Genomic DNA, 144,179 nt, shown 5'->3' with positions numbered 1-144,179 from the left:
AGGGACAAATATATTTGGTTTATATAGTTACAATAGCCCAAGAAACAAAGTAATAATGAAATCTACCATGTACTATGGAAACTTCATTCATTCTTCTGAAACTCATCTGTACAGATATGCTACAGGTGTGCAATATATATACAGAAGAATGTTACTTGAAATGTCTTTAGGTAACTTGCCTCTGCCCTATATATCAGTCATTAGGCTACTGTAGATAAGGGCACTTTCTACTGACTCCACTGAAGATACTCCAGTGTGCAACACAAAAAATCTGCTTTGTAAGACTTCTGAGAGAAAGCAAATGAATGAGAGAATATATGACCCAGTGGCTGCACCATGCATCAGGAATGATACGATGCAGGTGCCTTGCAAACCTACCAGCAGGGCTCTTTAAGTTTGATCTAACAACTGACTGACTTTGTGAATTTCCATGTCATGTTATCATTGCAATTTAATTAGGAATGTGCTGTGAAACCATTTATTGTACTGTACCTCCTAAAGAGCACAAGAACACATTGTTCACTTAAGAAGTGAAACATCCTTCTTTCCATCTCTGTATGTGAAGTGCTACATGGTTGGAGGTGGAACTGTATGTCTCAGTAACTACAGGAATCCTATATATGTACCATCCAATCAGAGCTAGAATATAACCATACTAGAGATGTTATCCTATAAATCATTACTTGAGATTAAAGTACAGCCTTTTGCTTTGCAGGCATGTCAGAATTCCTTCCAATAAAAGAAAGAAAGAAAGAAAAAAAAACCTAAGATGAGAAAAGCTGCAGACGTAGCCGAACTCCATCTCTCTCACCACCAGGGGACACTATCACGTCATTTCAAAAGTATGAGGGAAGAAATTTTTCCTTTAAAGACAGTCAGTCAAATTTAGACGGATAGAAAACCTCCTAATGTATTAGTTATATGCTTCCTTACCATGGTGCCAATAAATATGACAAACATATGCCCAAAACAACATAGCATCTGAGAGCTGTCTTTGAGTCTTTACATCATGCACACACATTTATCTCTCAACAAGAACATTAACAACACAGATAACATAAAACCTCTCTCTTCCTCAGAACATCATTACCATAGCAAATTCAATTCTGCCTGCATAAGCTCTTAGTGCTCCAGCACTGCTGCTGACAAAGTACTAAACTGCTGAAAGTCTCAACCACAGCATTTACAGAAGAAGAAGTTCTGCCAAAGGTCCTCTCAACCTGAGCAACAGCTTTTATCTTGAGTCTCCACTGCATTCAGTAGATAACTGAGAAGGTGACAGCAGTGAACTTAATCACAGGTAGCAAAATCAAGCTGATTCTGCATAAGGAGTATTCTCAAGAGCCTCCACATTTTATCCATTTCTGCATGTGACATAACAGCCAGCAAACCTATAATAGACCCCTGAAAAATGAATGCAAAAAGTAGTTATCACATAAGCAGAGATAGCTGTCACCTGACACTGGAGGATGAAGAACCTCTTGAACCTCTTATAGTCAAAATAGCCAAAGAATTAAACCTTTTTAAGATGACTTAAGATGTTATTGCTGTAAATTTTTTAAAACATGTAGAGAGAAATCTAGTAAATCTTTATTTGATATACATTTACATTTCGATTAATTTATACATGATCTCTAATTGCCAAAAAATGAGAGAAATGCATATCCACAACTGCTATAACTTGATAGCACCTTGTGTAAAGCAGGATGGATGTTCTCCAACATTAACAATGTGGAACCAGAAGAACATGAGATAAGAGGCTGAATGCATTTGCACAGAAAACAGGAACAGGTTTATGAGTTTTTCTGCTTCAACCAAATAGCTTAGTTTCTCAAATTACCACTTTGTGCTGTTTCTGTGTATGCTAAAATAGGCAAACAGATGTCTGTAAACACTGCAATTGTGCCTTGAAGGCTGTATACTAGCACTATGCTGAAAAAAGTTAGCATCTATGCTTACAGTGTAATCAAAGTCCCTCTGACAGGAAATCTATTTTTTTAAGGTTTTTATCAGTGATTTAGAATAATGTAATCTTTTTTTTTTTTTTTAAGGTTTAGGCTTCATTATTCTTTTTCAGTTCTGATGTACAGTGCTTACCTCAATAAACAGTGCATACAATTAAATGATCCAGGTTCTGTGAAATCATGGAGCTAATATTCTAAGCAGTATTTTACTCATCATTTTGGGTGGTTCAAGACAGAAAATTGTCATCCCCTGACACCTCTCAGCATTTGTCATCTATGAGGCTACAGTATCACAATTCTGCAGTAAGAAGAATGAACACTCCTGGATTTGCTTCAAGACTGAGGAGGTTTAACACAACCTTACTCTGCTGTTCCTGACTCAAGTCCCTGGCAACCTGATCTAATTAGATCCGCTCCAGGCAGAGACTGGGCTCAGTCCCCTCCAGAGGTCCCTTTCAAACAAACATGCTTTAGAGTTCTCTGATCTTTCACTGTTGAAACTAACCCAATTGACTAAAAAAAACTGGGGCATGGGCTTGTGAAGATGGCACCCCCAGGAGTCACATGGAAGTGTCTTATCTGGAGTAACAGTTGGAAAAGAGAAAATCTGGGCACAGCCCTGGCTACTGTTTTCCTATGTATTGACAATCTCATATAAAAACAGTGTTATGATTTGATCATATCATTGACAGCAGATTTCAATGAAAACTCTCCACTTAATGTGATCATGTAGAAAACCAAATATACATTGATGAGAACATTAATGTTATCGTAGGTGTGTCATATGCTTTAGGAATTCTGAATATTCAGGTGAATAGTATTATTTTCATTGCAGCTATACTTTTAATAATCTATACTGTTAATAGGTGGTGATGTTAACTTTGGTAAGAATATGTTCTTAGTTATAGTTAAGATCTAGGAATCAGGAAATAATTTCTCATAAATTTGGAAAGGAATGTTTCTTCACTATTTTGGTATTAGAGGATGTAAGGGGCTAGTCCCCAGGGAATGGTGTCTCAACATCATTTTAATCCCTGGAACAAATCCTTGCATTCCAAAAGTACTACCTAATAGGATGGAGACAACCATAATGGCCTGAATGCAGCCTGAGACCTGCGGATGGAGACAACAGTAGAGACAATGATTAAGAGCGGAGTGGGCAAAGTTTCACTCCAGTTGTTCGATCTGATGTATCTCAACCACTCTTCCTCATTGTTTTGAAATGGCTATTTAAGTGAAAAAGGCCTATAAAAGGAAGAACTTTGATGGTGGACTTTGGGAGCTTCAAGTACACCAACCCTCCCCCATTGGCTGGCCTGAACTGGACCTTGGATTAATGATTTTCTGTTATCTACCTCTTTAACTTTTCTTCTAGTCTCTCTCTTTCTCTTTTCCTTCCTAAAATCATTAAGTAACACAAGGTCTACCATGATTTCTTGCCCCAGGTTATGCAGCTTGAATATACATGTATATATATACATGTGCCTTTTGTGATCAAAATAATCAGGCTTAATAACTGCACAGCCTGAACACGTGTAACAACTGAAGCATCAGCTTTTGTGACCTATTTCTTCCATAGTTTTAATTAAATCTTATGTTCAGATACAGACCTTGAGTGCCATTTACCTCAATCCAGTCAAAGGTATCTGATGGTCAAGCACTTCTTCAGGCTGTAACATTTCAGTCACTCTCCCTGGAAGGGTCAGAAATGACACTAAGGTTGAATGCATCTGCACCAAGGTCCTCTGAAAAGAAGTTCAGAAAGCAAGGGAATCCAATCTGTGTCTCTCTGGGTGTCCTGTCCAGGTCATGACAGAGGATTATTGTCTTCTCAGGAAGAGTAAGGCGAGATCAGACAGGAGGGGCCTTGTAATATTTTTAGAGTCTTAAGGCTAAAGAAAACTGATTGATTTCTGATCCACACCTTTTCTTTCCACAGGCAATAAGTACTAAAAATTGAATCTCTTGCTGTGCAGCCCTGATGCTAGCAAACATTATCAGTTCTGACATTTCTGTGACACTTCCCACAACTCTCAGTGGGTCTTATTCATCTATCAGATACCCAAGCAAGCTTGTCTCTGGTAAATGACTGAACCATACCAAATGTCTTTCATACAAGTCAGCAAAAGTGCCTTTTTCTAGCACCTTTTTACCATACATTTCACAGAGGGGGGTTGACTAAGTGTTCAAGACTGCTAAGTCTGTTTTGCAATTACAAGGGATTGCATCTGAGAAGACAAGACAGTATGCTAATCTCAGAGCTACACAGTATTTGTAAGCTGAAAGCATTCCACAAAAATTATTTGAAAATCATTGAAATCAACAATTTAGTTAAAACATGAGGAAAAGAAGCTAAAATTCAGGGTGATACCAAAAATTAATTGCTTGACGAGCTAACACATTTTACCTAGGTGGGTAAGGGCCCAATATCCTTCAGTCTTCTCAGAACTATTCCTTAAATGCTCATAGTACAGGTACATTCAGTCATTATATTATTACTCTTCTCTGTGATATGGGGACCTAAGCCAGGATTATATAGACCCGTTGAACTGGCAATCTGCCTCAACTTCAAGTGAGAATGCCTAATGCCATCACAGAAAAATCAGATATAAACATTCCATAATGCATCCATGTCATTGTGAAAAGCATTCACCAAGGAAAAAATTTGCTCCTTGCACTTACAGTTCCTCAGCTGTGCTCAAATGCACACACAGAGGTTACAGCACCCACCTCAAGCATAACTGCACATATAGAAAGAAAATGGTTTAAAAGTAGAAATTCTCCTTGTATTTTTTATTTCCTTTGTCATTTATGAAATTAATGCCTCTGTCACTTTCTTAAAATACTGTTTATAGAGCTGAATACATTTGAAAAGCAGGCTGGGAAGCAGAGCACCACAGAAAGAACAAAACCTGTGCTCTTAGAACCTGCCATCTGAAGCCACTAATGGACTCAGTTGATTAAAAAGTCTAATGGAACCTTTTGATTACAAGCAGCACAATGTTAGACACAACCTGGCCTCCCTACTCTTTGAAATACTTTAGATTCGAGTGTTTTGTAGAAAAAAAGCTTTAAAAAAATCCCAACCCCAAATAAATCTTATTAAAATAAAATCACTTTTTACAGCATCATTACTAGGAATTTCAGAGTTGAACTGCTTTACCTCTTAAACACATGCTATGTGGCTGTTCCCACGTGACTTTAAGATGATGATTATTGTCATTAAGGAGAAGAGATAAGGGGCATGTATTAAAATACAAGCAAGCACAATCAAACAAACAAATACAATTTTTTCCTGTAAGGATGCCCGAACACTGGAACAGGTTGCCCAGACTGTGAAGTCTCTGCCTTGATCTCTTGGCAGAGACAAAAACCAACTGGACATGATGATGAGCAACCAGCTCTTGGTGACCTTCATTGAGCAAGGGGTTGCACTGGACTTCTCTAGAGGTCTGTGCCAACCTCAGTGACCCTGTACTTTGCTAAGTAGATCTATTGCCTTAAACATTTGGGTGAAAATAGTTGAATTCTTTCATAAAGTTACCCTGCACAAAGGTACCCTCATCTAAAAGCAGGCCAAGATCAAACATCAAAATGTTTTTATTAATTTCAATATGTAGATAGTCCTGAGAGGACCACTAAAATCCTTAAAATTTAAACACAGTTAAGTTTTTTTTTGTTGAGTGAGGGCTATAAAAACTACCCTGCTGAAAGCTTTCCTCAGAATGTTTCAGGATATCATATATTGTGATATCTAATAAATCAGCAGAAAAGTATTAATTATTCATATGGCAATTTCTAGGTTTGTTAGCATGTCTCTAAAATCCACAATTTTTTTTTGAATGGCCAGTACATCCCAGACCTATTCCTTTGCATTCACCAATTTCTGAATACACCAAATCAAAATGAAAACTTTTAAAAAGTAAAATCTCTCAGCTAAAGCCAGAAGCTATACCAGAGATGGACTTGGCTTCTTACATGACCCTATGTAAGGCCAATAAAATCCTGTAGATACTATCACCCATATGAAAGCCTGACGTCTTCACATATTAAGTTACTAAAAAAACAACTGGCAGAACACACTTGTCAGCTTCATTTAACCAGATACTACCTGACAATTTCCACATGGAATTGGGGAAATGCATTTCAAAGGGGATGTAAAACCACAAAAAAATTACAAAGAACTTGTCAAGTCAAATAATACAGGCACAGACCTCATAAGGGAAAAAGTATACATTTATTAAATCAACTTTCACTTCCATGATAACTGAGGCAATCACTGCAGCCACTGCCCCTGACAGTTTGACAGCCATGCCATGTGCACATGGGAAAATATGCTTCAATACTTTTAAAATACCTAGAAAGGTTGGGGAATGTAAAAAACCATTAACCCTTTCCTTTAAAAACCTTCCCTTTCTGGTTAGTTAGAGCTTTATCAAAAAGAAATGCCTGTTAAAAGCATGAAAGAAGAAATTAATATTTTCAGTTGAGGCACATCCTCCTGCCATCTCCTGAACTTACATAAACTTTAAAAATGGTGGGGAACATCAGTAATTTCTCAGTAGTTTGTCAGAGAAAAAACAACAGCTTCTAAATGAGTTATTTTAATTACTCGTTTCTTTACACAGGAGTTATTGGCTGGATAACTTTAATTCCTCTTTAAAGACTGAATACTGAAGAGAGTGAGCACTTTTCACTTTATTGTGAAAAAACTGACAGAATTTTTAGTTTCAGAGATGCAAATATTCCCACCAGTGCCACAGCGATCCATACAATATAGGTTCAAATTGCTCAGGTTGTACAGGACAGTACTTCGAGATTGATTTTTAGGTTTTTTTGCCTGCTGGCTTTCCACTTCCTTCCTATGCCCAGGAAGTTTACTATGATTTAATCTGACACAGATCAGCATTTTAAATTCACTTAATTAACACCTCTCTCTATCAGCACAACCCAGCTAATGTGACCGCTGCAACCCCAGGCACACAAACTGGACTGGTTTCAGATGAATCTGAACTGAAAGGTTCCCTTCAGTACTAAAGAAATGAAATATTTCTATCACTACAGGCCATCTGCCCACAAAGTACCCCAAAAAACACATTTAGTATGAAAATGCACCAAGTTGACTGATCCTCTTCTAGCACCCAAGCGGCCAGCTCTCAGTCTAAGGAGATTTAAGTCTCACTGCTTACAGTACTATGAATGCTTAAAGCTGTGGTTTACTGTGTAGCTTTGTAACAATACTAAAGCAGGTATTTCTCCATCTCTTGCACAGCTATTAGAGGAATAATCAAATATGTCAGAGAAAAAGGCCTAAAAAGGGACTATTTCTGAGTCACCAGCAAAAAAACAAATATCCCAAAGATCAACATTTTTGAGCCTGGCAAGAAGAAGCCCTAGCTATGCACCAGCTGTTCATGAAAATCAAGAAACTGAATATTTTCACCTCCAGGCAGGATGATTTAATACCAAAAAACATAGAAATGCCTTGAGCACTTCTAGGGATGGGGCAGCCTGGGCAACCAGCTCCAGTGTCTCACAACCCTCAAAGCAAAAGATTTCGTCCTAGTATATCAACTCAAGATTGCCTCTTTCAGCTTAAGGTCATTACCCTTTTTCCCATCACTCCCTGCCCTTGTAAAAAGTCCCTCCTCGGTTTTCCTGTAGTCCCCCTTCAGATGCTGAAAGGTGCTCTAAGATCTTCCCAGAGCCTGCTCAATCCCAGCTCTCCCAGCCTTCCTCCCGCCTATGGCAGGAGGGCAGCTCTCAGCCCCAGCTCCTCTGCACCTGAGAGCTGCCAAAGAGCTGAGACTCCCCTGGGGATCCCAGTGTGAAGGGAAGCCAAATGAAGCTGAGCAGGGCCAGGCTGCCAAAGATGCCAGATGCAGGCACCCTCACAGGTACCTGTGCCATGGGGCCCAGAAAAGTGAGGCTCATGCTGAACACACCAACACCTGACAATCTATGTATAAATCAGTGTGATCCTAGGGGCAGAAGCTGGATCAGGCAGGCAGCCACATTAGCTCAAGGGTGCTTATTTCATGAAACACCAGCTGCAGGGCTTACAGTTTGTTTTCCACCTAGCCATTCCTGCTGCAGGGACTTAAAGTAACTCTGAATACTTGGTGACATTACAAAATCCACAACCTTTTTCTGTGATGTTTGATATAAAGAAAAGATGCCAAGAACTCTGGGGGAGGAGATGCCACCAGCTGGGAAAACAGGGAGTGAGGGATCTTTCTGCAGACTATGAACCTACAGCAAAGGCAGATCCAGCAAAACCTCTCCAAAGGACTTTCTTGCTTAATGACCAGAGTGGAAATAAAATCAGAATTGGAGCCAACATTGAGTGGAGAACTGTTCCCATTTTTCTAATTGTGAATGACAACCACAAAATCTCTAATGAGTAATGAGAAGGGAATTCCCCTGATAGGAACAGGACATACAATTAATCAACAGCTCTTTGAGCTCTGCTCTGAACTCCAAGATTATTTCCAAGAGAGAAACCGAATGCATTAGTCTTGTTAGAGTACATCACTACCTGTAGCCAGTAAATTCTCTGACACTTGATTGAAGCTTGAATCTGTGCAAGCATGGCCATGCATCTGGAGTGTTTACATCAATGCCTCTCCACTGCACTCCTTAGAAGTCTGTTAATCCTGTCCTAGCAAAACAGTCCTACCAGGCAGCATCTGTATTCAGTGGAAAACTGAAGGCAGCTCAACTGCAACGCTGTGCCTCAGCAGAAGACATCAGTTCTCATGTCAAGAGGCTTCTGCATTTATATTCAGAATCCCTGGTCATATCTTCACAATGTTTTCTATAGTGGGATCATATATAAGGTTATTGAATTTCTCTACAAAAAATCAAGTTAGTGAGAAATGTAAAAGAAAAAGAATTTCTGTATCTTATCAGCCCTTTTCAGGCACTAACTCATTGCCCAGCCACAAATTCATCATACAAAGATACACCTTTTAACCACAGACTGAAGGAACCCCAGCAGACAATGTAGTACATTTTCCAAGTTTCACTTAGCTTTCATGAAGAAGGAATAATTGAACCTATTCTTACAGGCAGAGACTCCCAAATGATGCAAGAGAATCCACTCTAATGTTTTCCAGTCTTCACTGTTTGAATTTTTTTCAAGCCATCCAACATAAAACTTTTTTCCTGAGGTTCAACTTCTTGTCCTATCTACCATGAATAGAGGGCAAAAAATTCTATTTGTAGTAATATGTCTTGCATTTTAGACCATTACATTCCCCCCACTATCCAGTCCTCTCTGATTGTTACCTGTATTAAAAGTTACAATAGCTTAGGTACAAATACCTAAAAAATCTGCAGTTGGCATTGCCAATACATTTCTTTAAGAGTACTCTGAAGAGCTACTACACAATTAGTGCACCAGACCCAGTGGCATAGATAGTGACACCTGTGGTATCTTGCCAAGAATCATCTGAGATTCCTACCCAGCTGATGAATTAAAAGGCTTTCTCTGGCTCCTCTTAACATGACCTTTCTCTCCTAAGCTTCATTTGGCTTCACACAGAGCCAGCAAACAGACAACCCAGGGAAAGGTTCCTATTAATGCAAACTTTCCCCATATGTTCCAAGCCTGCTGCTGAGGACACCCAGTGGTTTTGGACTTTGTGGACAAATTTCTACAGTTCCTCACTCCAGATAGACTCACGCAGGCTGCTTTTCTCAATTTCAAACTTATAAATCAACATAAAAAACTTACTGCAATACTAACATATGCATTAGATAGAATACTACTCTTGCCAATTAAAGTAACCCATGTGTTAGCCAGCTTCTTAAATTTTCTCTGCACATCTGGCATTTCACTGCAGCTGTATTGAATCACTGCTGCTTTCAAGTGCTTCAATGAGAGATCCTATTCTGCTTTCCAAAGGGCCTCCCAAAGAAGCAGTCCAAAAACTTATGCCCTTCATGCTCAGGGGAGCCTTCCACATGTTTGAAGCATATGTACAGATCTGGTTACAGCTGCACAAAAAACTAGCAAAGGAAAGGTATTCTCTAATTCAGATAACTAAGGAACCATAATAGGACTGGGAGGTGAAAAGTTACAGCTCAGTCTTCCTTTTGGTACATTTCAGCATCCTTCAAATGGTAAGCCTCAGATATGTTTATCCAACATTGCTTGCTTACCCATTGCTACCTTGGCACCACTTCTTCTAAAGATAAAATACCACAGACTGTAATCAGATACAAATACTTCAAACTCTACAGTCCTACCAATTCCTACTCATGTGCAGTAGGTCCACAATACCAAGACTTTAACAGTAATAAGCCTCTCAGAACTACAGATTCCATCCATTGTAAGGAAGTTCAGTAATAATCAGACCTTTTTCTCATTAGAAATGAAGGCACAAACCTAAAGTCAGAGGAAACATTTTAAACTAACTACCACTGGGAAGAAGTCATCACTCAGTCATTTAAAAAGTGTAGTTTCACAGCACTCCAGATATTTATTAAAATTAACAGGTGAAATTGTCTCCTTTGAGTGGTATCTCACAGTTCTATATCACCTTGCTGCCCAGGAGCTAGTGCTTTCAGCTAATTCAGAATATAAATAATTATCAAAATGTTAGTGTAGGCCATATTTGCTGTTTCAGAAAAGATAATAAATTCTTATCTCTTAGTTGTTTTACAGTACTGTTCTCAGATATATGCACATCTATGGCCCTGAAACTGACCAGTTCCTTTATATGAATTTTTAGTGATTTTCCGTAATAAAAATAAGTACAATGCAAATATGGACACTTGGCTTTTTACTGGGTAACTGCATAAGCTCTGTGATGCTGTAATAACATTTGCTAACTATTTTCATGTCCTTCATAACTCATTTAGAATTCAGCTTCTCACAACTGGATCCTAATAAACTGGTTTTTTTTTAATACTCCTCTTCTTAAAATAGCAAATCCTTATCAATTGTGTTTACAGCCAAAAGCTTTTGAGAGCAATCAGATAAAATGAAGCTATCTTAGCCTAGCATCAATCTCAAAATCTTGTTAGCTTTGCTTTCTGGTTTGTGTTGACACCTTAAATATTATATGCACACATTAAGCAATTATCAGCCTTCTGATATTCAAAGGCTTCTGGGTGCAGGGGTCTCCAGGCAGCAAAGTCAGAGTAGCAGCTGCCCCTGGATTTCTTTCAGTATTGTCGTGGTATCTTCTGCATTTAATACATCTGGAATTTTTACCAAATCGTCAATGGGAAGAAAGAGTAAAGCTTGTTTTTCTCTTCAGTGGGGTTATAAATATTCCACAGATTGCATAATGTTTTAAATAATTGGAACTGTTCAGCAGTCTAAAATAATGCAAATTGATACAAAGGTCCAATAGTCAATAAATACTGATTTTCCCAAATAAAGGTCCCCCCCTGCCAGGCTCACTCATTCTTCACTTAGGTGAGATTTGTTGAAGGTTGAAGGGCTGCATATTTCAGGTGGCAAAATGGGAGGGTTTTTGTCTCCAAAGTTGAACCATTCATCTGAAAACAGAATTTTTCTTTGTTTTATACTGAAACCATCACACATTTATCTCACATATGATTGTGGAGAATTTAGAACACTGTAAGTGGGATTTAAAACAGAATTAAAACACACTCTATTACACTGCACATAGTCAACAAATCACTTAATTTTTTATGTGTTGTAATAATATTCCTTTATTGTTTAAAAATTATCGAATTGCCTTGTTACCAACTCCTTCTTCATAAGTGGTTTGAATCCAACATCGATGGATCAAATAGCCCTACACAGTACAACTGTGTAGTACACAGTTTAGTACAACTAAACTAATTTAGTACAACTACTAAATTAAAGTGAAATGTATATTAAATATATGAAAGCCTTTTATAGCTGTAAGATATATGTTGGGTCTGGAAAATACAAATGAGAGTAGAGCAACTGTGGTTTATAATATCATTGCTCCTATATCATGCAAAGCACAATCTGTTGGCTCCATTAAAAATTATGACTCTGAATGAACCTACAATACAATTAAAAATAGATTTTTAATCATCAGAAGAATGTGTTCCTGGAACATTCTCTCAAAAACAACAGTTGGTTAAACATCCTAACCACAACTCAGATGGAGCTTGCTTTTCTGCCACAAAATCCATGGTGTGACTGTTTATAGTGAAGACAGATGGAAATTCATGGTTCTGGAGATTCCTGAGGTCCTCAAAGAGGTTTCAAAGAAAAAAAATGCAAACCCAGTAATAATTATTCAGATACTTCTGAATACCACAAGTACATCATGAGCCCTGCCCTTGAAATGAAAATATCCATAGCATAATGAACACTTCAGGTCAGGAGGAGATAAAAAAGACATTGGGAATAATGAATTCTGTGCAAGATGTAGAATAGTGCAATAGAACAGGCTGCCTAGTGAGGTTGGGGAATCTCCATCTTTGGGGACATTCAAAACCCACCTGGACATAGAATCATAGAATCATAGAATTGGCTGGGTTGGAAGGGACCTCAGAGATCATCGAGTCCAACCCTTGAACCACCGTTGCGGTTGCTAGACCATGGCACTGAGTGCCACATCCAGTCTCTTTTTAAATATCTCCAGGGAAATCTCCACACATGTTCCTGTGTGACCTACATTAGGTGATCCTGCTCTAGCAGAGGGGTTGGACTCAATGATCTTTCAAGGTCCCTTCCAGCCCCTAACATTCTGTGATTCTGTGATCAAAAATAGAAGTGTAATGCAGCATTAATATAATTAAAAAGCAAAACAGATAATTTTGTATAGCTTTAAAAACTCCCAGTTATTCACAAACAGATGAAAAATACAAGTAGTACAGACAACTATTAGGTGATTACCCAATTGTGCTGCTTCACTGCTGCTTCCCTGGTTCTTGTATTACTGTTTCAAGTTTCACTAAATCCTTGCCTCATAAACCAGTTATATGCTTCCAATATATTAAAGCCAACATAATCTGCTTATGGACTTTTATGATTCATGTTCATTGAAAAACAGTTTTCCCACCTTGTTATACTGACAAGACAGAAACTTACTGCAGTGCCTTTTACCACAGGCTTGTTTAGCACTTGGTCTCAATGGGGAGCTCTAGATACCACCCTACTAGATAAAATTATTAAAAAGGAATGTTTGACACTGAAGACTGATTCATTTAAATCTGTAAGTCACATGTATTGCCTTTCTGTACATACAGTACTAAAACTGTAGAAGTTTGTAGGCAAAACAGACTTAAGAGAACAGACAAAAAGGTTACTCACTCTTGTCTTATTACCAAAAAAATTCTCTCAACTGAGAATTTACTAACAAATCATCATCAACAATTTTTTCCTGCTGCCAGTATGAACAACCATGCTCCCTTACTTTTCCTTCCACATATAATCACCAATCACCAACATGTGCAGACATTGCAACTGCAAAGAAACATTTACAGATACCATCTTCCTGCACCTGTGCAAAGCATTTGACACTTCCCTGCAAAGCATTCTGATCTCTAAACTGGAATGATACAGATTTGATGGGTGGCCCACTCATTGGATAAGGAACTGGTTGGATGGTCACACCCAAAGAGTTGTGACCAATGGCTCAGTTTCCAATGGAGTACTCAGACCAGTGTTTGACATCTTTGTTGGTGACTTGGACACTGGAACTGAACATACCCTCAGCCAACTTTGCTGACAACACCAAGCTGTGTGGTGTGGTTGACATGCTGGAGGAAATAAGATTTTATGTATGATTACTTAAGGTTTTAAAATCAGTAATTACAGCAGATTTATTGGAGGGAATAAGTTATTAAACAGTCCTGAGTTATTTTTTATTCTTCCAATACTAACAAGAAACAAAAGAATTAATCCGAAAGTAGAAATGACAAATTTTAAAACTCAATTTTTCTTTAATTTTGCTTTAATTACAGGAAACCTATGCAATTTCCATGGGATTTCCTACTTCTCACTTGACCACTGCAGCATGCATCTGCTTGCAATTCTGCTCCCATGGCAGCAAAAATTCCAACAACACAACTTGTCTCTTTGGAAGGACTGGTCTACAAATTTATCTGCCTTGGGTCTGTAAAGTGGTCCCAAGTTACTTTGTGTTAATATTGTAACATAAATGTAAAGAGCCACGGATATGGCTCAAGTGATGCAGCTAATAACAATACAAGGGGGCAGGGAATAGATACTTGATACAGAACAAGGAAAATGGAAAAATAAAACTTATACAAATCAACAGAAAGAGACACATACTCAGAAACAAATGGAGAAAAAATCCATCTGGTTTTGAGAGGCAGAAAAGAAACGTTAACATGGGAAGAGAGAAAACCAGGGATGATTACATAAACCTTGCATCTGTCTTTACAGAAGGACTTGTACTGTTGTTTTGTTTTGATTACGAAATGGATGCAAATACTCCCCAAGAAAAGAAAATAATCTTTTCAGTTCACTGAAATACATCAGATGAGATAAATAAGTGAGAAGTGTTTCCACAATATTGTTTTTCATTCACCACATCAGTTTCTTCTACTGTTACACTCAGAAACATGCAACTACACACAGGCTAAGATTCTACCCTTGGCAGAAAACTGCTATGATGTTATCATTGAACTGGAACAGTCAGAAAGACCAGAACTGGAGATGCTCAGAGACACTGTCACCCATCTTTTTGGCCACTGCTAAAAAACAAATCATAACCAGCATACTGAGCTCAGTCTTTGAAATGCTGGCTTAAGACACTAAATATTGCAGCTTCATTTTTCAAGAAATCACCCTGAGGAACACACACAGACAGGATAATTCATATTTCAGGGGTGTGTGGGACATCTAGTGTGAAGGATTCAGAAGTGCTCTATGTGCTTGACAAGTGTAACAACTCGACTCTGCTGGTTAGGAAATGACAAGTATGTGGCAGGGAATGATGGCAGGAAGCAGTGGTACATCCAGTTATATGAATTCATGTTACCTTGAAGAAATGCAATTTCATGTTTACTTTTATTCAACCTACTTCATTAGAAAGCAGAATTAAAAAACACTGTATAATTTCAAAGTTCTTATTCTGGCATGATGTGATCACACATCCCTAAGAAACTAAGAGGAGCCAACTGGACTTCTTACTAGAATGGGATCTCCTTGCTATTCTTAAACACCTGCAGAAGTCACTTTCACATGGGAAAAGGCAACAGCATTTGAAATATTGAAGATGGTGACTACAAAATTCACAGCTAAAATCTAGTTCCACAGCAGAGTGAAAAGCATGTTAGAACACTGTTAAATATTTCTGTATGAGTATTATATTGCACTCCTGTAGTTGAAAAGTTGCTCTTCTTTCTTTGCTTGAGGGTAATTATTTTGAAGAAGGAAATATGGTGCTGGGAAGGCACACTGGTAACTAAAACACCAGATCACAAATTGGATAGCAGTCTCTGCAGTCAAGTGGTGTTCTTACCCTTCTAGTATAGGGGGTGATAGCAGCAAGAAATCTGGCTCCTAGACAATACTATCTAAGGATCAGGAACCCTAAGCATCAGAAATCCAGTCACTGATATGGGCTTTCTTGAGAAAGCATTACAATATATTTTGCCCCTAGTCTCTTCAGGATGATAATGATCCCAGCAGGCTGGAAGGGACCTCAAGGAATCTCTGATCCACAATCCTACACAGCCCTAAAAAGCAAGACTAACTTCAGGATTAAATTGGGGCTACTTAGAGTATTCAGATGAGTTTTAAATTCCAACTTGGCTATTTCCCAATGACTCTGAGCACTTGGTGTCACAGTGCTTCAATGCCTCCTTTTCAAGTTTTTGTCCACCATCTAACCAGAATTTCCCTTGATACAATTTGCAATTTCCACTACTCACCTAAAAAACCGTAAGGTTTTAGACTCTTAATCCTTAATTTCAGCCAGTAAGGAAAACCAAAAAAGTTTTCCACCTGTATTTCTGGCTCCATCAATCAATCTTTAAAGTAATTTCAAACTTGAACATCTCCATAGTAGCCTTTAATACAAAGAATACTCTGCAGTCAGACTGAATACATCACTGGCTATGTCTGGAGGCATGTCAAAGTACTATGAGTTCAAATTCTATATGTCTAGGTGTGCATCTGCATTACACACTTCACAATGTTTGTTAAAAGAAAGAAATAATAAAAAAAGAAAAGCTCAAATCCAAAAGTAAAGTAGTGTTCCTAGGAGAAAAATAGAATGGTTCATAAACTCTCTTTTTTTTTCCCCCTTCCACAAACAGTCCATGATAGAAAAGCTTGCCAAGGAGTCTGTGGAGGCAACAATGAAACCATAGGAAAGAAGTTCACAGAATAAGGCTTCTGCATGTGTGTTTGACACAAGGAAGCTTGAAAAACCAAGATTCCTTCTTTACAGATGACTTCTCAAAGGTTCCATCATGACTGGCAGGAGGGGCCATATGATAAAAAAAATAGTTAGGTGGTAATAACCAGAATGAGATAATATACATTATTTCTAAAAGTGACCACTGAAACAGTTAATTACCATTTGTACAATCTCTTGTAAAAATGCCTCTGTGTCAAAGAAGTGAAATGTAACAAATAGGATATTAATTCCCTTTTAAAGGCCTTGGAGAGACCACAAGAGCTAGAGAACATTATGTCTACCATCTGCACCAGGTAAATTGGTAAGAATAACAGTGAACAACAGAATGAACAAATGGGCAGAGACTCAAGGAAGGATGGCAGATGCTGATCAAAAGAACAAAGCAGCTCCCAAAGAAAGGACAGGGGCATGGACCAGCACTCATCAAGCTGGGAAAGGAATAACAGAGGAAATACAGATGTCTACGTACACGGAAGTCACCACAAAAAAGACAAGGGCACAACAGTTCCCTACCTTCCCTGACTGACACTGACTATTATACAACAGTAACCTTTTGTTTGGCAGACATATTCACAAGGGGTTTTGTGCTATTCCAGGATTTCCTGCTATTAAAAAAAATAATTCAAAGCAGCATCAAATGAAATTACATGGTGACAGGTTCAAAAGAAATAAAAATGTATACTTCCTCACTTATCACAACATTAAGCTAGAGAGTTTTTTGATGTAGGATATTGTGCATACTAGAAGTTTATACAGGCTCAAAAAGCAAACTTCTGGACAAACTTCTGGGCAGACTTCTGGGCAGAAAGTCTCCTAATAACTAAACACTGCCTCTGGCTGAAATCTCTCTTGAGTCAAAAGTCCCTGAAAGCCTGAAGAATATTCTGGAGAAGGATGGCACTACATGTGCCTGGTACTGCTCCTCTTCTCAAGGCAACTGGTTCTGGCTGCTGCTGCTGAGGGGATTCTGGTTTTATCTGGAATCTCATAATTCCAGATTGAGAATTCTCATAATTCTCATAATCTCATTTATTTGATCTCATAGTGTTTGTGTTCTAGGTTGTTGATGATTTGCATTTCCTGATAACTTCAGTTACAGCAGATGATGTCAAAGAAGTTCAGGACCAGCTTTTTTTAATAAAATGATTTCTCTTTACATTATAGCAGCATTAAATGAGTTGATTTCAAAAGTTTAGATGTATAATAAAATGACATGAAATGCCAAAGCCTGCATAACTCCATGTGTTTTAAGTCTGACTGAAATCCATAGGGGCCTTTTGCTTTGAATAAAAAATTAATTTTTCTGAAAGTTTTTTTAACCTTGATTTGTAACCACGAGCAACAAAATAAACTGAACCACAGGAAAAGGTCTTTTAATAGTATTAAAAAGACCAATGTCCAGATGTATAAATAAAATTTACTTACTTATAACTCTAATTTCTAGTTCAAAATTTCAGCTGGATATATTGCACAATAAGGTGCTGTTCTGGGTTTGCATTAAGATTTTTTTTCTAACAATTCTTTTGGAAACACTGAGAAAGAAGTTTTTTTGAAGAAAATCAGGATTTCATTTACACAAATCCAAGGAATTAATAACAGCTGAAAACAAACAAATATAGAAAGAGAAGAATTGAGAGTTAAGATTTCTAATTTACTTTTGAGCTGGTTATTTGAAAGTGTCTTTTGTAAATTATAATACACAGGGAGGAGGTGGAAGGGGGCAAGACACAGCATGTAATGGTGACTGAGTGGAACAGAATCAAAAGACCTTTTAGTACAAACAAAAGATCATGAGGAAAAAAGTGAGAAGTGACAGAAGAAAACAAAGACAGAGGAGTCATAGCAGTAAAAGGCTAAGTGTGCATCTTCTCCTTGCAGCATTGGAAAAGGAAAGTAAAGAGTTCTTAAGAATAATAAAAAACAGGCCATGAGCCCAGGAATTCACTGCTGCTACAGGTCATGAATGTTATCCCTAAGGATACAGGCAATCACAGCAGGAATTACAGATGCCAGAGGATGACCACTTATAACTCCAAACAGAAAACAGCCACTAGGAAAGTCAAAAATATCTGCAACACCACCACAGACGAAATTCATGCTCAGCAGGACCCTAGCACATTAAGTGTGCATGAAGAGGTTCTCCCCAGCTGTTTTTCAGATGGTTGAAAGAGAAGATAAAAAGTGGGAAATGGTTGGCTGGCAGCACAGAGAGCACAACAGCTATGTGAATCCAGTGTCCATCTGATTATTTTTTTCTCCAAGATTTAACTGAGTTTGTACTGAGTTTATATATTTATGGGGTATCAAAAGAGCATGCCAAAATTTCAGCTACCTTTAATTAAAAAATAACAATATCATCATTCCCTGATCCTAATTGAAAGGAGGGTTCTAGATAGATATGCATTATAAATCACTGTCATATAAAAGAATCCTGGATTTAGGTATATATCAGATGGGTTTGCATTTCAGTTTGCCATCCAGCACCTATAAATGAAAATGTCATAAGGAAAATCAGCCCCAGTTTTGACATAAGCATATGTCTTTAATCTAGTACACAGGGCAGGCATGATGAGCTGCACAGCAATAGGTTCTATTCTATGCAAGGCTGAGCTACAAAGTTACTGTAAACAGAGAGCAGGGAATGGGAGAGCAAAGGAAAAGATAACATGCAAAGGCAAAACAGTACACAACCTTTCAATCAAGAACAAAGAAATTGAAATTGGTATGCAGAACCACAGCAAATTAAGATATTCCTCAAAACTGCCAAGTTTCTGGGCTGTCCATTTGAAGAGAATGAAAGAAATGAAGGAATTCTTAAAGCAAATAATCATTAAAAAGTCTGAGGAAAGAAAAAAAACAACCCTGGGTGTAAGGCATAATCAATACCTGGGAAGAAGTATCCATTAGGAGAGTTGGGATAGATAGCTCTAGTCATACAGCTTTTAAGAGTAAATGAAATCCTCTCTATTTTAAGTGGATGGAGCAGGACTTGTGTGCCAGAGCACGTGCATATTACAGCATTGAAAAATGGAAACCATCACACCTTTCAAAGAGGTGTTGTATATATAAATTCCAACACCATGAGGAAAAAAGCCACCTGCAAAATCTTCTCTTGGCACCATGAAGGCTTTAAGCTCTTATAGTCAGGCCAGCACTGGATAGACCAGTGTTGCACGGTTATTTGCATAATGGTCTTTCACTGTGCACTGCCCATCACAGAATCATAGAATCATAGAACTGGCTGGGTTGGAAGGGACCTCAGAGATCACCAAGTCCAACCCTTGTTCCACTACTGCTGCAGTTACTAGACCATGGCACTGAGTGCCACATCCAGTCTCTTTTTAAATATCTCCAGGGATGGAGAATTGACTACTTCCCTGGGCAGCCCATTCCAATGCCTGATCACCTTCTCCATAAAGAAATTCTTTCTAATATCCAACCTAAACTTTCCCTGGCACAACTTAAGACCATGCCCTCTTGTCTTGCTGAGAGTTGCCTGGGAAAAGAGACCAACCCCCACCTGCCTCCAACCTCCTTTCAGGTAGTTGTAGAGAGTGATGAGGTCTCCTCTGAGCCTCCTCTTCTCCAGGCTGAACACCCTCAGCTCCCTCAGCCTCTCCTCATAGGGTCTGTGCTCGAGTCCCTTCACCAGCCTGGTTGCTCTCCTTTGGACCCGCTCCAGGACTTCGATATCCTTCCTAAACTGAAGGGCCCAGAACTGGACACAGTACTTGAGGTGTGGCCTCACCAGCACTGAGTACAGGGGCAGAATCACTTCCTTGGACCTGCTGGCCATGCTGTTCCTGATACAGACCAGGACGCCGTTGGCCTTCTTGGCCACCTGGGCACACTGCTGGCTCATGTTCAGTTTCTTGTCGATGCAGACTCCCAGGTCCCTTTCTGCCTGGCTGCTCTCCAGCCACTCTGTGCCCAGCCTGTAGCGCTGCATGGGGTTGTTGTGGCCAAAGTGCAGGACCCGGCACTTGGCCTTGTTGAACCTCATCCCATTGGAATCAGCCCAACTCTCCAGTCTGTCCAGGTCCCTCTGCAGAGCCCTCCTGCCTTCCAGCTGATCCACACTCCCCCCCAGCTTAGTGTCATCTGCAAATTTGCTGATGATGGACTCAATCCCCTCATCTAAATCATCAATGAAGATACTGAACAGAACTGGACCCAACGCTGATCCCTGGGGGACACCACTAGTGACCGGCTGCCAACTGGATGCAGCACCGTTCAGCACCACTCTCTGGGCCCGGCCCTCCAGCCAGTTCCTAACCCAGCGCAGAGTGTCCCTGTTCAAGCTGTGGGCTGACAGCTTTGTCAGAGTAAAAATGACTGCCTTTGGGCTGAGGAGCTACCCACCCCTTAGATGAAGGCCAATGTCATGATTCAATTATTTTTTGTTTGAACATTTGCTTTAATTAGAGCAGTTTAACTGCTATGATAAACTAATTCATGAGCAATCTCATTCAAGGAATTCCTCCAACATTAAGTTGCAGGAAAACAAGGCTGCATGCCAAGGCCGAATGTATCAGAATAAGACTGATTCCCTCTGAGAACATCTGTTTCTTGGAGCCTCCTGTTCTCAATCACTATGACTTTTATAATTTCCATAGAAGCCAAATGGATGAGGATTAGGCTCTATTTGGAAGCTGTCCTGTTTGCTGATCCCTCCTGGTAATGGCTCACTGTATGAGTCCTGCTATGGCTAAATCACTATTGACAGCTGAAAAATGGCTTGGTGGGACTCATCCATCATTCATGCACTCAGCAAGCTTGAGTTTGGGCATGGAGAGCAGGCTCACCTCAAGCCTTAGTGACCAGAGAGCTTCTAGATCAAATTTAGGGAATGATGCAGTCTGGGCCTAAATATTTAAAATGGAGAAGTAAGGAGCAGAAAGGCACAGACTCAGCACAAAATCTAATATACAATGTAGACAGAATGGCAGACAAGGTTGTAGTTCCATATATCAAAACAAGATATTCTAGGTAGAGATTGCTTTTTTACATTTATCTGGGGGGGTGCATTAAATTAATTTCCAAATAACTTTCTGATAAATTACAAAATATTTTAAAGCATGGGCATATATAAAAATCTCATCTTCAGTACTATACGTCATCACATTGCTTTGATTTATTCTGTTGCCTGCCTTGCCTGTAACAAAGAAGGAAAACACTGTACAAGTAGCAAACTATTTTCTTTACCTAAGACTTCCTAACACAAGGCAAACAAATCTAGCGGTGTATTTAATTCTCTTTGAAACAAAAATGCTTTCAAAGATTGTTTACTCTGCTTTCTGAATTTTTGCTGGGATTAAGGATTAATTTGTGTGGCTTCTCGTGGTTTGCACATTCTTATCAGGCATGTGAATAAGCAGTGAGCTCACAATCTTGACCTCTTGCTTTGGATTTTATTAACTACATAATGGTTCTCAGCAATAGCAGAAATCTTTACAGGGATTCTCCAACCCATCTTTTTGCTGTGTGAATGGCAGATGTGTCTAAACATTCCTTACCTCACCTTATGAAATTATAACAGTTTTATGACAGTAATCTCTCAGAATTACCATTCATGTGCAATTTGAAAAGTGCTTTGTGCTATCAAATTTTAATGACTTTGTAGAAGCAAGAAATTGATTATGAAGAAAGAATCCCTTAAGCACTGGAGGTGGTTACCTGGAGGCTGAACACTGGAGGTGTTACACACTGACCTACCCAATCTAATTGAAATTTAGGTACCATACACTTGACTGTATTCGTTGAAAGTAAGATAGTTATAGACTGTTACATCAGCTCCAGGGAATAGTGAACAGACAAGAGGTTAGAACATGATATATTTGAACTATAGTCTCAAATTTCTACCATTAAAATAATAAAGTGATAGAAGACAACAAATATTTATGGCTCTCATGTATTCTCTGTCTCTGAGCAGCTCTGTGCATTTTTGTTGTTAGCAATTAAAATGTAGTATTGGAAAAATTAAATAAATGAAGCCAACTGATAGATCAGTCACTGCTTTGCAATTATTTAAAGAAAAAAAAATCCTAAAATTACTCAAATCCTAAAAGTTCTCAACAGATCAAGTTTTTAACACTAGCTTCTAAATTTCTTTTAAATTAGTGAAATTTCACAAATAATATCCTAAAACATTATACTGATGAAATCTTTCATGCACTGATAGCAGGTGAGTGGACTTGACCAGGCTTTGCTATGGTCTTGTATTTTAAAAAGGGACAACAAAGCATGAATTCTCAGTTCCCCTAGATAAGTAATTCCTGTTTCCACACCTGCCACTTACTAAGGATAACATCTTACAAACACTCCAGCCTTGTGTAGCTACCAAAGATAACACAGCTGAGCAACACTGAAGTGTTGGTCTCTATTCTGAAACACTACAGACATAAACCAGCCCTTTGAAACTATCCTACTTGATTTTGCCAAAAACCCTAGCTGATGATCCCAACAAATACATAAAAACATAATACTTATCAGTTAGTTCACCAGAGGAAATTATGCCCCACACCATTCTTTCCTGCCACCATCTTACTGTGAAGTCACCAGGAAACAGCACTAGTGAATCCTGAAGTGACCCTTCTCGCAGAGATCATATTAGCAGTGTGCTGACTGCTGCAAGAAGGAAAGCTCAGAGTCCCGTCAAAGCTGCTGACAATTCCATGGAGTTTTAGAGCACCATGCTGTTGTGTGTTCAGAAAAGAGTATTTCTCTTCTTAGAGCACAGAACATTTGCACAGAACATTTAACACAGAAGACTGCACAAGCAAATTCTGCAGAAAGACAAAATGACAAATTCATTCACTGCCGGGAGGGGGAGGGAACGACACTATAAAACAGTTTCATTTTTCATTTGAGAAGTGAAGATTTCTTTTCCCTCTTTCTCACACAATGACAACACCAAGAAGAAATGAGATTTAGAAATGAGTGGGTTTTGTTTGTCTGGATTGGGATCAACTCACTGGGAGTTTCCTGGTGGGAGGAGATGGGTTCAAACTTGAGATGAGCAGAAAGAGACCCAGCCCCTTGGACATCTCCTTCTGTGCTCACACATTCAGTGCACCAACACCCATTTCATCAGGACACCTTGCAGCATGCTGCAACAAGCCTTGTGATCAAACAGCTTTTATCTTCATATTCAGAACACAGCTTAAACTTTGGGCTAATAGGCTTTGGGTGAGTACTCTAGTCTGTATGTTAATGAATAAAAAAGAAACAGGGAGAAAAGAGGAAGAGAAATAAAAAACTATTTGAGTTGACAAACAAGTAAATGACTTTTTGGACTGTATCTGCAAACTGTTGCAATTCATTCACATGCAGCAATAACTCATGCAAAGAAAATATAACCAAATTGTAAAATTTTCCAGCTGTATCATGACAATTTATCATAACATTTAAACAGATTTTCCCAAAATCAGAGTCCTTTATCCTTTTATTCCTAAAAACTACTGAATTACACATTTCTCACACTTTGCTTTTCTAGATCCCACCGAGTTTTACAGAATATAAATAGAACTAGATATTTCTAGTTATATTCCTATGTAAAGTTCTGAGTTGTTGTGATGTTTTAAAGGTATTAACCTATCAGAATATTAAAAGTTTTGTAAAAGCAATGAAGTGAAACTATTTATAAAGCTGAAAACACCATACTAATCTGTATTTGAGAGAATATATGTTGCAGTCAGCATGCCCACTGATGTCCCCACAACCATCAGTAAACCTTCACAGTGTGTGACCCAGTAATCTCATCTCCAGCAAACACCAAGTAACACTGAGACATCAACAAAGCCATAATATAAATTCAGTTCCTTACACATTGCAGTAACACAGTCTCTGAGATTTTTAGAGTTTAAACTGGTGTGCTTACACAGGGATTTCCCTGAGAAATCAAATCTTTCATATAACACATGATGGCAAGAAATTACAAGGCTGTGACATGACTCAAAAAAAGAAAAAGATTTTTACTACGATTTATATAATGACTCATCCTCAGTAAATCACCAAAGCTTCAAGATAACTACCTGAATTTACATCAGCTGGAAATGCTGTCCCTTGAGCCTTCAACCCAGTGTGCAAACTAAGAGAACTAGCTTGAGAACAAAGTCAATTTTAACGCTGAATTTCCTGTCTTCTCCACAGGCCAAATTCTTAAAATCATTTCAACTACTCTTCTTTACATAATTTCCTAGAATCCTTTTGAGTGGTAAGCAGCATACAGAGACAGCCCACCTCTGAAGTGGAAAAGTCCAATTCAGAGTGCTTTTATATGTGAGAGAAATGGTTCACTTCAGAGTGCCCCTCACAGCAAGAAGCAGTTTGCTGCTGCTGCTTCTGCAGCCTCGGTGCTGCTTGCTTCTCCTAGGGAAGCACTGCTCTACTATTAAAAAACTTCTGTCTGATCTAGTTTTGATTTCTATCACCACTTCTATCTAACAGTTCAAGAGAGCTTCACCAAATCAAGCACTGACTTTAAAACGTTCTCATTCAAAAGTACACACCTTTTCTTCTCATGCATTCATTCATCACACAGGAACTGTCTGGGCATTCATACCCTTGAATTTTGTGTTCTCACCATCACAGCAGCACACACCAATGCTTCCATGTACTGGCTGCACATCCACTGAAACCAATAAACAGGGTTATCTGTTTCTAACACCTCAGATGGAGCAGGGAAGCAGCAGGAGAATCTGTCCAGCAAGTTCCACAGATCCTTTTGTACAAAAGCCAAATTCCACCACTGTTTAGTGGCATCAATAGTACATTGGTTTTTTGTCTTGCAGCAGAGAGCCCCCAAACATCACACTAGCTTTCTGGAGTGAAAAGACTGTTTTCCTTTATCAGTATTTGATGACTCAAAGGGCTCCCAAATGAAAGGGACTTCACACTGTATTCCAAAAACTGCTCGATAGAGAACTCCAGTCCCAGCAGTGCTTCCCAAAGCAGTCAAGAAGTCTGTCAGGAGTTAAAACTTTTTTAACAGTTTTCACTCTTTTAAAAGTCACCTGCCTTATGCACCAGTGCTCTACAAAGCCATTCACCTGCCTTCAGATGGTTGCTCTTTCTACACTGCTCTTCATAACAAACTGAACTGGGGGGTTAGAAACCTGATGCTATTTCTTTACTACTTTTTCTTTGTACTTTACACTGTGGAGCTGCCCTTAAACTCCCAGACTGATACGTGCAGCCAAGTTCTTCCATACTGAATCAAGTTTCATTTTAAATCAAACAAGGGAAAGCTTTTTTTCAAGTCAATAAATGTAATGGTGGAAAAAAAATAATTACATCATTGGTTCTGTAGTGTGGCTGGGATTTACAGTGACATTTTAGAAATTTCATTTTTAAAGGGAAATACATTACTGGGCACAGATAAAAGAGGTGTCCCTGGAGTTCCTACATCTGGATTTCTCACCTTGGGTCTTCAGCTACTACTGTCCTTGCCTGAGTGAAAATCTTCCCATTTCTGAATTTGACAAAAAGGTGCATTTTGTTGTTACAGCCATGGCTACTACAGCCACTTTCAACACATAGGAATCCACACCAGCCACACTCCACATTTTACTGCTTTGTGTCTCTTTTAGAGTACGATGACACTTTCAAACTGGCAAAGCAATTCAACAAACACATTTGATGCTACACTGATTGTCAGAGAAGTATACAAAGCATACAAAAACAAACCCCAAAAAAGCTCATGGGTAAATGTAAATGAGTCCAACACTGCTTCCATTGCTTCCAACTTCCATGATTATATTTTTTAACAATTTTTTCTATTTTTCTTTCATAATCCTAGATAATTTCCCATTATATCTATATAAAACACAAGCCAGCTAAGTCCTCTGTTTGTTTTGAATCTGCAAGCCCCAGTTTGCCTCGTAAGACACATGCACTGATCGCTCCCTGCACTTCCACTTGTGCTGCCTGCAACTATCAACCATTGCATATGCACTGGAAAGAAATATTTTAGGACTTTCTACAATACAATTTAATAGACATTAAAATTGTATTCACAGAATTTATAATGTGTACTTCAAGACTAAAGGACAAAAATCAGTACACTATAGGTTTTGTTTGTTATCTGGTGCACTTCAATTCATGGTCCCTGTGATGGTTGGGCTTTTCTCTGGACGAGACTCAGTATCAAGGAAGGAGGACAATTTTCAACTCCTTCATGAAGCTCTATTTACATTGCAGCAAAGTGTGAGAGCCTGACAGTCTCCAGTGCCTGTTTAAGTATATGAGAGAACCTTGAGAAAAGTAGAGGCTACTCCTAAAGCTCCTCCAGAAGTAAGCAATACTTCCTTATTCATCAGGTGATTACTGTGTAACATTTATTTTTAAAAAGCCTGAAACAATCTTTTTCTTCTAGTCACCTATGCCATCCTCCCAGCCAGCCTGCCAGCTGTTTTTCATGGCTGGTGATTCCCAAAATGACTTTCAACATGCATACACTAACATTAATGCATAGTTTGCTATACAGTATTGTGATTCAGTGCATCCCAGGCCTTGTCAATGTTACTGAATTCCTGTGTTTTTCTTCAGAACTTTTTTTCCATTGGTAAGTTACAGTTCATACATAAAAGGTCACTCTCTGCAGGACTGAGGACTCTGGAAGACAGAAAACCTCACACAAGGGTCTATTCAAGGTCACAAGATAATCAGGTCTGGAGATCACTTAGAAAGAACTAGAATCCCAGAGATAAATAAAAAAGTATTATAAGGTTAGAATTAGAGAATAGATTTTAAACATGACAAATTGTAGGTATAGAGAACAGAAAGTGAGGTTAAGTAGTCAGATTTATTAAAAAAGTAAATAAAGAATGCAATTTTTTTTCATGGTGCAGGTGTGTACTAAGGAAGCTCCCTTCCTGATGCTGTAATCTGAATATATTCAGATATAGAGTAATGTCACCCAAATCCTAAACCCCAGCAAATGCAGTCATTTTAGTAGGTTTCTGACTTAACACTGTCTTGAGTAATTCTTCAGCTTTTTCAGAAAAGACTAAATACTTGTCATTTCCATTTCTTTGTATCCTCAGAGACTCCTGTATTAATTTTTTTCCTTCAAAATTGAGCAAAATACCCCAAGATATCTACAAAATTTTAAGTTAATAACACTGAGCTGCACTAATATCTACACCCACATGTAATTTGGTAAGTGTCATGAGATGATAAAGGGAAATGTAGCACAGATTTTATGCAATACATTTTCCAGAAATAAATCATTTCTTAAAAAAAACCACATTACAGGAGAAAAAAAAGAGGGGGAAAACCAGAATGCATGCATGAGCAGCCACTGGAACTAGTAGATCAGCACATTTTGTATTTCTATGCAAACATTTTTCAATGCCTATTTCAATAACTAAGATTTACATGCTTTTACATCCCTGTTTTACTACATTTAAATAGATTCATAACATGCATTGGCAGAACTGAAACACAATGTACAGTCAAAATACAAAACTGGGCATTTGGTCACATTTGACACTTAAAAGAAAAATAAGGAGAAATAATCTTCTTGCATGCAGCTTTTCTATTAAAATGAGGTACGTGTGTGTGCAGGTCGGAACTGCAGAGGAACATGACCTGGTGATGACACAGGGCTGCCAAGTGAGAGGCAGTGGCACAGCCACAGCTTCCCAAGGGAACAAAGGGGCAGGGCCTCACTTCCAGCTTGCTCCACAACACCTCCTACAAGCCACCAGGCTGACCCTGGGCTTGGGCTTTGCCAGTTAAATTCCTAGAGGGGGAATGTTATCTAGCTCCTGACTAAATGACTGAAGAAGTCATTCACTAAGATGTTTCAGAATTAAATTATTCAGTAAAGATCCCACAGATACTCCTCCCCTCCCTTCTCTACACTCCCCTCGCCCACTATTTTTTTTTTTTCCTGCTCCGTGCAGCTTCCAATAACAAAAGTCAGAGCCAAGTTTACAACATATGCAGAACAGACCGATATAAGCAATTCAATTGTTCTTTGTTATCAAGTATTAAACTTACTTAACCTCCTGGGGTTTTTTAAGCTATTTCATTCCTTAAGTTTTTTTGTGGTGCAAAATTTCTGATCCATCTGTTTCAAACTGTCACTACAAGTTCAGTAGTATCACCAAAACCAAAACATACTTCATGACATTAGTTGCTTCTACCTAAATTCAGCGTTTCTGTCTAAAGAAGGCATTACATTTTCTCTTTAAAAAGATTTATGTATATAATCCTTAATCTAGGTACAGTTCCTTTAGAAACCTCATGTAATGAAGCATATGCAAATTATTATTATATGATATGCATGCATGCATAATTTACATTGACACAAATGTAAAACACTGAATGATGTAACTGAATACACAGATGTGTGTCAAATACAGCATCACAGAATTGTCACAGTTGAAAAAGACCTCTAAGATCACTGCATCCGACTGTCAACGTTTCCCTCTCCACCCCCCATGAAAAAGATATAACTTCTTATTGTACCAATATCTGTATCACCCACTAGATATTTTTAAATATCACCCACTAGGTATTTCTTAAGTTTTCAAATTTTTAGCTAGACAATTCTGTATTTGAAACACATTATAGCATCCGAATTGCATAGAATTGGCAACAGTTGACATGAGAGCATGGGAACAGCTATGAACTGGAATTAAAAATATCTTGATGTTGTATCACTTCCTGAACAAAATAACTTGGAAGAATCATATAAAACTATCATATGACATTCCTTTTATCATTGATCTCTGCATGATCACAGGCTGCTGAAGCCCTTCAGGAAAACTGCATGATGAGGGAGCTACTTAATTTTAATGCCTTCATTTTGCCAAGAACTATTATATGTAAGCTATGGCTGTGCCTCGTTCTACACACTACACTTGATGACACTTTCATGTGTCTTGACTTTGTTTCTTGCATACCTTGAGTAAAGAGTTGACATATAGACATATTTTTGCTTTTTTATGGAAACTACCTGTGCTTTTTCAGGTGTTCTCACTACCTTTAAGTTGATTCTTTCATAGTATATCCAAAACCAGAATACAACCATATTTTTATTTAAAATAAAATAATTTTTTAAAAAGTTCACTAGTTATCCATAAGGTATTTCTTCTTGTTTTCAGTTTTAGGCATTTCAGTATTTGATTTGAAGGTTTTGCCCATGTATAACTCTATGGACCAAGGCAATGTTCTTACCAAACAAATTATCGGTTGCTCTTTTTAGAATGGGTTTTGTCTGGTTTTAGTATTTTCATTATTTCATAATAGCTTCAGTCTCTGTGTTCACACATGAAGACATATGCCTGCTCTTCTATTCCCTGACATCACATTTTTAATATAATAAGGAAAAACAATAATACTTTCTGATTTTTTTTCTTGCTCTTGGAAAGTGTCATCTTTCCATTTTCTGTAATTCTAGTTGTTATCAGATTTAACCTGATGAGATTCAAGATTTATTGGGATTTGAACTGCAGCCTCTTCTTAAACACAAATGTGAACTGTTGCTGAAGAGTTTGCTTTTTTGAAGTGAATCTTCTTTCCAATCTCTATCTTATCATGCTTACACTTAAAGAATAATGCATAGTTTGATTAAAGACAAATCTTTTTCCTACACAGAAAAAATAGATAATACACTTGGAAAATAGTTTAAAATTTCTTCATTCCTACTCGTGCACGTTCACACACAAGGGTGGCTGCAGCTGGTGCTCTGCTGAATGAAGCTCTCCACAAGTATAACTCAGTTTCTACAGATAAGGTTTGTGTCCCACCATACTTTGTGAAAAGCAGACAATTGATTAATGATGCTGTGTATGTAAATTCTATACATGTTGGGAGAATAACTGTAATGCCCACATAGTTTGGGGTTTTTTTTAAGTATTAAGTATTATATAAGCAATGAAAATTAGTATTTAAATATGAAATATTTCAGTGCAAAAAGAAGCAGCAATTTCAAAAGAAAGGAAGTTATTATTGCAGCAAGTCTATTGCACTCTTTATGGCTTTGTTGAAGAGTGAGAGAGTGATGTATTTATGGCTTAGTTTAGATTTGTGTCAGTGATAGAAGTAAAATGCAGGCAGGAGAGATGAAAAAATGTAAAATCACAAAGTGGTTTTATCCTCATGTGATGTTTAAATTTAGATCTGAAGCAAATTGCTCAAATGAAAAAAAAATTAAATTTCAGATTTAATGAAAAAAAATGCAGTAGTGTTATAACTGCTCAAGGAACCACTGAATGTATTAGCACTCAGCTCTCTTAAAGTATGAATTTTAAATAGGTAACATTAATTTATAAATAAGTGGTTTAGCATTACATCTAATATTCCTCTTGCTCACCATAAAGCACACAATAATTAGATGCCTTGTGAAAGTATGCTTCTAAAAACATCATTCTACTAGGCACAATTAGTTGATTGCATCAGAAACCCAAGTAAATGCTTGTTCAGAAGAGCAGCATTTCCAGCAGCCTGATCAATAGGAACCTGTTAAGGTTTAGCCTGCTATTTATAACTTTTGATTCTTAGGCTATGGAAATTGGTCTATATTGAAAAAATTCAGAGAGAGGGTTGACTACCTGCCTGCAGACACTGTGTACAGCAGTTTCACACACAGTCATGCAGCAGATCACCAATAAGACAAAGAAATCAAAACAAATGCTGATGAGTTATGTCAGGAAATACAATGCAACAAGAATATCAAGGCTGAGGTGCATTTCTCCAGCTTAGACATCACATATGTGAAAATTAGTAAAACCCCAAGCTAACACTGAGGAGATGTAGGAAATTTTACATCACAGGCATTGAGAAAGTTGGTCTACCTGCTTGTCCTTCATACGATCCTGAAGGCTAAAATAATTTTCAATCTTTCTCTAAGGGCCTCAGTGAGTAAATGATATTATAAAAAAAAAACTGTTAAGAAGATTTTTATATAGAGTGTCAGTCTCTATCTATTATAAAATAAATCCCCCAAGGTTAACTGATTGCACAGTTTCTTTTCATCAGTCGTCCCCCCCCCCCCCCCGATCTTTGAACTGCCTAACATACAAATATCCATCTAATTATAAAACTAGAGACAGAGTGACTTGTACTTCTATGTTATGTCCTTGTAATTCTGAGGGAGTCAGAAACACTTATTAGAGGCATTATATACAGGGGTTTTTAAAAATACATTTGATTATGCAAGTGTGTTGGGTTAAAACCTGGAAAAGTATGTGTACTACGCCATGCAACTGGTCTATAATTACACTGGCAGTACTGTGTATGCAGCATATGGAGGAATGCATCCAGCAAAAACAAGCAAACTACATAGCTTGCTAACACACTGACACAAATGGGGACATGTTAAAAAAAGAAGGAAACAAGTGACAGAGATGTAGCTGTGAAGAATTTAAAACAAGAAAAAAAAAACAAAAACAAAAACAAGGAAATATTTATCTACGGGCTTGGTTTAAGTGTGAATTATTGCAGTGTGTCATACTCAGTACTTATGAATGTGTAAATCTTCTACTCACCTGGCATTCCCTGGAAAGACTCAACCATAGTTTAAAGAAAATTCAAGCATAATTAAGAGGTTATCAAAATGGAAATAATCCAAAAGGTGGGTGTGCCCTTACTTTAAAAGAACAGGAACAACAACAACAACAAAAAATAGAAATAGGATTTTGCTACCCATTTCTGAAACTGTTTATTTTATTTCTAGAAAAATACTAGTTGTTGTCAGTTCTGAACACTAAACAACAGTACCACTGAAGTACTGCCATAGATGTAAACAGTTTCCACAACCTACTACCACAGTAAAATTTTCACCACGAATGGGCTGATAGCAAAGTGAAGCTTTGGGTTGTTCGCAATGATCCATCGTTTCGGCTCTGAAACATCACTGGGGGAAATGGAATACACTCTCCTCCTTGCTAGTATTTTGGTTTGGAAACATAAGCAGCTACAAAACCACTTCCTGAACACAAATATAAGAGCATTAAGATGATATTGTTGCAGAAACAAAGCAAATAAAGGAAAGCTACCACAGGCTGGCAGCAGCTGGGGGGAACACTCACTGCACCCTCTCTGCAGCAGACACCAAATGCCCTCGCAGAGCAGAGCAGCGAGGGGACCTTGGTGGCCCACCCCCCCCCCCCATGGTGGCATTCTCCTACCTGAACTTCAAGGATAACACAGTGTCACCCCTCAATAAACAACTGCCCTATGCTAATGACTGCTGCCTGCAAATCTATGTCAGCACAGGATGTGAAAGCAGCCTCTATTTGCAGTGCTCACAGCAGGAATACACTGAGAATGACTGCAGAACGCCTCTGCTGTTTAAACCTCTGTTTCCAAAGAGCTGCTATGATGACACAAATATCACAGGATCATGTATTTCAGTTTCTCATAATATGCTTTGTAAGAACATGAAGAGAATTGATTCTCTTTCACTAGCAAAGTGAATATATGAATATAAGCAATTAATTCAATTTTCTCAAAGATGAAAGTGGCTGGAGCCTTAAGAAGCAATTGAAGGAACATCTGGGAGGGGGCATTATTTGGGAGAGAAAAGTTGCACAGATAATGATTTAAGTGTATATCCTGCACCTCACAAATGTGAGAGAGAAACTAGAAAGAAGCAAAGACACATTGATGGCATTCAAACTGGAGGCCTGTTTTAACTGGTACAACCAACTCAATTAAGTGAGGTAAGTGCTACTCTAACCAAGAAGTCGATTTAAGACCCATACTTTGTTATTTCCACAAGGAAGAAACCTTACAATAAAATCTTTCTGACACCAGCCTGCTTAAAGTCCACGGAGACAGAAATGTTGCTCCACTGAACAAGAAGGAAATAAAAGAATGGTCATCTGCTTCCTTACAAATTGTGAGGCCTTGAAGAGGTACTTGATAACTCAGGGAGTTCTGCCATCCTCACCATCTCTCTCTTCTGGAGTCTTTCTTATTTCTTCTTTCTGATTATCCTTTTAAATCAACAACCTAACAATATCCCAGATCCTAGGATCAACTCTGGCTATCGACTCTAAAAGGAAAGCTGTGCTACTATTAACTATTTGCCTGTCTCAAAATATCATCTTAGAGGCTTCTATTCCTCTGTCAGCTCTCTGCTAAACAATTTGTTCTCCTGCTGGAGAAACTGACTCATTATGGCCTTGACAAATGATCTGTGCAGTGGATGGGGAACTGGCTGGCAGACCATACCCAGAAGATGATAGTAAATAGTTCCTCCTCCAACTGGCAGATGGTTACAAGTGGAGTACCCCAGGGATTGTACTGCTCCCAATGTTGTTTAACACCTTCATAAGTGTTGTTGGGATCAAGAGCACCCTGATGAAGTTTCCTGATGATACCAAGATGAGTGGAGAGGTTGAGACTCCAGAAAGGAGAGCCACCCTCCAGGATGACCTTGACAGATTGGAGGAGTGGCTTAGAGGGAACGTTATGAAGTTCAGTGCAGAGAAGTGCAAGGTCTTGCACTTGGGAACACATAACCCAGGAGTGCAGTTCAGACTGAGATCCACTTAGCTTGAGAGCAGCCTTGTGGAAGGGGACCAGGGGGTCTTGGTGGACAACAGGCTCAGCATGAGCATGCAGTGTGCTACAGTGGCAAAGGAAGCCAATAGGACGCAGGGCTGCATCAACAAGGGCATCAGCACAGAGATAAAGAAATCATCATCCTGCACTACTTGGCCCTTGTCAGACCACACCTGGAGTACTGCTTTCAGTTTTGGTCCCCACCATACAAAAAAGATGCAGACAGGCTGGAGAGGGTCCAGAGATGGTCCACAAAATGAGCAGAGGACTGGAGCACCTGCCATATGAGAAGAGGCTGAGAAAACTGGTCTTGTTCAGCCTTGAGAGAAAAAGGTTTAGGGGAAACCTTATTATTATGTTCCAGTACTTAAAGGGTGGCTACAAGGAAGATGGAGACTCCTTACTTACAAGGAGTCACATGGGTAAGACAAGGGGTAATGGGCACAAGTTGCTCCTGGGAAGACTCCAATTCGACACAAGGAGTTTATTTTTCACAGTCAGATATTGGAATGGTCTCCCAGGTGGATTTCCCCACTTTGAACAGTTTTAAGTCTCAGCTCAATGGGGTGCTGAGACATCTCATAAAAACTAAAGTATAAGACGGGTTGGACCAGATGGATCCTTGATGCCCCTTCCAACCTGCCATCATACGATTCTATGATTCTCTCATTTCACTGTGAATATGTGGCACACTTCATTCCAGTTGGCATAAAACTCTGTTCTGACATCAGAGTGCTCTCAGTTATTTGTATCTTCCAACTTAAATAACTATACTTGATTAGTTAAAGAAACACATGGGATAAGGATGGCAGTAACATTTTGTACTCACTAGAATAAAGTCAAATAACTAACACTGAAATAATGAAAATATCTGCCTAGTTAAACAATGCAAAATCAAGCCAAACAGATAAAACAACTGCCTATACCATGCTCTCTTTTCTCATCCCAGATAAGGGTCTGGGTAGCCCAGGTTCAGCACACAGACAAAAGTATCCATGACTGAGAATCTATCCAATCCAGCCACTGCTGGTGTCTGGTTTGTCACCGTCATCTTGTTTTCAGTGTCTGCCACACAGACACACTGGATAAAAGAGCTCTGATCACAATGGCAAAGCAAACATAAAGTTCCACATCACACAATTTATCTCTCAAATAAACCATAACGTTCAAAGGAAATTTCAGAAGACATTAAAATGAGCTGAATTCAGAATAGTCCAAGAAATTTATTAATATAAGAGCTGAAATGAATTTTCAGCATGATTAGTTCTGGTATCAGAATGGAGATAGAAAAGATGGGGAAAAGGTTTGTGCATTTATTTATCCATATGCTCATCACATAATGGTAGCCTATTTTCAACTAGCTAACTATGATGCAGCAATTCTGACTACAGGTTTATGGCACAGACTGCAGCAGGGACCTGTATAGTTTTTCTATGACTCTACAAAAAGCCAAAACACTCACTGGACTTGAGTGGAATGAAAATAAAATTTAAAAACAAACAAACAAACAAACAAAAAAACAACAAAACAAAACAAAAACGGGAAAAAAATTCCACTCTTTTCCTAAAATGTATTTCCCTTTTAACGTACACTTACATTGCAGTGTTCCCTGACGTTAATGGTGTGTCAAAGGGGCTTTGCTCAGGACCAACAACTGCTCTTAAAGGCAGTAGGTCTTCATGCTTTCATCTGGAGAAAAGCTCTAATAGGTTTTTGGACGCATCAAGAGATTTTTCTAGAACTAAGGGTAAAATGTTTACACTGTGGTGTGAGGAGGAACTATTGCCCTAGACTACGAACATCTGAATACCAATTCTGCACTCAGTTCTACCACTTGCTCTTTAAAGACATGGCATTTAAAATGTGACGTGTCTCATTCATTCTTAGCTTTTAACTCTTATATTCATCTGTGATAAGCTGTCCCTGGATTTATTTTTTGTTTTTCTTCTTCATCAAGAAAAGCTAAGCATTCAAGTCTTTACTCTAGAAAAAACCTGGTGGTATTTAGTCTTCAAAAGCATTTCAGTCATCTGTGAGAAACTCACTCTAATGAGAAGAGCTAGGCAGATCCTTTCCAAGCCCAGGCTTTGGGGTCTCAAGTGCATTATGTACACAGGCAGCCAGAGCACCTGTGCTCACCTCCTTCGGTGTCAGGAAATAATGAAACATCACATAACACACAAGATATGTGATATTAATAGCTCTGATGTTTCTCTTGCAACATGTGAAAGCTGACCCTGCAAAATGATCCTAACACCTGCCAAACTACAGGATTTCCTCAGGCGGTATTTTGGCTCAAATCATGGTTCTGTGGGTGCAACAGGTAGCAGTCATCTCCTAAGTTTGACAGACTATTTCATGCCTTATTATAAAGTCAATTTGTGCGTTGAAGGTGACTCCTTCTCTCAGCCTGACAATGGGCTGGACCTGCAGGTGACCCTGCAGAGTAGTAGAAGATTCCCTCCAAAGCCTGGAAGCTCATAGAAAGCCTCTCTCATGTTACCAATATGCAGATCTCACTTGAAAATGTCAGAATCATAGCAATTAGACAACCATAAAGAAATGAAACTTCATTTGATTTCATAAAGAAAGTCTTCATAAAGACTTCATAAAAAAATGTCATTGTTTTCGTCCAGACTTTATGCTGTCACTGATGTATGTGATACATGCACTAGGTTTAAATTATTTGTGAGACCAAAGTAAGATAAGTTTACAACTGATAAGATTACAGGAGAGAAAAAAGGCAGTTCTAAAATATACATAACAATGACACGCTTCGGTTTGAAAAACTCGGTAACAAATTAATATTAAGTTTCTGAGCTAAGATGTTTCTTGTCAAGAGCAACCATCATATAGTCACGTAAGCAAATGAGAGTTATGTTCATATTCTAAGTAATTATGGGTGTGGGTATCAGTTTTACTATAGAAATAATTAATTTACAAGCTAACTTGGACAAAATAGTTTGCCAAATTGAGCCTGAAGCTTGAAAAACCAAAGTTCTGCAGGAAGAAGTTAGTCCTCTATTTTCCCACAACTGCAGACACAAAATTAAGAAAAAGTGTCATTTCATTAAGGCTCAGAAAACATGCTTTTAAAACTAAGGTGGCACTCAACTCTTCAGTATACACAGTTTTAGAAAAATATGCTAGTTTAAAACATCTTAATGAAGAGGCTTAATGGCCTGAAGGCAATCTGTGTTAATGGTGCCTACTCTGGAATGAATTTTTTGCTCTCAATGCTTTTAGTTCAGAAATAGCAAATACCCTTTTCTCCAATTTATTATTACTAGAACTATAGGGATGAGAAATGACCAGTCCTACTTACATGTCATCTTATGGAAACTTTAGACTATTTGCATGCTCTAGGGAGTTTTGCTCTTATCCTGAGTGAAACAGTTGTTAGAAACTTAAGGGGTCAAAACCATTCCTCCTCATGCATTCCCAAACTCCTTAAGAAAATGGAGTCACTGTTCTTTAGCTGACACATTATCATTCATGGGGGAAATCAATGGATATTCTAGCAACTAAAATGGAAAACTACCAGGCTGAAAACTCCTAATTTAAATAGGTACTGCTATAATAGTCATAGTGGATAATGTACTTTGGAAGGTACCAAAAAGGCTTTCTAAGGTTTTTGAAAAACAAACCAAGAAAGCCTTCATTATTTGCTGTGTTCTTTCAGTATAACACATTTCAGTAAGTTTGTATTTTTTGAAACAGACAGCTTCTGTGACCTAAAAATCACTTATTATCACTTAAAAATATTGTAAGAAAAAGCTCTCTAGCTTTGTGAACAATGGATAAGTAAAACGTTTCTCTATGTAAAATCAGCACAGCTGAAAGGGCAATTGGTCTACAGTATGATCTTAACACTTACCATGAAATAAACATTTTGTGAGAATGATTGCTGTTATTCAGAGTGGATTGCAAAAACACCTCTAAAAATTCAGAATATCATATCACGTTTCAATGCTACATTCATACAGATTTTTTTCAATTATTATTACAGAGAACAAGCCCTCAATTCTTGCCTGTAACTAAGACTGATTACAGTAAATCTGAACTTTGCCTCTGATTACTTTCTTTTATGTCCTTTATCGTTTTTTTCCTTAATGCTACTTGACCATCTTAATATTATTTTAACTATCTTATTTGTCTGTACTAAAGGTACAGTTCAATCAAAGTCAAATGAGTGCTGAAAGCATCAACACAGACCTATGCATATCGAGGCAATTCCTCATCCCACAGTTACACCCTGTAACAAAACTGGCTCCTATTTGGCAATTTCCAAAATTCTTTTTGCTGGAAGGGGGAAGCTAGGTATCAAAACCCTTTTTTTACTGATTTATTTTTCTGATGACTGCCTCACAGAACACAACTAATAAAACAAGAGCACTTCTTTGTTCATTATTTCTAAATCTCTTGTCTGGGCAGCAAGCCAACATCAAAATATTTTACCAGTCTCATAACATCTCACTGTTTTGTGCTTGTCTGGCTGTTTATGCCTACTTGCTGCTCTTAGTACAACTACCCTAGTTGTGACTTTTCTCTAGCAATAACGTGGCACATAAATAAAACCCCAGGTGCATTCCAGCTTGAGCAGGATATGTGTTGACACAATGGTTCCTTTTGTTTCAATGTAATCTACAATTACATAAATTACTTGAATATGTTCTACAGTAATTTTGAAGTTCAATGCCCGTGAGTGCCTCATCTGACCACCCCTCCTATGCAATCAGGACATTTAAATTTTTTACCATACTTTTAGCAATTGATTTAAACAGCAATTACACATTTTTTCCCTCTAAATACGGTATAATTGTTCGCAACAGGCTGTGTTTACCTTGTTAGTCATCAGCTTTGAAGAAAACTACAAGCTCATACTTTTAGGTTCATATTTGCCTTTTACATTGTAATTTCTTCAATTTATATTAATTACAGAACTCCTGACACCAAATTAATCTGCCCCAAACACGTGAAACCTTTACTTGTGCAAAGTGCAAGCCTTGTTTGAGAAACACCAAATTAAAAAAGATTTATTTTCATCTTGGAAACGTCAAATTCTGTCTATAATGCTCAGCTGCATTTTTCTGATTTTTTTTTCTTCAACTAAGCTCAAAAAGAGCCATACGTCTCACAGATCTCCGATACATCATGATATATGTGACAGGTCTACTACTTCACAGCCAGACATATCCAACAGAATGAGGCAATCAATGAAGAATAAATAAATCTATCTCAGATCTCAGAACTATTTTTTGTACATGTATAAGAGAATAAATAGCACATTCTAATAAACTACTACACTAGCACTGTTTACTATTATACGATACCAGTTACACACTTTATTTACCTGTTTTATCTGTTCAAAATTGTTTCATCTAAACTCCTAAGCTGCATGTTTGTATTATTATAGAGTTAAAGGAGAAAAAGAAAAGGCAGAATTTATAATATGTTTTTTGTACCTCTTCCTCTGGTCCCTCTGTCAGCCAGGAGAACAACAGCTGCTCCAAATTTATCTATTGAATTATGTCCCCATCATCCTAGGAGATGTTGCTGATTAGTACTGCATCAAAATTTTGCCTTGAGTACGCAGTGTGAATACATAACATTTTCTTTTTTTGAAAATTCCGGTAGCTGAAATAAATTACCTCAAGTTTGGAAACAGTAATTTGATATTCATAAATCAAAGGTTTCAAGAGAAAGAATTAGTTTGATTTATAACTAATGCCTACCACCAACCACTGAAGTAACAGCCTTGACTTCAGAAGGAGGGTATATAAGCACAAACACGTATTTTTCTGAAGTCACTTGGCCACAGCACTAGCAAAACAAGCACAGTTATGTGAGCTCAAACAGTGATTTAAGCTACACTTTTTTAATGGTAACATGAGTATATTTAACACCTTCAGTAAGTAGACTCAACAAACCTAAAATCTGTTATATTAATAGATTGATGGTTACTTGTGTTTTTGTAGGATTTCAAAAATACATCCATGCATCACTATCATAATTCTATTGCTTCCATTATTTCATACATTCATAAGAAAATAAAATATATTTAATATTGTAGTAACCACAACAGTCTGAACTAAGCAGGTCAAGCAAATATGTTGCTTAAGCTCACGAAATTTTGAAACCGGGAATTTAATGATATGAGGATTTCCAGGCTGCAGAACATCTATTTATTCACACACAACCACAATCAATAAGTTTTCCCTAGACTTTAGTTCCAAAGAAAAAAAACAATGATATGACAGGGTATTATGGCGCTCTTACACTCTTGCCTCCTGAAATGCAATGGCTTCATTCATAAAGACTATCAAGCAGCACCTGTCTGAGAAATAAGAAGCAAGTTTTGCTTTGTTTTTGCAGAAAAACTGAATAAAAAAGTAGCCAAGCAAGACATGTCAGTCAGGCACGCACCTGCCACATACTGAAGTGGCTGCAAAACCAAACATAAGGCTCCTACATTTAATTTGATATTATATTCTGCAAAGGAATTCATCAATGGTCAAGGGTTAAAAGACTCAGTGTAAGAAGGGGAATTCAAGCTAATTTTCACCTTTATCAACTCAAGTGTGATAGCATGTTCCCAGTTATTCCTTTGCTCCCACACACACTTCACCTTACGAGGGGTCACCTGGTTCTCAGGCCAGATGACGCACCAGCTTCCTCCTGCCTCAGGCTCTCAGATGTCTTTGATCTCTGCCCTGGCAGAGGCAACCAAACCCTCCTGATATGGCTTCTTCCTTCCCTGACCCCAGCATCTGACATTTCTGCCCTGAAGACCCCCAAAAACTTTCTCGCTCTCAGGGCAGGGGCAGCCAAGCCCCACTGCAGCCACCTCCGTGGATCTTCCATAGGCACCACCCATGATGAATTCCTGACCCAAGGCCCTTCCTGATTACCTGCTAGGAGGGACCAAAACACAATCCCATCCCCAGCAAATCCAGACTGTTCTGGAATATTCTGGATCCCTCCTCAGTCACCTCCCTGTAGAAACTAACTCCACTGCCCCACAGAGATGGCTCACCACATTCCCTTTTTACAAGGTAATATTGTGAACGGCTCCATCTGCATGAAGGAAAGAAACTTAAATTTTACCTGAAAATTGCTTGGACTGTAAATTACCAACTGCCCTTCACAACTGCCCTCCCTTCAGCTTTCTGAAGCCTCTTGATTCACCTGAAAAAGTGAACATATTTTCAGAGTCCACATGAGGAAACTGAAGTACAGTGACATTATTATAAACCTCCAAAGAATTCTATAATTTTCCCATAACTACCACTATAATTTGTGTAACTTGGAGCTATTTTAAGCAGACAACCTGTGTGTCTTTAAAGTAAAAACAACCATAAGGCAGTTGAGGAAAACCAAATTACAGATGTGCATCATGCTTTGTAGTTGTTTCTGACAATTAATAGAAGAATTTCATAGCAAGCAGTGCAGAGTTAGGAGACAAAGGGTACTACAGACACTATAATTTATCTTTGTGCCTGTTAATATTTTGTGTACAATGTTTTCTCTTTATCAGCCAAATGCTCTGAAATTGGGGCTCTGTGCAGATAACACATTTTCAAAAAAAATAACTCTAAAAATGTTATTTTTATGGGAGTTTAAGTAACATTTTGAATATATTTTGATTGTTAAGCACAGTAAGATACTCCACATTAGTATAATGAAACTCCCTGAAGTTATTTCTGGATTTTTCATAACTGGCAAAACAGTTCAGTTAATCACACCTCTAATTTTAAGGTTATTATATGTAATTTCTGATGCAAATAAAAGTTTAAAAGAAATGTTAAATAGATCAGAAGCCTAGAAGTGGTATAACTCTTGTTGCATCACACCGTTGTTTTCTTTTTCGCCACTGATAATAGCAGAAAACCAATCTTTACAAAATTTCTTTATAATTTTTCATTTCTTATTAAAAAAACTTAGGTTTTCCAACTTGTTTACTGTTCACAAGTGTTCTTAACAGAAGAAGGAGTTACCTGAAGAAAAAGAAGGAAGAAGCAAGGGAGGTTGAGGCATGGACCCTCAGAAGGTCAAACAAAATAAAAAACCTGAAGGAATACAAAAATGGTGCAATTATTCTAAGATAAGCAGACTTTCTCTGTGTAATTCTCAATGTGACCACAGGATACAGAAACTGTAAGAGTAACTCCATGTGAAACCATAGGAAGGCCCTTTTGTTACAGTGCAGTCAACGCACCAACCTCCTCAGTCACATCCCATCCATGCCTGCTGCCACCCTCACCTCTAACCCTGGACCAGAGACCTTAAACACTGAGGAGTGGGTTTACTGGTCTGGATGAAGAATGAGCCTCACACCCAAAGAGAATTCAATTCTCTAAGTCCACTGCTGCTTTCTGCAGTCAATGCCTTCTAAAATGAAGTTACTGCAGTTTGCTGCATACCAGATGCCTGTTTTCCAGCTTCCTTGCTCTGGTTACTCATCAGTTCATGCTTTCAGTTCCTCAAATAACAGGAACAGGAGTTTCCTGTTCTTCAGTGGATTTCAAGAAACACAACTTACATTTCAGGCCTGTTCATCTATGGAACAGTGGATTCAGATTCTCTCTGCGATGCTCTCTTTGCCAGCAGGTTAAGCATCAACAGTTCCCTGGGTTGACTCCTCACAACAGAGAAACACAGGCCTGTGTGTTGTTCCTCTATGTTTCAGAAAATGCAAATACCTTAGCCTACAAGTCTATTTTTGACCCCTACTGCATAGCAGAAACATGAGTCTATTATCTTCCAGCCACCTAATGATCTACTGACCTTATTTCTGCATGGAAGCTGTAGGAATTTAATTACAAAATTGAAGTAAAAGACAAATTTATTCTGCAGTACTTGCTTTCATGCATTAATAGAGCCAACACAACACCATTCCCCAACATTCCAGCTGATTTTTTTTTCTTTTAAAATCAAACATCTTTTACATCCTTTAAACACAGCTTGTATGGCTTTCCCTTCATTTAGGAGTATAATATATTACACAAAGAGGAGAAACAAATCTAGGTAGACAGCAGTAGCAGTGACTGAGCAAGTCTTTCTCAAAGACCCATGACTATACCTATCCACAAATGAAATAACCACCTCCTGAGGCAGTAAATAAAAATCATCCTTTCACTGGATATGAAATACAGAACTCTAAGTAATTCAGCTCCTGAAGAGTAATTACACAATGTTGAAAGCAGTATCTGTCAACCTTGAGAATTCAGAGTTGACCACAGGATGCTGGTGTTTCACCTTGGTACACTGCAAAATAGAGAACTGGTACCTACTTTTAATAAACATTCTGTGATGCATTTCCCTGATGCTTGATGTTTTTTTAAATAATTTCCAGTATCTTCAGCCTGAAATGGTTGGAAGTCAAGAAAAATTTGAAGAGCATATTGAAGTTACCTGAGAAAATCGTTGTAATTCTTGCTTGCCTTCCTCAGGCAAATAATTGATTCTGTTGCTCTCAGAATGTCAAAATCAGCTGGAGAAGAGATTCTTAAGCACCATTGGGCAGTATAGTCTTTAGAAAAACAAGTACCAGCTTTACATTGTACTCAGCCCAACACAAGGTCACACACTGGAACAATAACTATGGGCAGCTCCCAGCACTGTCATTGCAGATGCTGGTGCCTGGGCCATTTTACACTTAGAAAAGCACTGTTGTGTAGCTAATAAACATATGGGACTGAGCTTGCAAAGTATGTGCAGCACAACAATTTACAAGAACTTTATCAAGCACCAAGCAAGATTCCCTTGACTGAAATTCTCAGCTCACCTTTTCATCACACTTGCACCTCACTACAGTAGTAACATTCAGGATACAGTAAGTGGCTAGGCACTGATTCCCTGCCCTCTCTTTCCTTGAATTATCTGTTCATATAATCAAGGGAATTCTTCGTCATTACAAGATTTGGTTGCAGAGAACAATGCTTACCCTGGAAACCCTGAGAATCACCTCAGTTAGCAGTGGGGACCCATGGTAGATCTCTACCTAAAATGTTCTGGGAGGCAAACCCAACCACAGCTCATATGGCTGAAAAGCCCCTTGAATCTTATGTACTCTGTCCTTAGCAAAACAGCAGGTGGTGGTGTAGTCCAGGAAAGCTATGTCTCAAAGGTCCTCTATTTTCTATTAATTCCCTTTCAGTACTGGATCCAGCACTGTCTTAAAACCATTCACTGCCATCTTTCTTCTCTTCTGCTCTTACCAGCCTCTATTTATCTCATTCAGACACAATACAGTAAAAAAGTAAACTATGACATACGTAATGGTCATAGAAAAATAAGTACAGTTATCACTCTTTTTTACTGTACAAAAAATGTGGCACAGATCACAGATGAAAAATAACTCCAGAAGCATTTTTGTGTTATCAGACTACCTTAAAACTGTTAACACTCAAGTCTGTCATAAGGCTGAGTTGTATTTGAAAAACTCACTGTTACACAGAGCGGTTTGAGAAAACATATTGTACTGCAAGCTCATGGATCTAATAAGCATTTCCAAAGGCATCTTTCTTCCTTCAGGACCTCTCTTGTCTAGCCCATATAAAGTACATCTATTCCTTTAAGTGGCAATGTTTTCTGAATGATGCATTTCTAACTGATTTATGTTTTAAGCAGTCAATATAAAACCTGACATGAAGCTTTAAACCGATGAGGATTATTATCTTGCCTGCAATGCCTAAAAAGGACACTATTTGTTTAAATTCTTAAAACATTAATTCCCAATCTTAAGAGTTTACAAGGACTGGAGAACGCCATTGATAAAACATTTAAATTTTTGTTTAAACAAAATTGCTGGGAAAATAAATTTAAAAAGTTGACAGACTGCTCTCAATGGCCAATGCTATCTCTGAAATTAGTGTGTTCCATTGTTAATAATCACATAATATGAATAATTATGACAATTATTTTGACAACAGATGAATAGAAGCTAATTTAGCCACCACTGCACTAAAAGAAGCAATTTTGGTTGTTCAAAAGTGAATTAAGATACATATTAACATAATGGGAAGAAAAGACAGGGATTTTCCTCTGTGCCTGCAGCTATCTAATAATGAAAGAAGTATTCCCCCATCATTAGAGATTCATTTTCGAATGTTTCATCAGCATTTGAAATGTTCCATCAGCATGATGGAAACTGAATTTAGTACCTCTCCTTTTAATTACAACAGTTAGATGCAAACACCCCCCCAAAAACCAAAAAACCAGAAATGTGACAGAAGAAACAGGCTAACACAATTATAAATCCCATCCTAAAATCAAATACTTAATCAAATACGCAAAAACTCAAGGATTTCTTAAGGTCCAGATAATGTTTGAAGCATATATATAAATCATTGTCGATGACAGGTATCCATTTAAATATACATTTATAGTTCTAAACAGAAGTTCTGTTTATTGCATCACAACAGATCAACTCCACTGATTAGTTCCTCAATGATGGCAAAAGAAGTGAATTCTTACCCTAGTGCTCTCAATAAACATAGATATTATCCATCATAAAAAAATTTCCTGGCTCACAAGAACACTGCAGAATTTCATGTGGTCCCCATTCCCAATACACCTAAGTTAAAACTAAGGTAAACTGCAACAATGAAGGCCATTCACAGACAGACAAGCCAAAAAGAGAGAAAGTGAGGAGGGTCATTGAAGAAGCTTATACCAGCCAAAAACCTGGGAAATCCAGTTATGATCTGAATCACAGAAAAAAAAAAAAAAAAAAAAAAAAAAAAAAAAGAATAGTACCAAAAAGTTAATAATGAAGAAATTGAAAAAATGATGGAGACAACAGAGTTGTTTGTAAGGCTACTACAGACTTACGGTGTGATCTTTACTTAATTGGTAAGCTTTACCTTGGTGGTCAGCTACTGAAATAATATATTTCCTCCCAGTTTGGGCTTCAAGTTGAGCCTAACAAGAGTTTGAAGTCTTTTTGTGATTCCCAAGTCAACTTTAAACCTAAGTATCTTCTGGATGGAATAGGGTTTTCTTTCTCTTTCCAAACCAAGGAGAGCCCCAGAATGAATGTGGACAGGGGCAAAATTGGTATCCATAATCTGGAGCAATGGCTTCTTTTCATTTTAATCTGACATAAAGAATTACCCTTTTTTAACTTGGTATTGATGCAAATGCACACACAAAAAGCTATGTCATGCAGCATAAATTATGAAGAATCATGCTTTGTACTGAAAAACAAAGACCTAGATAACAAAGAGAAAACATTTCTTTTGTGTTGCACACCATTTGCACTCATTGTATTATACATTAACCAGCAGTCAAACATCTTAGCTGATAAAGCCCTTGTGAGTCATCATATGCCATTCTCAGCTGCCAGGATTCCCTCTAAGATGCTCTATAGCAAGTCCTCTGTTTAATGTCAATATGCTCTTCTCCTTAAGCTTTGCTTTTCTTTGCAAAGTAATGAAAACATTCACATCAGCATAAGGTCTCTGAAATAAAGATTTATGAATGCAAGGAATACTATGTTGCACTACACTTCACTGTTTGTTTCCCTGAGTGATTATTCCAAAGCCAATAGGAGCATCTTCTTCTAACCAATGCAGCAGTCTCCTTAAAACATGACAGAATTTTCACACTCTTGTTATTTATAACTGGACTTAAACTTAGCAATTTTGTTTTCACAAAAGACAACATAATCCAAATGAATAAGCAACTCAAACATAAATATCTAACATTGTTAACCAAAGAGACTATTTAACAGTCATGCCTGAGAAAAGATCTGTGGATCGTTTCCTCAGCTTTATCATTATTATTTTAAATGCTTGGCAGATTAAAGGGTCAAAAATCTTTCAAGAAATCCTTAATTCCCTTTTTACTCTTCATAACAAATGGAATAAATATTTCATCTGTTAATATGCTGAATTAGACAAAATGTTTTAAAACACAATGGTGGCCAGGATCATTAGGACGATAGCAGCCCATCCTTTACTGGTATCAAAGCCCATCACACATTTTTCTCAAGACTGATTTCTGGAATTATAGGCTATCCTAGGAAAAACAAAACAAAAAACCACAACCGGTGCCAGTAAATACTTAGATTGAAGAGCAGGCTCTAATAAAAAAGTTGCTGTATTCTTTGTTCTGGAGAAGGTCTAAGAGAAGCTGTTATCTTCTCTAGTCCTTGAGGAATAGAAAGGGACAAGACTGCAGGAGATGAATTAGACATTTTCTCTGAAAATCCACAGATTATCTGTGAAGAACAATCTCATCCTGGTGTTTTTTGAACTGGTGGAGTACTTTCATTGTTGTCATTCTAAACCAGCCCAAATGGTATTAATTTTACCTAATCCTAAACTGCTGCCCTCAGCCACACCGCATGTTGTGGAGCATGTAGGACCTTCCAGTAACAGCAGAAAGTCAAGATCTCCTGTTACCTCTATCTGTGGAGAAAAATAACTATAGAAAGCACACATGGCAGCCCATGTACATGAACCAGAAACAGAGAATTGAACTCCACCAGAAAACATTTGCATTTCCACAAAGCGAGTGATCTATTAGAGCTAATTTCAGCATTTTTTGGTATTTAATGAATTAAGTACCACAAAAGATAAATACGATACATTGTTGCTGCTGGTTATTTTATAATAACACTTTTATTCTTAAGATAAAAAACACCACCCTTAAAGCTAAAAATTTTATTCTCAATTCTGAACTGAAAAAATTCCTAGTACAACATCGGATGTGAGAAAAAAAACGTTTGGGACAAATAGCCATGGAAAAACTGTTTACCTAGAACAGTCTGCCTGCATTAACAAAAGAAACCAAGAATTACCATGTGAATTAGGGTAGCCGATTTTGTCTTGTGAGAAGGTGGAGATAATCATGATGGGAGATAAATACTTCCATCACATATTCTACTTTGAGCTCTCCACTTAGGCTTAATTCTGAAAATCAAAGTGGCAAGTGGAACCAGACATCTCTTGCTTTACATAATGAATTTTTTATCTGAACAAGAATACTCTGTGATACTTTTCTAGCTTTTTCCAAAAGCAGCATAAGAGTTACAATGTAGTTTAAAGCTACATACAAATTCTAAGGCAAAGACATATTACTTGCCTAAGTGATCAATATAAAATAACATTGGATATGGAAAACCCAAAGTTCTAGAGTTTGAGTTTTGTTTTTTTTCTTTTGAGGACAACAATTAAATCCATACTCTCACCATCAACGTGCCCCATCACCATCTGGTATTTATTGCAGCAAACTTCGCCAGCATGATATGGTAAAAAGTAAACCACATTTCTGAAGTGTGAATTTTATGCTCTAGAATTGGGATATAGTCACCAGCCCCATGAGATTTCTCACCTTGTGACTATATTATATGTATAATATATAGTTTAATTTCACCAGTGTCCATCTTACTGCAAAGGACTGTAAACTGTACAGACAGTATTTCATTGTATTAGACAAGCTAATTAAAAACATCTGCAGGTTCTGATCATTTTTATTACAGAGAAAACACAGGCCAGGAATAACACTGCTCAACAGTAGAGCCAAAATTGAAGCTTACTGCCCCAGGGATATTAACAGAAAATATTTTTTTCAAGCCCAAAGAACAGTATGAACTCTGAGATGACAGCAGACCTCCAGGATCTAAAGAAATCCTCAAGAAGCCCAGGGTTAAAACCTCCCACAGAGGCTTAGCCCAGACTTTTTCATGGTGAACACTTACACCCTTCCAATTCACCTGCAGCCTCTCCTGCCTCCTCTGCCCCACATTGCTGCCCTGTGTAAGGTTCAGTTGCCCAAAGCAACAGCCAGTCTTGCCATTTTTCAGTAAATCTCAGTTTTCTTAAATACAACAGGCTGTTTTCCTAGTTCTTTCTTCAGAAGATGCACCCTTAAAAAGTCATGGAAAACTAGACCCAGGTTAAAATGAGCTAAATTGCTGCAATGCCTCCAGAACAAATATATTCCTACAGCTTGGAAACCAAGAGTTACACAGATTGCATGCAAAAGCACAATTGAGCCCTAGAAACATGAAACAAAATGACAAAGAAATGCTCACTTCAGCAGCTGCTGAAAATGATACATTGAGGTGCATGAATACAAGGCAGTGGAGCAGGAATCAATTCAATTCCATTGGTACTTTTTGAGCTGCAGTAAGGATAACTGTCATTACACTGGTATAGTGCAACACATGCCACTCTGGGACTCCAGACAACAGAATATTTGGACTTTTACAGAAAGCAGTGTTAAAGAAAGTCTCTCTCCACCAATTTTTAGCATTAAAATGCCTATCTCCTGGAATTTTCTGGTCTTTATGTCCTAAGACTGTTCAAGATGCCAGAAACATCTGGGTGAACTGATATTTACTGCTTGAAATGAAACAGGTTTTATGTAAGAGTAAACTTTCAAGTTTCTAGCATGCACATGAGATTAATTATATATAACGTTTAGAAAGCTCAAATTTAAATTCTGAGCAGCTTTTGATTCTCATACTTGAGAGCACTACTGGATCATACTTTCATCTTGTTTGGCTTCTAAGCAGATACAAGCACAAAAATTATGCAAGAATTCAAGGAGCCCACAATACTAAATCAACATCAGCAAAAGGTGAGGAAGAGATTGAGGTTATCACAATGTACTGCACTGGAGAAAATAACAGCAGCTCCACCAATACAGTTTGTTTGGAAGTTCAGCTACATAAAACTTGTTCCTCATTCTCTACCCTAGGACATTTTGTGAAGTGCTGTCAAGCAGTGTAAAAATGAATATTTTCACATTACATATTTATGATATTAAGGCCAGTAATTTTACACCTATTGTACATTTACATATTCCAATATTGTACATTTACATATTCCAATGTAATACTCTTAATTACTTAAGTTAATATAACCTTGCAAACACTTCTAAGATATATACTTCTACAGTACTTTTTTAAGGTAGCAAAAAGATAAAGTAAGAAGAGTGCTCAGAGTGTCACCAGCTACCTGCTCTGGAATGCATGAGATTCTCCATAAAGAGTGCTGACAGCTGCCAGGAATTACCCCAGGCACCTGGTTTAGGAAGTGGAAAACCAGTAATATTATACTGCCATTCTGCTGGGTGGGCCAGCTGCAAAATGTTTAGCTTCTACAGAGAAACCTGTAAGATATACAGATTTTCTCCCTTGCCAGGTCAATACTTGTCTCTTTTATTTTTCCTACTTAACTTTTAAAGACCTTTTTGAAAGTGGAAAAGTGATTGAATATTGGAAAATAGTGCAACCTCTCTCCACTACACCCTGCTCTCTTTCTACTATACTTCAATACTTGAGAAGACAAATGCCAGAAAAATAATCTTAAGCATTTAAATACACACAAAGGACAAGTCACATGTGAAAATACTAAAAGCAAACAAGTTCTCAAAATAAAATCCTTTTATTTCCAATAGGCATCCTAAAAATTTCAGTCTCATTGTCCATTTAACAATCATTTTCCTCCGAGATACTTGTTACTTAACAGCCTCTTTAATCCAAAAGGTAAGTAAATTGCATTCTTGTTCTCTTACTGATGATTTCTTAAATCCTAACCTTGAGAACTAAATCTACAACTAAAAGGTTTCTCACCCACCAATTTAAGGCATTAAGACATTATTTACTCAGAAAATTCAAGTTCATCTTAGCACTGCCCCTCATTGTAGCCTATTAGCTTCACAAAGAAACGGGAGTATAATGTTTCATGCATTTGAACTGATTAAAATCCATTTGCTTCATTTTGTTAGAGGATTCTAACGAGGTTTCCAAGGTCCTTACTACAGAAATGAACAGTATGCATTAATACCCATATATTTATTAATAAAAATATGCATCATTAATTGATACCAAAATATGAACCCTAGCAAAATAAGTGCAGAAGGAATTAGTTTCAAGAGAAAAGATATACAATGCTGGCTTTATTTCCCTGCCCTCCTCCAGGAAAGCCCCTTTACTATCACCACAGCTGCTTTACAGAATATTATCTTCACTTACAATATCCTTTCCACAGGCAATTTTCCAGAATAAGTAAAACTAAAATAAAATATAATTAGCCTAGGTATAATATTTCTGAGTCTCTGAACTCAGTAACTTCTGCAGGGCACTTAGAGACAGTCAATTCTCATATCAAAATAAATCAGGGAAAACTGGGGTTCCTATGGCAAAGAAACAGAAGTCTTTACCTTCTACTTATGCCAATTTATGCCTTCTATTTTTTTCCAATTAGTTAGAACATCTGAAAAATAAGTGCATGTTTGTGAAAAGCTAGAAGAAATACAGGTAAGAAAAAGATTAAAAAATAAAAAAAAGCAAAAAAAACCCAAACCAAAACCAAAAAAACTATGTATCTAGAAATATTTTTTAAAGAATCATTTAACAAGTGCCTTACTACAGCCTGGACATTTTCCTTGCTCGCTGAAAGGTTTAACAAAGGTACAGAGAGAGAAGAGTAGGGAAAAAAAGCAATCTGCAGTAGAACTAATGCAAACTAATGAATAATTTTCCACATCTTATTTGTGTTTGTCCCCACAGTCATCTTTCAATTTAAATGACAAAAAAACGCAATATGTAAAGAGTATGTGGAATATAAGGGAAAAAAAAGTATTATTCACAGAACTCTAATTCATAAATTTCATGGACAGTTAACCTAAGTTAGAAACTACTTTCAAAATGAAAGATTTTCTGTTTACAATTGAGTGAAATGGGAGCATAAACATGAAAGAAAATAGAAAAATAAATTGAAAGATCTCCACTTAAATTTTGTCAACATTTGCACAGGCCTGCCTATCTGCACTCACTTTTTTACATGACTAAATCTATGCTAAGTGACAAAATTCATCATTTCTATAGAATTCATGCTAAAAATGGATTTGTATCTTTTTAGCAAAATTAACTCCCCAAATCTGATATCAAGCTACTGACCCAAAGATATTAACACACTAGTATACAGGAATTAATTTAATCTTGAAGTAGTCCTTCCATTCCAATTATCTTTCCATTACACAAACCTTGAAGCATATCAGAAGGGATTCTGAATTTGAGTGGAAAATTCAGCACAAATTCAAAATATTTTTGTTTCACTGCAGCTAAAATTTAGCTCAAGTCTTCTTACTTCTACACCTTCAAGCTTACCTGTGGATTTTTCAAAATAAACTTTAAAAACTGTTCCCGTATGTTACCATCTCAGTCACAGCTAATTAAAGATTAATTACAGAACTACATAGTATAGCCCACCCATACCTATCCCAATTGTAACTCTTGGGTCTTCAAAGAACATGGAGCATTTTTTGCATTTCCTATTCACCAGTTACACATGAACACTGTGCCAATGCTATGACTGATTTGGGGCAGATAAACCTGGGTCTGAGCAAAAGCAAAAGCAGCATTTTCCTTGCTATGCCACACACAATATTTCAGTTCAACAGGCTGTACAGAACTAGAGTAACTAATTTTATTTACATTACAGGAACTGGGAGAGGAGAGGCTATTTCAGATAGCCAGAAAAGGGAAGCACATTTCTTTTCTTCTTCAGTCATTTCATAACTTCAGTAAGTTTTTAATACTGTACTGTGGTTTAAAACATTCTTCAATATTATATATATAAATCTCATCTCGCTCCCACTAAAGGGCAAGCAAAAGTAATATTTTATTTTGTCATAGATATTTTCCCTCCAGAAAGAGATGTATAAAAGGCCCCTGTGGCTACCTAATGGTCAGTAATGCTCTCTCAACAAACCTGGGAATTCAATATTGCACGTTGACCATTTTCCTCTTTCTCCATCACAGTCTGAGAATACAAAGATATTTATTTTATGCTTCAGTGCCTCTTGTCAGATCACGTTAGGCAATACAGGGCCAGATACTCAACTGGGATGAACAGATTCTATGGCAGTTGCCCAAACAGGATGTTATGTGCAAGTTCTCAAAACTGCATTTTCATATCTTGAGGAAGGGTTCATAATTTTTCAGTTACCTGCTCTTAGAATCCTCAATCACTACAAACATTTTTACTCAGTGGTATTTTAGCTCCTGGTCACTGACCAGACTGTGTTAGGTGGAATACTATCAGCAGGGGCTTGATATCAATGATAATCACAGACATCAAATTACATGCTCTGCAATCTCACTGCACTTCTCATGCTGTCCACTACATTTAAAGAATCATTTTGAATCTACTGTAAATATTGAGAAGGAGAATATTGGTTAGCTGACACACAACATCCACATGCTGTCTAAACATAACGCCAACAGTACAACTAAGGCATGGATGAGAAGTAACCTTGTGTTTAATTAATCCTCTTCTTGATGTCTTAATGATCATCTAGCCCAACCTCCTGCTCAATACAGATCAACTTTTTAATAGGTCACCCAGGACCTTACCCAGGTATGTTTGAAAATCTCCAAGGGTTAAATTTCTCAGCTTGTTTGAGATGCTTTGTCCAGTGTTTAACTCATCTTCCTTTAATTTAATATCCTTACAACTGGAATTTCTCACTTCACCTGTGTCTGTCTTGTCCATCTCCTCTATATAACACCACCAGGTGACTGAAAGACCTTTTTTCCATAAGGCACATAAAAGGTGCTCACTTTCCAAACTTGCCTGAGGAAGTGATTTATACTTCATTGATTACCACAAAAACAAAACAAACAAGCGAACAAAAATCAAAACATAAAAACCCACAAAAACCAAACCAAAATGTCAATAGAATACAGACATGCAATTGTCCAAGTACCCTTCATATTCCAACACTATCTCACGCTTTTCCTGGTCTTTTGTCTTTGAAGATCAGTGTTCCTGTTTAACACTGAAGAAGGCCTAAGAATAATTTACTTTAAGTGACTACCACATTGACAAAAGAAAAAAAAACCCAACAAGCCAAATGCAAGAGGGATTACAAAAATGAATCAACAGTTAAATAATTCATTTACTGAAATTTCACCAAGTTTGCATCTTACAACATTATTCACCTAGGTACCACAGAATCTAAATAAAATTTTACATTTCTTTAAAAGCTCGAGACACAAGGCCCCTGCATCCTCAACGTCAGTTCCACTTCCTTTCATCTATTCCTCATTTTATAAAGTTCAAAATATTTGTAGATAATAACATTAGTCTTTAGAGCAAAAGCCATAACATCTACTGGCATTCAATCCTCTCAATAATTTATTCACAATACAGATGACTGCCTTAACCACACAGTAAGCAATGCCTGTCCTGCACCAAAAGAGCAACAGCAAGGGACATTTTACAGGTTATCTGCAAGGTTAATGGGTCTAAGATGAGTAACTGTGAAAGGAACTGGGATGATCAGTCATTACTTTGAGGCTTTGCTACTTGAGTCCTGATCCTTCTGTCTGCTTATGGCAGATCAGGTCACATACCATACTAAGACTCGGATTAAATGCCAATATCTATTTGTAAAGTTACCAAGTAGATTGCAAATAAAAGTATAAAACTCACTATCCTCATATATTCTGTATAAAGTGGGACGTTACTCCTGGAAAGAAGACTTTTCAGATGAAATAAACAAAACCAATTTTCAGGACCAGTAGAGAAAAGCAATTTGAAGGTTGAGACTGCTCATGGAGAATGAACTACCCTCTTATTTCTGCTTTTATTTTCAATAAGACAATTTGGCTTAAAGTAAGTCTTCTTATCAGCGTCACCACTCTATGGCAGTCTGCTGCTCAGATACACCCTGCCTGACCTCTTCAGGCTTTGGAGATCAACTTCCAAAAATCACAGAGTAATGATCTAACTTGCCAGCCACACAAGTTCCTATATTAACATAGGAAAGAGTCTATTTTTCAACATCTTTATTTCCCAGCTAAACTGAGGATGTCCCATAAAAGGTCATCAAAATAACCTGAAGTCAAGTTAACAAAATCATAAACTGAACTTAGTGAACTGCTGAATGTCAAAAATCACCTCTGAATTCACCAATAGGGACAGACTTTGTGTAGCAAGTCTTTAGCTTTTTTTGTTCTGTGATTAAATTGTTCTATTACTTTGACTGAGGTGTTGAAATTCAAACTTTTCTTTACCAATAATCATAGAAAACCAGAATATTTCCAAATGGGTTACCAGTGGATGTAAAGAACAGTAAATAAAACTTTTCTAGATGTTAAGAACAGCAGCAGCTCAAAGAGTAACACTTCCAAAAAACAAAAGGCAGAGCAGCAGCTTTTAGTAAAGCTGCCCTTTTTCTTCAGAAGTGCAAAAAGAGACATTACTATTTGTAATAATATGACCTGACAGCCCAGGAATATTCCTAAACCATTCCTGATAGCTGCATGCCAGCATATTAGCAAAGGTGTTTCCTTCAATAATGAGATACTTTCTTTAAAGCTCATGAAATTTGGATACAGAAAATGGATTTCACAGACACAGAAAACCTTGTCAGTATTTTTAATGTAATGCCATATATAGCTTTGTAATTTTCCTTATAAGTTTTAGAGGAACAATAAAGTTTTGCCTCAAGCTCTAAGAGGCAACAAGAAAGAACCATCCCAGAAATAAAACTTTTGGGGCAGCAGGGAGATAAAGCTGCTGAGCAGACTCTTGCTTGAGGTTTCTCTCACTGAAGAGGGTAAGAAAAGTTTGCTGCCATGGATGGTAACAGTGTGAGGATTGACTGTGGCATGAGGCAAGGAAGGAATTCATGGTGAGGAAGGGGGATTGATGCAAGAAACAGCAAAAGTTTGCAGAAATACCAAGTTGGGGTACTGATGTTTCAACGTAGCATCACTTTGTGCAGTGCCTTTTCTAGGTCAAATAAACACCTTCATAACAAATTTCTGTCTGTACTCATTTATTTAAATCACTTTTGTGCTGCTGAATTCAGAAATAATACTAAGAAGGAAAGAGGATAGGGAGGACACTGGCTTATCCCACCCAGATAAGTACCATTAAAATGAGGGCTGATGATACTATAATCAAAAATAGTCAACATAGGCAACTTCTAATTTTCTTCTCATTGGAGGGTGACAGACATTTGTAATTCCACCTAGGAATAAATTATAAATTATAAAGCCTACACCAAAATTTTTCTATCTGGACAAGACCTTTCCAATAAGTCAGCAACCTACTTTGATCCTGATGAACCTCAAGCCCAAACAGAAGCACTCTGATAAAATGCAGGCATTAGAGAGATGGAGCTATTTAAAAACATTTCTGATCTTATGACCCGAGGAACTCAATTCTCAAAAGACCCAAATAACAACAATAATAAAAGACCAAAACGAACAACAATGAAAAAATCCAAACAACAAAAAACAACGAAAAAAACCCAACCAAAACCCAAAAACTCTGATAAGAGTGCCTGAAAAATTGAGACTCAAGGGATTCAATTTGTAGCTACTCCAAAAATTACTCCTACTGCAAGCTTATTGCCAGTTCTGCTCATTATGACCTGTTGTAACAACACCTTGAAATGCATGGCTCCTTCAGTGCAAATTAGCAGTTTTTGTCTCCCTTACCTTGTTTCACAGACGTGGAGGTTGGGACCAAGAGATGAGGAATCAGAGATACATTTGATTAACTTACACAGATCACAAGTTGTTATTTCAAATACACCCTATGGTCTCCTTTATTGTTAGCAATGCATTTACCTGTACTACTTACAGGTTGTGCTCTTTATAACCTACAGGTATGTTTACAAAACAGTGCCTGATCTTAACTGCAAAACAGAACTAGAAAATAACCCAAAGGGTGGTTAAGTTTTCTCGTGTCCATGAAAACACTCCATTACACACAGGGTCCCACAGTGGCTGTCAATTTGAGCCTCTGGCAAAACACATGAACAAGGATCAAGAACTGAAAGAAGCACATGGAAAGTAAAGAGCATTTTCTTCAAGTTTGGTTTAGCTATTCTTATTCAGAAATTATTATGGTCAGCTTGCTCCTCTTAAACTTTATATGAAGCATAACAACACTACACAGTACTGAAAGAAAACTCATCCTGTTTGGCAGATAAATTACAGCAGATTTAATTTTACTTCTTACATTAGCACAGAACAAAAAGACAACAATATTGTCTTAAATCCACTGAGACAGGAAACAGACATTGGGCTTGTGAGGTTCTGAATGGCACATATACTGCTCTGGATCCCTACAGTTATTTCTTAAGAGAAACAATTAGCAAACAAAAAGATAAACATCATTTTAGTCCAAGTGACCCATCGGGAGTTATTTTAAAAAAGGTACTGTTGTGTAGGTTTTTAATTCCACAGGGATAATGATATCACTAGGAGATCTATTAAACATATAAATATCCATATCCTCCTGCACAGTGTGCAAATTATTTTCTTTATGTATTATTTTTAATTGCCCAGATGAAGTACTCCTCCAAAATAGTCTTGACAAATTATCAGTATCAGTAATTGTACTTCCAATGCATATAACATTTATTACTGTTTTACCATTACTATCTTTAGGATAGAAAGTTGAATGACTGCTAAATACTATAATGATTTTGAATTAACTCCAAAAGATTACATTCTCCCACTCAAGCACATATTCTCTTTTTCAGAATGGGGAAGCATGTTAAATTTCCCAAAGCAAGAAATCAATCTTTGGATGCTGAAAAGGAAGCCCCAGGCTTACTGCAGTAGCAGAAAGCTTAATACCACATTGTTTATCCTTGCCAGTTCCATATTTAAAGATGGATACAGGAACATGTGTTTGGCTGGGCACTGTACTGAGCTTCAACTAACACAGTCATGCAAAAAATTGGTGAACAAATTCAAAGCCTGATTTGCCATATTATTTCCCATTTCTATGCCAAGAGAGTTACTCATGTTCTTTGAGAATAACTACAAATCACCTGTATTTTGCCTTCCATTTACACCTTTCTTTGTATGCCTGAAGTTAAAAGTAATGAAAAACCCTTCTGAAATAAATTTTCCTTCTGATTAGAAGAGGGTCTTTTTAAGCCTGATGTGCCTCAATGTGCCACAAGGTTTTCTGTCAACTTTGCAAGGCTCTCCAACAGAAATTTCAAGGGAAAAAAAATAACAAAACCCAACTAAAAATCCTTCTTGTATTAAATTAGACATCTGCAGGGGCAAACAACACCATGCAAAGGCTCTCTGCCCATATGGTATAATAAATGCAAGCTACAGAGTACTGATTGATATACACACACTTTATAACCATGCAATCTTTCTTATCTTGCTTCCACCATGCAGTGTGAAGATTTAAACTAATATCCTCTGTGCTCATATACACAAAAGCTCTCATTTTAAATGATCCCACCCTTCCTTCAGGAACTACAATCTTAGAGACAAACCCAGCAATTGGACTGGTCCATTTGGACTCAAGCTCCTGATGGGATCAAGGTCAACAGAGCTCAGTGTTTCTGAGACAGTCAGTTACATGGTATTGTGTTACTATGCATTATTAATGTGTTATTATCTTAATATGAAGACAACTATTGAAAAATGCACTCATGTATTTTTAGCAAAAAGTGCTTTGATGAAGTAAAGGAATAAAGGCAATAAAAGGAATATGAAAGCACACAATGTTTCTCAGGTAATCCAACCTGGCACTACCATGCTATAAAAGATAACCTCCTCTCTGCTTCTTTTTAACAGCTCAGCTTTATAATTCCAATGAATCTTTAAGGCCTGACAGAAGGTCAGATGAAGCTCTATTACTGAAGCAGGACTTCACAGTACAGAAGAGAATGACTAGCAACTGTAACTGCAAATTAGAGAATATTTGGATTAGTAGCTTACATATATCAAGATAATGTTCTGCAAAATGCAGTTTCATTAATTGTAATTATAATCACTTATTGAAATTTCACATAAATAACAATAGTAAATTTCTGGTAGTGAATTTCTTATCAGATAGACTGCAAAAATGCATCTCTCCAGAGCTCTTCAGTGTAACACTGTAGAGGAGTAATCTCAGCAGGCCACAGTAATGCATACTAGGAAACCTTTCAGAATTATTTGCTGAACACACAGGTGAATAGTAACAGCTTTCTACAGCAAACTGTTACACTTCATAGAACTGGTCCCAGACCAAGTCAGTACACCCACAGATGTTGCAGGTTCCATGATGTACTTAGGTAACCATTTTGTTTACCAAGAAAAACCTGTTCCTCTCCACACTTGCAGCTGATAGTAAAACCCAGAGGCAATATTCAAGCTAGAATGATGCACAGTCACAATTATTAATGACGTTAAGTGAGTCAAATTGAATTGACTTGAACAGCCCACTTGATGGTGCAGGATTATCTATAGGAACGGGGAGAGTAGAATCAGACTACTCAGATCAGCTAATTTAGTTTTCTTGAAAAGGTTGCTAAATAAAGAGCTATTTAACCAAATAGCTGGACTGCTGGATAAGAGCTATCAGACACATTAGCTACAATACTGAAAACTTCCTTTCCATCTTTCATTCTCTGAGTTCCTTCTAAATTAGGGACTTTTTCCTAGCTTTAACAGCTTTAGGCTTCAATGTTCATTCTTCTAAGGAAGAGCAGGGTGACCTTCAATGTGCACTTCCACTGATATTTAATTAACTGCAGGTAGAAGATTTGAGTGCCACTACATCCTTCTTGCCCGCTCATTCCAATGCTGAACACATTGCTCTATGGGCCACAGTTTGATTTTATATGAGGTTTGAGGCAATAATAGAAAGAAAAAGGGAGATATTCACAGACTTCACTGTTATATGAACTATCAGGACATTGGGATAAAATATTCTCACATTATATGGGAATTCTAGTAACAATTTGTTGCTGTACCTGGTCATAAAAACAAATAGTAGATGCAGAAAAAAAAAAAAAATCACAGCCAGTCAGTTCAAAAGAAAACCCACTATAATTTGGGGGCTGGTAGTGGGATAGAGCAGAAATTGAGTTGAAATAATTCAAGTGAAGTAGTTCATACAGGATTATTCTTTGAGAATTATTATTCTTATTTCATTGAACCATAGAATGGCTGGGGTTGGAAGGTACCTTAAAGTTCACCAGGTTCCAGTCCTCCTGCATGGGCACGGACACCTTCCACTAGATCAGGTTGCTCAAGGCCCCATCCAACCTGGCCTTGAACACTTTCAGGCAGAGGGCAGCCACACCTTCCTTGGGCAACCTGTTTTTGTCTCACACCACTCACAGGAAAGAACTTCTTCCTAATGTCTAACCTAAATCTCCCCTCTTCAAGTTTGAAACAATTTCCCCTTGTCCTCTCACTACACACCTGCACAAAGAGCCCTACCCCAGCTTTCTTGTGGGCCCCCTTCAGATATTGGAAGGTTGCTACAATGTCACCTCAGAGCTGCCTCTTTTCCAGGCTGAATAACCCCAGTTTCCTCAGCCTGGCTTCACAGGGGAGGTCCACCAGCCCTCTGATCAGTTGTGTGGCTCTCCTCTGGACACATTCCAGGAGCTCTGTGTCCTTCTTATGCTGGGGACTCCAGAACTGGACACAGTACTCCAGATGGGGTCTCACTAGAGATTTAAACATTTTAAGTGTGTTATCAAAACTTTTTTTCCCAGAATGGAATATCAATTGAGTGGTTAATACTCATCTTGTGGCTATAGCAATAAAGGGAATATGCTGCAGGCAGACAACAGCTTGCCCTGCATTATGCTGCGAGCCCATAAAAAATTTTGATAAACACAGTTCTGTGATTTTGGTGGTCATTCACCCATTCACTGACCCCAGCTTCTGCTCTTCGCCTTGTTTGGTACTTTGGCTGCTCTTCTGTAGAGCTTGCCCTTGTGCTGGTAACAGAGCAGGGCAGTTCTGACTTTCAGCTTTTAACTCAGGTAACTGTGTTGTCTTAGGTTCAAAAACAGAAGTGCATTGATCAAAAAAAAACATTTTTATCACATAATCTTATGATCTTTTTCCTCACATCAATTCAGATCGAATTTGTTACATGTCAGAGTGTCAAACACTCTTCTGTACAGAATCAATAAAAAGCCTGACCTATGACCTTTAGCTGATACTCATATCCCATGCAAAGGCAACATCTAACCTTGTAGTTCAGTCACCTGTGGCCTTCTTGGCTGTGGCTGTGATTACCTTGGAAACACAGGAAAATTTACTTACCACACAGGTTTTCTGAAATAACATCTTCCTATCAATTCAAAATTAAAAAAGGTATTTGGACAGAAAGACCTTTTTTAATTACCAAAATCTTTTATGCTAGAAAGAGTCCTGCAAAACTTCATAATCATACCATCCATTGCTCAAAGCTGAAACATTTCAAACTCCACATTTTCAAGAGCTCATCTGCCTTATCTTTTGGTAAAACCCCACCTCACCATTTAGACTTGTATTTATCCACAGTGATCTCTGTGCACAGACTGAGCTACAGGACCAGACTCTACTCTGAACATGAAGAGCAAAACATTAAACCAATCCAAACAGCTCAAAACCCCTCTGAGAACGGCTGTAATTTCACCTCATGGACCTATGGATACATGCTCAGCATCTTCCAATGGATTTCTCAGAAAAAAACATATCTAGTGAACCCAGTATATTCAGGGAAAATGAGCAAACCCCAATCCTAGTTTAATTCATATTTTCATTTTCATATTTATTTAATATTTTATTATGATTAAAGTAATTACATATTCAGAAATTAAGATTTTTATGTACAGAAAGAATGAGTAAAAAAACCTAGATTATTAAGTAAGAAAGCAAGGCACCATTTTAATTGGGGAGTGTTGTACCAAACTCTACTGGCTTATTCCACTGTATTTTTCTATATTTTGTATATAGAAACTAAATACTTAAGAAATTATGGCACCTTTTGACCAATTCACATTTCTTCATTGCTACATGACTTTCCAATACAAACTGTATTTCTATCAATTTATACCAGAATAAAAGCCCTAAAATACCATCAATGTTCCAATTACTAAACAAAGTTCTCAAAATACCCCAGGAGGATGCATATGATTTAAATTATATAATAAATGAATATATTCTAAATGTAGACAGATTATCTATTTTAATGTATCATTCTAAACTTATTGCAATAAATGGACTCCAGCTCAGGTTATTTAATTTCATATCCTATCAAGTACATATCATTGCTGCTTTATTTAAAAGATAATTATTCTTTTCAAGCACTTGCTGGAGAGGATGATAAAATTCACAATAATTCTTTGCAGGTCTTTGTGCAGGTCGGATTTGTTTAGAAAGATTTTAGAAAGCAAATCAATAGATGTCTGCAGATTGAAAATCTGGTCACACCCATGCCTGTCCCAAGAGGGAGCTGTGAAATTGTCATTGCACTGAAAGAATCTCAGCAGAATTAGTTTTCTCTCCCTGAAAATTGCTGAAACACAGGGGACAGCAATGGGTGTACCAAAGGCAGATGGAATCAATATAACAATATAACAACACTGTGGTTTTTATACAAGGAGGCATTTATCTTGCTTATGATTTGTATTATAAGGAAAGGTTAAAATTTCCTTTATGCTTCAGTAAAATATTTGAACAAGACTGGATTACTATTTGGGGAGGGTTTGAGGAGGAGCTATTGACAGGTATGATATTGTGAACACTTTTATTTCTCAAAGCTCTTGGATTTTCTCTGCTTCACTATTCTTCCCACCCTCTGTCTTCCTTTACTAAAAGAGTTGATGGTAGCAAAAACTGCTCATTAATCCTGCTATTAGATATTTCTGCACATAAATGATGTATAGGGATAAAAATTACCTTACATAGAAGCACAGTTGAATACCAACGCCATGAAAGTGCTTTTGAAAAGTGTTAGAGAACCCAACAGAGAAATTATGATGCTATTTTACATCTTTATTATAATACATATTTTACATTTACTCTTTTACATTATGATACTATTTTACAGGCACAGGAATAACTGATGAGAGATTTCACCTGTGACCATCTTCAGCTCAGTGAAGACTCAAGGCTTCATTTTAGAGGACACCAGTGTTAAGGAGCCATGCATGCGGCTTCATCTTGGAACAGAGACAAGGAGGAATAGTCACAAATGCTGAAATGTAGAGTTTACACCCATGACTTGGTACCAGCCAGGCTTGAGGCAGCCTGTTGGTCACAGGCATCTGGCTTTCTCTTTCAATACCAAGTATTTTAACCCCTATTGTATAACTTCCATTTTTTTTCCATCTCTCAAATACATTCAAGTACACCTTTCACACCTGATCAGTTCAGCTCAGATACTAGTAATCATAAACAACTATCCCTTAGTTGTTCTTACAAACCACATTTTTGTGTAAAGGAAGACCAAGCTTGCCGACATCTTTCTTTAATTTTTATCAAGAAAATTATGGTATCTGGAAATCACAGAATTACCTGGATTGGGAAAAAACTTGAAGATCATCGAGTCCAGCCATAACCTAACATAATAAGACCTTAACTAAGCTATGTCCCTAAGTACCATGGCTACACAACTCTCAAATACCTCCAGGGATGGTGACTCCACCATTGCCCTCAGCAGCCTGTTCCAATGCCTGATAACCCCTTCTGTGAAGAAATTCCTCCTAATATGCAATCTAAACCTCCCCTGGCACAATTTGAGGCCATTACCTCTTGTCCTATCGCTTGCAACTTCACTGAGCAGACCGATCACCATCTCTTTACATCTCTTTGTATCAAGAATGCACCTTCAACAAGCAAAAATAGATGCCAGAGTTACATAGTTCAAATTAACAGCAAATGTAGACAATGATAACACTTATATCATTCACATACATGTCAGTACATTTAGTATGGGGTTACCCAAAGAAGAGAAAAACTATTCAAGATCTCCATTTAGGAACCCAATGAATTCTTGAAGATCAATCCCACCTCCTACTTCCTTAATGCCCTTCCTTCCACAAAGAAATCTGTGCACCAAAATCACTCACAAGAATGTCCACTACAACTAAACCTTGCTCACACTTGAATTAAAGCTCTCAGGGTAACAGAACAGACAACTATTGCCTAGTAGCTACCTCATTGCAACTGGAATGACAGATTTTGTGATAATAAATGCAAAGTTACTTTCCTTCCAGGCCAATCTTGTGCTGAAAGGAACAAGAAATACCTTTTGGGGTCTCAGAAATGGTTCATCATTTTGTTTCATTTCATTTCATATAAATAATTTCTAGGCTGAACAACACTGTAGGAATGGCCTTGTCTGAGAGGAATAAATGAAAAGGTAAAAGAACAGTGAGAGAACTGAGCTGCAAGTAGACATTAACAATCAAAGCTGCTTCTCAAAATACAATACAACACCTGGTAATCCAACAGAGACATTCAGTCCCTTCCTGCATACAGGACTGGTACAGAAGATGCAAAATACATGTGCTTCAAACACTGTTTAGAAAGGTCCCTGGCTAGGACCATTCCCTTGTGTTGTTTGGCCCACACTGCACATGATCTCAAGGGAAAAGGCACTCTTAGATAGATTCTAAGCTTCTTGATCCGCAATATAGGTCACAAATACCTTAAAAATCAATCCCACCTTATACACAAATCCTTAAAGCCTTTCCAGCCACTTTCATTCAGACAGATGCCAAGAATCTGAGCTTATATCCCACAGACTCTTGCTGGGTTGCAGGTCCACCCTGCTCATAGTGATCCCAGGAACCAACCTGTCAATCTGCTGGAGAAAGTTCTAACAGTTAATCAGAATTCACTATAGAATATAATAACAGAAATAAGACAATTAGATAAAGTCCTCCTCAGAGCTGCCCTCAATCTTTCCTCCTCCTAACCTGTATTCATGCATGGGATTGCCTTGACCCAGGTGCAGAACCTTGCATGTGGCCATATTGAACTTTGTGCAGTTTGCACAAGCCCACTTCTCCAGCCTGTCAAGGTCCCTCTGGATGCCATCCCTTCCCTCTAGTGTGTTGACTTCACCACACAGCTTGGTCTCATCAGCAAACTTGCTGAGGGTACATTTGATTCCACTGTTCATATCAGGGACAAAGATGTTCAACAGCATTTGTCCAAGTACCAACCCTTGAGGATCACTTCTCACACATCTCCATTTGGAAACTGAGCTGTTGATCACAACTCTTTGGGTGTGACCATCCAGCCAGTTCCTAATCCAATGAGTGATCCATCCATCAAATCTGTATCGTTCCAGTTTAGAGTTCACAATGTCATATGGGACAGGGCTAAATGCCTTGCACTGTTCCAGGTAGATGACATCTGTTTTTCTGCCTTTGTTCACCAAGGCTGTGACCCTATTGTAAAAGGTCACCAGATTAGTCAGGCAGGACTTGCCCTCAGTGAAGCTGTGTTGGCTGTCACCAACCATTCCTTTGTTCTCTGCATGCTTTAGCAAAGCCTTCAGAAGGATCTGCTCCGTGATCTTGCCAGGCACAGAGGTGAGACTGACTGGCATCCCTGAATCATCCCTGGGTCATGCCTGGCTGACATCTTTGAACATCAGGGATGAGGAGAAGCAAAACCTTGCAGAAATTAATAAGCCAATGTGATTGTGAGTAGAGGTATCTGCTACTTTGTGCAGAATAAATTTGCCATCAGGCTTTGCACTAGTGATTATAAGAGCAATGTTATAAAGCAGTGTTCCTCTAGCACTGAACTAGACTTCATAACAAAGTGCCAATTTATAAATGCTTTTAAATCTCTGGTTTTTTTTCTATGAACTTAGATGAGTTAGGCAGCAATTGACTGATACATCTGTAGCCTGCCAGTGCTCTCTGAAAAGAGCAGCCCTAGAAAAAAATAATTTCACTGGCACAAAACTTGATTTATCCCAGGTTACCTGCTTAACTACTTACTGAGAACTAACTCTGGTATCTGCCAAGGACCACCCTTACAAACATAAAACTGAAGCAGAAGTCACTGAACATCATCCTGCTTCCTCAGAACTATTTTCCAGTGGCTGTACAAGGGAAAAAGGAAGTGCTGCAGTATGCAGGAACACTGGTCCCTCAGAGCTACAGAGCTGCTCACAGTTAGCTGAGTCTGTGAAACACTGTGAAAATATGGACAGTGTGAAATACAGTTCACTTCACAGCTTCAAGTTAGCACCTGAACTACTAGTGAAAGAAATGTTCTCTTAGATTACATCCTTTGTGCAGTGCCCCTTACAGAAACAGACCATGCTCCATATTACAAAAAGGTTCCTCTTTCCACAGACCAATCACCATAGAGGTTTTACTATGAGACTGAGTAATAGACCTTTTTTTCCACTAGAATTTAAAAAAAACTTGTCATATGCTTGTAATAAGTTAATTACTAGAAATCATCTGTTAAGTATGAGGTAAAAGGGAATCCAAAAATCTGTTGTCTTATGAAACTCGCTACAAACACATCTAAATCCTATTCCAGGATAAATAAAGTGTTACACTTTATTTAATCTCTCAGACCACCTTCACAATGACCCTTAAGCTTTTATCCTATATATCCAGTTTCAGACCACACTGAGATTTGCAGGAGTTGACTGGAAGACACATTCCTCCATTCCTCCAGTCTGCATCTTTGTGTAACTGCACTCAGACAGAAATCATTCTGAAGTCACAGAGCCTGACCAATAAAAATTACATTAATTCTAGCACTGTTTCACATGAGTATGTAGGTTATGCAACTCAGAAGAGTAACTTGGTACCTATTTTAATGGGGGCATCATAATTATTTAGGCAGACATTTCAGTAAGTGCTTTATGTGGCTTAATCAAACAAAAAGAAATGTTTCAACAATTCACAAAAGCTATTTTTGTTTCGTATAGAACAATATGTCTTTGCTACCATGAAACAGAAAAGACAACAGAAAACACCAGAAATAAAAAGCAAAGCTCTTCTGATCACCTCGAAGTTCCTGCTGTGCACTGGGCATTTAAGATGAAAAGTCCTCTTTTACCAAAGAGAATTTAAATAACTTTTCTTAACTGAGCATGTATTAGACTCAACCAACAGGCAGCTAGGGATAAAATCTTTAAAACCAGGTAGCACCCAGCAGTTCTCATTATGACCTGAATGTCCAGTTTATCATATGTTCAAAGTAGAACAATTTTGGGACTTGAGAATGACTCCTTTCATGGAAATAAATAAGTGGTTGGTATAAGTATAATTTTGCCCCTTCCAACATCCTGTTCTGGAGAAAAATCACTCTTGGCTCCTGAACAATAAAAGAGGCTCATAAAACCTCAAATAGTTCAAATTTCTTTTGTGGTGTTGTTTCAAAAGCCCAGCAGTTTTAAGATATCATATTTTGCATTCAGAATTGCAGGAAAACATGTTTCATTGAGAGGTTCTTCTATTCCCATTCTCAAAGCTTTGAACAAAAATGCACTTCATGTTGAGGACATGTTTCCCACCTCATGACAACCTGACTGGGACAAGTTGTAGAGCTCCATAAAAAGAACCAGACCCCAGCACCCCTTAAGTATACAGATGCTGAGAAAAGTCATTGTAAAACTTAGCTAAAATTTTCAAAAATCAGGATGGTGCTGATATGCTGATGTGATATTTTCAGACATTTTGCCACAACTTCCCCTGAAGTTGCACAGTAGACTACAACTAGAAATGAAAACAAAGACTTCATCTGTCTGCTGTCCTCAGTGAGAACTCCTTCACTGGCAGCCACATCTGATAGGAAAAGGTGCACAAAATTAATACAATGGACAAAAATGCTGTGTGCTGTAAGGAAATTCAGGTTTGAAACAAACCAAAGCATTTAGTACTGGATGAGAAGGCAAGTAGAATTACATCCAGTTAGGACAGAAAACCTACAAATGGGGCACCAGAGTGACAGAATGAGGAGACAAAGCATAAAAAGGGCCTGTGAAAAGAAATGGCACAAAGTATTCTTAACTATCAAATATTAAATACTCAAATTGGGCTATAAACTGAGAAATTTATTTATTTACAGGGACATTAACAACTGAACTACAAATTACTTGGTTTCTGTGAAATAAAGAGATAACTCAGAGATAAACAAGGAAATAATTTAATCTCATAAGTAATATTTGAGTAGTATATGGTAAACAAGAAATGATCCACAATCTGATCAAAATGGGCCATGCAATGGAGAGATAATATCTATCCACTCTATGTTGGGACAGGTGCTCCATGAAGGACTATGTGGCTGATTATGAAAAAATAACACACATGCAAGAATAGCAAATCCATACTGTTTGCATCTTCTAACCTGAAACAAACCTTATTTCATTCCTTTACATGTAAGTATCCACTCATTTTGCACATGTAGCTAAGGAAGACTGAAAAGATGCTAAGTCATTATAACCAAGTCATTATGAACCCTCTCTCCTCAAACCACTGTCTCAATACACTTGAAAAAGTTATTGATATTGTTTGTCAATAATTCTACAGAAGAACCAAACAGGATAATTCTCTGTTAATAGCATCAGTCAAAAATAAAAGTACCCTAATAACTCCTGAGCCCTTTTCAGGCTCTAACATCAGCATATTTCAACCTTCTGAAACTAAATATACACCATGAATTGCAATTCATAGCTATACTACTTTATTCTTCTAAAAAAATCAAGAAGAGACCTCTGTGACAAGCTGATCAGCCCATTTTCTTTTCAACAGGAATTAAATCAATTAACAAATTGGACTTTTATGGTAGTTTATGGAGACCACCAGAACCAGAGGTCCTCCATGTAACATACAGATTGGTTTAGCTGCTGAGGAAACACCTGCTACTGCTTGTTCCTAACCATACAGCTTGCATGTGTGAATAGATACTGATAATACAATAATGATGGTTTTGCCATGTGTTTAAGGATATTAGCAAAATTTGTCATTTGGAGAGTAATGAAGCAGAAAGAAGAATTCTGTAGAAACTTTTTTCATGTTACGGGAAACAAAATGTTCCTTTTCCAGTACGTTGGGCACAAAAATCTCTAAGAAAGTCTGTGAAAACCCACTTCGAAGTTTGAAATTTAAGATGGTTTCCAATGCACCTAAACCCAGCTACATTCCAACAGTGTTGTTATACAACAAATCGATTTATTTTCTATACTGCACTTCTTTGAAAACTTAGTCATAAAGTGTCACCAGGGAGGTGCAAATTTGCAGTATTCAGTGGCTAAGCATGTCAGAAGTGCTTTGGCTGCATGTTAAAATAAAACTACCAATTAGTATTAATTTGAAAAATTCCCAAGGTGTAAAACCTGGCAGATTTGGGGAAAGGCAGCATCGTCCTACTGGATTTTTAATTATCATTCATTACTGTAGTTAGTTCAACCAACCTGATTATGGCCCTGGGGACACACGTTGGCAGCTCCACTGACCAAGGGTCACTGTCTGGAATTTGGTAAGCAATTCCTTAGAGGGAAAGGGTGAGGGGTTAGAAAGCAATTTACAGAGCACGGGGCCAGCAGAGATTTTGACAGGAAAATTTATCCTGACCTCTTCACAGACACATCTCCACATGAAACTCTGATGGTAGGCACTCCTTCAGTGGTTCACTGAAGCTTTATGCTTTGAAAGGAGAAAAATTGTAACAACTCTGGAAATGTTCTGGAAGGTTTTCAGCTTCCTCTTTCTCACAAAGTATTATGTCATGCTAATGGTCTTTTGACTAATAAAAATTCTCTCTGAATTCTCTACTTCACTTGTTTAATAGCTATTTTGATTCAAGTACTAAAAGCTCTATAGAGTTGAAAAAGAAAATAATAAAAAATTAAACCCTGTGGAAGTACTTTTGTAGCTCTACTCCTGAGGGAAGAAGACAAACCTTGTGCATTAAATGATTTAATCTCTATAAGCAGTAGCAACTTACACACAGAGCAGAGCTTTTGACAGGGGTTTCCTGTAACTACTTGTAATTGTAACTGCTTCAATAAGCACAACTAGGGCTGTACCAGTGCATTTTCACAAGGGAGTTAGAGCTATCCATTCCAGGTTATATATAGAAGCCAAGGAGATTTCCTATTGCTACAACGGGCGTTTACTAAAGAACTACCCTTTCACCCTGGGAGGAATATGCACTCCTCTCTGCATTATCAAATTCTTTGTAACTGAAAAATAAACCTTAATAAACATTTCTTTCTGGGCTGCACGATACATATGAGAAATCTCTAATTTGTAATATTATTTTATCTCATCTGAAAGTTCAGGAAATACAATTTCCATGGGCTTGAAATCTGTTCCTCTTTCATTCTGCCTAGCAGAATTACAGAACTGTTTGTTCACTGGGCTGTTTATTATTATAATGCTTAGCACAGAAATGGAAAAACATCAAAAAAACCCTCTGAGCTACAATTCTCCTCTGCAGTCACATTGATAGCAGGCCCTACTTGGCACATTTGAGTGGCATTCAAGCTATTTTTCCATAGATTATAGAAAAGGAATGAGTGTGAGCAATGTATTCAGAGACATGGATCTCCAGTCTTCACCCCCATCCCCAAAAAGGTCAAATTGTTTATACCAATGGAATCCCATACTTTACCCCAAACCATTTTTAATCTGTGAAATTCTGCAGCATGCTTACTCTGTGTTTTCCTAAATGTTAAAATACAATTGTAGTGGGAGCTTAAAAGAAAAAACAAATTATGTTTCCATGGTTGTATATGAAGCACTGACATACCTGACTCCTGTTGCTTCTACTTGGGAAGCTCATTTCTACTAGTGACACTGGCTTCTTTGTGTTTTCAAAATTTTGTCATAATCTTTTCACATATTTCCTTGGTTTTTCTAAGAGCCTTAGAAGGAACCTCTTTCCAGAAAGAAAGTACACTTTTGTACTGAAACTTCTACTACTGAAACTTCCAAAACAAATAAGGTAAGTAAGTGAAAAAATATAAAATACAAAAATAAAAACTAATTCTAAAGGCAAGCCAAGAATAACCAGCAATGTTACAGGTAAAAATACAAAGCAATTGTGACCATAACTAATGGCAAGGCTACTGGATATATATATGAATTAACAGAAAGTCAAGGAAAGTCAGGAAGAAGCAACCAAAAAGCATCACTAGAATATTCTGGCTTTGGTAGTAGGTTTCTCTCAGAGGAAAAGACAAAGCCAGTTCTCAGTGCATCGCATTGGGTGCCATATTTATCAGAAAATGCCAAGGCATGTTAGGAAACACCACCACATCAGTTTGCACTGGGCACAAGGTGTCATCATTTCAGTCAACATATGATTAACTGCATTTCACACACCTGCCTTTCTGTGGCTGCTTACCATCAGACAAGGTTTGAAATATCTAATCACACAAACACTTGTGAGATCACGGTCCAATATATTTCAAGCCATTCTTTTATGGTTCAATTCTAGTTTGAAAGAAGGAGTAAAATCTCTCTGCTTTCTCGGTAGCATACAAATTCTGGTTTACTGTTTTGTAATGTGGGCATTTCAATTAACCAAGCAATCCATTTGTACCACAAAGTCATAATCATCCTAAAGGAAAGCAAAACCAAATTTCTGGACACCAGAAGAAATCTGGCACAGCTGCATACTGTCACTTCATCTCTTTCAGCTGTACAGTGAAAAAATGAGGTGCCCGTTACTACCTTTGATGATTGTAAAGATGTCATTTACTTCATCTAAACTCTATGTCAGGATACCCACTGTCTTGATGACAGCAATAAAAAAAAAATCATTCAAGGGGAAAAAGTGATTAAAATTATTAAAAATTCCCATTACTTTTGGACTTCTAGTAAAAGTCAAAATCTTGGCAATCAGCACACCTGAGCCAGAAGGAAGTAAAGTATTAACCAGGCCACTAGCAAACTGACTCTAAAGTGAACCAGAAATCACCAAGAACTGAAGATTGCCTAACATTTACAGATTAACTCCATGGAAGTTGTAAATTATTTAGCCTAGATTTCCTAAAACCTTACATTAAATACATTCAGGAAGGACCATCTGATATTTGTCTTTCTAATAGCAGTAACTTTGCTTTTACCACTATATTATATATAATATTGTATCTAACATTTTTTATAACTTCTACATTTACAGCAATCCCATGAAATAAAGTGCTGTTCTTCCCATTTTACAAAAGGAGACTGAGGCACAGGGCAAACTGAGAAAATTGTTAATTAGAAAATTAAGTTTATGTTTGAGCTGGGAACTGAACGCATTAGTCTAATGTCAGTTCAAGCACATGTTAGGTTTTGGCAGCACAGACTGAGAAATAAGATGATCAGCATTGTGATTCTGATCAAGTACACACAGATAATATATGAACATTTTGTGAGAATCTGTTCAGAACCTGAACTGATTAACTTCTGCCCACTTGTTGGGCTTTCACATTCTCATCCAGCTGTCTCCAACAACTGAGTATAAGTTATCAATGGCTACAAACCGGGTGGACATTGGTCTCTTTTGCCAGACGACTCTCAGCAAGACAAGAGGGCATGGTCTTAAGTTGTGCCAGCGGAAATTTAGGTAAGATATTAGAAAGAATTTCTTTACGGAGAGAGTGATCAAGCATTGGAATGGGCTGCCCAGGGAAGTAGTGGATTCTCCATCCCTGGAGATATTTAAAAAGAGACTGGATGTGGCACTCAGTGCCATGGTCTAGCAACCGCAACGGTGGTTCAAGGGTTGGACTCGATGATCTCTGAGGTCCCTTCCAACCCAGCCAATTCTATGATTCTATGATTCTAACTGACTTGCAGGAAATCAGCAACAATTCTCTCTAATCCCTGTATAAACTGCTTCTCTTTTCCAAACCCCACCCCAACAGTCAGGCACACACATATGTGACTACTGGACCACTCTCAGTTTGAAAGCTCTCAAGAAGGTGGCACCTGGCAGGTAATCCAGCACATTTTTCATCTCAGTTATGGATTCCAGACTCCACGCTCTGAGCCTGGTTAAGTCGTGAAAGTTTACAATAAAAGGATACTAAGACAGGAGAAAAAAAATATTATTCAAGATTCTGGAAGTCTGAGTAACTCTGCCTGACTTGTAAAGGTGCTTTCTTCTCAGGGATTTGATGGGGTGATAGAGGCAGTATTAACTCAGTACAGAAATGTTCTTACTCAGGGTTTGGTTTTAACAGGTAATTTGCTTCATTTGTTTTCAGCAAGTAGTAATGCAATGTCTGCTGATACAGACATGTGATTAAAACCTCATTTTTCATATTCCAATTTAATACCAACTCATCTAAATAGATCAGTCAGGATCTGTACTGATGCACATTTCTTAAGCACTTGATACCATCTACTACTAAACCATTCTCCTGCAGGAAATACACCTGTTTTTCTCAGCAATATGCCAAGACAGCTGTAAGGACAGCAACAGGATTTACACCACTAATGCACAGAACTCTTGCATTTAAATTCTGCTTGCATTCACATAGATGGAAAAAAATCTTCCTACTTAAAAGACTTCCTTTGAGTTGCCATTTAAAAGCTGCCATTTAACCATCTTTCTGATACCTTAAGTCAGGTCTGAAGTATGCAAATAAAGTACTGTCTTCTTTATAAAATTAAAGATGTTGAATCAATTTTCTGTTTCTTTATTTCCTCAAGGAAAAAGAATTGGTGTTGTGGGTGTGATTCAGATGTGCAGATCCTAAACTGGTCCAAGAGTATGTTCTGGGACAGACATTTCATGCAGAGCTGTCCTGAGACATTTGACAAGAGGCTTTCTACCAGTCAGACCTATAAAGGAAGGCCTGCATTTAAACAGAACAAGGTCTGGTATTTGGTATTTCTCTGTTTCTTTCTAAATATAAGCACTAATTTAAAAGTCACAACTTTCTAAAGAGACAATTTTAGCCTCCCAAGCATCAGACAAGTTAACATTTAAGAAAGCAAAACCTTTCTAATGTACCTCTTCTATGTCCCTGTCTGCAGTGGAGTTGGGACTCATCCCTCCCAGGGACATGACACCCAGTTTTGCAGCCATTCCCACAGCCAGCCCATGCCACTCAACAGCCCTCCCTGCCCCTCAGGAGGCTGCCAACATGCCCCATGCACTCCAAAGCTTACATTTCCTTTTATCAATGCAGTCCTCATATAAGAACCCAGAAAACCAACCAGATTCATGGCTCCAGCAACAATGAAGAATTAAGCATTTGTGGAATGAGCTGAAAAATAACCTATCAGGCTAAATCAAATCAATTTGCTGGAAACTACCTTCTTCTCTATCTTCTATTGGAGGTTTTTTAATTCTATATTAAGGAAGTTTCTGTTAGAAGGAGGCTAAAAAGACAAAATTCATCAACCTATCTACACATAAAAAAACCCAAACACACAAGGGATCACAAGGCATCAGTATATCTAATGGTCCCTGCCAGAAGAAATACAATTTCTCCAGAAACTTTGCCATGCAACCTATCCCTTTCTGAGTTCATGGAGAGTACTTGTAGCTGAAGAGTCCCCTGTAAAGGTTCCCAGCCTTCAGAGAGCAGCATGCTCAGTTCACAGATGTGGAGCAGGGCAGAGTGCAGAGGCTTCCAGCCGTACCCAAACATGATTTGAGAAGACCTGATGCCAGTTTTTTTGGTTTTTTTTTGATGCCAGATTTACTGTTTCACTGATCCACAAGATTCTTATGTCATGTCTGACAGATTGTATAAAGCTATCAAACAGATGAATTCACACAGCAATACAAAGGTTTAACCTTTAAGAAGTAAGCAATCATGGTTTTGTTTTGGGGTGGCTTTTTTTTTTTTTTTTTATGTCAAACAATAGGATAGAATCCTGATTCTACAAGTTTAAATGAGACAAATGACATTTACTAAATGAGAGTGACTTCCCTGTTGCCCAGAAGAATCAATCTACCTATGTAAGCTTCAGATTACCTTCAGGTATATGTCAAACTCCAAACACTAACCTGACATTTGGAATAAACACCAAACAGGTTGCAAGCACTCCTGCTCAGACATATGGCTATAGGGAATACTCATGAGACAGACTCCTCATCAGTCAATATACTTGTTATGAACTGCAGCTAAACAGGCAGAAAATATAATCATATTACATCTTCATACACAGAGTTTGAATCCTCTGGTTAGCTCATCCTATTTAAGCTTTCATTCACACAGAAAATTTCTACATGCACTTCCATCTGAACAGTGCTCATTTCTTTTGGGGAAGTCAAGTAAAGAAGAAAAAAATGCATTTACTGCAAAGATTGATTATGGGAATTAGGGAATTCTGGCCCTCCTGCCTCAGACATATCCTATGGCAACATTCAGCACAACGCCAAAAGTTAAAAGGGTCACACAGGGCCAGTGGGGAGGGCTAGGCCACTTCTTTGCCTCTGATTGTGTCAAAGGCACAAACTCGAGTAAGAAAAGAGAGAACAGAGACACCTTTGAATCTTTCTCGATGTCCATTTCCATATTCAGCAGCTGTCAAGCCATATTCAGTTCAGCTGCTCAGTAACCTCTCATGGATTGTTACTCTAAAAACTCATCTGCTGTTCCCCTTAGTCTGTGTGAACTTCCAGCATCCACAGTATCTCCTGGAAGCACGGACCACAGCTCAAACATCAGTGGGGTGAACAACCACATCTCCTCTTTTCATTGGGGCCCTGGCTCCTGCAAGCTTCATTTGAGGTTGCTTGGTTTTTGCTCTCAAAGCAGTAGTGAAAAACTGATTCCTATCTACCCTCTTTGTGACACCTTTTTAATTCACTGATTGCTAAGTATCAAATGGACATTTTCATGGAACTACCTCTTGGGAGTGCAAACTCTTCCTCCCAAATGGTTAACAGATCAGAGGTTATAGTGGGATCTTATTATGTTAACATCTTTAGTATTCCCTGCACAACTTACCAGCATCATGACATTTTCTCATCTCCCTAGGAAGCCTGTTTTCCAGGTCATTCATAAATATAATGAATATCAGAGATCCTGATGGTACTTCATTTGCGTCCTCTTTCCTTCATGAGTACTGAGCTTTGACTTTCTGTCCAAGTCTGAAAACTCTTTTTCCTACTAACAAACTATTTGTCTCTGCAAGGATTTGTCCAAAATAGCAACTGCCTAACTTCTTTAAAGTTACTGATGAGGATACAAAATCCTTCTCAAACCCACCCGGTTGTTGTTCAGTAAAGTTACTCTAAAAAGAGGATCACACAAAGTGAGCAGGTTGAATTGGGATAAATACACTAGATATGTGGGACACTACGGGATCTGGAAAAGCTGTATCACTGCTCTCTACAACAGCAAAAAATTAGTGACTAAGTCTCTGTCAGCTTCCTGAGGCAAAATTTTTGTACAGAAGTCCTCTGTTTACCCTGAATCAGAGAAGGAGAGGTGGTTGTTTCTTTCTCAAGCAGTTTTCTAGTGGATATCCTTACAGAATGCTTTGATTACATCTAACAGACAACACATACAGGTGTTAGCTTCACAGGTCAAAAAACATGGTACTTCATAGGCTAAGATCAGGTGATAGTTGAGTGATTTTAAAAAATAAACTTATTTATTAATAGTGAAAATCTACTGAGTGAATTAGAAAAAAATGTCCCAAAAGAGAACTTGTGGTGCCACAGAAAGACAATAACCTATTTCTTCCAGCCTTTCCAGGTCTATAAAATACCAGAAGAATCTTTACTTCCTAGCTGGTTTGGGCAACTTCAGAGACTTGATCATAGACATAGTATACAGATAGCCAGTATACATTTTTCAGGCAAAGTCACTAAATAACTAAATCAAAGGACATCAGATTGCTCCCTCCTTCCACAAAAACAAGACCCCACAACTATCCCCAAAAGCTCCCAAAAAAACAACAACCAAAAATAACCACACCAAAACCCATCAGAAAATCAAATAGCAATAAGCATCAGGATTAGTATTTTTATTTGTTATATTTCTGATTATGACATGCCACAGTATCAACAGGAAGAAATGCACGCAATATCCTTTTTGAGATATTACGTTCTAATAAATTCCTTACAGTAATTCGAAAACTACTAGGACCTGAACCCAGACTTGAAAGAAGACATAAAATTACAGTAATTTTCAACCTGAAAGATGTGTATTTCTAGAATTTTGAACCACACATAAATAAATTATATGCCTAGATATCTGTAACTATGCAAATTTGCAGCACAGATGAAAAGAAATATACACATTGGTCTATATACATAGAGAGTACGTGCATGGGATTGCACCAACAAGATATGGCAGGTAATTAACATCAACTCTCAGATTATCTTCAGGAAGAAAAAATATTAAGCAGTTTATTGCACAGTGTCAATAACTGCCTACACAGAGTTGGCTTATGTCACTGCCTATTCCATCACAAACCAAATTCCTAATTACCTAATCTCTGGAGATGGCTCCAGGACTGAGTTTTGTCCTGCATAATGAACAGTGTCACTCAAAGGAAAGCCAGAAAACTTCTTCTTGATAGTGAGAATAATTACTACCAGTTAATACACACCCAATATCCTTCTACAACAGTTTTCTTATGCTAAGTGCAACAATTCTTCTGGTGGCAAAAATAAGCAAATAATCTTTCCTCTCAGAGCAAGAGTATTATTGCAAAGTAACAGAAGTAACAATTGTTCTTGATTATTGAGATGTACAGGAGACTGTAACACTTCAGAGCTATCAGCATCTTTTCATGCAGTATGGCAGGCTAAAACCATTATTTAACATTACGCCTGCTGCAATAAAGCAGGATTTTAAATAGTCTCTCCTGCTACTGATTATTTTTTATGTGCAAAGCAATATATTGTCAGAGCAACTAACTCACACTCAGAGCCAATTTTCTCTCCTGTACAACTCAAAAACCACCTGTGGACTTAAAGTAAAAATGGAACTCAGTCAAAATGTGACCATTTCAGCCGGGGTAACACTACAACATTCAGCTGTCTGAAAGAAAACCAATCCTTGAAATATCTGCAAGATGAAACCACTATCAGTTTTTTAAATGTCACTTTGGCTAGTTATACCCAACTCTATGCATGATGCAACAAGTTTCCTTAAAGGAAAGATAAAACAGCTTATTCTATGTATACAAAAGAAAAGTAATCAAACATATTCCAAAGTGAGTTCACTAAATGTTCTCCTTCTACATGAACCTCACTAGAAACAACACACAGCTGATAACACTGTCCTGAATCTTTAGGATGACTGGGTTGGGTAGCACTGGTGAACTGTTCCTTCATCACCCCTCCTTTTTTCTGAAAGATGTTTTTATTACATTACTATCTTGTCCAATGGAGCTATAAATGGAGTCTACTAAAATAAATTTGCTAGAGAAATTTATATGAGATGTGAAAGTTTAGTGCAATAGCCAAGAGAATTTGGAGTGCTTGGATGATTAATGTTACAACTCATTCCATTTATTGACTCAAATCAAGCTTCCGGACATCAGCATAGGTGCCACTGCTAAGAAATAAGAAGTTTCCAGGAAATTTGCATATAAATTTAAAGAGATTGCCAGCCCTGGGAGAGGGGGGAAAAAAAAAAAAAAAAAAAAGGTACACGAGATCTATATTTATATGTCATGAAGTACTAATAGATTGTCATCCACTACTTGGGATGCTTTCTCCAATCCCATTTTTTACAAACAACAAAAGGTGAAAGTACATTTTCTGTGGCATCATTTGATTTTGCAAATGAATATTCTTGATACATGCTACTAAAACAGAGCCATAAGTAGCCTAAAATGTTCTAACTAGATCAGTTCTAACCCTGCTTGCCTAAGTAATACATAGGACATTAATCTGTCAGACAGCAAAATCAACTTGTTCAAGTTCCCATGCAAGTTTTCATCACTTCCCAAAGCTTAGAAGGTGTTTCTGCTCTTCTACTGCCACAAATCAGTCAGAATTAACTACTAACAGAGCGTTTGACTACTCTTTGTAACTGGAAGCACAAATACAATCATAAAAACTTCCATGGTATTTTTCCTGTCTGTAATGTAGACTTAACAGGTTCATGGGACAAACCTTAGGAGAAGGACTATCAACTAAGACAGTGTGTGCTGAGACATTACTTTTATCTTTAAATAAATCTATGGTGTTAACCTTATCTATTTAGATATCACACAGAGAATCAACAGCATGAAAGTTAAGTCACCAGGTTGACAAGGGACATAGATGTGAATATGGTAATCCTATGCACCAGAATTAATTGTGTCAAGTTTTAGATAAGAGCACAGAAAAAGCTCTGGTTGTACTACAGAGATTATCAAGAACACAAACCCTACCTCTGTCATAAAATTTAACATTATAGCATTTAATAACACACACAACCCCCACAGAGCAGCATTAGGAGGTTTACAGGAAACCACCCAATGAGCAAATACTTCAGTCTCACACTTAAAAAATTACTTAACATGAAACACCTACCTTTGGTCAGTGGTTCCAGATTAATGTTATTTCACAAGTGAAAAGCAAAATAAGGTAAACATTTCAGGGTAGTGCCAATCCTAACATGGCATTTCTGCCAAGTGTGCTGCTCTGCTTTTGTGCCTCTCTTGTTCAGCATGCTCTGCCTTCCACCACTTGCTATGTACCATTGAAAACCTAACAAGAGGAACACTGTTTCTAACGCACACAGAACAATTCACAGTCTTCCTAATAGTTTCTCTGAACATAACCTTACCAGGTCCTTCCTTCTCACATCTTATTGCCAGCTACTATTTTATACACCACAATCTAATACATTTAAGCAATGGTATCAGATTTAAAAATGTAATAAATGGCTGGAAGGGAAAGCTGCCTTCATCCGTTTCAAAATCCCCAGTAAACCATAGTTCAGAATGTTTTAGCTAGCTCCATAGTAGTAGTTCTTGAATTCTATTTAATTTTTATTCAAAAGCATTAAGTAATAGAGTAATTGACCTATCTTCAACCTATTTTTCCAATATGTAATACTTTGTGTTTCCATTCCATATTTGTCTGATTTCAGTCCCTTACTGAGGATCTTGATATGCTCCTTTCATTCCAGCCTGCTGCCAGGTTTGAAGAATTTTAATCATCAGCTCTCCAGTTCTCTTCACTAAGCTGGCAGGTAAGATTCCTGTCCTTGGAAATTTTTGTCTGATTACCAGAACTTCCCTAAAACCAAATTCTAAGTAAAGTAACCAATATAGTAATATGTGTGCTTCTTCAGATAACGTTCATAAAGATATGTATCAAAGACAAATCACTGATTTTTTTTTTTTTTTTTTTTTTTTTTAAAGTGTCCTCCTATATCTAACAGAAAAGGCAACAATTAAAAAAAAAAAATCCACAGGAAATCCCACCTTTCAATCCTGGATAAATATGGCTTCCAAGAAAAACTCCAGCTCAATGTTCTATATCCCTTCTGCTTCTCGGAGCAATCTTTTCCTTCTTTGACTTCCTCACTGCTGGCTTGCTAGCTGGACCTTCTTCTGTGTATGCGTAGAACAACGCAATGCATCATCCACAGAGAAGTTCACTCAGACTTCCTCTTGACAACACTCAGCATGTTACTTGCAGCACTGAGGACAGGAAGAAGCCCAGATATCAGTTCTGTGAAACAGAAAGTCAGAATCAGCCAGGGCACATGGACATGGCATACTTGGCTTTATAGATCCCAATCATGCTGCCAAAATGAGAATAAAAGACTGAAAGTTGGAATGATCAAGCAGAGCAGCCTGAACATGGCAACTCATTTCAGGTCACTACTGAAAAATTGTTTCAAAAACATTAACAGCTTCAGAAAAGAGAAGAACATTTAGAAGAGGAAGCAAGATCCTGTATTTGATAAGCAACTGCACAGGGTAAATTGGATACAGTGCAGATGCTCAGCACAGAATCTGTCAGCCTGAATGATTCCAAGGGAAGTGCATTGTAAGTCCATTTTGACTTTAAAGATCAAATAAAGGACTCTGCCCCTATCCTCCCCCAGCCAAATCTCTTTCTAAATATTTCATACTGGCTGTTATGAAAATCCTTGTTATTCTAGACAGAGTTCTGCTCAGAGCATTGTTTTTCCAAGGCAAAAAAACAACCAAAACTCTTACTGCTTTTCATTAATTGTAGCTTAAAACGCTGTGATATTTTATCAAACCCCCTGAAACCAGATGATATTAAAAGATGTCCAACAGTATTCATCGTAACACAGACAACACAATAGGAACATTTCATGTATATTCCCAACAGAACAAAAGTGCACTTTAAATAGAGTAAAGATTATTTTCTGGAGACATTTTACAAAATACTGAAGAAAATAGAAACTGTAAGACAAGCGGTGTTTCAATACTTACATTTTTTCATTACACTGTTAACAAATATATAAAAATTGAGTTAAACTTTCTTAAGACATCAAAAAAAAAACCATCTTGAAAGAATAATAGTTTCATCCAGGAAAAACTAAGAGAAACCTGCTTTAATAAATTTTGAGCATTCAATTAATGAACTGATGATGATTTCTACTGAGCCACAGTGCTTCACCCACATACCCCAGGCAAATGGCACCATGATGCACATCTGCAGCCTTAGCAGATATTAATAGGTAAGCTTTTGTCACACTTCAAAACCAAAAGAAGTGATTAAAGCCAAGCAAAGGAGTAATTGATGTTGCTCAGAGAGGCTCATCACATCTACACTTTTTATTCTATTTAAATGAAGAACACATACTGAGTAGTCTGGACCAATAGTTAACACAACTTGCAATTTCTCTTATAAAAAAATCCTGAGTGCTATTTCTTTCCATATCAGGACTCCAGCTACCAGGTGAGTCACAGCTCAGAGTAAGCAGCAGCCCTTTCTCATGTCATGATAACAAGGGGCTTTGCCATCCTGGGGAGCTGCACTGTGCAGCAGGCACAGAATCATAGAATCTGCTGAGTTTAAAGGGACCCATCAGGATCATCAACTCCAACTCCTGTCCCTGTGTAAGGCACCCCCAGGATCACATCTGGTGTGTTAGCTAAATGCTTCTTGAACTGAGGCAGGCTTGGTGATGTGACCACCTTCCTGGAAAGCTTGTTCCAATGATCAACTGCCCCCTGGGTGAAAAGCCTTTTCCTGATATCTAACCTAAACCTCCCCTGATTCAGCTTCCTACCAGTTCCAAGTCCTGTCTTCAGTCACAAGAGTGAAGATATTGGTACCTGTCCCATCTCTTCCCCTTGTGAGGAAGCCATAGACTGCAGTGAGGTCACCCCTCAGCCTCCTTTTCTCCAAACTGAACAATCCAAGTGACCTTTGCTGCTCCTCAAAAGTCATCCCTTCCAGACCCTTCACCATCCTCGTGGCTCTCCTTTTGATGTCTTTTCTATACTATAGTGTTCAAAACTGCACACAGCACTCAAGGTGAGGCTGTACCAGTGCAGAATAGAGTGGGACAATCCCCTCCCTTGACTGGCTGTCTCATGTTCAGTTTACCACCAAGCAGGACCCCCAGGTGCCTCTTCACCATGCTGCTCTCCAGCCACTCATTCCCCAGTCTGCATTTGCAGCCCAGGTTGTCCCATCCCAGGTGCAGAATTCTGCGCTTATCTTTGTTCAACTTCATGTGGTAGTGACTGCCCATCTCTCTAACCTGTCGAGGTCTCTCTGAAGGGTCCACCTGCCCTTGAGGGAGTCAGCTACTCCTCCCAAATTTCTATCAGCAAACTTGTTTAAAATTGCTTAAAAACATGGAAGCCTCAACCTCAGCTACTGAGCTGCTGTACAAATGTAGAACCTGAAGATTAAAGAAAAATTTCATTTGCCCTGTTCAATCATTTTTTGTAATGAAAAAAAATAACTTGCAACATGCTTTTCATGGATAAATAATAAAAATAAGCCTTTGTCCAAATGGAGAGAGATAGAGAACTGTGCAAAACTAATACTATAAACCTTAGGAACACAACCTATAATGAGTTTTGCTGGTAGGGAAGAAGGGTAGAACACTAGAGCTCTTTTAACCACAAAGGAAATTGTGCCTGAAACAAGTATTCAGTTTCCAAATTACTTTACATTCATAAGTAAGCTAAAACTGTTATAAAACTTGTGCAGATACACAGGAATTAGGTCTTTAATGTTTTGTCACAGGAATGAGTTAAGACGTTTGCTAAGAACAACAATCCTCACTTGTTTGGTGCAAAAAAAATGCAGCCAGTTGAGTAGAACAAGATATCCCTCAAACACTGTTTATATTTCTAAAATTCTAGTAGTCAGAAAGTTCAACAACAGCTCCTAAGAAAACTGATCTTGCTTCTACATCTATTCAGCAGTATGTAAGACAGCTTTTCTAAAGCTTCTTAAACAAAATTAGACACAAAATGATACAACAAAAGAATATTTAAGAAGTGAAATCTCAGTCAAAGTGTTGGAAACATCAGATTTATAGATAATGGTGCAATCTGAATTGACTTTGATGTATGTATTTGTCATGAAACCCTCAGAAATCACATTCCTTTTTTCCAGAAGACTTCATACTAAAGGAGAAATAAAAGGAATGGTACAAGCAGGAGTTATGAGTGTTTCACTTCTTAAAAAAAAATCTTTTATGATAGATAAATATAGATAAAATAGATAAAAAATAGAAAAATATAGATAAAGAATAGATAAAGATATATATATATAGATATAGATAAAGATATAGAAAAATAGATAAAATCTTTGTACAAAATGTGCACATACACACACAGCCATGTATCACCTCTGTGTCAAATGTTTTACAGTTCAAAGAGAAAGATTTGTCCTACAAAAGGGCTGACTCTACAAGACTCACTTTCCATCAAAAAACTTTCACCTCCTCTGGTTAGCAGTGCTGTATGAAAAAGAAAAACCACTACAAATTGCACAGAACCTTTCCTCCAGACAAGTGACATTTAGCCCACAGTTGCTTCATATCCCTTGTGACCTTCCACTCCTTTATTGTGCTAACATTAATTAAAAAATTTAAGGCAAGTAGGATTTCTTAGAACTATATCAATGCCTGGAGTAAAAAAAAAAAAAAAGCAGTATTTGAGAAGAAAATCCATTCACGAAAAACAAAAATCACTAAAATCAATTATGATTCTCAAATTACAGGACTACCAGATTTATCAAAATGGCCTGTAAGAAGAAAAACAAATACAAAGGAAAACCCAGGAGAAACAGAGACCTTCCCAATATTTTTCCTGATACTTTTGTATCTAAGTACCTGAAAGTCTCCTTTAATTCTGGAAATGTACAAAAAATTGGACAACTGAATTACTTTTTCCAGGAACACTGGATTCTGGGCATTTTCTTTATTTAAATTCACAGCAGAAATATTTTTTCCCCTCTTTTACAGACAAGTATGTGCATATGCACAAGTGTCTGAGGGAGGAAAGGCATTTGTACAAAACAACTCTTTCCTGTTTTGATCCATCAGATTTTCCTGTGTTTTTTTCCTCTCTATCTGTAAGCTTAGAAGTTTTGGTTCAGCAAGGAAGTGACAGAAAACCTAACCACATCAGGATGCCTTGAATTTGTAGCAAAACAAATTTAAGACTGAATCTGTAACTGTCAGCACTGCAGGCTCCAGAAGTAGCTGGGGCAGAAGAGATGTGTGGACACCCAACTCCTGTCTCTTTGGGGGAAAACACAGAATTTCTCAGTCCCACAAAAACTTCCACTGCTCAACTTCCCAGAGATTTAAGCAGAAAGTGTCTCACATAATCAACTAAATCTTAAGAAAATCTTAAGAAAAATACCAAATACTGGTATACAAATAAGATGCAAATTACAATCTGTCAGATCCTTTTTCATTTCCATCAAATACATGTCCAGGATATAAAGGACTTCAGTTAATTATTAAGTGCTGAAATTATGTGAAGTATCAGAAAAAGCAAGGCTGGAGTCGTTCTTCCTACAAAGCAGAATAAAAAAATTAACAGCACAGAATTCAAGAGGAAAATAAATAAACATTATGCCTGTGCTTAACACAAACATTAAAATTTTTTCAGACCAGGGTGTAAGGGACTGAATGGAGGAATGGCTGCAATCCCTCCACCAGACCCTCTTAAGACTCCTTTGTCTTAAGAGACAAAGACCCTCCCTTTTCCCCCTCCCCACCCCTCAATGCTCAAATTCTGTTGTTCAATCTGATGTGTCTCAGCCATGATTACCATGATAAACAGACCTATAAAATGAGGGGCTGCATTGGTGAGCTTCAGGAATTTCATTGACATCAACCCTCCCCTTTTGGCTGGCCCAGTGCTGGATCCAGAAATGGTGATTTTCTGTTATCTGTTCCTCTTAACTTTTCTTCTCCTACTGCCTCACTTTATCTTTCTCCTTCCTGAAATTATTAAGCAACCACAATTTTTTCCCAGGCTACACAGCATTAACATCCATATATTGACATTTTTTGTGACCTAAACAATCAGCCTTTGTAATTGCACAGCCTAGATGTATATAATAATTGAAATATCTGCTTTTTTGCTTTTATTCCTTCATATATACATACATACACTATATACATATATACTTGTTGGTGATCTGTTTTCCCTAAGAATTGCTCCAAAATAACCTTTAGCTATTAGAGCTATTTTGTTTCTAGAGGAAAAGACCATGTCATTTCAGCTTAATCTGATCAAGGGGGATTCAGAGGGCATCATTGTTTGGTTACCCTCAAAGGGAAACTCTGGCCTGTGAGATCTCCTTTGGCTGTGATGCTAATGAATGGAAAACACATGGTTCAGGTATGTTTGGACCCTAGTAAATATAGTATAGAGTATTTCACTGCATGCATATTAATTAACTCTCCATATATTAATAAGAATTTTTAACTAGTGCTTACGTTACAATACTACTTACTTTAAAAATTGTCAAAACCTAATTAAAACTCTGAAGTTTAAAGATGAGAAGTGCTGAATTTCATCAAAGAGCATGTTTCCTAAAAATTGGCTTAAAAAAGACATAGTTCAGGCATCAAAAATTACCTTTCTTACATGAAGTATTCCAATAAGGGTGTTTCCTATGGGAAGATGTACTATAGTTTGAGCAATGTTTAAGTGAAAGGTTAATGAATATAAATTACAAAGAACAACCCCATGGTGGTAGAGACAAATCACCTCATTAAAGCCCGGTGACACTTCTGGATTCAGTTATAACAGAGCTGCACACTTGGCTACTTCAGTAACCTTTACCTGATTTATTTTCTAGGGCAATATCAACCTTAAAAAGGAATGAAAGTTTCATAATGCAAATGAATAAGTCTCATTTGAGGAGAAATGCAGTGCCATTTTTACATCAGGGAAACAAAACTTTATGGAGTTTTGGGCATTGCATTAGAAGGATACCGAGGTGCTGGAGAGGGTGCAGAGAAGGGCATACGGGATGATTAGGGCACTGGAGAACAGGGTTTATGAGGAGAGGCTGAGGGAACTGGGGGTGTTCAGCCTGGAGAAGAAGAGATTGAGGGCAGACTTCATTGCTCTCTACAACTACCTGAAAGGAGGTTGTAGTGAGGCAGATATTGGCTTCTTCTCACTGGTGACCAGTGACAGGATAAGGGGAAAGGGGGTCAAGGGTGGATATTCCAAAAAAAATTTTCACAGAAAGAGTGGTTAAACACTGGAACAGGCTGCCCAGGGAACTGGTGAAGGCACCTTCCCTGGAGGAGTTCAAAAGACGGGTAGATGAGGTGCTACAGTGGATAATTTATTGGTTAGGGTTTATAGGGAGGATGATTGGACTTGATGACATTAGAGGTCTTTTGCAACATTGATGATTCTATGACTCTACATCATGGTTTAGGCCCAGCCAATATCAACCAGGCCTCTCTTTGCTCAGCCCCTCACCTACATTGTGGGACAAGAAGAAAATGTACCTTAAGGCTCATTAATTCAGACAAGGATAGGGAAGTCTGCACTCCCCAGTTACAGTAACAAACAAAAACCAGACAGGTTCAACTTGGGAAGAGTGAAAAATAACTAATTTAATCTACAGGGAGGAAGAGAAAATACCACATCTTCATACCTTCCCAATTTATCAAGGTCTTCATGGCCTTCCAATGTTTAATTACAGTAGCTTTGCTCTATACTAGTAGGGCACAGTTTAAAAATTACCAACTCCAATCAATCTATTGAGCAATTTAAGGCAGGGGCAAAAGATTTTCAGGTGTCACTGGTTTTCAATACCTTCTACACCTAAATATCAACTCATATTTTAATCTAAGTCCATAGTACATCATGTGTTTCAAAACTTTCAGACATTTCTTGGAAGAAAATGCATTACAAACTAAGCTTTGAGATACCAGTGAGGTAAGCTGACTCCTGTATTCATTTTACAGAAAATCTCAGATCAATAGATGTGAGGCCACGTACACTTCCCAAGTGGCATAGACAACTACAGTCTTCTCCTGCCACTCAAGAGAACTGATTTCTGGGAACTGTATATTAGATGTTCCACAGATTTTCTGCTTTAGAAACAGCAATAAATTAGTGCTTCCAATGAGCACACAGAGGCACAGAATGGCTTATATACATAAGTATATATATATATATATATGTGTATATATGCTCGATTTGTTATGCTACTTGACCATCTGAAAAACATCAGGATGAGTAAAAATTAAGTTTTCAAGAACAGCTGGAAATGCACCGCACGTTTATTCCATATTTTCTCTGGTTATCTTGTTAACTGTATTGCCTGACTGATTTTGTGTTCCACATATAACAAACCACCAAAGTTAGGTCAATATAAGTTTATATGAAAATCTAGAAGCTGGACTTCACAATTTTATTGCATTAAACTTGAATTTCAACTTCATTGCTGTTAATGTGTTTTTGACTTCTGAACTGGTTCAGAAGAATTTAACCTAGAGCCAGGATAAAAATAAAATGAAAATAAACAATAAAATATTATAGTGGCAATAATAATAATAAATAAAAATGTTAATAGAAATGTTAATAAAATAACTCTAAAAGTAAAATAATAATAGAAATAAAAATGAAAAAAATATTTATTTCTAAACCAAAAAATATTCAGCCTCTTAAAAGCTCACAGAAAGTTGCCTATTATAACATTCAATACTGAAAACTTCCATCCAGTGTGCAAAAAATCAAGAGAAATACTGGAATGTCCCCTCCCTAGAAGTGTTCAAGGCCACATTGGGCTTGAAGCAACCTGGTTCAGCGGGAGATGTCCCCGCCCATGCAAAGGGGGTGGAACTAGATGCTTTTAAGGTCTCTACCAACCCATACCAATCTGGGATTCTGTGGTTTCCTGTAGGTAAACACACACACCCCGCATTTTGTGCTAAGTTTAGGCACTAACAAGTAAACAAAATATTAACCATTAAGAAGGATCTTCCTAAGGATATTCCAAGGAACAACAGATACTAAAAATCTCTTATTTCTTGATGAGTCAGTGATGGCTGGTAAATAGTGGGGCCACACATGCGAAGCAGAGAAAACAGCAGATGTTATTTACAAGGCTGTTCTCCTTAATGTGACAGTTCTTTGAATTTCACACTTTTTATTTAGAGCAACAACACAGGTGGGAGCTGCTTAAAGTACCAAACCTTCCTATTAGTCCACATATCTGGTTTATCTTGTACATTTTTGACAGTGCTTGTGTTTAGTGAAATCATGAACACCTTATAATGCAAACTGTGTGCACAGAAACAGATATTTTACCTCTGACATGGTATTTAACTTGAATTTTACTGAGAGAACATTTCTCAATGTAATAAATTAAAGATAATTGAAATTTACTTCAATTTAATTTATAATTTTAGTATAATTGAAATTTAAATTATTATTTTCATCCTTAATCATGGGTGGAAACCTGGAGTTCTTCAATAGTTCTGATTGTACCAGCAAGTAAAATATTACATATTAACTCTACCCACTAGGTTAAGAGAATCTAAAAAGATATCGATGCTAAGAATGGCAATTTCTCTGTCTGCTGCACAGACAGCTTTTCTGCTCTGTCTTCAGGGAATCCTCTGCCTGGTGCCTCCACATTTGAGATTCAAAGAGAGATATCAAATAATTTTCTGGCATTTCTCCAGTATTAACTATGACACAGTCAATTCAGCAGAGAAATGCCAGATTTTGCATAGCTTCTGATTGGGTGGGATCAACAGTTCTTTGCTAATACCCCTTCCTCTCCCCGTTTTTACTAGAAACAGTGTTTATATAGAGGGGCTTGCAATGCAGTTATTGTTGTTGGAAATGTCAGTACTTCAGCTGTGATTTTTGATGTAGCCCTCATAGGATACTGAGAAATAGCCAAGTAAATTTATTCTTTGTATCTAAATGTCAGTTGAGGTAGGAAAAAAAATAACTCTCATGAATAGAAGATGCACATGCACAGCATAGCTCATATGGTGACTCAGATAAGAATGAAAATTAAATCTTTTTCATGAGACTTCTGTATCTAACGGGGGAGAATGTGAATAGGCCTTCTACAAACAGAAATATATATTACAGATAAAAATCATTTTACAAGACCCTTTTTACTGTAAACATAAAATAAAAAATCATCATGAAATCAAGACATATTTGAATTAAAAAATAATAAACCAGAAGCTATTCTATCCCTAGCATCTTGGATATTTTGAAGCAAGACATAATCACTAAATAAAAACTTATCTTACACTAATAATAAAAGGACTGTATTCTTATGAGCCAGACAGTTTCAGCAACTCCAACTGAGTCTCTCCACAGAAGTCAACACCACCTCCACTTATGGAAATGGAAAAAAATATGGGAGAAACATTAGGGGCTTTGCCCAGATAGATAATTGGTTATAAAGACAGAAAACTGAAGGTAAGATTACATAGTCAAAATTTTCACAGGGACTTGGCTCACCAGGAAAATCGTGCAGACGAACAGCTGTGCTGTTCAACATATTCCTAATTAGTCTGGGAAAAGGGAGATTAGGAAGGTGACATTCTGTGCATGATCCTAAGGTAGTTAAGACAGTAAAGATGAGGACCACCTATGAAGACCTGCAGATGGACCTTCCCTATTTCAGTGACTGAGCAATCAAAATGATGGATGGAATGCAACAGGAATAAATGTAAAGTGATGTACATAGGAAAAAAATTACATATAAAATTATACTCTTCTGAATATTAAAATGTAGGTATAATAATGTGGGGCTGCAACTATTAGTTCTACAACAAAAGAGGTTTACACTCCTTGTCCGTCAACTAAATATTAAAATAACTGGAGAAAATTGAAAAAAATAGAAAACACTGGAAAAAAAAGAATGTGTTTCTTTGTGAAATCCACAGTGCATACTACTACTACATAATTTTGATTCCCCCACCTCAAGAAGCACATGATAGACTTTAAAGGGCTCAAGGAGGGCAAGAAAGCCCAGACTTTTCAGTCAGGGAAGAGAGGTAACTCAAGAGAAATGATAGAAGTCTAGAAATCCAGAACAAGACAGAAAGAGTGAAAGCTCAACCTGGTGCTGTCACTCTCAGGATCAGAGCTAGAGAGACATTAGAGAAAAACTCCAAAAGGCAGTGGGTTTTCCTACATGGTCTTTAATAAGATTGGGGAACTTTGCCCCAAGATACCAAAAGTTTACATGAGTTGCAAGGAAGATGCAAAAAATTTTCATGGGAGAAAGACCCAATGGTGGTACCTTTTGCTCCCCAGCTGCCTCAGCATGTGCAGGCTGATAGAGTTTTCTGGGGAAGTTTGAGGATGTACTTGTTCTAAACTCATACTGCCACCCAGGTATCTGTTTTTCAAGTGTAGAATCCTAAAAGTGATGGAAAGGTACAAAAATCAAGTAGAATCCAAAATTAGCAGAGAAGGTACATCCATTTTGAGCTTAAAATGGTTGTGAAGCAACTGTACCATTCAGCATGACATGTGAGCGTTATAAACACTGTGAATGTAATAGGAAAAACAAAAACCAGATCACACTCAGAGTTTTTCTTGGTCATCCTCAACCACGGGAGAGAACATTAGCAGGAAAACTGGTTTGTGACTCCATTGGTCATTTCAATTGCCACTTTAGGTGGCAGGATCGAATCAGCTGCTCTGTGGACACCTACAGGCTGCAGACTGATGCATCCACCTATTGCAAGCCTGAGCCTTGCTCTTTAATCTCTGCCAACCACTACACATGGTTTCTGCTCCCTAAATAATGCCCAATCTTGCTCCAGTCTTCACCCAAATATGGTGTAAACTCCTTTTGGACTCCCATATCCTATGGCCAATGAAGATACCTTCTTGCTCAAATCAGCAATCCCTGGATCAGAATATCTTCACCCAAATCAAGGACAGCAAATTGGTCTATCTATGTACATATGTAAGCACATGAAAAGGAATAAATACTGAGAACATGGGAAACAGAAACAGCTTCTCTGTTAATGTAGTTTTTTCCCTTCATGATGCTTGGTTCTTAAAGCCCAGAATCTAAATTCTAGGTTTGACTGAGACTAAAGGTCTAATTAATTTGCTGAGGGTTGAACCAGTAACTTTGGCAGAGAGGAGAATCAGTATTTTAGTTGCAAACTATCATCTCCACAACCAGATTTATTTTTCTTGCTTCTAGTCTACTATAAATAATAATAAACCATCCTCTGTAACACCTGAAAGCTTATTATGAGCTCCAGTAAAACCATTCATAATTAAGTAATGTGATTATGTCTGCCCTTTTGCGTATTTGAACACCTCAAGAGTCAGAGAAGGTTTGAAAGCTTTTAAAGAAGAGGTAAATAATTTATTTTCACGTCTGAACAGAGTTGACTCTGGTTGTCTGCTGTTTCATACCACGTATTATAATGGGCAATCTGTCACCTAAATCACACAGTATTGCCACTTCTCATACGAATGTGCGAATGGCTAATACTATCAGCTATAAGTAGAATTACTATTTAATAGCAAATATTCTTGTTTAGACACGAATACCCTCTGCTTGCATGAATAAAGACACCTAGAGGAAGAAAACCTAAGCTCTGAATACTTGCTAAAACAAAAACTCATCATTGCAAGAAATCTGAGCATAACTGATAAAACAATACAAATCTCCAGCATATTTTGCTAACTTAATTCTAAAACATTCAGCTGATTCTAACTGTAGATTACTGGTTTTTTACAGCCATCCACATTTCCATTTTCTGCTAAAAATATCCATTTATACAGCAAAGAAGTGGTCCAGGACACCCAAATTTTAAGATGTCACAGACATCGATTTAATCTCATATAAATGAAGCTTCCAGTTGTCCTTTTAAAATAAACAAAGAGGACACAAGAGGCCTGCACGTAATCATGAAATTACAAAGAACAGATGTGAAACATTAACAAGGAAACACGCTGACAAGCAGAAAACACTATAAAACAGCACACACTGTACCAAGCCAGATTGGCTTTTAAATTACTCATACTTAGGAGATCACAAGCAACAAGGAACAAAAATTAAGTAGTTCATTTGACTGGGCCTAATACACTTCAGTTACTTTAAATTAACTACTAATTGTGTCATTTATTTTCCCCATACTTTTCCTTTTGATATCTCAGTTGAAATGTCTTGATGGAATGGAAATTACTACAAAACCCATGCAATTCATATCTAGGCATTTATTTTACCATAGATTCATTATTAGTGCAATCAATCCCTTCACAGATGTATTCATTTCTCTGAAAATAAACCATCTCTCTCCATTGCCTGATCAACATATTACTACACCAAGTATATATATGTTGATTTTTTCCCCTCCCTCAGCTTCTAAGATCAGTTTTCTGAAATTTTATTCCACTAACCCCATGTATTATCAGGCCTATTTCTCACCCTTCATTGAGAGAGAAGGAAAAAATACAGGAGTCACTTCTTGCAGTGTAACCAAAGGAGGCTGGTAATGACCAGACCATACAACTCAATTTGTTTGCCTACTATTGTACACTGAAAAGTGCCATCTTTGTTAGCAACACTTGTGCAAATTCCCCAAGTCGAGATGTATTCAAGTCATTATTTTCCACATTCACAGATCACCTTGGTTGGAAAAGACCTGCAAGACCATCAAGTCTTACCATTAACCTAACACTGACAAGCCCACCACTAAATCACTTCCTTCAGCACCTCATCTACGCATCTTTTAAATACCCCCAGGGATGGTGACTCCACCTGTTCCAGCTTTATCCTCGTATCCAATATAAACTTCCCCTGCAGCAGCTTGAGGCCCTGTCACCTGTAACTTCATTGAACAGGCTGATCCCCACCTCCTACCTGATCCTCCTCTTCTCCAGGCCAAACCATCCCAGGTCCCTTAGCTGCTCCTTGTAAGACTTGTGCTCCAGACCCTTGGTCGGCTTTGTTGACCTTCTCTGGATACGATTTAGTAGCCCAAAGTTCTTTCTGTAGGGAGAGGTCCAAAACTGAGCACAGTCACCAATGCCAAGTACAAGGTGACATCACCTGCCCTGATCCAGTGTGACCAGGAGGGTCACACTATTCCTTACCCAGGTCAGGATGTCATTGGCCCTCCAGGTCACTTGGGCACTCTGTTGGCTCATGTTCAGCCAACTGTTGGTCAACACACCCAGGTCCCTCTCTGCTGGGCAGCTTTCCAGACACTCCTCGGATTTCCAGGCACAAACTCAGATTCCTTTACTTTTCTCCTTCAATCTTCCAAAAGCCACTAAAATGCCAGTGCCACCAATCACCACTGCTCTGTCATTTGATATTGAGTGTCAGGAACACACTATCCACTTGCCTCACTCAACATAAAAACTCACAATAGCTTTGTGTACTTAAACCATCTCACATTGGTACTGATAAGCAGAATACTTTCCCAATTCAAAAAGTTACTGTAGAAAATATTTCAAATAAATCAAATGTTGCTGGTGGCTACTGCCCTTCTCCTTCTCTCTCAAACAGTAGCACTTTCAGCAAGGCCAGCAGCAAAGTGAGTTTCTTCCATATCTTACAATATTTGCATTTAAGAACAAGGGCTCAGAAAAAAAGAGCTCCATGCACAGGGCAATGAAAGAGGGAGAGCAAAAGTCAGAACTGTACTGTAGTACTGACCTAGAACTAGTCCCAGTCTCTTACTACAGAGGTAGAAGCTCTGACTTCCATAAGTATCTTGACATCAAAGCTACATATACCTTAGGGTGCCAAAACAGAATCCTTATCCTTAAATACTGTCCAAGTAACAAAAACTTGAAAAAGTGCATAATATTAGAAAAAAGAAGACAAAAACCTGAGAGTTCAGATGACCCAAAACCCAGCAGAAGGAAGAAAAGGTAGCTAAGAAGGGCCTTTTTTTGTTTGGCTGGGTTTTTTTAAGCTTCAGATGGGCACATGAATATCCATAGTTTTGGAGACCTAAGAGTCAATCTGTTGGATTCTGTGATTCTAAAGCTACAAGAAACTCTGTGAAAGGCACAGTTTTCACAGACTGATCTGAATTTAGTCAAGATAGCAGTTACAGAACTTACATGCATTTCAGACTGAAATTTAAAGTGTCATCCAGACCTGTGTTTGAGAAAAACCTATGATCTAAACAAGCTCTATGTCTTACCATGTTATGTACATACACACAATTTCCAATTTTTCCAATTATTCCCATTTGCCAAAGTGGGCACATATTTGAAAATTAAACACACGTACAAAGGTGAGCAGCAAAAACACCTCTTTGCTCATGCCCACTTCATGCCTCAGCAGCGATTGTTGAACAGAATACTGATGGTCATCCATGTTGATAACATAACATTTCAGAAGTCACTTTAAAGCAATAGTGATGGCACACCTGAAAATGAAAAGTTGAGACCTCATTCTTCTTGGTGTCATACTTATTCAGACAAAGCATTAGGATTACACCATCAGACAAGTCCACTGTGTTGTTAGGGTAAGACTCACCTGGGGCTGATTTCAGCCCTCCAGCTTTCTCACGAGCTGGCAGGCAAACAGCAGCTTGTACTCACTGAGTCACCTTCACCCACCTTTGCCTTCCACATCATGTTTGTGAAGTGGTTGTTCCCCACCCCACTGATCAAAGGGAGCTTTTGCTGACATCTGAAATACTCATAATTTTAGATAGTCTGCTTTGCTTCACTTCTGAAGCCACAGATAGGATTTGGTTGAAGAACCATCTTAAACTGTACTAGGCCTTAACAATCTCTGGCTTCTTGATCCTGATGGGTCCCTTCCAACTCAGCAGATTCTGAGTTGATGATGATGATGATTCTGCACATAGTATGACAAAATTACAAGAGCTGCAAGATTCATTTTTTTCAGGCAGTTATTAATAGTGGATTAACTGCTGACAGTTACTCATTGTAACCTGTGGGAAAAGTTTCTCTTAGGCAGGAACTCAACTGAAAAATCTGAAACACTGCACACAGCATGAAAATATTGAATTTGCCTCTCTTTCTGCAAGGGAAGAGGAAGACTGAAAGGAATTGTTAGGGATTCCACTGGTGAGGAACAACACCACAGGATACCAGATTGTAAAAACAGAAAAAAAAAAAGAAATCAGCTGTTTGCTTCTACTACGTGAAGACTAGCAAGTTGTTAAAGAAAAAAAGTGCTGAGAATTTTAGCATTGGGTTTGCTCAGTGTGGAACTTCTCATTAAAGTAAAAAAGAACCCAGAATAGATAGGACTGTGAGGAGGACAGACTCATAATCTAAACATGGTTCTCCAACAACACATCCCAGGAAAGGTAACCAGACAGAAGTAAGAAAAGAAAGTGAAAGACACCATAGGCTTTTGACTTTTTGACTGGGAGCAAGCAATTGAACAGCCCAGAGCAAGAGTATCTAAATTTGCTCTAAAACTACCCAATTGTTAAATTCAGAAAATAATATGTAGTGTTTACTATAGGAAAGTATGACCCTAAGTGATTTCTCCAATAAAAAGTCAAAGGATGCTCCAGAAGCAGATTAGTCATTCACTACATCCTGATCTCTGAAATTCCTTCTGGGTAAAAAAAGGGATAAAAATGATCCAACATTATTTTTTGTCATTTATTATTACAAGAAAATTACTTCATTTTTCAGATATGCTGGAACAAATTTTCTTATCTTTGTTGCAACATCCACGGATTCAGTAAGTGGGCATTTTCAGCAGTATACATTGAACATAAAAAGCAAAATCATCCAATAAAAACAGACATCTAATTATGAAATTGGTGTAGTGTTAATTCCTCTGTACAGAAGTGTGAAAAAGACTTTTATTAGTAAAAATGGCTAAAACCAATCAGCTATAAACATTTTGTGGACTAGCAGATGTTTAACAGATCATAAAAATCAGAGATGTACTTTATTACCACTGATGCCATCACAAGAAATGAACCTTCTCACAGGTGCTTAGAGAATGCCTGTTTAGATTATGGTGGAAATTAAAAGTCCATCTCCCTTAGTGCAATCAAAAAAATTCCACTGCCTGGGACACAGGCAAGCAGTTAGGAAGAAGTATAATGTCATCTCCTGGAGGCAAGTACTGTGGGTACACCTACAGAGGCAGTAAAAGTTTCCATTTTTGCAAATTTATGACCTGTGAAGTTGCAATTAACTTGATGTCCTATGGAAACATTTGTATGAACCGCCCTGGTTTAACACAGCCGTTAAAATACAGAACTTGCATGGGCCAAAAGAACAAATCACACTTTGCCTTGGAGATCCATAAGATCAGGCACACGGTGTAAGGCTGTTTCTTCCATAGGGAAGAAGAGTGCTCTCAGCAGGAAATCCAGGGAATAATGGAGATCTGTAATCCAGTGCGAACTTCATTGAACTCAGGATCCACAGGCAGAGGAAAAAAGGTAGCATAAATAATTTATTTCAGTGTTTGTAATTATAAGCACAGATAACTGGCAGCTTACCAAGCAGAGATTAATGGTATGTGAACCACCAGGTCAGGCCAGTGGTTCTGATGCAGTAAGCAGCACTACAGGAGTTTTCCCCCTTCCCCCTCTTAACTGTTCACTGGCGGAAGATTGACAACCACAGGGGTCTTCAAACTGATTTCCAACCTGGTACTTCTGGCTACAGAAATCACTCAGTAAACCTGGCTCTGCATGTCTGCAGACTTCCTTCTGAACAGGGGTCGTGCACATAAAGGAGATTCTGAACCATTCAAAATGCAAGATTTCCTCTCTCCCTGTGAACAACACTATTACACATCACAGCACTTGTGATAGGGGCTATACATTTTATTTCCCACCCTCCCTTCCCCTGTTCAGGGAGAGTATGTTACTGTACCCAGAACAGGCTGAGGAAGCAACTTCAATCTACACACAAACCACATTTGATATGCAGGCAAGTAGCCTCAAAAAGAAAGGATGACACAAAGACTTATCTTTTCCCTCCTCTGAAGCCTTGAGAACTTAAGAGGGAATAATTCAGGAGGTAGAAAGATGAAGGGATGATTCCTTAAACTGAGGACAGTTACATAACATAAAATATTTCTAAGAGCTAATCAGGAAGAACCCAAGCAATTCTTTGTTCACCCCAGTGTACCTCTGGCCTCATACTCTACTTTCTGTAGAGAGAAACTGAATTCCCTTTGATGAAAATATCATATTGAATAAACCCACGTTAAATTTATGTTGGCAGCCCAAGAGAACCTGGAAGCTGTAGCCTAACAAAAACCAATTTTGTCATTGTTAAGAGACATCAAACTGATCATCATCCTAACAGTGCAGGCTTTCAAAATAAGGGAGTGATACTCACACCAAGAAAAATATTTTTTATGGTGCATTGAACATAAAATTTGATTGAGTTACATTACACTAAACCAGCTGTGTGTGTAAGAGTGAAAACAGTCCAAAACCAAAAGTCAAAATCAGCTGGGACTCTAATAACATCATCCTTACCCTGAAACCTTTTCTCACAGAACTCTCTAAATCCATTTTTGAAATTTCTACCTTTTGATAATTGTTATTGGACCTATTCAACATATTCAAAATCTTTTAAGTGCAAGGGAGAGAAATGAAAACAGACAAGTGCACATAAGAGGCTCTATGATCACACAAGTCTGATTTCCACAGATAAACTAAGCTAGAAATGCCTTAAACAAACCAGAAAGATCACAGGGGAAAAGGTGGACAGGAACTGCCTTACTACATCATTTTTGTTAAGAACCAAGTGAGCCCAAGTCATGTTAAAGCCTGAGACACAGACTTATTTGAATTGAGTCTCTACCTCTTAAAGACTATATTTGAATGTTGTGTATTGCCACTCTAAGAAAAAAGAATCCCTTTTTCTGGGCTCAGATCCCAATGAATCTACACTTTAACTGTAAAGGTACATTATAATATAATAAAGGTCAAAAGTTTGACAAAATTATAAACAGATTTTTGCCTCAGCTATTGCCTGAATTCTCAACTGCAGACCTTTCTAAGCTTCTGTTGTCCAATTTTTCATGTCAAATAATTTAGGACATGGAAGTGAGGATTCAAGAAAAATTGGAAGGTGAACTGATTTTATTACTTATTATAATGCCATCAGTACAGCAACAGTACAGCAGCCTTTCAGCCTCAGTCAAAACAAATTATCTCTATTTTCATTTCCCAAAGGTAAAGACAAACTCCTCTCACAGAACCAAAAGGAATTTCTTGCTTTGACAAACTAATGGGCAACCTTCAGGTTTCTACAGCTTCCCAACTTGCTGAAGCAAAAAATGATGGAGTATCCACTGAATACAGAAATGAGACATCACAGAAAAAGTGCTCATTCACTGAACTATGCAAAGTACCTTTAACAAAAATACATATTTATTTAGACAAACACAAAGCTTGTAACATAGAGATGCCAAATCATAGACACAGACTGCTGGGAGTCAGACAAGCTTACACCTTAAAGTAATTTATTAACTTAACATGAACAGCCCACTGCCACGGATACCAAATAAATACCAACTACTGGAGTTTTTTTTTAAAAAGTAAAACTAGTAACAGCTAATATTCTATTGAGACAAATGTCTCCCTCCCTCACTGCCAAACAAAGAAATCCATTGATATTGAAGGAAAAATAAGCAAACTCGAATTTCTTAATCATGGATCTTTTTCAAAGACCTCAGGAGAAATGGCACAAAGTGTAACAATGAATGCACTGTGCTGTTGCTTTGTGTTCCCCTTTATGATGCTTCACTGAGTATGTACACACATTGTGTTTTATGAAAAGAAAAGCAAGCAAACAAACAAACAATAAAACCTGCTGAGTTCTCAGGAGCACTTTATGCTACAGTCTTATTAGTTTCAACAATACTTCATATTAGAAGGACCACAGTTTATGAAAAAGGTCCCTAAGGGTTACCACTATGACTCATTCTGTCTATTCCTTCATGGTAATAATAAGCTTTAAACATCTTTGTCAACAAAGCCAACCAGCCCTCTTCCAGAGCAGGGAATCAGCAAACAATGTTGAAGAATGAGACTGGCATAAGAGACCAAACACACTTCCAGCAGTTTTCTTTTGACAAACCAGACATCAATATAGCAAGCAGTTTTAAAAAATATTTCATAAAAAAATTGATAGTATCTTTCTACATATAAATTTTCCATTATCATGTTTTAAAAAGAGCAAACAAAAAAGCAGGATGCCTGTTTTGTCATCCAGGAAAAAGGGACCAATCATTAGGATAATAAAATCAGAGAAGTTGGTGTCTATGTTTCTGTAGGAGTTAAGCCTAATTCTTACTGAAGACTGAATGACAGAAATCATTGTTCCAAAGACCACGGTAGCAAAAATTTACCTGACATCTTTCAGAAGGGTTGCAAGACACTGCCAAATGGCCAGCAATGAACCAGGCAAATGCAGCAAAGTGATCTGTAAGAATCACCAGGAGGGAAAGGGTTTGTGTTGAGTTTCTATACCAGAGCTGATGATGGGCATTTAGTAAGGTTTTATAACCTTTTCTGAAGCAGAGCTGGAAATATTATGGGCCCTTCTGGTCTGCCTGACATGCTACATTGGTAAAATTGGGATGACAATGCATTTTCTTCCAAAACAAAGGCAGAATAGGAATATTGCAAGTAGAGATTCATTAGGGAAAACAACAACAACAACAACAACAACAAAAACCCAAAAAACCAACAAACCTCAAACCAACTTACAAACCAAAAAACCTACAACCAAACCAAGTGCTTCAGCAGCTTTAGTACCCCCAAATGTACACACTGACCCAAACCACAGCTGCCAAACAACCTTTAGGAAATGCCTTGGATGCTCACATACCCATGTATGTATCACCTTGTATGTTCACATATCCACCTGCAGCTACCGGAGGCCATACCAACAAGCAAAAACAATCCATAGAGCAATGCTCTGTAGTCAAGCTTTATCATGCAACTCTTTTATTTCCTCTTCCTAAGAAGAAAATACATATTACTGATGGTTAATTGATAAATTCTGACTGGCATGGGTCTGTCTGTGATGACCAAGTTCTGCCTCAGAAATCTGAGTAAGTTTAAACTTTGGCAAACTTTGCATAGTGGACAGAAAAACAAATAATTAAAAATCTTTTCCACAATCTATAAAACTGTCTTTAAAACAGGTACCAGACCTCTAGATCCAATACAAAGAACTGAAAACTCATATATCACATCTTTGTCTGGAGGAACTGGACAGCAGCTTTATTAATCTGACTAGAAGTAAGTTAAGAGTAGTTTAAGCAGTTCAGACAGCAAAGCATCTGGAAAATCTGGTACTTTTTGGCTCATAACTATATTTGATTTAAATTTTCAAAAGCCTATTCCAAGACAGTTCTTTGGGACAACTGTGCTGTCAGACCTTTGTTAGTACCCATCCTCACACTTAAAGAATGTGGCTTTTCTTCAGCTCTGTGAACATTTAAATTTTCTAAAGTAAAACTATTATTCTCCTCTACATTGCTATTTAGATTTCCTAAAATAGAAGCAATATAGATATAAATATATATGGTAAGCTCAGTAACAATTTTATATAAGATGCTTTTCCTAGATACAATTTTTCATCACAGCATATTAAGCTGTTCTTCACAGAACAACCTGGGGCTCTTGAATCAGAAGTCTCCTTTCATGGCGCCCCTCCAACAAAAATGTCAGAGATTCAATTCCTCTCTGTACCTTGTCTATGACTTGAATAAATAACAGGGGAAATCAAAAGGAAGGGAAAAATAATTTGCACTGCAAAAATATGGAAGAAACTTTTCAAATCAGGAGTGAAGTTGAGGAAAAAAAGAACTGAATTTGTTTTGGAAGAGTTCTGTCTTGGCCATAACAGAGGCACGAGGAAAAGATTGCCCAGGGTTTTCTCTCTATAGACTCTGCCAGGAAACTTTTTCTTTCCTCCTATGAAGGGAGTGAGGACCCCCACCACTAAAACATACACAAACACCCTGCAAAAGCATTAATATCACTCACTCTGGATAGTTAAATGGGATGCAACGCCAAGAGGGAAATGCATGAACACTCTAATGAACTCAGTGCCAAGATTTCCTTGAAGCACATTGCATCTCCTGAAGTAAGGCTTGTCTTTGCCCTAGTACTTCCTTCAGCCAGGTCCAAGTCCTCACTTGTACTAAAAAATAGTTGCAGATTCCATCTTTTCTCCCACCCCCTCTCAATAACATCAGAGAATTGTAAAATTGGCAAAGTGGCCCAATTTTAATTCTTGCTTACTAACTTCATTTTCATACTTTTTTTCTGCTGAAGATCTTCTACCGTTCCCTAACAGCCATGTCTCTGACCTTTGAGAGACAGCTTTTGGACTAGTGCAGAGCTCGAGACATTCATTTGCTCTCCCTGGGCTTTAAGTAAAAGCGTTTAGGTACAAACCCATAAAACTTCTTCCCTGACATGCACTGCATCCTGGTCTGAACACACATTACATCCTGGATTCCTCCCACCTCCATTCCATCTGAAATAAATTACAAAGCACACAGACTGAGGACATCCTTTCCTATTACAATGCAGAAAACCTTCTATTTTAATTTAAGGGTTGTTTCCTTTCCACTATTTCAGCTACAGTACCAACATTGGCTCAAGACAGTGTTTTAATTCAATGCATGGTTACAACCTGTTCTTCCTCTATTTTTTCCTTTTTTTAAGTTAATAAGCATTTGGTTGTCACTTGAAAAACATTAGATAGATAAATAGATAGATAGATCCAAATCCTTTTTTTTTTTTGTCATTTCCCTTTTTAACTTCTGACAAGGGCTCAACCCTTAGACCCTCTTAGTCCTTTCTGATTCATATTTTCTTTAGAGATCATTGATATTTATAGGCAAAAATATTGTGTCAATATTGCAACTAAAGAATGCAGGTGGGGAGAAGGAATGCACAGGTTTTAGATGTTTTATACTTCAGGATTGCAGCTGGAATTTGTCAATTGAAACAGGATTGTGTAGTGCCTGTGGCTGCAATTCTAAACTAGTCTGAATCAAGGAAGTGATATCACTTTCTGGTGAATATTCAAGCACAATTATTTCTTTTCTGCTCCCTTACTATGGACAGTCTCTTGTTAAGCACTACTTTTTATTTTCTTTTTTTTTTTTGGACTGTTTTTAAAAAACAGAAGAGAAAGACTATGAAACCCAATGATCTTTACTTTTCAGTTCAAGTGTTGTTAAAATGTGGTCTTCAGGACAACACATATTACATCAGCCCTAAGAAGAAGAACAGTTTTCTCACAGCAGCTTCCCCAGAACGATTAACTTAATCAAACTTAGGTTTTTCTGGTTGCCCAGTTTTACACTAGGAAAAAAAAATCCAGCTATTAAATGAAGTGTGCAGTAGAGAAGATCTGTTTGTGAAAGACATCTCCACATTTAAGCATTGTTGTGTTAGTGTAAAAGAACAATAGGATCAGATTTCAGACATTATCTCTGTCCTTAAATAATTTATTTTCTTGCCATGTACTCTTTTAAGTAAATGTCAAATACATCAAAATGCAGAAGAAACTGGTGTAGCAGCTTACTGCACTACTCAAGCAGAAATGTCACTGCTACACAGACCTTATATTATCAGCTTGACTGTTAAGTTCAGCTATTACAACTCTTTAGAACAGAGACCAAACATTTTCATCTGGACCAATATTTACTACTACTACCTCATTCTTCTACATGTCAACAGCTTTGCTACTGTTTTCCCTGCAGAACTGAGAAAGGGATGCAGGTCTCATTATCATGTTTAAAATTCTAAATTCCTATTCTGAAGCTTTTATTCTTTTAACATTATGACAATTCAAAGCATTCCAAAAGAGTTATACTCTCAGAATTAGTCAGTCAAATAATCATATTTATTGTCTTTAAAATTCTAAATTCCTATACCTTCAAAACATGCCACGTCTGAAGCCTTTATTCTTTTAAAATTAAGATAATTCAAAGCATTCCGTATGAGCTATACTCTCAGAATCAGTCAAGTAACATGGTAAAGATCCCTTATATTATTTTTAATTATAAAATTAAGTGTCTGTGTAGTTTAAAAAGGCTGCCAGTCCCTCTAGGGCTAGTGAGGGGGAATTGGTGTGAAAAAAACATTCACTAGAGACAAAAATATAAGGAGCAAATAGGCAATATGAGTAACAAGTGAGCAGGTGTAGCTGCCATTCACCTGGGAATCATACTACTTGCCTCAAACCAGCCTCTTGATGTACTGACTGGAAGGCAACAGCAAGAGACAAAAACAAAAAAAAAAAAAACAAAACAAAAAAAAAACTTGCTAAGTTCTAAGCTAACAGCAAGCTAACAAGGTTCAAAATAGATTCTACAGAATAAATGGATTTTTTTAATTTCCATCTTTTAATGAATTAAAAAACTATATTATTTAAAAATAAGGTTACCTATGGCATCTCTGGTATACTGGATTTTTGCTATTAAAAGTCAAGACCTAGTATCAGAACAAAACCCATGTAATACTTCTAGCTTTACTTTGCACTTTTACATTCTACAGGCTAATTCTACTAATAAAAAAGGCTATATGTTACTAAGCAGTGCTGTTTAAGATTCATACCTTCAAGCAGCACATGAGAATGTCCCTGACATGCAAGACCAGGAACATTCCTGTCAGGTTCCCATTTAGGTTGCACATATGCTTCTCAGCAGAAATAAAAACATATCCTCTCCCTTGGCTTCACCATCAGCTTTCACTTGGTAGACTACAGATCTTCTTGTAGTAGATCTTTTCCTCAGTAAAGTATCATACAAGCAAAGTTAGTAAACCTCTATCATCTCCTTCCCCTGCAGACATCCCTTGGTTCTGTCCTCTTTGCCTTGGAGACTCTGCCTTCTTCTAGAAACACAAATGAAGTGTTTCTCACATTCCAGAAAAAGCACTTCATCAGCTATAAAATCATGTTATTACATTACTGATATTTTGCAGTTAGTTTTCTTTAATCCTGACAAAACTTGACAAATCATTGTCACAGTCAGCTCCTGTAAATTTACTACTCCAGTCCAGCTCACCAAAAGAGCCCCCCAGCTGAACACTCCTCATGCCAAGCCCTTCCAGGATAAAAGGCAATGTCAACTAAATACACTACACAATGCTGACCACAGTACAGGATGCTACAATTAATTAAAATAATATAAGCACATTACAAATATATAAATACAAATTACCACTGCTACAAAATAACAAAACCTGTACCCATTTGTACCTTTACCAAAAGCCTAAACTCCATCAAAAAGAGGCCAGTAATTTTTTTTTTTTTAATTTATGAGAAATTATAGCAAAGGGAATGCAGAAATAAAAGTAACAGCATAAGCAGCAATAAGATACTTATAACAACTCTCAGATTCTAGTGTCAACTAATGTTCCTAATTTTATCCTGCTGCCATGCAGTGGCACAAACACCCTAACTTCACAGGATATCTAGAAATAAAACATTGATATCCTAAAGATGACTCAAAGTGCATCCTAGAAGAAAAAGCACACTAGCACTAAGAACTATCAAAATGAATTATCAATATGACCTGCAGAGACTCAATTCTGACCTGCAGCCTTTCCTTTCCATTTTAATTGTCACACTTTGCTTTTAGGATGTAAATCCATTCCTAATCCTAGCCCCAGCAATAAAAAAACAGATTGCAGTAGAGGTGAAATGTCTGGTTAAATATTCATGTACTTATGGCAATGAGCATTAAACCAACGTGTAAACTTGCTCCTTTGATACCACAGTACCCTTCCTCTTCCCACATCTCAAATAAAAATATAAGTACTGTGGACCGCAGTATTAACTAGAAAAGAACCTACTCCAAGCAAGCATATTTAACACTAGTCTCCCTCAAAAGAAAATATCTTTAAGAGCACAAGAACCATATTTAACCCAGGTGTCTGCATACAACTTGCCATCACAAAATCTCATACTCCAACTGCTCAACTCGGTGCTCCTGTCCATATGTGTAACAGGACACTTTCACCACTAATTTGTATTTTGTTCTGAGAGGAGATAATTTAGTGCCCAGAACATTTATTTGACAAAGAACCAGGAATAAAAAAAAATGCATACTTGCAAAGCTTGGAAGTACTGAACAGTAGGATGTTCATGAGTCTCTACTTCAGCTGTAACATGATATATATGCTACTGCAGTTTATCTTTCAGCCTCAGATGCATGATTTAGCCATTTTAAAGCAAACTCAAATAACCAGCGTATCAGGAAAAGCTTTTCATTTAAATACAAACCATGACACTGCTGTTTCTGATACAGCTGCACTGTCAGTTAATCCATTCCACGTTGGTTACTTGCCCTTCAGTTCCTGGCTCAAGAAATCATTGCAATTAAGTAAGTCCTCCTCTATGTCTTTGACGAGAGGACTGACAAGCAAACTCTTGTTCCAGTGCTGCTGCTTTGCTTTGGGAGTGAATTGATTCCAGGCCCTCTGCAATAGGAAGTGTGATCTCCATCAGAGCCAACCTGCTGCACCACTCCCCATCAGGTTATCAATAATGGGATTGCAACAAAGTAAATTTAGTTTTGTGTCATGTCTTCCAGTAATTCAGGCACTCAACCCACAATGTTCTTCAGATACGTTTATCATAGTATCATCCCCTGAAATATGTATTTTTTCACTACGTTTTCTAATAAATCAGTACCTCTTTACACATATTACAATCTACTGCTCTTACTATCTAGATAGAAAAATAAAGATTTCTATTACAGTGAAACATGTTCCAGTAAAAATGAAACTCTTAAGAGCTGCAGTTTAAGTTAATGATATGGAATCTGACTTTCAAAACTCTGTCCTTTCATCTATTAATTTTAGATTATGTGCTATCAACAGCAAAAAAACCTTTAATTCACAAAATCATGATGCTCTAAGAGAACATTCCAGTATATATAATTCTTGCTTTAGCAATTATCATATAATAAACACATTCAAGAGCAGTTATGATTCTCACTGCAAATCACTCAGACATCAGCTTGCCACATTCCTTTTTCTGTGCATCCTTTTCCCTTCTTTCCTTCAAATTTTGCCCACTAGTTCAGAAATTTAATACTTAAATTTGTTTAACTTCTATATAAAGATGTCAAGGATTTGGTTTACTTCTTAGGGTTCTATGCCTTCTACAGAACTGAGACTCCACAGATGTGACAATTTATTTCCATACTTAACTCCACCTACCCTTTTCTTTTGTCTCTGTTGTAATTGGACACCTGCTCCTCCCGACACCATTCCTCTCTTCGCCAGAATAATACTGAGATCTACCATGCAGGAAATTTTACTTATCTACCTTCTCATCTTTTTTCCTCTCATCAGTCTACACACCCAGTTCTTACAGATTTTTTGGATTTCTAGTACCTTTTGCTGATGTAGTTTTGTCAACAGCTTGACCACTGACTTGAATTTGTTTTCCATTCACTCCATCTCCAAACTTTCCAGCTGCCCCTGATATCCAGCAGCCATTCACCAAGTACATTTACATGGATTGTGTTTGCTCAAGTTCAGTACACTGCCCAAACCCCTCTTTAATGACATGCCATTCATTTCAGGCTGCTCTTAACTAGTGAAAATAAGTATAAGTGAAGTATAATAAGCACTTTCAAAACACTTCCATCCAAAAGTTGCAGGCTAGGACGAAAGATGACTGGTCTCACACAACCCAGTATTTTTTCACTCCACACTTCCCTTTCCACCAGTCAAGATTCACCCTATTCTCCTCATTATCTTATACATTGTAAGTATACGAAAGACAAAACCATTTTTACCTCATTTATAAAGCTTCAGTGACTGAAAATTCCTTACACCATAGACCTCAGAAAACTCTGGGTATACTGTGAACAAGCTAAGGAATACAAGTGTCCTGGTTTGGGCCAGGATAAAGGTGATTTTCTGTTTCTGTACTTTTGCTTTTAGCTAAGTCCCTTGTAAGTAGTTGCATTTGCTGAAATTAACAGCAAGTTTCTCAGACAGTGTATGTGCTTCTAGGACTGATAACACTTGATGTTTATAGTTACTGCTAGAGACTGGTATGCAGAGCCAAGGACACAGAGGCCCCACCTGAACCCTCCTTTAGGGAGGAACGGACAAGATAGATGCCAGAATTGACCAAACAGAGTATTCCATCCCATATACGTCACACTCACTATAAATTTGAGGCATCACGTGGGCCGAGCCAGATCTTTTCCTGCTTCCCTTCCTTCACCCGGCATCCTGGAAGGATCCTGTCCATTCGTCTGCCTGTGCTCCTGATCCGTGCCAGCCCATATCTGTGTGTTCCTGCCTCCGGTTCCCAACTGCTGCCGACTCCAGGAGTCCAGCCTGGACTTTCCCAGGGCTGCCCTACAGCCTCGGTGGTGACGTGAGAGTTATTGGGGGAAAGGAGGGAGGAATGTGGTTTCCATTTTCCTGTATATTTGTATATATTTAGTAATTTTACCTATTTATCACTACTGTTTCATTAAAGTTGTGTAGTTTAGTTTCCAACCCATAAGTCTCTCTCCCTTATTCTCTCTCCTTTCTCTATCAAGGAGAGAGAGATTAATAGAGAGCGTCTGTTATTCGGTTTAATTGCCGGGTCAGTGTTAAACCGTGACAGATTGATTGGCGCCCAACGTGGGGCCCGAGCTACTTGGCTCGAGTCCAGTTTAAATTTTGACTAAATTGCCTGAACAGTTTGAATTCCAACTCCAGTGAAAGAATGGCTTTCCTGAGCTGGAATCAGACCTTGTTCTTTGGAAATTTCACAGGGTTGGAGATTAAACCAATCGTGCCGTACCTTTGGTATTTAGGGTATGTGATGTGTATTTTTGCAGCTGGAATTGCTGTTACTTTGTGGTTTGTCTTTCGTAAGAGCTGCTTAAGAACCATCATTGCAATATTGTCCTCAATACTGGTGTATATCATGGTGCATGGTGCAGTAGTGTTTCATACAGAGATAAAAAACTTGGTTGGTAATTACACTCCCAGTTTTAATTTGGAAAATTACACCATTCCATCGTATTTTGGGCTGACTCCACCTGATTTTAGTAACAGTAGCATTTCATCTCTCAATCTTTTAGTGGGTGTTGTTAATCTCTCTCATATATTGGTGAGGAGTAACACAAAAACCACAGTAATGAGATTGAGTATGCCTTTTCGGAGGCCGAGAGTTGCTGTTCGGAGAGTGAGAGCTGCTCCTCGTACAGAGAGCACCCCCACTCCTGCCTCCCCAGCCGCTTCTCGCCCCCCCTCACGCAAGGGCACAACTCAGATAAGGCCGGCCAGCATCGCCAGTGTTTCTGCTTCAGCTCCAGTTGCTGTGTCTACTCCCACAGACACTGCTGCTGCTCAGAAAACAAGCCCTGCTGCTGCCACTGCTGCAGATGCCTCAGCCTCTCCCCCTCAGCCCACACAGTTACTTGTTAACCCTGTAACTAGGAGAAAAGGAAAACAATGGAAATCAGAAGCGAGCCTTAACCCTTCCAAGTCTGAACAAGATGACCAGGTGATAGAGGAAATAGAGGATAATGGCTCTCCTCCCAGACCAGGTAGAGCAGCTAGTGCAGAGTCAGATGAGGACTCAGACTCAGAATCTGCTCAGCTCTATTCCATGAGAGACTTGCGTACTCTGAGAAAAGATTTCAGCCGTTTTCTAGGTGAACCACTTCTCTCTTGGTTACTCCGATGCTGGAATGAGGGGGCTGCTACCATAACATTAACTCAGAAGGAAGCCAGGCAGTTGGGATCCCTGGCCAAAGATGCAGGTATTGATCGGGCATTTGGGGAAAAGGCTGGAACTACCAGCCTGTGGAAACGACTCTTGTCAGCTGTAAAGGAGAGATATCCCTATAAAGAGGAAATAGACTGCCCACAGATCAAAGCACGCAACCTTGGAAAAGCTATCAGGTATCTCGAAGAATTGGCTGTGCGAGACGTGATCTATAATAATGATGACATTGAAGATCCCTATCACGTACCATGCCCTAAACCTATGATGCAAAGGTTTGTGCATGCTGCACCACCACCTTTTAATCATACACTATCAGTAATGCTATGGGTTCCTGCAGAGGTAGATACAGCTGTGGGTGATGTGATTAAAACTGTACGAGAGTGTGAAGATGCTGTCATAGCCCCTTGTCGGGCCTGGGTCTCAGCTATCAAGAGAGCATCTGAGGAATGGCATTCACCCCCTTCTCCTCAGACAGACGGAGGACGCCGCATTGCAGCCATTAAGAGGAGACGCCCTCCTATGAGACAGAATCGAGAGAAACAGAAATCAGCAAGAGGGACCCTATGGGTAATCCTGTGTGAGTGTGGGGAGGACATGAAAAAGTGGGACAAAAAACCTACTGCTGCCCTACAGGACCGAGTGATTGAGTTGATAAGTAAGCCAAAGGCAAAAGGAGGTCCTTCTAAAAAGATGGCTGCTCAAGTCTCCAGTGTAGAGTTACCCAATCCAAAAATGCTGGTGACTCAAGATCCCTGCACATCAGGTGTGAGTACTGGGGATGCAAGCTCCAGTAATGCACATACTGACAATGCTGTATGTGCTCAAGCTTAGAGGTGCCCTGCCTCCAGCCAGGTGGAGGAGAGGGACAACCGAATCTATTGGATTGTGTGGATTCGATGGCCTGGCACATTAGAGCCACAAAAGTATAAAGCCTTGGTGGACACTGGTGCACAGTGCACCCTAATGCCATCGAATCAGAAAGGCACAGACTCCGTCACTATTTCTGGAGTGACGGGGGGATCTAAAGAACTGACTATTGTGAAGGCTGATGTGAGCCTCACTGGAATAAAGTGGCATAAACACCCAATAGTGACTGGTCCAGATGCTCCGTGCATCCTTGGCATAGACTACCTCAAGGGAGGTGATTTCGAGGACCCGAAAGGGTACCGCTGGTCCTTTGGTACTGCAGCTATTAAGACTGAGAATGCAGAATGGCTGCATACTTTGTTTGGCCTTTCAGATAAATCCTTTGTAGTGGGATTGCTGAGGACTATAAACCAGCGTCTGCCAACTGCTACTTCAGTAGTGCATCGTAGACAATATCGTGTCAACAGAGATGCTGTGGTCCCCATTCACAAGCTGATCCGGCAATTAGAGAGCCAAGGAGTGATCAGCAAGACTCATTCACCCTTCAACAGTCCTGTATGGCCAGTGAAAAAGCCAAATGGAGAGTGGAGGCTGACAGTGGACTATCGTGCCCTGAATGAGGTTACACCACCACTAAGTGCTGCTGTGCCGGACATACTAGAACTTCAGTATGAGCTGGAGTCAAAGGCAGCCAGGTGGTATGCTACTATTGATATTGCTAATGCATTTTTTGCTATTCCTATAGCACCAGAATGCAGGGCACAGTTTGCCTTCACCTGGAGAGGTGTCCAGTACACTTGGAATCGACTGCCCCAGGGGTGGAAACACAGTCCTACCATCTGCCATGGACTGATCCATGATACCTTGGAAAAGGGTGGAGCTCCAGAACATCTACAGTACATCGATGACATCATTGTATGGGGTGACTCAGCAAAGGAAGTCTACGAGAAAGGTAAGAAGATAATTGAAATCCTCCTAGAGGCTGGTTTTGCTATTAAAAGGAGCAAGGTTAAGGGACCTGCACAAGAGATACAGTTTCTGGGAGTTAAGTGGCAAGATGGACGTCGCCACATCCCAATGGACGTGATTAACAAAATAACTGCTATGGCCCCACCAACTACCAAAAAGGAAACTCAGTCCTTCTTAGGAACTGTTGGTTTCTGGAGAATGCATATTCCTCTTTATAATCAGATTGTGAAACCTCTCTATGAGGTTACCCGGAAGAAGAAAGACTTTAAATGGGGCTCAGAACAACAAGCTGCTTTTGAGAATATTAAACAGGAGATTGTACAGGCAATGGCCCTTGGACCAATTCGAACAGGGCCAGACATCAAAAATATTCTTTACACCGGAGATGGAGGTGATGGTCCTTCATGGAGCCTCTGGCAGAAAGCTCCAGGAGAGACTCGAGGCCGACCTCTAGGATTTTGGGGTCGAAACTACAAAGGCTCCGAAGCCAACTACACAGCGGCTGAAAAAGAGATACTGGCCACATACGAAGGAGTTAGAGCTGCTTCAGAAGTGATTGGTACTGAAGCACAGCTCCTCCTAGTGCCACGATTACCTGTACTAGGTTTTATGTACACAGGTAGAGAATCTTCCCATCATGCTACCGATGCTACCTGGAGTAAATGGATTGCTTTACTCTCACAGAGAGCTAGGATAGGAAGACTTAATCGTCCAGGAATTGTAGAAGCAATAACACATTGGCCAGAAGGCAAACACTTTGGAATGCCACCAGGAAAAGTGGTAAAACGGGCTGAAGAAGCCCCACCATACGACCAGCTACCAGAGAATGAAAAACAATATGCTCTTTTCACTGATGGATCCTGTCGTCTGGTAGGAGGCCATCGAAGGTGGAAAGCTGCTGTATGGAATCCTACACGACTAGTTGCAAAAACAGATGAAGGAGATGGTGAATCAAGTCAATTTGCAGAAGTAAAAGCCATCCAATTGGCTTTGGACATTGCTGAACAAGAAAAGTGGCCGAGACTTTATCTCTATACTGACTCATGGATGGTAGCAAATGCCTTATGGGGTTGGTTAAAGCAGTGGAAGCAAAACAACTGGCAACGTAGAGATAAACCTATCTGGGCTGCTGAACTCTGGAAAGACATTGCTACTAGGTTAGAGAAACTTGATGTAAAAGTGCGTCACGTAGATGCCCACGTACCTTCATATCGAGCTACTGAGGAACATCGAAACAACCAACGAGCAGATGAGGCTGCTCAAGTGTTCCAAATAGATCTGGACTGGGACCATAAAGGTGAACTGTTTTTGGCCAAATGGGCCCACAATGCTTCAGGTCATCAAGGCAGGGATGGAACATATCGATGGGCTCGTGACCGAGGGGTGGATTTATCTTTGGACTCTATTTCGCAGGTTATCCACGATTGTGACATATGTGCTGCAATTAAGCAAGCTAAAAGGTTGAAACCTCTATGGTATGAAGGGAGATGGTCAAAATATAGGTATGGGGAGGCCTGGCAAGTCGACTACATCACACTGCCTCAAACTCGCCAGGGTAAGCGCTATGTGCTTACAATGGTGGAGGCAAGTACAGGATGGCTGGAAACATATCCTGTGCCTCATGCCACAGCCCGGAACACTATCCTGGGCCTAGAGAAACAAGTCTTGTGGAGACATGGTACACCAGAGAGAATTGAGTCAGATAATGGAACTCATTTCAAAAATAATCTCATAAATAATTGGGCCAAAGAACATGGTATTGAGTGGATATACCATATCCCCTATCATGCACCAGCCTCAGGTAAAATTGAAAGGTACAATGGTCTGTTAAAAACTACCTTAAAAGCAATGGGTGGTGGAACTTTCAAAAATTGGGACAAGCACTTAGCAAAAGCCACCTGGTTAGTTAATACCAGGGGTTCCATCAATCGAGCTGGTCCTGCTCAGTCAGATCTTCTACACACAGTAGATGGGGACAAAGTGCCTGTGGTGCATGAGAAGAATCTGCTAGGGAAAACAGTTTGGATTTATCCTGCCTCGGGCAAAGGTAAACCCATTTGTGGGGTTGCTTTCGCTCAAGGGCCTGGACACACTTGGTGGGTGATGATGAAAGATGGAGGAGTACAATGTGTACCACAAGGGAATCTAACACTAGGTGAGAATTCTTAATTTCTGCTTGTCTAGTTTAATCAGTAATGCATGGACTCTTTGGGAGTCATGAACTTGTATCCCACCATAACTATTGTTATGTGAACTGTTGCATAAACTAACAGTGTTCTATGAGTGTTTTTCAGGATGGTTTTGTGGTGATGAAACCAAAACTAGGTTCATCGGCTGGCATCCAGTAACTTCCTTGAAATTACCATCTGCAACCTGCAACTTGTGGACCATGGACATGAACTGTGAAGACTGGTCCTTCTTTTGAGAATCTGCTACAATAGATGAACATCTGCAATTGTAGACTGAATTACTTAATGAATTTTAGCACTGAGAGATAGTAGTAATTTGTGTATAGATGTGTTTAAGGATAAGAGTTAGTAATGATTGGAGCATGACGCAAATGGTATGGAATAAGGGGTGGAATGTCCTGGTTTGGGCCAGGATAAAGGTGATTTTCTGTTTCTGTACTTTTGCTTTTAGCTAAGTCCCTTGTAAGTAGTTGCATTTGCTGAAATTAACAGCAAGTTTCTCAGACAGTGTATGTGCTTCTAGGACTGATAACACTTGATGTTTATAGTTACTGCTAGAGACTGGTATGCAGAGCCAAGGACACAGAGGCCCCACCTGAACCCTCCTTTAGGGAGGAACGGACAAGATAGATGCCAGAATTGACCAAACAGAGTATTCCATCCCATATACGTCACACTCACTATAAATTTGAGGCATCACGTGGGCCGAGCCAGATCTTTTCCTGCTTCCCTTCCTTCACCCGGCATCCTGGAAGGATCCTGTCCATTCGTCTGCCTGTGCTCCTGATCCGTGCCAGCCCATATCTGTGTGTTCCTGCCTCCGGTTCCCAACTGCTGCCGACTCCAGGAGTCCAGCCTGGACTTTCCCAGGGCTGCCCTACAGCCTCGGTGGTGACGTGAGAGTTATTGGGGGAAAGGAGGGAGGAATGTGGTTTCCATTTTCCTGTATATTTGTATATATTTAGTAATTTTACCTATTTATCACTACTGTTTCATTAAAGTTGTGTAGTTTAGTTTCCAACCCATAAGTCTCTCTCCCTTATTCTCTCTCCTTTCTCTATCAAGGAGAGAGAGATTAATAGAGAGCGTCTGTTATTCGGTTTAATTGCCGGGTCAGTGTTAAACCGTGACAACAAGAAAGGGGAAAGGGTGGCCATTTCTGGAGGGGACTGTACAAAGGAGAAGATGTGCAATTCTAATTCAAGAAAGGTGTCCCAGTATGAGTACTGGGGACCAAAAATTAAATTCCTTTTAACGAAAAAAAGAAAAAAAAGTCATTCTGATGTCACATACCATCCAAGTGGGGGCTGCCATCACACACTGACATCTCTTCTTTCCTCCACTAGGAATAGGAACTGTCAGTTCCTGTTCCCTTCCTGTGCTGGATGTAGTGATCCTGCAACTGCAGGATGAATTAATGAGCTTATCAATGTGACAGAAAAATTCAAAATGTAAAAAAAAAAATGGCAGTATCGTAAGTACTATACAAGCAGAGACAAAGGAAAGTACTAACAACTGCTTAATAGGAAAGATAAATAATACTATACCAAGGTCTAAAATGCTTATAGATTTTTGGAGTCATTCTTCACAAATATTATAGTATGACCAAGTATTTAGGGCAGCTAACCAGGCTTAGAAGCTCATGTCCCAAAAGTGGGGAAAGAAGAATGGCTAAAGAATATTAATTTTATTAGGAATTATTTTAACCAATAGGGCTAAGTAAATATTACTTTCCATTATTTTACAACTAACAGAAGGAAACACCAAACTGAAAGAGGATTCAGGATCTTACTAAGGACTAGAGAAGGACAAATCTTAAAAATGAGAAGAAGGAACTGAGAAATTAGAGATCCCTAAGCTTGATTTTGCTACCCAGAAAGATACGAGAACACATTATTCATCAATTCACAGTCACCTAGGGGATAATAAATTAGATAGCAAACAGTCAGCATGAATTTGTAAAGTACAAATCATGTCAAACAAACCTAATTTCCATCTCTGACAGAGTAACTAGATTAGCACATAAATATGAAATATCTTTACTACGGCTTCTACCAGCGATACAGATTTTCTTCAGAAAAACTGAACTTACTTTCAAAATCAAGTAAAAAAGCACAAGAGTACTTTTTAAAATGTCCTCTTTCAACCTGAAGAATGTTTCAAGTATAGTTCTGAAGAGATGCGTCCTGTGTTCTTTCATATCTTCACTAATTATTTAGAAGATGAATTTTAAAGTAGACTTACAAATAAATGCAGAAGATGACATTGAAAAGGGTAAAAATAACTGAAGAACAAGATCAAAATCTGAAGCTATCTTGGGAATTTGTAAAAGTTAGAAAATGTTATCCAAAGGAGCTGAGTTTGGGTTGGAGGGGACTGAATGGTTTGGGTTGGAGGGGACCTTTAACATCATCTTGTTTCACTCTGGGCACACACCAGCAGGAACACTGCACACAATAAGCAGAAGCATGATCACAGAATCACAGAATGTTTTAGGTTGAAAGAGGCCTCCAAGGTCATCCAGTACAACCTTTTACCAACACTGTAAGCTAACTACTAAGGACCAGGTCCAAATGCCTTTTAAATACCTCCAGGGATGGTGACTCCACCACTGTCCTGGGGCATTCCAATACCCTCAGTGAAAAAATGAAAAATGTTTCCTAACATCCAGCCTAAACCTCCCTGTCACAGCTTCCATTCATTTCCTCTGATCCTGTCACACTGCACCAAGGAGCAGAGGCTGTTTCCCTTCTCACTCCAACCTCCCTTGAGGAGCTGAAGAGAGCAATGAGGTCTCCTCTCACCTCCTCTTCTCCAGACTGAACATCCCCAGTTCCCTCAGCCTCTCCTCACAGGACTTGTGCTCCAGGCCCTTCAGGAGCTTTGTTGCCCTTCTCTGGACACACTCCAGCACTTCTGTGTCCCTCTTATAGTGAGGTGCCCAGAACTGAACACAGAACTCAAGAGGGATGATCACCTTCCTATTCCTGATGGCCACAGTGTTCCTAATACAAGCCGGGATGCCATTGGCCTTCTCGGCCACCTGCACACACTGCTGGCTCATATTAAGTCAACTCAACCAATACCCCCAGCTCCCTTTCTAACTTACAGCTTTCTAACCACACATCCCCAGGTCTGTAGCTCACCATGGGGTTGTTATGACCTAGGTGCAAGACCTGGCATTTGGCCTTGTTAAACCTCACACAATTAACCTTGTCCTGCTGTAATGCTTCCCTACCCTCCAGCAGACTGTCCCAAAATGACACCTAGTTTGGTGTCATCTGCAAATTTCCTGAGGGTACACTCAATCCCCTCTTCCAAATCACTAATGAAGATGAACCCTGGGGGACACCACCCATGACAGGTCACCAGCCAGATTTTGTTCCATTCATTGATACAGGTAACTCACCTGGTTTTACAGTATAGAGCAGTTAAGCCCCAGCTTACCAAGCACAGCTATTCATGAGCTGACAAAGTAAACACAGGGATACAGGGTCAGCTTCTCTGCCACTGGAAATAACTGTCTCGACTAAACTACTCTTATTTCAGCTTCTAAGTTATAGTACATAGCTGCTTTCCAAAACAAATGAGCAGAAAACATCAAATAAAGTAACAGAAGCAGATACTATATTTTTCCTTTTCAGAAGTAGATACAATGTTTTTCCTTTTAACTGTTACTAGGCTAAAACCACTCTAAACAGGATCTGAAGTTACTATTCTCAGTTTGTTCCAATTTTTAGGGCACTTCAACCAGCAATGTATGAACTCACTTAACTTGTTACTGTTCCTCCATTTTTTGCTGAAAACGATAGAAGACACAGAGCTCTCAGTACAGTGTCTTTAGAGATATTAATTTAAAAAAGGATAGAAAATACTGTATTTTGAAAATTAACACTAGACTGAGGCGTTCACTTCTCAAAAAAGCCAAACCAAAACAAAAACAAAAACCAACCAACCAACCAAACAAAACCAAAAAAAAACAAACAAACAAACCAAAATAAATCCACCTCAATTAAAACTCTATCAACCATCTCTTTCCTCAGCCTCAGTAAGTTTGGTTGGTAAGGCTTCCCAGACCACTTATTGGCACCTCATCTGCAGTCTGGCTGACTGCTATTGTTGTCTTCAGATGAGAACACAGATGTCATTAATGTGATTTGGATCAAAACACAAGCTTTCAACTTCTTTCCTCTCTGAATACAGAACATATTATCAATTTGGTTATTCATATGACAGAATAACCCTTTCTGCAGGCTGTTTTCTTAGTTCCACATTAACCTTCACTTTTCAAATGCTGAAGCACTGTAGCTGCAACATAAACTCCTTTTGGACTCATCTAAAATGTCAAGGCAAATATTAGAGAAAAAATTTAAAATCAGTGGTCTAGGCTTTTTCGTTTTTACTTATTTTCACCTTTGCTTTTCTTTACCACTTTATGTTTAATCTTTCACTAGAAAAGTTGCTTCTTAAGAAAAGTCTGTTTCTCTACGATGTATTTTTTTCTTTTTAAATACTTGATGACTCAAAGCAGTTTTAGCTATTGGATGAAGTGCTAAGTTTATGCAGACAGATTACTATTAGACAGATTACTTATAATTTTTTTGCCATCCTTAAATCAGCTCCAATGCATTGCTTAGAAAGATGGATTTGTATCAACTCTTTAGTTCGTCCTTTCTGAAAAGTTAAGGAGTTCTTCAGTTTTTTATCATAAATCCAGGAACAAATTGTCATTTGAATCAAAGCAGTGACTCAATTTACTGATTTTTATTTCCACCACAACTCATCTACCAAAAATCTCCCTGGTTTAAAATAGGAGAGAACTCCCAAGAAGACTTCCACCACCCTCGGAGGACTCCAGAGGTTTCCTCAAAACACAACAAAGACCCAGGAGTGCTCTTATTTTTAACCTTGATAACCCACTGGTGATGACAATCCTTGCCTTCAAGCCTGCTCGCTGCCTGAAGCAAAAGGAAACCAAGGTAGGGCCATCACATTGAACACTGAACACTGTTCAGGGAGGTTCAGGAATGAGCAGTGGCTTAGCTCAAGAAGGGCTTGCATCCAGTCAAACACTAAATACACCTTTCATGCCCAGCATTTCCCAAATTGCTCCACCATGGACCCATACAAGCAGACAATGAGGAATGCCTGTTCTTCACAACCTCACCCAACAGTTTCATCACCAGCAACAAGAGGTGATTTAACAAACAGAAGGTGATTTAATGCTAAGCAGACCTGTTACTCTACAGTAATTAATTTGTGGAAGCTGGACTCCTCTGTCTCCTTATAAAGCTGAGGATCCAAGCAAACAGGCAGGAGGAAAAGTCACTAGAGAAACTGTCCAAAAAATGTATGAAGTTTCAGACTGGTTCACACATCCCAAATCTTTGCCCACCATGTTGTGTTAAAAAAATAAACAACATAACTGCTTTTCATCAGCAGCTTTACTAGGCAATGAGAAACCAATGAAATAAATCCGTAAAAGCTGAGACTAAATACTTCAGTCACTCAACTTGATATTGACAGAAATGAAAAAAGGACACAAAATCTGTTTCTAAGCTATTGTCAGAAATAATTAACTTTTTAATGAAAAAGCACCAAAAGCTGCTCCAGTTTCTTTCAACACAGATAACAAGTTTTCCAGTGTAGGGATTTCTCATGGAAAATCTGTAATTTGCACAGCAAAAAAAGGAAAGCATTCAAATTCTCCAGTCAGACTATATCCACTACTGTTTTCTTCCGTCACGGTTCTGCTTTTCAGCAGAAGTTAGGAAATCAGAACTCCTGGGACTGAGCCAATCCATGATCCTCCATCAGCAAAAGCATCCTCAACTTGTGATGCTTCACTTGCCACTAGCCCTAGCTTGCTGCATTATTCCAGACTCCAGAGAAAAACACCCAGCATCCCCCAGCACCAGGCAGTAACAGGATTAAAAAAATCTCATGTAACCATAATAGAACACTTCAGGTGCTGCTTCATAAATAAGTAGCCATACTAAAAGATTTCCTAACATAAACTTAGTGGAATAGAATGTGATTTAAAGAGAAATATAATTAAAATATCAGTTTAAAGATTTAAAAAATAGCAAGGTAATGTATTCCATTCAATTTAGCATTCTAGTTATCAAATGACAAGCAGATTCAAACTTAGGGACTATATTTAAATGAAAAAACTACTTATTGTCTTGATGATAAAATGATTTTCATCTACCACTGATTAGTTCTCATGGTTTTTGTTTGCTTTGTTATGCTTGATTTGTTCGATCTCTTAGTGGTTGCTTCATTTTGTCTCTGCTTTGACCAGTTAAAATTTTAACCTTCAGAAAAATGATTGCAATGCAGAACAAAACTTGCCCTTTTTATTAACACTTGAGAATATTTAAAACTATTTTTTTTTTTAGTTTAAATTACAGGAAATATTTGTCTGGAGTTTTTTATTTAAGGAATAGGAAACAACATTAATTTCTCTTTTCCCTTTCCTGCCCAGCTCCTACATCACACAATTAAAGCATCAGTGAGCCAATATAATTGGAGGTTAAAGCTAAAGAAATGTTAAATCCAAACCCCGACCATGATCACAGCTTCACTTCAAAGAAGACCTGAACTCCCCAATTCACATATTAATGATTTCATTTGGTCCCAGAGTACACTGTCAGGTATCAGCCACAGGGGTAGCAGAGAACAGTGACTCACTTGTACAGGGAAAGAGCACTAAAGAGCAAACCAGAAGGTGCCCAGAGGGGTAGAAAGTGAAAATTATATTACAGAATCATAGAATTGGCTGGGTTGGAAGGGACCTCAGAGATCAAGTCCAACCCTTGATCCACTACTGCTGCAGTTACTAGACCATGGCATTGAGTGCCACATCCAGTCTCTTTTTAAATATCTCCAGGGACGGAGAATCCACTACTTCCCTGGGCAGCCCATTCCAATGTCTGATCACCCTCTCAGTAAAGAAATTCTTTCTAATGTCCAACCTAAACCTCCCCCGGCACAACTTGAGACCATGCCCTCTTGTCTTGCTGAGAGTTGCCTGGGAAAAGAGACCAACCCCCACCTGGCTACACCCTCCTTTCAGGTAGTTGTAGAGTGATGAGGTCTCCCCTGAGCCTCCTCTTCTCCAGGCTGAACAGCCCCAGCTCCCTCAGCCTCTCCTCATAGGATCTGTGCTTGAGTCCTTTCACCAGCCTGGTTGCCCTCCTTTGGACCTGCTCCAGGACCTCAATATCCTTACTAAACTGAGGGGCCCAGAACTGGACATAGTACTCAAGGTGTGGCCTCACCAGTGCTGAGTATAGGGGCTGAGTACAAGAATCAATTCCTTGGACCTGCTGGCGATGCTGTTCCTGATACAGGCCAGGATGCCATTGGCCTTTTTGGCCACCTGGGCACACTGCTGGCTCATGTTCAGCTTCCTGTCAATCCAAACTCCAAGGTCCCTTTCTGCCTGGCTGCTCTCAGCCACTCTGTCCCCAGCCTGTAGCGCTGCATGGGGTTGTTGTGGCCAAAGTGCAGGACCCAGCACTTGGCCTTGTTGAACCTCATCCCATTGGAATCAGCCCAACTCTCCAGTCTGTCCAGGTCCCTCTGCAGAGCCCTCCTGCCTTCCAGCTGATCCACACTTCCCCCCAGCTTAGTGTCGTCTGCAAATTTGCTGATGATGAACTAAATCCCTTCATCTAAATCATAAATAAAGATATTAAATAGAACTGGGCCCAACACTGACCCCTGGGGTACACCACTAGTGACCGTCTGCCAACTGGATGCAGCCCCATTCAGCACCACTCTCTGGGCCCGGCCCTCCAGCCAGTTCCTAACCCAGCACAGGGTGCTCCTGTCCAAGCTGTGGGCTGACAGCTTTGTCAGGAGAATGCTATGGGGGACGGTGTCAAAGGCTTTGCTGAAGTCCAGGTAGACCACATCCACAGCCTTCCCCTCATCCACCAGGCGGGTCACCTGATCATAAAAGGAGATCAGGTTGGTCAGACAGGACCTGCCCTTCCTAAACCCGTGCTGGCTGGGTCTAATCCCTTGTCCATCCTGCAGGTGCTGTGTGATTACACTGAGGATGATCTGTTCCATAACCCTGCCAGGCACTGAGGTCAGGCTGACGGGCCTGTAGTTTTCTGGGTCCTCTTTCCGGCCCTTTTTGTGGATTGGCGTGACATTCACCAACTTCCAATCATCTGGGATGTCCCCAGTGAGCCAGGACTGTTGGTAGATGATAGAGAGAGGCTTGGCGAGCTCTTCTGCCAGCTCCCTCATCACCCTTGGGTAGATCCCATCCAGTCCCATAGACTTGTGGGGATCCAAGCAGTTCAATAGATCACTGACTGTTTCCTTCTGGATTACAGGGGGGATGTTTAGATTCTTGTCACCTTCTATAAGCTCCAGAAGCCAGCTGTCCTCAAGATAACCTGTCTTACTGTTAAAAACTGAGGCAAAGTAGGTGTTAAATACCTCAGCCTTTTCTTCATCTTTGACAACTATATTCCTGCCCATGTCCAGTAAAGAATTTTGCACTGAAGAGTAAAAAAAAAAAAATACTGAGCCCTAGGACTGTAATTAACTCAAGCATCCAGCTCCCAGTGTGGACCATGAAATGAGGAGGTAATGTCTGCAGCCTCACATCTATCAGCCTGGTTTGGCAGGACCACTGTCCATGCACTTAAGGTTTTCATCAGAGCAGACCTGGAAATCAAAGGGTACACAGGTACATGCTTCCAACTCTTAAAACTACACAGGATTTTCTTAAAGCAGCTAATGTAACAATCCATCAGTGAAAGTTCAAGACAAAACACCATGGTGGAAAACATCTGCAGAAAGTTACTTCTTTTCAGTGTCAAATATTTCACCATATTTGATATAACACTTCTCTTCAGATGTTGGGCAAGTGACAATAAAAGAATTTGCTTTGCACCTTGCAATCTATTTCAAATTCAAGTCCTAAATAGAGAAAAATGCATTCACTTTAAGCAAGTGACAGAGGCAAGATGGGTGATGGTTTAGAGCAGAGAAGCACCAGCAAGAAAAGGGAGAACACCAAAGAGGAATAAGCTGAATATCAATAAACACAACTTATTGCCCATCAGCACCCCACAACTCCAAAATCAGGTGTTGAAAAATACCCACCAAGGCTTATCAGTAATAAAATCATATGTATTTGCTTAAAGATGGCAATACAAATAGAGTTTTTGTATAGTAGAAGTATTACAGAAAGAGTTGCTGAAGGGATGATTTTCTTCATTAGGCTTTACCGCTGAATCAATGTTACAAATCTCCAGGAGATACAGTAGAAACAAATAATTTTCCAAAGGACAGAAGTATAACATATATTTTAAAAATATAAGTTTAGCATCCTGATGGTGTTCCCCCCATAAGGATGACTACTAATCTTTTTGGGACAAACCTGAGTACCGAGAATAAAAAAGTAACTGGAAAGGCAAATACATTGTTCTTAGTCCTGATTATGGAGAAGACTGAATGGAAGGTAAGGAATAAGCAGAAGATGGAGAAGCAAAAAGTAATCATTGATGTGAGAACTATTTTTTTGAATATTCATAAATTGATTAGAGAAAAAACACAGCAGGATGAGTACAGTCTGGTGTACACGAGTATCATAAAGGGAACAAAAAAACCAGAAACAACCAGCTGCAGCAGTCTACTTTTTAAGCCTCCAGTAAGCTCACTAAACAAAGGCAGAAAGTTTTAATGATTCTACCCCACCAGGTACTGAAACACAACGTAGACAGGTGACCACAGAACAGCACTTGTGACTCACTGCAAAGGCAACTCAAGACAGCGTGAATGTCTTGTGTTTGAGCTCAGTGCACATACAGATGCCCCATCCCTTCAACAAGGAACATTGCCTTGATGCTCTCCATGTTCAAATACATCTTCCATTGCCCTATCTGCTACAGAGACCACTGCCACATCCTGCCCAGCTTTTTTTTTTTTTTTTTTTTTTTTTTTTTTTTTTAAAAGAAAGCCATATTAGTTCTGTTTTAAATATGTTTCTTAAGTACACAACAATGCAACTTTATCACTACCTGTTTCCCCCTTACAACTTAGCTTCTTAGCTCAGACTGGAAGTGTTATGTGGCTAGAACTGCACCCAGTATTTGCTTCTTTTGACTTTTAGTATACCACAAGCTGCCCATTCATAATGTGTATAGTTTTAAGAAACACCAAATCCAAAAGGGAAAGGTACAGCTCTTGTGAAAAATATATGTAACACTGTCATTACTTAGCACTTGGGGTGGACCAAAAACCTGAGGACAGAATTGTTCTCTTTCCTCCCCCATTCCCTTCCCACCCTTCAAAGGAAAGATAAAAGGGAAATAAGGAGGAGAGGCTGAAAGTTGGAAATTAAAACAGAAATAGGTTTACTAGAACAGCGGAAAGGCAGTAACGCATGCGATAAGGAACAAATGTATACAAACGTATACAAATATACCCGATTTGATGCCAATAGGGATAGGTGTCTAAGGGCCCCTTGCAGCAGGGCCAACTCAGGAGAGGGCTCCATGGCTCTGCCCAGCACCCGATGGACGCGGATTCTGAAGAGCAGGTGGGGAGCTGGGGGTAAAGGAGCGTAGGGGGACAGCAGCAAAGCAAGGAGTGGGCAAAAGAGAGGAGCCTGAGCTTGAGAGAGTATGGGCAGGGAATGGGAGGGAATAGACCCCTCTGTGTTCCGTACCTTTCAGATCCCTCAGGATCCTAAGACCTTCTTTAGTTTTTCATACTCGGACTATGGCAAACACAGAGCCAGAACACTGAGTTGAGTGGTGTTATCACTTCAAAGACATTTAGCAGGCTTCCTCAGCACATGATTTTCCAGCAGGATGGTATTAGTGGCAATGAACAGATGCATGATGTTGCCACACAACCTTTCTCCAAGAATTATCTGCCTCACTGTCACTTAATAAATTAATGTTATGAATATGCATGGAGCCATGCTGTTGTTCTACTGCCAAAGAAACACGTGAGATTAAAGGAACTGCATAAATCAATGACCGAGGAAAAGCAAGATCAGCACCCTCCCCCAGAGGAATTGAAACAGGGAGACCTAAACAGTGAGTGACATTTTGGGGTTTCTCATGCAGTCTCTGCCACCAAAGAACACCCTCCTTCCCAGCAATGCAGTTACCAGAGCTGACTCTTGCTACAGGAGAAGTCTGAGGCTTCTCCACTAAGACATCATTCTTTCTACTGGATATCCTATGGCAGATGCTGGTTTGGGGGCTGGAAGAAAACCCATCCCACCCACTGGGAGATACTTTTGTCCTTTGTAAAAGTTTTTTTTCTACTGTATAACTGCACAGTGAGGAGCTTCACTGCCATTCCCTTAGTCATATACTCACAAACCACTGGTTCTTCCGAGAGTCCCCAGCAGTACACCACACAAAGGATTCACAGCTCTAACAAAATCACAACGTTGCCCTAAAAGAATGGGCTCCTGTGGTATACCTCTCTGCATTTCCAAATGAATAATTTCATTATAAAGGCATTCTACTACATGATCAATTGTGATTGGGCAAGAGGAAGATCTTTTGGGGGCTTTCTTTTAATTAAGGCTGTATCTACACACAGAACTACTGATGCTTTGCTCTGAACACTATTTCATATAACTTTACTAAGACACCATAGAATAGACTGTTACAAAAACGCAGAACTTTCCTGATTAACTCATCATTATTTCTTTGCCAAGTTCTGTCATCATCTCATTAAAATATTTTTTTATTCTAGAGCTGTCCTATTGACTTACAAAGTACTAAAGGATCTAAGAACCTGGCACAGTATGCCTTTTTCAGGCAAGAATACAGCTGGTAGAATTCAATAATTTAATTTTCAACTCTTTTAGTAGGTTAAGTGTATTATTGATCAAAAAAATCCTACCAGAAATGGTGTACTGTGTACTGGTGACCACTGGAGACAGCAAATGAGACTGAGATCAATCACACTAAGGTCAGCAAACATCAGAACCCATAGCAGGCAGGGCAGGTTCAACACACCTTTCACTGGGCTAATAGGAAACAAGACAATGGGAAAATGTCAAAAGGAGCCATTCTCAAGACAGGAATAAGTCAGTGCCTTACACTGACAAAAGGTTCAAGAAACGCCTTGATCACAACCCAGACAACAGATGCAGTTTTTACCTTATTAATATGATTTTAATTCTATCCTGTTATTTTACATAGCTTAAGCTATTTTTACACTAGCTAATAAAAGAAGGATTCTGCAGCAAAATTGTGACCTTCCAACATAGGTGCAGATATTTTTATCTAAAATTTCTCCAAAGCTTTCACTGAAAGTTTCTAAGTTTATATACACAAGATAACCTATCCCAGAAAGTAAATTCCCCATTAGTGTTCTTTGAGGTAATGTTCCACTCTAAAAACACTTTTTCTTTCAAACTTTATTTTCAGTCTCATCTAGCATCAATATCACCTGCAATTACAAATATGGGAAATTTGTGTAGTAATTTCAAATGGGATATCTGTATTGGACTGCTCTTCTTTTGCAAGTGTTCAATTAGTATGCAATTTTAAGTGCACCGTGTTAATCTTCTTCTAAAAGTTACTCTTAGATGCTGTTTTTTTGAGTGTTCAATGCCATCATTTAAATCCCATCTGGAAGTCAAATGTGTATTCAAACCAAAGCAAAATTAACAAATACAGCAGGAACTTTAGAATAATTTTGCAGCAGCAGTTTAAAGAGCATGATTCAAAAATGGCCAACTAAACATGATGGATCAGAGCAATGCAACTTTTCTGCTAAGCTTCAAAAGTTATCTTGTGGTCTTCTGATTCTTGAGATGGAAATCCAAACATCAGTACAAGTGGGTTTGCAATTTAAGCTTTAGTCAAAGTTGACTTGTTACGGATTGATCTTTGAGGTGGGGGAAGAGGGGAGAGAGAGAGAGAAAAAAAAAACCAAACCATATCAGGACATCTCCTCCCCAAATACTCTTGAATAGTGTGAAGAGGACAGGGCTGGATCAGGCAGTGGCAGCAGCTCTTCCCAAGCAGCATGCTGAAGATAAAAACCTCCCATCATCTACGGTTCTGCCTGAGAAACAGGCAGAGTGCACTCAATGAAGCAGACCCAAAGAAACAGCTGATGCTTAGGGATTCTTGCTTTCAGAAGTTGGGAGAGAAGCTCAGCCACTGCCAGTTCTGACACCCTCAGCTACACCACCAGATCCCCAAGACAGCCTCCAGCTCACTTATTTTCATTTGTTCCAGCAGTTATAACCCTTCCCATAAAAATGGCAGAGAGCCCTTTTTGCCAAACATGCTGGTGGGCACCAACCCACCAACAAGGCAATGATGGAAGAGAAGGAGGCCACTTGGCTTCCCTCAGACAAACTCTTCACTAAAATCCTATTTTCCTCTCAGTATCAGCAGAATTTGGCCCTACATTTACATGCACTGCAGTTTTGGTTCTATCAATAATGACTGGACTCACAAGAAGATGAAGGTCAGAGGCTGAAAGGACAAGATAGTAGCAAGAGAAAACTCCACTCCCAAATATAACCAAACAGCCATATGCTAAATAACCTTGACATTCTTCCCCTCCACAGAACTGAGGAGGCTCTGCCCTGAGCCAATGTCTTTCTTCTTCTAAAGAAGGATCCCTGGGATCCTGATATAAGGCAGCACAAATTCAATGCTTAGACTGAGATAACTGGAGCTAATGGGTGATCTCCAGTTTAGTTTTCAGCAGAGGACTTGAGCAGATATGCACCAGATGACTCCTACAAACTGAGACAAGACATAACCAGGCTAATAGAAGCCAGGAATTTAAATACAGAATAATAAGTCTTTAACAGAACCCCTATAATCTTTAGGAGTGCTTCTACAACAAATTTCAAGAAAAGTGGAACAAAAAATCTGAGTAAAAAGATCACAGTATCTTCATAAACAGCATTTCACAAAAAACCCCAAACAAACAAACAAACAAAAAAACTCAAAAAAGCTGAGATCAGTAGGGTCTAAAGAAGCTAGGTACAACCAGACCTATTTCAGACTTAGTGGGCACCAACAAATGAGGCATTTTTGGAAAAAATCAAATCTATTGCATCCATCTGCCTTAATCCTCAGGTCCTTGCACCTGCATTTATCAGCAGTGACTTTGATCTGAAGGCACAGAAAACTTAGACTTCATGAGATGGTTCTAAAACATTCTTCATTTCCACTTGAAAATTCATCCAATTCCTGCTTCCTTTTCCCAGATACAATATTTTGCTGCCAGTAGCCTGTGTAAGAAGGAAAATTATCCCTCTGTAAATAAATACTTTCCAAAGGGGGAGCCATATCATACAAATTGATATGACTTTGTAAAAACTCAGATTAAATTTACTCTGAAGCAAATATAAAGTAAATAACTATCTCTCTGTAGATTACAGTTGTGTGCTACTAAACACAGCTGCTTTGGTGGATTTTTTGGCGACCTTCTCATGAAACAACTGCAAACATTTATTTGGCAGCTCCAAGCTTAAAGAACAATTATTTCAGTTTGGTTATGTCTTTCAAAGTGACATTCAAAGACTCTGCCCCACCATGGGTATCTGGCATGCCAGAAAAAGTAGTTTAGTCCCACACTAGCACTGTTCCTTCTACATGATTATTTGGTGGGATTTTTGGCTTTTTGTTTTGAAACATGAGGATTTGCTCCTGTATAGCAACTGCTTGGCAGAAAGCCACTCACGCAATTTTGCTGTAATCTTAGTATGCCATCGACATAATGTCTTCTCATATAGGTGTAATAGGGAATAAACTCACTTATTTTAGTCATCAATTCAGGTTTTGATGGCATGAGAGTCCCATGTGGAAATGCTGCTCATGTAAAATTGAGTAGCAGGTCCTCTGAATGTGGGCTGAAAGCACAGATGTAGATGGGTTATATTCACATAGTTTACCCAGTACCCTTCAGGAGAGCACTTGGACTCCTCCTGAAAGGCAGAGTATATTTTTCAAAACAAAAATTATGAAAATAAAGCTGAAAATCTGATAGTTAAAGCATAACCACTCTATAGAATATTAGAACAAGTATACAAAGCAAGTACTCATTTTAAACTCCACAAAGGCTTAGAAAGCATTTTGGAAGGTGAACATTCATATGCAACCAAGCAGCTCCAAACTGCTGCAAAACAGTTATGCCTTTCCTTAGTAAATATGCAATCACAGTAGCAGCTTTTAAATTAGCTCGTATGTGATAAATATGGTATATGTATTTTAAAATACAATACTGCAAATTTTCTTAGAAGTGAATATTGGTTTAGGGTTAAAATTCAACATTTAGCTCCAAGAAAGTTCACAGTACTGCACGTATATCAAGTTTAAAAAGAGCCATACAAGTAACTTAAATCCAAGAAAGCTCCTTAGAGTCTGCTAAGTTTGTGGTTTGGGGTCAATAACTTTAAGACCCTCTCCATCTGTAGCTAAAATAATTCATTTTTTCCTTTAACATGCTGGTAGTTTGTCATACAGAAAAATGCAAACAAGCAGAACTTGACAATGCTATGAACAGCATTGCAGCAAGAAATATTTCACATTTCAAACATTTCAGTTCAGAATACTGAATAAAATTATGTACAGATTTCCTCTACTATTAATTTATTATTTAAATAACCCATTGCTTGTAGTCTTCCCTACTGTGGTATTTGTACTATTGTCAGCTAAAATGCCTGAGTAGCTAAGAACCAAAATATTTATCAATATAAAGACAGTACAGTCTTTAATTCCTTTAACAAAACAATTTTGAGTATCCTTCAGAAGTTACACATACTATATATATAAATGTAGTTATTTTTCATCTCTTCCTACAGAAATACATGTATAGAGTACAAGTCTCCACAAAAATACTGACAGGGCAGCACCAGCATTCATTCTGGAAAATCTGGATTAGAGAAGTAGTTACTGATTTGTTTTAGGAGGACAAGATTTTTTAGGACAATCTTTTTGGTCTTTAAAAGGCAATAGACCCAGGACATTTCATGCATTTGCCCTCAAAAACTCTTCCTTTAGGCTGACCTGCCACTAGGATGGTTACAGCACATGATACTGACAATCCACTGTATCCAAATGTTTTCCTTGGCTCATGAATAGTAATACAGTAGGAGAACAATGCATGGTTACAAGGAAAAGGGCATGCACAACCTTCATGTACAATAAATAACAGCTTTTTGGAATCATAGAAAGGTTTGGGTCCTCCAAGGAAGGACCTTAAAAATCATCAAGATCCAGTATGGGCAGGGACACCTCCCCCTAGAACAGGTTGCACAAGGCCTCATCCAACTGGCCTTAAACACCTCAAGGGAGGGTACATCAACCTCCCCAGGCAACCTATTCCACTATATTACAACCCTAATGGTGAAGAATTTTTTCCTAATATCTAACCTAAATCTACCCTCTTTCAGTTTAGAACCATTACCCCTTCTAGTGTGCTATAAAAAAATCTTTGGATACTGGTTTTCACAAATGAGCTGGGATACACAGGAGGCAAAAAACTGGAAATTTATCAGCAACAGAGATAGCAACAAAGTGGTATCTATGGGCAGTGCAGCATTCATCACAGCTTTGTTTAGGCCTTGGGGCCCTGTAGCTATCAATCACCCTGCAAAATCTGGGTGAAAATGCAGGTGAATCACCCTGCATATTACACCCCTGACCCAGACCTGGTACCTCCCTCAGTAACTGCTTGCAATCAGCTTGGGCTCAGAGTTGTTTTTTCTAGTACAAATAGCTCCCAGGAGAGAAGGGCAATGATGCAAGCTAGACAGGGACCTACAAAGACACAAAAAATTCCTGCTGGACAAACCAGCCACTTCCCAAAGCACCCACGAGCCTGGTTTAAGTCAAAATACAGGTGCATGTACAATGACTGGTTTGTAGATAGAGCCAGCCACCCCAAGTTAAACAGAGAGACATCCCCAGATGTTTCATAAGCTAAATTTCACACCTGGGTCCATAGACATGCATAAACACATACATATCAGTACACACATCCCACAACTGCAGTGTATTTAAATGGCTTCCTTTTGATAAATAAGAACCAGCAGAGCTGTTTTGAAATTTCCAGAGGGACTTTGAGATGCTGGAGAGGTGGGCCCATGCCAACCTCATGAAGTTCAACAAGACCAAGTGGGAGGTCCCCATATGGGTCAGGGCAATCCCAAGCACTGATACAGACTGAGCAGTGACTGGCTTGAGAGCAGCCCTGAGGAAAAGGACTTGGGAGTGCTGGGGGATGAGAAGTTCAACACGAGCCATCAGTGTACAGCCCAGAAAGCCAACCAGATCCTTGGCTGCGTCAAGAGCAGCATGGCCAGCAGGCTGAGGGAGGTGATTCTGCCCCTCTGCTCTGCTCTTGTGAGACCCCACCTGGAGTACTGCATCCAGTTCTGGAGCCCCTGTTACAAGAAAGCCATGGACATGTTGGAGTGTGTCCAGAGAAGGGCCACGAGGATGATCAGAGAGCTGGAGCACCTCTGCTATGAAGACAGATTGAGAGAGTTGGGGTCATTCAGTCTGGGGAAGAGAAGGCTCCAAGGAGACCTTATTGCAGCTTTCCAGTATCTGGAGGGGGCTACAAGAAAGCTGGGAGGGACTTTTTAGGATGTCAGGTGGTGATAGAACTAGGGGGAGTGGATTCAAACTAGAGGAAGGTACATTCAGATTGCTGTTTAGGAAGAAGTTCTTCACCACGAGGGTGAATCCCATTCCTGGAAGTTTTTAAGGCCAGGCTGGACAGGGCTGTGAGCAACCTGATCTATGGGAGGCGTCCCTGCCCATGGCAGGGGGTTTGGAACAAGATGATCTTAAAGGTCCCTTCCAACCCTGAAAATTCTATGATTTTATAAACATCGTTTCATTATATTGACAATCTACTGCAGCAGAGTTTATTAAAGGCTCCTTTGTGAGAGGGAAAGGATATATTAATATCATTATCTCCTCATTAACTGATGGTAACAGAAGCACTGAGGGAGACTGAGATACCACTAGATCCTGCAGTTGCCCAGCACAAATTTACGATTTGCTAAGAAAAAAATCAAGGTTTAGAGACTGAAAAAAAAACAAACAAAAAACCCAAACCAACAAAAAAACAAACAAAAAACAAAAAAACCACCAAAAGATAAAAAACAAAAAAAAAAAAAAACAAAAAAAAAAAAAAAACCACAAAACCACCCACAAATACCAAACAAAAAACCTTAAGAACAATCAAAAAAACCCTGACATCTATGATGGCTGCAAGATAAATATTATAAGTATATGCAGCAGTATGTATGATGTGGCCCTGGTTTTTAGTTTTATTGTGGTTCCTCTGAATTACCAGATACAGGAACAGGCATAAAGAATCTCTTATAGTTTCATCACAATAAGAATCCATTAAATGCTGTACAACATAGCTTTTATAAGAATAATGACAGGATTTTTAAATGCATATTTTGTTTACTTTTCTTCTCCAACTCACAGTTTTTATCCCTATTATAACCCTTCACTACTGCAATTCCAACTATAACTGTTCAATTCCCACATGAAAACAACGCAGAGATGCCACATAGTGCCCATTAGTGTGCACTCTTTTCTCAGTATAGCTTCTTTTTATCTTGTTTCTCTTCCTGCAATTTTCATTATATGGCCTTTTCACTAATCCAGAACTTATTAACAAGAGATGGCAGCTGCTACTCTGCAGCGTTGTGGATAAGAGCATAAATTTCATCTTATATTCACTGTATTGGCTATTTAATGCTATGTTGGCAAATATGCAAAATGCAAATTGTCCCTCTACTTTCATTCTTACAGCTGCATTGAGACAGACTTAAAAAAACACAAGAGATTTTTTTCACCAACCTTTTTTTATGATTACATAGTCACCAGTCATGTTTTTTCCATTATGATAAAATCATGTTGATTAACCAGTACTCTAAAAACAACTGCCCAATGAAACTTTTAAACCTGTTTTTCACTAAAAATCAAAGAAATGATAGGATCACTTTTTAAAGCAACAAAACCAGGACAAAATATTGGGTATTATTTTTTCTCTTTTGATCCTTTCTATGTTTTAAAACTAAAAGAATGAAGGAGCATCAGATTCATCTGCTCATGGACTGCACTTGCAGCAATGCAAATCTGTAACAAACCTGATATGACTGTTCACCTCAATGTGTTTACCTACTGTGTTGATAGAGCAATTAATTCAACAATTGTGCTTTTCATAGAATCATAGAATTGGCTGGGTTGGAAGGGACCTCAGAGATCATCAAGCCCAACCCTTGATCTACTACCGCTGCAGTTACCAGACCATGGCACTGAGTACCACATCCAGTCTCTTTTAAATATCTCCAGGGACGGAGAATCCACTACTTCCCTGGGCAGCCCATTCCAATGTCTGATCACCCTCTCCATAAAGAAATTCTTTCTAATGTCCAACCTAAACCTCCCCCGGCACAACTTAAGACTATGCCCTCTTGTCTTGCTGAGAGTTGCCTGGGAAAAGAGACCAACCACCCCCTGGCTACACCCTCCTTTCAGGTAGTTGTAAAGAGTGATGAGGTCTCCTCTGAGCCTCCCCTTCTTCAGGCTGAACAGCCCCAGCTCTCTCAGCCTCTCCTCATAGGATCTGTGCTCGAGTCCCTTCACCAGTCTGGTTGCCCTCCTTTGGACCTGCTCCAGGACCTCGATATCCTTCCTGAACTGAGGGGCCCAGAACTGGACACAGTACTCGAGGTGTGGCCTCACCAGCACTGAGTACAGAATCACTTCCTTGGACCTGCTGGCCACGCTGTTCCTGATACAGGCCAGGATGCCATTGGCCTTCTTGGCTACCTGGTCTTTTTATTATTTATAATAAATTAATTTTATTATTTATTTATTATTATTATTTTATACCTTGCTTTTTATTTACCAAAATAGTCAACCTAACTTAAAAGAAACCAACTGCTTGTATTATTTGGCACACCAGTAGAACAGAGAGAAACATCATTCCCTTCAGATTCAGAAAGGAATCATCTTCCTTCTACAGATAACCTTCAAGAACACAGTGTGTATGAGACTGCAAGACATGTCTGAATAAATTAAATTCTGATCCCTTTTACATAATAGAAGTGCTACTCTGTCACACTTTATAAGCTTCATACTCCTTCCAGGAAAATATACAAACATTTATTTTCTTGTGAGATTTTTACATTGCCAAATTTATGGTGCTCAAAAGTATCTCAAACACATCAAATCACAGTCACAGGACGAAAAAAGTCAAAGACAATCTCAGATGTCATAGTAATTAAAATCTAAGCATCCTTTTCTTTGTGAAGAGAATCTTCAAAACCTCTCTCTGAAATGGACCAAAGAACCTAATTTTGAAAGAAAGATTAGGAGATTTAGCTGCTTCTTTCACTCAAGATCTTAAAGCACTCCCTATCCAGTTACATGTTCTACATAAACCTAGAAGATTTTGAATAGTATGCCAAAAAAATTCTTACAGATAAATACTTCTTCCTTCATCATGCAAGACCTGTGCCACATCTTGCTGTTGGCCTGACAAGATTATCAGAAAAGGATTATTGTAGACACTTCAGGATTTGCAAGATGTTGAGTCCAATTGGAACAGTCCTCATGGAGCTGTATCTGTCTATGAAGTGTCTGCTGTTGGTAGAGTGGTGCAATTTTCTTTTTTGTTTTTTAGACACTTAAAAACAACACACAAGTATTTCAAGCATACAAGGCTGCCTAATATTTTTCCCTGGCTAAAGCTGCCTATGCTGCAAACATTGCTTTGACTTCTATACTGCCTAGGCAATTCCCATTGTCCTCAGATGCTCCCAGCTGGTGCAGGAATATTTCAACATGTGAACTTCCATGCAAAATTTCTCCAAGAGATTTGGCAGGAGCTCATTGCATAAATGAGCAGCAATCAAGTAGTTCACCCAATCAGTTTCCTAATTCACCACAACTGCTATAAATACTACCCATTATTACTGAATGTAGCTCTTAGGGGAAAACACATGCAAACTTCCTGCAGTATCCAATCTATGTGAAAATTATACAGAACATCACATTAAAATCTAAGTAAACACTTTGGCATACTCCTAATATATGTGCATAGATTACTCGGGTACACTTCTAGGATAAGTACCATTTGATGTTCAAATTATTGGTGGATATTTAAAGTTGATTACCCTAGAGGTAAGATATAATTGGTAAACAAGGAACATATACAGAACAACAACATAATAACCACAAGTTGTATTTATTTCATAATTTCTCCCTACACTTAGGACAGTAGTTCAGTAAAGATACTAATTCTTTTTTTAAAAAGCTAGCAAAATTAAAGCAGTAAGTACTTAAAGCATCATTTTTTCCATGATGGTATGTTATGAGCTGAATAGAAGAGTTTACTGGACTTCACTTTTACAGCACCCCAACTGATAGAGTGCTGCTTGGAAAGCTGAGCCACATTGCATCCCTGCAGGCAGACCAAGAAGCACCAGGCAGTGCTTGCTGTGGGGCTGAGCTGGCTCCCACTGAGCCTCCCACAGTGATTTCAGGAGAAAGACTTACACAGCCCAACAGCACTTTGGCTGCACTTATGTTATCTTTTTTAGCTTACAGCACTTCAGGTAAGGAAAACTCTATTGGTCATGGCAAAGGCTAGTATTTATTTCAGCAACAAAGTGCTAGAGATGGAAGAATAAGCATGCAGCAGCTGATAGTGAGAGGAGAGAAACAGAATGAATGTAGGTAATAAAAGAACAAACAGAGGGGAGACACTGGTGTGCTCATTAAATTAGAGGAGATCAATCAACTCACAGACGTGATGGTGGGGACATGTTTTCTTGTCTAGCACATTTAATTACCTATATTATTCTCCCTTTTCAATGTAGGCACCTTGTCTAGACTGGTTCATCACCACCAGATGTAAGCTCCAGGCTTTTCTTCTCTTTTGTCTTATTTTTAAGATGGGTTTCACTGCATAATATGGTACAACTGCAGCTCCCTTCCAGAATTCTGCCTCCTTATCACTGTGAGGCACTGACAAAATATTGTTGGCTTTTTCCCAACAATTACCTGAATTATCTTGCATCAGTGGCCAATGAGCCTCCCTGGGTGCTGAAGTGACACTTCCTCTTCAGATGGCTCCATTTTCTGTGACTAGGGCTAAGACAGGGACCAACATCCCCTCCAACACCTGATGTTACAGTTGGCAGCCAAAGGCATTACGTGAAAGCAAAACCTAGGGAAAAGACCATTCACACAGAACGTGTGACAGAACCATGTGGATAATAAGTAAAACCTATATAAATAAAAATTATTTTAAAAAACCCAAAACGTCTATATAGGCTGTGTCCTGTGTGGTTCCTCCCACTTGAGTTATCTGGTAATACATACATACCCTGACTGGATTTTTATACAGAACATATCAGCAGCTTCCCTGGAGATCACTTGCCCTCGTGAAGCATGTATGACCACCACCAGCACCACACATATCAACTGGTTTCAGTCCCAAAGTAATGACCTTCTAGAGGGAGGTAAATGTTCTGAACTGCTGCTAAAAACCAAGGTGGGAATCTGAGACAACTCCCTGTTAATGGATGCATTAGAAGACCTTGAAACATCAGCCTGAGCCTTCCTCACATAAAGACCAGACTCCAGCAGTCAGATAGATGAAGCAATAAAACACTTAGGAAGAGAAAATGGGCTCTGGTTAAATCCTACCCAGAGCAGCCATAGAAGAAATTCTACCTAAAGACCACTTTAGCTAGATGCAAGCTATGGGAACAGCCAGATGCAGCTGGGAGTATGAAAACTTAATTCAATTGAGTCATCACATTAACATATAAGCAAAGGAAAAAATATAAGTTGGAAGTGTGTGAAGAAACAGGACTGAGACTTTGAATCATGCAGCTCAAGGACACAGTGGGAAGAACAAAGCATTTCACAACACATTTTTTTTTTTAATGGCACATTCAGAGCTTGTATTGCTTTTAAAGATGTGCCCACAGGCACATATGTGTGAACAGCCCTGTCAGCAGCACCCTAAGCTGATACCAACTCCAGTGGTAACCTTCTGTCTCCAGATCTCTGCACAGAGTTCTTGTGGGTTGTAAAATGTCTGCTTTCTCCTTGGAATGGCTTTCATTGCAGAAAAGTATCATCCATGTAGTTTAGCTTTTAGAATAAAGTCACTATAAAAACTCACACCCAAGGTAGTGGGCAGGGTGAAGTTTCCCAACTCAACTTATGAATGCAGACTTTGTAGATAAAAAACACTTCTGTAAGCTGCACTTCCCACATCTCCAATGCAGACAGAGACAGTTTACCAAAAAAAAAAAAACAAAAAAATACAAACCTCACACTTTCATATGCCAAAGAAAGGAATACAACTGAAACTCTGCTGATTAAAAAAAAAACACCAAAAAACCAAAACAACAAAAAACAACCCAAGATATAGAGGTGGAGAAAGAAAATGGAAAAATGTTCTTATTAGGAATTAATTCTTTCCTTGCATATTAGTGGTATCAAGTGTCTCTGCCTTGAAAGAACAGAATTTCACAGTGCTAATCTGAAACAGCATGAGAACTACACAGGCATAATGTTTTCATCATTACTTGCTTTTCAAGGCAAAAGAGTTGTGCTCCAGGTAACAAGTGTTCTTTAAAAGCCTGTAAGCATTTCAGTAAGGGATACTTGGAATTCAAATGTGAAAATTCTGAGAATACTTAATGCCACTACAGCTAAACTTGGACAGGTACAATTTCTGCACTGTTCCATAGAAGAGGCACTAAAAAATTCCTTGCCCCTTGGCCAAAAGCTTATTCTTTCAAATTACTTAAAATGATACTGTGTATGGAGATCTTAAAAGAAATCCAAGAGATTCTCTGATAAACAAATGACATAATAATGGATACCAATGTAATCCAGAAAACCCAGTTCCAGTATCAGAAACTTAGGACATCTATCTTCTAGCAAGATAAAATGAAGCAGCTCAAGAAAGAAATGAGATTTGGGGGAAAAGCATTTATCATAAAATAATATTTTACTGATGTATTTCAAGTACTAAAATCTAGAATTTACTTAACAGTTTTCTTTGCAGATCTCAAGAGTCACTGAACTTGAAAAGATGATATGAAGTAATGTACATTAAGTCAGTTTTTGCATAAAAACATCCTTCCCCTGCTAAGCATGGGAAAGGTACATTGGTATCTCATCAACCACACATTGAACACAAAGGCAGGCAAAATCATCTACCTTTTTCTCTTGTTACTACATTAGGGAAACACCATTCAGAGTACAGTTCAATTCTTCAGCTGCTGCAAGATGATGAGGAATGTTACCCCCTAATAAAAAACTTCCCAGCCAGCAAGTTTGTTAGACTTACACAGACTTTGTAGGCTTATATAGCAAGTAAGCATACCTCAGTCAGAGTCACAAGAAAGCCAAAGATTACATGCTCAAACTACTCTTCAGTAATTACTAGTTACTTTTTTTTTTTTTTTGAGATAATCAGTCCAAATAAGAAACATGGTACCACCTCACAGAATTATGCTGTGTCTCTGCTTACTGACACTTTAGCTCTTCAATGTTATCAGCAGTTTGTCATTGAATCATCATAAATAGAACACAAAACAAGCTCACATTCTTTTTATAATACACACTCATCTTCAACAATCTAAACCGTTTAAGTATTTTTCTACTGAAAAAGAATATTCTCAGATTATCCTTGTAAATTTCCTTATTATGTTTTTTCTGAAAAGGGTAAGAGTGCAGCAAGTAGAGCAAGCAACGAAAGGTATGATCAGAGAGGCTCTACATATCTTGCTTGATACCAAGGACAAAGTGCCATCTGCTCATTCCCCATCTCTTTTTTTTTTTTTTTTTTTTTTAATACAACATGGATTCATAGTGTATCTCACTATTGTCCTCACTTGCTTTATGAAGGAAAGAGTTTCCACCTCATCCTCTTTGCATGTTATTGCTTCCCAATTCTCCATGCCAACAAAAATTCTCTCTTCTTCTTGCTATTTGGAAAGCACTTTACTTAAGTCAATAAGTATTTTAACTCATACTGGGTAGACAAATAAGATGATGCATCAAGAAGGATATTGGCAACTAAGTCAACTAAGGCTTTTAAAATGAACAGGTTTCACCAAGCATGCAGCAGAAACACAGAGCACTGTGATACTCACAGAACTCCCTCTGAGCACATCATGCTTGAGTTCTGTCAAGATACCTCAAATTCAGAAAGAGAGTAACTGTGGAGTCCAAAATCAGCAGCAGTACAGATGTTTTACAGAACCTATGTTTTGATTTAGCTAAGGCAATAATTCAAAACAGCATCTCATCAAAAATGCCTTAAGAAGCCATCAAAGCTCTGCAGGTCTTGTCAACAAGATTCTGCAGGGAAGACCAGAAGTTATGTAGAAAAATTCTCTAGCTTTTAGCAGCACGTCAGAGAAGTACATGAGAATATCTCATCTCAGCAGACAGCTTTTGGCATCGTGGAATGTACTAGCAGAAAAAATTAGTAGGAAAACATCTCCAAAGCAGAGTACTATCACAGCACCAGCTTCATAGATAATAGTGAATTCTGACCTTGAGCATGGATTTCCAATACAAAAAGATCTTAAAGTTGCCTGCATAACAACTGGTCTGACATACAGGTTTGCATTTCTCTTTCAGTCACGTATTTAAGGGCTAACTTTCTCATCCATGTCTGATTAGCATGCAAGAACACCCCCCAAGTATGTTAATCAGAAACTGGTTTCTTTACAGGACATTTATCATTTGACTAATTAACATCAAAGCAGAAATAGAATTTAGATGGCTTGAAAAGATAAAGGAAATGAAACACATCTGGTTCAGCAACCTATCATGGCCTTATCACAGACTCGAGTAATTTCAGAGTAATAAACCCAAGGTATTTACACATGGCTATAAAACCATGTTGTGTAACAGCCAAATATCAACCCTGTTGGAAGTGTGATCACATCATGGCTTTCCTGGAAGAGGCAGACTCCAAGACAAAGCTTTGCCTTTTCCCTTCCTCTCTGGAATCAGTGATGCCCCCATACCTGTGCAGCAGGACCAGAGACTGATGAAGCAGAGTACACTCACAGATTGCACCAATAGGCATTTGCCACATCATGAATTGGAAAATGTGAACAAAGCCAACAGGTTCAAGAACCTCGCCTACATTTCAGATGACTTCATCATGACCAAAAACCTAACCTCCCATTTAAGAATTTCATGATGGGGGGATATGTAGCTATAGGACAAGGGGGACTGGTTTTTAGCTGAAAGATAGGAGATTTAAGGTAGACATTAGGAAAAAGCTATTTGCTGTGAGGGTGGCAAGACACTGGCCCAAGTTGCCCAGAGAAGCTGTGGCTGCCCCATCCCTGGAAGTGTTCAAGGCCAAGGTGGATGGGGCTCTGAGCACCCTGGTCTGGTGGGAGGTGTCCCTGCCCATGCAGGGGGTTGGAACTAGATGTTTTTTAAGGTTCCTTCCAACCCAAATCTATCTGTGATTCTAAGATCCTTGATGGGAGATACACTTTGTGGCAAGATGAAGGGCTGTCTCACCTTACATACAGGCACACATTGGCCTCTGTACCCTAAGTGGAAATGCACAAAGCAACCCCACATTATATGGTGTGCATATACTTACAAACACACTGCAGGGTTTTAAATTACTTTCCCTCCTCATAACCCTTCATACAACCCTTCATACATTCTGGTCTGCAAAGCAGAGGAAATCAGTATTCCAGCTTTAACAACACTGACCACATAAAACAGAAGACTTGCCTTAAGGAAGAAACCAAAAGCTTTCTTAAATGGTGTTACAATTACTGTTCTTTGCTTCCCTGTTCCAGAAGAGATCTGTCTCCCCCACTCACACACCCATGACTTTTTCTAATTTCTTTTTTGGGGCTGACAGTTGAATACCATGACCTTAGAAGTCTTTTCCGACCATGACAATTCTGTGACACGGAATCACTGAAGACTGGACGTTTCCAGTCTCTCACACTCAATTAAGTGCTGGTTACATAAAGGTGTGTTTCCCTCCCTAAGCACAAACTTTACAGGAAATATAAGCCATTACTCTCTATCCGTATGAGTTTTTATACACAAAAGATCTTTCCTTTTAAAGAAAAAAATTGTTTTGGGAGGTAGTAAAAAAAAAATTCTTTGTTTGCATCACCATTCTTAAAGCACTGTGATCATGGCAGTATTTTGTTTGACAGTTTAGACCATAAAATTTTACTCGTAGAGAGGAGAAAATTTTTCATGCAATAGAAAATGCAACAATCCTAAAATAATCACTCCACTTGAATATATCTTCAAAACATTTACTATTTTATTATCACTAATATAAAGGAATTTCTTTCCCTGCACTAGATACAGTCAGGTCTTCAAATCCAAATTCTTTTCTTCCTTTTACTCCCATGTCAACTCAGCAGTACCATCCTGCAAAATCTGTTTCATGCTAATCAACAGCACAAAAAAGTCAGCTATTTTAACAGTCTCTTTTAATGTGAAACAATATAAATTGTCACAAGCAAAATAACCTACAAAAAGGATGAAAATGAAGAAAAATTTAAAAGCTGAAAAAAATTACTTGAATTTCTGAGTATCTGAGTGGAAGCAAATTTCACCACATGTGAAAAAGCTCTATTGGATATTACTGCCTCACGCAACCAAATCATTTTCTTAGTTACATAGAAAACAGTGCTTACTATTCAGACAAGGACCAAAAGAAAACCTTTAATCTTTCACTTTGCTGAATCATTAAGAAAGTGTTCTAACAGATGTCAAACAGTGCAAGTATTACAATTAATATTAAAACAATTCTTAGAAAGATTTTTTCAGAATACACATTTTCTAAATGTGGGCACTTTTTAAAAGGTAGATTACTAAAATATCAGGTCAGAACAGTGCAGTGTCCTCAATAGCTTTCTCTCTGGAACAAATCCTTCCCTAAATTTGGCACCATGGCTCACCCTTCCTCACTTTGGAGTCACTGGCAGAATCTGCCTGGGCTGGGTTAGAGACTGGATGAACAGCATTTCAAGTAACATAAAATATCACCAATACAACCCCATCCTGTAGTTCTTTAAATAGATATCTCTTCAAATCAGCATCCAAAAATCGGCTGTCAGGGTGCGGTCAGGGACTTAAGTGCACATCAGAAGTGCTCACATATTATTCATCTATATTTGCTGGAATTGATGGGCCAAACAGGCTGCTTAAGGGACTATGCATCAAAAATAATTAACAATACATATTATTTAATCTTTCAGTTTAAAGGCTGTGTTGTTTTGGTAACACTGCTTGTGAAGGGATAACTATGAAAACAGTTCAATCAAAAGTCAATTTTCCTTCACACTTATTAACTAATAAAGAAGTCAATCTTTCCCAGGTGATAAAAAACTTGAATACTGGGCTTCATATACCTGCTCCAGCTCTCACTGCAGTATCACAAGCTACCCTTACAACTCTCAACAACTCACCTAATGCAATATTCTCCCTTCCCCTACATATCTTCTAGACTCCCTCGTTATAACATATATTCTCAGCACCCTCCAACATGCAAAAATAACCAATGCTTTGAGATGCCTACCCCTGTGTCAAAACTGATCAGAAGTAGATGCCAGGCACAAAAAAAAAATGGAGAGGTTATGACAGATGATAAGGAAAAAGACATATATAGCTGCAGTTAGGACCTAGACTAAAAATGTTGTCAGTGCCATGACCAACAACTTCATTCACAATACACCACAGCAGGGAAAGGATCAGCTGAGATTTCAAAAAATGATGATCTCTCAGATTTACATTTTCCTCTGCTCCTTTCTTTTATATTATCCCCTGATATAAGCTATGTACCCTCTGAGTGTAAGAAAGGAAGTATTGCACAGTATGCACAACATCAGCATAGTTTATGATAGCTGCCAAGGAGTAAAAATTAGACATTGAAAGATGCCAATGACATCTTTATTTCGTATCACAAAAAAGATACAAGAACATCAATTAGAGTATTCATAGCCTTGGAACTATCAGCAGACCATGGAGATGCACATAATGCAAAAGCTTCCTTTCTCAGAAACTGAGCAGGTTGTTACAACAAACTTATCACACTTACAAGTGCTTCAAGCATACACATTTCCCCTTTTTCACCATGCTGCACACAACAGAAACCACAGGTTGTCTTTCTGAGGCATTTAAACTGGAAGAACAGAAGAGGGCTGTGTTAGAGGACATCAGCTTTTTGCGCATCATGTAGCAGAGTCAAGTCAAAGCTGCTTATCAAAATACATTTAACATTGTGAAGCCAAAGAGTAATTATCATTGGGGTTTTACTGACAGCTGACACCTTCCAAAGCCAATCTAGTTAGAGGAACTGAAACTCCACGTGAGATCCAGCACATTTGTCAACAGATTATCAAGATACAATGTTAGTGACACCATTAATCTACACACCCTTTACTGAATTCAAACAGTAGACTAACATCAAACATCTACTGCCTGAAGTGCTGAAAGAAATTCACATGCTCAGGACCCTATGTAATAACACCTTGAGTTCAGTTAGAATCAACTTTTTTGGCCAAGACATTTAACATGAGATCTGTAGCTCTACCGTTTCCATGGAAGATGCTTTATCACCACTCTGATTGTTCATTCACTCTATAATGAATTATGTTCCAAATGAGCCTCACAGTTGGCACTTACCAACAGCTGCTTTTCTTTCCTGAGCAGCTGGCAGGCAAAGTGTACCCTGTCATCATTCACATCCATGCTACAAGCCACCAACACTGCAGAAGGCTGAAAGCTGCATTTGTCTCTATCTGTAACTGCTTTTACAGCTCTTGTGCCACAAGAGCTGCCCTTTCTGCCATCACTTTAAGGCCACCTATAAAAAAAGCAAAGAAGGCCAACACCAGCTAGAACTTTCAGGTGGACTTCCATGTGGCTTATGGCTTCAGGGCACTGCAGTGCAGCAGAATAAACTTCTGAAGCTTTAGTTTGCTCTGGGCTGCTGAGCACATCAGTCAACCTGTCAGGCTTTTTTTCTGGTTTTTCTATCATTTACAAAAGGAAGGTAAGTACCAGCTATACCAACAGCACAGCAGTGTTGAAAGGATTAATTAGCTAATATTTCTACTGTCTTTAAACATACAGAGCATAACAGATGCACAGTGTAATTGCTATTATTAACAGAGGTAATTTCTTTTACTCATTGGAATAACACACATTTTAGCTGTCATTTTTCATGGCACTGAAGTCTACCACTAAATATTCTCAATTAAAAAGAAATCTGAGTAACATGGCAGATATTATCCGCTGTTGCCTTTTTTTGAGCATTTATTATTTCTCATTAAGATTTAGTGATAGAAATTGGAGGGCTGCTGGTAGCCCTGAAGCCTTCAAGCTAGCCACAAATGAGTGCTGACAGAAAAGATACTGAAGTACTTGCTAAATGCAGTAGCCACTGAGAAGCCATGTTTGACATCCAGCCATGCTTGCTCAGCTTTCTCTGGCTCCTAGCTCTATCTGTAAAGGCTTTAAATGCCAGCCAAAGCTGCAGTATGCAAAGCAGGTCTGGGCCTATCAATCTGGTAAGTCCTCCTCCTTAGGGTGTGCTGATGGGGCTGAGGTCAGTAAGGGTATTGGACTGTCAGCCAGATACAGTATGTTGGTCACACACTATGAAGAATGCCATAAAACCTAGGATTTCTCTTTTTCAGGTCTCAGTACATAACATCTACAGTCAAAGAACTTCAAGATCTGTGGTAATGCTTGACTGCTTGCCTGAAAGAAATCACAGTATAAAGGAAAGTCATAATGCAGAAATGGAGATCACTAATTATTGTAGAGTCAAAAGTAAGCTAAGCTAAACTAGAAAAAAAGGATAAGAGGGGGTTTTTTTTCCATGCAAAATCTGGTGAAAAACCTTAGGAGCAAAGGAGCTGAGAGGTCTGTGACAAAAGTGTAAACTGTACTTGCATGTGTCAAATCTGATGCAAGCTAGGAACTTCTAATGAGAATAACAGATGATTCCAGGACACTGACATTCTTTCTCCAGAGTAAACTCAGTGCTTTTCATAGAAGTTTAGGTCAGCATGCAGTGACACACAAGCCCCCTGAACACACATTAAGCAACAGCAACAGTTTAAATGCTAACCCAAACAGCCTGAGAAATACAACAGCTATAAATGTCATCAAAGGTCACAGTATGTTCTCTGTCCTGTAGCTTCACTGTTGGGTATACAGTGCCATGACTGTTTTGCAAGAAATTCTCAGTAACACAGCTACTCCAAGTAACAAACCCTCTTCAGTCACTTACCTTCCTACAGAGGTTCTTCTGTTAATTGTAATCCAACTACAACAAAAGCCTATGAGGCTGGTGGACTGACCATGGCTATGTGGGAATCCCTAAGGACATGACCTGGAAGATCTTCATTTCCCCAGAGCACGTGC

This window comes from Calypte anna, chromosome 6 (genome assembly GCF_003957555.1).
Source record: "Calypte anna isolate BGI_N300 chromosome 6, bCalAnn1_v1.p, whole genome shotgun sequence".
Taxonomy (NCBI): Eukaryota; Metazoa; Chordata; class Aves; order Apodiformes; family Trochilidae; genus Calypte; species Calypte anna.
This window is presented reverse-complemented; position numbering follows the sequence as displayed.